Source organism: Hyperolius riggenbachi, chromosome 8 (genome assembly GCF_040937935.1).
Source record: "Hyperolius riggenbachi isolate aHypRig1 chromosome 8, aHypRig1.pri, whole genome shotgun sequence".
Classification (NCBI taxonomy): Eukaryota; Metazoa; Chordata; class Amphibia; order Anura; family Hyperoliidae; genus Hyperolius; species Hyperolius riggenbachi.
Genome location: NC_090653.1, coordinates 58,216,114 through 58,360,292, shown reverse-complemented (window position 1 = coordinate 58,360,292; position 144,179 = coordinate 58,216,114). Strand labels below are relative to the sequence as shown.

At 43.9% G+C, this 144,179-nt stretch overlaps 2 protein-coding genes across 5 annotated transcripts; both read right to left on the bottom strand.

The window, feature by feature from the left end:
• Positions 1 to 66,166: 66,166 nt before the first annotated feature.
• MVB12A (multivesicular body subunit 12A) lies at positions 66,167 to 110,760 on the bottom strand. 4 transcript variants are annotated; one of them, XM_068249434.1, is made up of 10 exons: positions 110,672 to 110,760; positions 93,598 to 93,693; positions 89,820 to 89,912; positions 85,606 to 85,699; positions 79,822 to 79,951; positions 79,549 to 79,683; positions 73,191 to 73,264; positions 70,933 to 70,994; positions 69,702 to 69,761; positions 66,167 to 67,346 (listed from the first exon to the last, which is right to left on the bottom strand). In XM_068249434.1, exons 2-10 carry the CDS (start codon positions 93,673 to 93,675, stop codon positions 67,302 to 67,304), a joined length of 771 nt encoding a protein of 256 aa, XP_068105535.1. In that variant the 5' UTR covers positions 93,676 to 93,693; positions 110,672 to 110,760; the 3' UTR covers positions 66,167 to 67,301. The 4 variants fall into 4 exon arrangements, with proteins under 4 accessions (XP_068105535.1, XP_068105533.1, XP_068105536.1 ...); XM_068249432.1 differs by lacking the exon at positions 110,672 to 110,760 and adding an exon at positions 110,026 to 110,316; XM_068249435.1 differs by lacking the exon at positions 110,672 to 110,760 and adding an exon at positions 99,892 to 100,011.
• Positions 110,761 to 119,856: 9,096 nt separating this feature from the next.
• Positions 119,857 to 120,804, bottom strand: LOC137527325 (olfactory receptor 8G50-like). The gene has a single exon (XM_068247834.1). The coding sequence runs from the start codon at positions 120,802 to 120,804 to the stop codon at positions 119,857 to 119,859; it is 948 nt and encodes a 315-aa protein (XP_068103935.1).
• Positions 120,805 to 144,179: the final 23,375 nt, after the last annotated feature.

The window sequence follows — 144,179 nt, the reverse complement described above, 5'->3', positions numbered from 1 at the left end:
ACTATATAGCATTCTGTGTACTGTTCTGTGTCTGCTGGGAACAGTAGTACACCGCTCGTTCAGCCACACTATATAGCATTCTGTGTACTGTTCTGTGTCTGCTGGGAACAGTAGTACACCGCTCGCTCAGCCACACTATATAGCATTCTGTTCACTGTTCTGTGTCTGCTGGGAATAGTGGTACACCGCTCGCTCAGCCACACTATATAGCATTCTGTTCACTGTTCTGTGTCTGCTGGGAATAGTGGTACACCGCTCGCTCAGCCACACTATATAGCATTCTGTTTACTGTTCTGTGTCTGCTGGGAATAGTGGTACACCGCTCGCTCATCCACACTATATAGCATTCTGTTCACTGTTCTGTGTCTGCTGGGAATAGTGGTACACCGCTCGCTCAGCCACACTATATAGCATTCTGTTCACTGTTCTGTGTCTGCTGGGAATAGTGGTACACCGCTCGCTCAGCCACACTATATAGCATTCTGTTTACTGCCACTCTGTGTACCTCGCTCAGCCACACTATATAGCATTCTGTTTACTGCCACTCTGTGTCTGCTGGGAATAGTGGTACACCGCTCGCTCAGCCACACTATATAGCATTCTGTTCACTGTTCTGTGTCTGCTTGGAATAGTGGTACACCGCTCGCTCAGCCACACTATATAGCATTCTGTTTACTGTTCTGTGTCTGCTGGGAATAGTGGTACACCGCTCGCTCAGCCACACTATATAGCATTCTGTTCACTGTTCTGTGTCTGCTGGGAATAGTGGTACACCGCTCGCTCAGCCACACTATATAGCATTCTGTTTACTGTTCTGTGTCTGCTGGGAACAGTAGTACACCGCTCGCTCAGCCAGAGTATATAGCATTGTGTTTACTGCCACTCTGTGTACACCGCTCAGCCAGACTATATACCATTGTTTACTGACACTCTGTGTACACCACTCAGCCACACTATATACCATTGTTTACTGACACTCTGTGTACACCGCTCAGCCAGACTATATACCATTGTTTACTGCCACTCTGATTCTGCTGGGAACAGTAGTACACCGCTCGCTCAGCCAGACTATATACCATTGTTTACTGACACTCTGTGTACACCGCTCAGCCAGACTATATACCATTGTTTACTGACACTCTGTGTACACCACTCAGCCACACTATATACCATTGTTTACTGACACTCTGTGTACACCGCTCAGCCAGACTATATACCATTGTTTACTGCCACTCTGATTCTGCTGGGAACAGTAGTACACCGCTCGCTCAGCCAGACTATATACCATTGTTTACTGACACTATATAGCAGACTATATAGCATTGTGTGTACACCGCTCAGCCAGACTATATACCATTGTTTACTGACACTCTGTGTACACCGCTCAGCCAGACTATATACCATTGTTTACTGCCACTCTGATTCTGCTGGGAACAGTAGTACACCGCTCGCTCAGCCAGACTATATACCATTGTTTACTGACACTCTATGTACACCGCTCAGCCAGACTATATACCATTGTTTACTGCCACTCTGATTCTGCTGGGAACAGTAGTACACCGCTCGCTCAGCCAGACTATATACCATTGTTTACTGACACTCTATGTACACCGCTCAGCCAGACTATATACCATTGTTTACTGCCACTCTGATTCTGCTGGGAACAGTAGTACACCGCTCGCTCAGCCAGACTATATACCATTGTTTACTGACACTCTATGTACACCGCTCAGCCAGACTATATACCATTGTTTACTGCCACTCTGATTCTGCTGGGAACAGTAGTACACCGCTCGCTCAGCCAGACTATATAGCATTGTGTTTACTGCCACTCTGTGTACACCGCTCAGCCACACTATATAGCATTGCGTACTCTGCCAGTCAGTGTGTATATTGCTGGGATCAGTAATACTCCACTCACCGTCAACCACTATATGAGCTCAACATGAGTTCCCCAGAGACCTCCGCTGTGAGCAGCACTCCCAACAACAGCAACAGCCAACGCCCCACGCAAGCTATAACATCCACCCCAGCAGCCAGTGGTCAGCAGCAGCCCTCCCCGGAGGAGAACGTTGTGTCCATCAGTCCGTCGCCAGAGCGATTAATGAGGGCTGCCATTGAGGAGATGATGGGGCCTGATGTGGAGGAGGAGGTCTGGCTCAGGCCAGCATCCCAAGTTAATGTTGAGGACGATGAGGGGTCTGTGTCTGGGGATGTTGGGGTGGCAGAGGTGGTGGGTGGGTCAGACTCAGGAGAAGAGTTGTATGATGAGGATGATGATCGGGACCATCTGTATGTGCCTCAGAGTCCGACCCCGGAAAACATGTTGTATCGTGTGTTTAGGTACTAAAATCTGCGTTCCCTCCCAGTAGTGTTGGGCGAACAGTGTTTGCCACTGTTCGGGTTCTGCAGAACATCACCCTGTTCGGGGTGACTATATAGCAGACTATATAGCATTGTGTTTAATGCCACTCTGTGTACACGGCTCAGCCACACTATATAGCATTGTGTTTACTTCCACTCTGTGTCTGCTGGGAACAGTAGTACACCGCTCACCCGCCACTGTATAGCATTGTGCTCTGTGTCACTGCTGACAATAGTGGTACACCGCTCACCCACCACTGTATAGCATTTCTGTACTGCCACTGTACTGCTGCCAGTCAGCGTGTACTTTAAGGATAAGTGAAATGAGGAAGAAATCCGGTGAAAGAGGGAGGGGCAAGGGAAGAGGTGTTTCCCCTGACGGTTCACGTACAGGCCACAGGGGAGCACCCAAGAAAACCCACTCAATACTGCCCATGTTGTCCAGGACAACAACCCTCACAGATCCAAAAGAACAGGACCAGATAATTACTTGGATGACCTCTCAAGCGTCCAGCAGTGGGTTAAGCAGCACCAGCACATCACGCACGAGGTCCGAGTCCTCAGCCAGTTAAAGTCTGGGCTTTCTTTGAAGACTGCACTGAGGATGTTACCATGGCGATTTGCAAGGTGTGCAAGACCCGCCTGAGCAGGGGGAAAAGTATTAACAACCTCTCCACCACCAGCATGAGCCGCCACATTCTATCCAAACATCCCACTCTGTGGGCAAACGCGGCAGGACAGGGTACCACCAGCAACACTGCCTCCCTTGGGTTCACCAGACTCACCACCAGACCCGCCTCAGCAGCAGCAGTAGCCCAGCCATTGCGTGGTTCACAACATTCACAAACATCAGACGATGCTGACACTGTCACTTTCCGGACTAGTGCTCTTGAGGTCTCCCAGTGTTCATCAAACACAACAACCAACAGCCCTTCGGTGTGCAGCGCTACGGTTGAGTTGTCTGTTTCTGAGATGTTTGAGCACAAGAGGAAATTGCCAGCAAATGACCCCCGGGCCGTGGCAGTAACAGCCAGCCAGCATAGCCAAGCTTCTGGCCTGCGAAATGCTGCCATATCGAGTGGTGGAGACAAACAGCTTCAAGGGCATGATGTCAGTGGCCATCCCACGTTACGTGGTTCCCAGCCGCTACCACTTTGCGCGCTCTGCAGTGCCTGAGTTGCATGAGCACGTGGTCAGCTAAATAACCCGAAGCTTGAAGAATGCCGTTGCCTGCAAGGTTCACCTCACCACTGACACCTGGACGAGTGCGTTCGGCCAGGGTCGATACATCTCCCTTACCGCGCACTGGGTGAACCTTGTGGAGCCTGGCAGCGATTCCTCACCTGCTACGGCGCGGGTGTTGCCCACGCCGCAAACAGCTGGATAACAACAGCAGCACCTACCTCTCTGACTCCTTCTCCTCCAACGCATCTCAAAGCTGTACCTCATCCGGAAATGCTAACCCAGCACCAGCAGCAGTAGGATCGTGGAAGCAGTGCAGCACAGCTGTTGGCATGCGTCAGCAAGCGTTGCTGAAGCTGATCTGCCTTGGGGATAAGCAGCACACAGGGGAGGAAATTTGGAGGGGAATAAAGGAACAGACGGATTTGTGGCTGGCACCGCTGGACCTGAAACCGGGCATGAAGCTAGACACCTGGCACGAACTGGCAATGTACGCAATAGAGGTGCTGGCTTGCCCGGCAGCCAGCGTTATGTCGGAACGCTGTTTCAGTGCTGCCGGAGGCATCATCACAGATCGGCGTATCCGCCTCTCCACAGAAAATGCAGACCGTCTGACTCAAATTAAAATGAATCAATCCTGGATTGGAAACGACTACGCAACACTCCTGGACCCCAACCAAGTAACATGACCGATGAACATCTGGGATGGTTTAGCGTTTCCGGTCCCTGTTTATTGAACCTCTCATCTGTATTACATTTATGACTGCATGGCGGCAAAAAGCATTGCTGCTATATCCGCACGCTTTTTGTCCTCATGCAAGGCCTGGGTTGTTGTGTCTCACAAAGCGTGGCCTTCTCCTCCTGCGCCTCCTCCTGTTCCATCACGTGTGCTGCTGCTGCTGCTGGGTTACCGTTGCCGCGTGGTCCCTGTTTATTGAACCTCTTATCTTTATTACATTTATGACTACATGGCGGTACAAAGCATGCTATCCGCACGCTTTTTGTCCTCATGCAAGGCCTGGGTTGTTGTGTCTCACAAAGCGTGGCCTTCTCCTCCTGCGCCTCCTCCTGTTCCATCACGTGTGCTGCTGCTGCTGCTGCTGGGTTACCGTTGCCGCGTGGTCCCTGTTTATTGAACCTCTTATCTTTATTACATTTATGACTACATGGCGGTACAAAGCATGCTATCCGCACGCTTTTTGTCCTCATGCAAGGCCTGGGTTGTTGTGTCTCACAAAGCGTGGCCTTCTCCTCCTGCGCCTCCTCCTGTTCCATCACGTGTGCTGCTGCTGCTGCTGCTGCTGGGTTAGCGTTGCCGCGTGGTCCCTGTTTATTGAACCTCTTATCTTTATTACATTTATGACTACATGGCGGTACAAAGCATGCTATCCGCACGCTTTTTGTCCTCATGCAAGGCCTGGGTTGTTGTGTCTCACAAAGCGTGGCCTTCTCCTCCTGCGCCTCCTCCTGTTCCATCACGTGTGCTGCTGCTGGGTTAGCGTTGCCGCGTGGTCCCTGTTTATTGAACCACTTATCTTTATTACATTTATGACTGCATGGTGGTACAAAGCATGCTATCCGCACGCTTCTTGTCCTCATGCAAGGCCTGGGTTGTTGTGTCTCAAAGCGTGGCCTTCTCCTCCTGCGCCACCCTCCTCCTGTTCCATCACGTGTGCTGCTGCTGGGTTAGCATTACCGGTCCCTTTTCCTGGAACCTCTTATATGTATTACATTTATGACTGCATGCCGACAAAAAGCATGTTACCTGTGCAAAGAAAACAGACATTTCCCGCATTTAAAAGACAGTTTTCCCTTTGAAACTTTAAAATCGATTTTCTCAAAAACTATAAGCTCTTTTTGCTAAATTTTTTTTTCCTCTTGTACCCACTCCCAAGGTGCACATACCCTGTAAATTTGGGGTATGTAGCATATAAGGAGGCTTTACAAAGCACAAAAGTTCGGGTCCCCATTGACTTCCATTATGTTCGGAGTTCGGGTCGAACACCCGAACATCGCGGCCATGTTCGGCCTGTTCGGCCCGAACCCGAACATCTAGATGTTCGCCCAACACTACCCGCCGCCGTCATATTGTTGTAGGGAATGGTTGTATACAGGGCCATCCGCTCTGTGTCTAAGGAAGAGGGAGGCGGTATGTGGCTGGGCGGAAGTATGTCATCAAAGGGCATACTTCCTAGGGCTGCCATGTTGAAACAGGGCTTGCTACGTGCAGGGGGTATTCATCCCCTATTATCTAGAATGGCAAAACTTATTTATTCCCCTATATTACCATGATGTTAGGGGCAAACTTAATAATTGAATAAATGAATTATGCTGGATGTATCTATATACGCAAAGAGGAGCGTGGAATAGACATTTATATTACTGAAAAGTGGTCTATCAGTGGTGCTCTGGCGCCATCTAATGGTGGATCTGTGCCACCAGGAAAGTATAGGATTTCCACTATTTGCAAGCATAGGAAAAAGGTCAACATACAATGGTATAAACCAATACTGTTAATCGGCACATAGCTCATAATAAAAAAGATAAAAATTAATAAAACCTCAAGAATATAAGGGTTATAAAAGATTATAATAATCAATTGATATTAAACACTTTATATAAAACTGCATACATATAGAATTTTTTTTTATAAAAGGAATAGGAGTGATGAATAAAGGGAGACTAGATTAAAAAAGAGCGGCTAGTGACTAATCTCTAAATTGGAGTATTGCTCGAAGCACGAGAACATGATGGGGAGGGGGGAGGGGGAGAAAAAGGCACACAGGTAAAATTGGACTAAAAGGTTTTCTCTAGTTGCTCGTTTAGACCTGTAGGTACCAGTGTCCTCAAGGTCTGTATCCAAAATGTCTCTCTATTTTTTAGGGTGAGGAATGCATTTCTGCCCATGGGATTGATGGTTTCAATTGCAATGAAAGTCACCTCAGCCGGATTTCTATTATGAACATTATCAAAATGTCTGGAGAGGCTATGATTGGGAAAGCCTTTTTCAATATTCCGTCTATGTTGTCCTATTCTTTCCCGTAGTAATTGTGTGGTGCGGCCTACATATTGCAATCCACATGGACATGATGCCACATAAATGACAAATCTGGTATTGCAATCAATGTGTTTGAGAATAGGATAAATGTCTGAATTGCTGAAAGATACAATATGTACAGCAGGGGAAATGAAGTTACATGCCAGACACCGTTTTTTTTGGCACGCATAGGAGCCTGCTGGTAATTTAGGTTTGGGATCTACCGATTTGAATTTACTGGGAGCCAAAAGGTTCCGAAGATTGGGTGCCCTGCGATAGGTCATAATTGGTTTTTTAGGGATGGAATCACGTAAAAAGGGATCCTGGCGCAGGATCTCCCATCTGTTGGTTAGAATGTCCTTCAGGGCCTGATGTTGGGCGCTGTACCTCGTTATGAACCTGAGTGTATTCTCTGGTTTAGTCCTTGCGCTGGAGTCAATATTGGTTGTCACCCGGGGGTGTCTGGCTTTGTGTCTTGCATTTTGTATTAACTTCTTCGGATATTTTCGTTCTTGGAATTTTTTTACCAAAATTTTGGATTGTGTGTTGTAGTCCTTAATATCTGTGCAATTTTTATGTATGCGTTGGAACTGGTTGTATGGGGTGTTGAGCGTCCATGGTCTGTAGTGAAAGCTATTAAAATGGATATAATTATTAGAGTCAACAGTTTTAAAGTGTGTTTTAGTTTTAATCTGTCCGTGTTCATGGAACAACACCAGATCCAGAAATTCCATGGATGTGGAATCATACTGTGCTGTGAACGATAGGCCTGCTCTATTTCCATTCAGATGACTCACAAACAGTGGTATACATGATGAATCCCCCTTCCAAATAAAAACCAAATCATCTATATAGCGCTTGTACATTACTAGATTGTCCCGAAAGGGGTTGTTGTGAGTGACATAAGATATTTCGAGTAGTCCCATGGCTAGGTTGGCATAGCTGGGTGCAAAGCTGCTGCCCATCGCTGTGCCCCCTACTTGACGGTACACGGTATCCATAAAAGAAAAATAGTTATGTGTTAAAATAAATTCTACACATTGTATGAGAAATGTTTTTTGTGCCTGTGGCATGTCAGTGTCTAGATTTAAGTAGTATTGTGTTGCCTCGATCCCAAATGTGTGGGAAATGTTAGTATACAAAGCTGACACATCACATGTCAGCCATATATATTCGGAGTCCCACCTGTAATCTTTTAATATATCTATCAGGTGTTTGGAGTCCTTAGTATATGAATCAAGCTTTTGAACATATTTCTGTAGGTGACAATCCACAAATCTGGATAGATTACTAGTAACTGATTCTATGCCTGATATTATCGGTCTACCGGGTGGCTTGGTTAAGTTCTTATGAATTTTTGGGAGTTGGTAAAAATAAGGAATTGAGGGGTTCTCGACCAGGATGAAATTGCGTTCACCTTTGGAGATAAGTCCCTTCGTGTGGGCATCATTGATGAATGTTCTGAGTTGGGTGTTATACAAATTTGTGGGATCTTCTGTAAGTGTCTCATAGCTGGTCGGGTCGTTCAAAAGACGAAGAGATTCACTCACATAATCTTCCTTATTTAAAACCACTATGCCTCCCCCCTTGTCTGCAGGCTTTATAATAAGGTCGGGATTCTTTTTAAGTTGTGTAAGTGCTGTCCTTTCGGCCTGGGTGAGATTGGAAGGGAAGTAAACGTTATCTTTACATAGTTTTTGGATGTCCTCTAGGGCAAGTGCATAGAAGGTCTCTATGAAGTTGCCTTTTGTCGAACAAAGGAATTCAGATCCGAAAACTGACACTCAAGAGGCATTTTGCCCTAAAACAAATTGATAAAACCTGCAGACCCATTTTTTCCCAGGACTCCGGCACTACTGTAGTTACAGTTAACGATCAGGAGCTAGAACTGGAAAAATGCATAACCACGTCCTTGAAAGGACGTTCCAGATTCTACCCCACAGCCTCAAAAGGCAACTTCATAGAGACCTTCTATGCACTTGCCCTAGAGGACATCCAAAAACTATGTAAAGATAACGTTTACTTCCCTTCCAATCTCACCCAGGCCGAAAGGACAGCACTTACACAACTTAAAAAGAATCCCGACCTTATTATAAAGCCTGCAGACAAGGGGGGAGGCATAGTGGTTTTAAATAAGGAAGATTATGTGAGTGAATCTCTTCGTCTTTTGAACGACCCGACCAGCTATGAGACACTTACAGAAGATCCCACAAATTTGTATAACACCCAACTCAGAACATTCATCAATGATGCCCACACGAAGGGACTTATCTCCAAAGGTGAACGCAATTTCATCCTGGTCGAGAACCCCTCAATTCCTTATTTTTACCAACTCCCAAAAATTCATAAGAACTTAACCAAGCCACCCGGTAGACCGATAATATCAGGCATAGAATCAGTTACTAGTAATCTATCCAGATTTGTGGATTGTCACCTACAGAAATATGTTCAAAAGCTTGATTCATATACTAAGGACTCCAAACACCTGATAGATATATTAAAAGATTACAGGTGGGACTCCGAATATATATGGCTGACATGTGATGTGTCAGCTTTGTATACTAACATTTCCCACACATTTGGGATCGAGGCAACACAATACTACTTAAATCTAGACACTGACATGCCACAGGCACAAAAAACATTTCTCATACAATGTGTAGAATTTATTTTAACACATAACTATTTTTCTTTTATGGATACCGTGTACCGTCAAGTAGGGGGCACAGCGATGGGCAGCAGCTTTGCACCCAGCTATGCCAACCTAGCCATGGGACTACTCGAAATATCTTATATCACTCACAACAACCCCTTTCGGGACAATCTAGTAATGTACAAGCGCTATATAGATGATTTGGTTTTTATTTGGAAGGGGGATTCATCATGTATACCACTGTTTGTGAGTCATCTGAATGGAAATAGAGCAGGCCTATCGTTCACAGCACAGTATGATTCCACATCCATGGAATTTCTGGATCTGGTGTTGTTCCATGAACACGGACAGATTAAAACTAAAACACACTTTAAAACTGTTGACTCTAATAATTATATCCATTTTAATAGCTTTCACTACAGACCATGGACGCTCAACACCCCATACAACCAGTTCCAACGCATACATAAAAATTGCACAGATATTAAGGACTACAACACACAATCCAAAATTTTGGTAAAAAAATTCCAAGAACGAAAATATCCGAAGAAGTTAATACAAAATGCAAGACACAAAGCCAGACACCCCCGGGTGACAACCAATATTGACTCCAGCGCAAGGACTAAACCAGAGAATACACTCAGGTTCATAACGAGGTACAGCGCCCAACATCAGGCCCTGAAGGACATTCTAACCAACAGATGGGAGATCCTGCGCCAGGATCCCTTTTTACGTGATTCCATCCCTAAAAAACCAATTATGACCTATCGCAGGGCACCCAATCTTCGGAACCTTTTGGCTCCCAGTAAATTCAAATCGGTAGATCCCAAACCTAAATTACCAGCAGGCTCCTATGCGTGCCAAAAAAAACGGTGTCTGGCATGTAACTTCATTTCCCCTGCTGTACATATTGTATCTTTCAGCAATTCAGACATTTATCCTATTCTCAAACACATTGATTGCAATACCAGATTTGTCATTTATGTGGCATCATGTCCATGTGGATTGCAATATGTAGGCCGCACCACACAATTACTACGGGAAAGAATAGGACAACATAGACGGAATATTGAAAAAGGCTTTCCCAATCATAGCCTCTCCAGACATTTTGATAATGTTCATAATAGAAATCCGGCTGAGGTGACTTTCATTGCAATTGAAACCATCAATCCCATGGGCAGAAATGCATTCCTCACCCTAAAAAATAGAGAGACATTTTGGATACAGACCTTGAGGACACTGGTACCTACAGGTCTAAACGAGCAACTAGAGAAAACCTTTTAGTCCAATTTTACCTGTGTGCCTTTTTCTCCCCCTCCCCCCTCCCCATCATGTTCTCGTGCTTCGAGCAATACTCCAATTTAGAGATTAGTCACTAGCCGCTCTTTTTTAATCTAGTCTCCCTTTATTCATCACTCCTATTCCTTTTATAAAAAAAAATTCTATATGTATGCAGTTTTATATAAAGTGTTTAATATCAATTGATTATTATAATCTTTTATAACCCTTATATTCTTGAGGTTTTATTAATTTTTATCTTTTTTATTATGAGCTATGTGCCGATTAACAGTATTGGTTTATACCATTGTATGTTGACCTTTTTCCTATGCTTGCAAATAGTGGAAATCCTATACTTTCCTGGTGGCACAGATCCACCATTAGATGGCGCCAGAGCACCACTGATAGACCACTTTTCAGTAATATAAATGTCTATTCCACGCTCCTCTTTGCGTATATAGATACATCCAGCATAATTCATTTATTCAATTATTAAGTTTGCCCCTAACATCATGGTAATATAGGGGAATAAATAAGTTTTGCCATTCTAGATAATAGGGGATGAATACCCCCTGCACGTAGCAAGCCCTGTTTCAACATGGCAGCCCTAGGAAGTATGCCCTTTGATGACATACTTCCGCCCAGCCACATACCGCCTCCCTCTTCCTTAGACACAGAGCGGATGGCCCTGTATACAACCATTCCCTACAACAATATGACGGCGGCGGGCAGTGTGCCCTTAGCTGACGCACTTCCGCTATGCCGCTCTTGCGTACACAACTGCACTTGGAGGTGCACTCTGTCACGCCCCCTGCTGACCACGCCCCCCACACAAATCTCCCGCCAGCTCTACATTCACAGAATGGCTAGAGAGTATATCAGATGCCGGCGCAGTGCCTGCTCGCTACAGAGGCGCTGCGCTATGCTGCACACCTGATAAGGTAAGGCTTTTTCATTAGGGGGGCAAGATAAACATAGGTCCACTAGCACCACCGTTATTCAAGTTAAAGGGGCCATCAGAAAATATATATAGTGCTGTGGGTGGTGATTATGAATAGCCACTATTGGGAACATACCTTCCCTAGCCAAAATTGGATAGGTATATATCATGTGCATATGATCCCTGTTATATATATGGTGGATGTACTATATTTTATATTTACTATGCTGTATGATTATGGATTTGAGTCATATTCCTGTACATGGATGGTATATATTTACAATCATGTTTTTTAATTATTTATTAAGCTTTTTTCTGTTGAGGCCATTGTTCTCTTCCTTTCATTTATGTCATTGCAATTTTCGACTGTACGTCTATGTATATTTTTTTCTTTTGTTTGTTACAGCTGCTCCTTTCTATATTTTGCCTGAGGAAGCGGGCTTGAGACCCGCGAAACGCGTTGCATTTTGGAGTACAGATTAAATGTTTTTTGCATACTAATTCACAGTTGTTGTGTGTGAAATTTGGGGAGGTAAGTCCACCCTTACCCCCGTGTTTTTATCATTTTAAATAAGTTCCTTTTTATCCTGTTGGCGCCTCTGTAATTACTGTATATTATTATCCACCTGGTGGATGGGTGTGTACACCCCTTTCTTTGCTACGGAGAGCGACTTCTTAACCTGAGTGGGGACAGGTCTAATATCCCCATTTGTGCATTTAGTGGTTGCCTATACCCTGGCAACCCGTGTTTGTGAGTATATCTCTAATTATTTACCACATCGTCATTTATATCATCAATAATACACTATTGGGGGCTCCCGTCTTCTTCCTTTTTGTCTCCTTTCATATCTTGCATAGTTGTAATTTCGCATCACAATTTGCAATACCAATGTGAGATCTTAATGTGAAATTTTAGGAAAATTTGTAATACATTTTGCATGTAAACATAATCCATCCATAATTTTCTGTAATTTTGCGTAATTTCGTGCCGACTTTGCCGGTTAATAGCAAGGCCACCATACATGATACCATCCCCAAAATTGCTAAGTACAGTACCTTTCATGTCCCTACCTCTCCCTCTAGATTGTAAGCCTTTGGGCAGGGTCCTCCTCCTTTTGTGTCCTACCATGATCATGCATCTCCATTACTGTGAACCCATGCTATGCATTTGAATGAACTCAACTTGCCTAATCTCCATGCTCCCATCCAGTGACTAAGCATTACCTTGTACTCATACTGTGCTGTGTGATCTGGCTGGTAGTGTAATGGTTAAGGGCTCTGCCTCTGACACAGGAGACCTGGGTTTGAATCTTCAGTAAGCCAGCACCTGTTTAGCAGGAGACCTTAAGCAAGTCTCCCTAACACTGCTACTGCCTATAGAGCGCGCCCTAGTGGCTGCAGCTCTGGCGCTTTGAGTCTGCCAGGAGAAAAGCGCAATATAAGTGTTTGTTTTTCTTGTATTCCTGTATTGTCATATTGCTGTATGTCACCCCTAAATATTGTCTGTAACCTAAATTATTGTCCAGCGCTGCGTAATATGTTGGCGCTTTATAAATACAATAAATAAATAAATACAAATAATGCTAAGGGCTCTTTCACATCAGACAATGCGAACAGGAGCCGTTCTCCTGCACGCGTTGTCTGCCTGCGGCGTGTCGTCGGGGATCTGCGGTGCGACGCAATCAATGGCGGTAGCTGGTATTTAAACCCGACGGAAAACGCCAGCTCGCGGGTGCGTTGGAGGAAAAACTGCGCCCGGGTGCGTCGGAACCGCAACGCATCGAAACGCAGCGTCGAGTGTGAAAGGTAAAATGAAAGTCTATGGACTTTCATCTTACCTTGGTTAACCCAACGGCTTCCGTTTGCGTTAACGCAGAAAGTCTGCCCTAATGTGAAAGAGCCCTAAGGGGAATACTGAGAACAAGTAAAAAAAATTCATAAAGATCTTGTAATTTTTTAGAATTGTAAAATGCAAAGGAAACATGGATTTTAACCACTTAAGGACCACAGTCTTTTCGCCCCTTAAGGACCAGAGCCTTTTTCTCCATTCAGACCACTGCAGCTTTCACGGTTTATTGCTCGCTCATACAACCTACCACCTAAATGAATTTTACCTCCTTTTCTTGTCACTAATACAGCTTTCTTTTGGTGCTATTTGATTGCTGCTGTGAGTTTTACTTTTTATTATATTCATCAAAAAAGACATGAATTTTGTCAAAAAAATGACTTTTTTAACTTTCTGTGCTGACATTTTTCAAATAAAGTAAAATTTCCTATACATTTGAGCGCGAAAGTTATTCTGCTACATGTCTTTGATTAAAAAAAAAACCATTCAGTGTATATTTATTGGATTGGGTAAAAGTTATAGCGTTTACAAACTATGGTGCCAAAAGTGAATTTTCCCATTTTCAAGCATCTCTGACTTTTCTGCGCACCTGTCAGGTTTCATGAGGGGCTAAAATTCCAGGATAGTACAAATACCCCCCAAATGACCCCATTTTGGAAAGAAGACATCCCAAAGTATTCAGTGAGAGGCATGGTGAGTTCATAGAAGATTTTATTTTTTGTCACAAGTTAGCGGAAAATGACACTTTATGACAAAAAAAAACAAAAACAAAAAGTTTCCATTTCTTCTAACTTGCGACAAAAAAAAAATGAAATCTGCCACGGACTCACTATGCTCCTCTCTGAATACCTTGAAGTGTCTACTTTCCAAAATGGGGTAATTTGTGGGGTGTGTTCACTGTCCTGGCATTTTGGGGGGTGCCTAATTGTAAGCACCCCTGTAAAGCCTAAAGATGCTGATTGGACTTTGGGCCCCTTAGCGCAGTTAGGCTGCAAAAAAGTGCCACACATGTGGTATTGCCGTACTTAGGAGAAGTAGTAAAATGTGTGTTGGGGTGTATTTTTACACATACCCATGCTGGGTGTGAGAAATATCTCCGTAAATGACAATTTTTTAATTTTTTTTACACACAATTGTCTATTTATAGAGATATTTCTCCCACTCAGCATGGGTATGTGGAAAAATACACCCCAAAACACATTATACTACTTCTCCTGAGTACGGCGATACCACATGTGTGGCACTTTTTTGCACCCTAACTGCGCTAAGGGGCCCAAAGTCCAATGAGTACCTTTAGGATTTCACAGGTCATTTTGAGAAATTTGGTTTCAAGACTACTCCTCACGGTTTAGGGCCCCTAAAATGCCAGGACAGTATAGGAACCCCACAAATTACCCCATTTTAGAAAGAAGACACCCCAAGGTATTCTGTTAGGAGTATGGTGAGTTCATAGAAGATTTTTTTTTTGTCACAAGTTAGCGGAAATTGATTTTAATTGTTTTTTTTTCACAAAGTGTCATTTTCCGCTAACTTGTGACAAAAAATAAAATCTTCTATGAACTCACCGTACTCCTAACGGAATACCTTGGGGTGTCTTCTTTCTAAAATGGGGTCATTTGTGGGGTTCCTATACTGCCCTGGCATTTTAGGGGCCCTAAACCGTGAGGAGTAGTCTTGAAACCAAATGTCGCAAAATGACCTGTGAAATGCTAAAGGTACTCATTGGACTTTGGGCCCCTTAGCGCACTTAGGGTGCAAAAAAGTGCCACACATGTGGTATCGCCGTACTCAGGAGAAGTAGTATAATGTGTTTTGTGGTGTATTTTTACACATACAGATGCTGGGTGGGAGAAATATCTCTGTAAATGACAATTATTTGTTTTTTTTTACACACAATTGTCCATTTACAGAGAGATTTCTCCCACCCAGCATGGGTATGTATAAAAATACACCCCAAAACACATTATACTACTTCTTCTGAGTACGGCGATACCACATGTGTGACACTTTTTTGCAGCCTAGGTGCGCTAAGGGGCCCAACGTCCTATTCACAGGTCATTTTGAGGCATTTGTTTTCTAGACTACTCCTCACGGTTTAGGGCCCCTAAAATGCCAGGGCAGTATAGGAACCCCACAAGTGACCCCATTTTAGAAAGAAGACACCCCAAGGTATTCTGTTAGGAGTATGGTGAGTTCATAGAAGATTTTATTTTTTGTCACAAGTTGGCGGAAAATGACACTTTGTGAAAAAAACAATAAAAATCCAATTTCCACTAACTTTTGACAAAAAATAAAATCTTCTATGAACTCATCATACACCTAACAGAATACCTTGGGGTGTCTTCTTTCTAAAATGAGGTCACTTGTGGGGTTCCTATACTGCCCTGGCATTTTACGGGCCCAAAACTGTGAGTAGTCTGGAAACCAAATTTCTCAAAATGACTGTTCAGGGGTATAAGCATCTGCAAATTTTGATGACAGGTGGTCTATGAGGGGGCAAATTTTGTGGAACCGGTCATAAGCAGGGTGGCCTCTTAGATGACAGGATGTATTGGGCCTGATCTGATGGATAGGAGTGCTAGGGGGGTGACAGGAGGTGATTGATGGGTGTTTCAGGGGGCGGTTAGAGGGAAAAATAGATGCAATCAATGCACTGGGGAGGTGATCGGAAGGGGGTCTGAGGGGGATCTGAGGGTTTGGCCGAGTGATCAGGAGCCCACACGGGGCAAATTAGGGCCTGATCTGATGGGTAGGTGTGCTAGGGGGTGACAGGAGGTGATTGATGGGTGTCTCAAGGTGTGATTAGAGTGGGGAAATAGATGCAAGCAATGCACTGGCGAGGTGATCAGGGCTGGGGTCTGAGGGCGTTCTGAGGTGTGGGCGAGTGATTGGGTGCCCTAGGGGCAGATTAGGGTCTAATCTGATGGGTAACAGTGACAGGTGGTGATAGGGGGTGATTGATGGGTAATTAGTGGGTGTTTAGAGGAGAGAAGAGATGTAAACACTGCACTTGGGAGGTGATCTGATGTCGGACCTGCGGGCGATCTATTGGTGTGGGTGGGTGATCAGATTGCCCGCAAGGGGCAGGTTAGGGGCTGATTGATGGGTGGCAGTGACAGGGGGTGATTGATGGGTGGCAGTGACAGGGGGTGATTGATGGGTGATTGACAGGTGATCAGTGGTTTATTACAGGGAATAACAGATGTAAATATTGCACTGGCGAATTGATAAGGGGGGGTCTGAGGGCAATCTGAGCGTGTGGGCGGGTGATTGGGTGCCCGCAAGGGGCAGATTAGGGTCTAATCTGATGGGTAACAGTGACAGGTGGTGATAGGGGGTGATTGATGGGTAATTAGTGGGTGTTTAGAGGAGAGAAGAGATGTAAACCCTGCACTTGGGAGGTGATCTGATGTCGGATCTGCGGGCGATCTATTGGTGTGGGTGGGAGATTGCCCGCAAGGGGCAGGTTAGGGGCTGATTGATGGGTGGCAGTGACAGGGGGTGATTGACGGGTGATTGACAGGTGATTGACAGGTGATTGACAGGTGATCAGGGGGGATAGATGCATACAGTACACGGGGGGGAGGTCTGGGGGGGGGGGTCTGGGGGGAATCTGAGGGGTGGGGGGGTGATCAGGAGGGAGTAGGGGGCAGATTAGGGACTAAAAAAAAAATAGCGTTGACAGATAGTGACAGGGAGTGATTGATGGGTGACTGGGTGCAAACAGTGGTCTGGGGGGTGGGCAGGGGGGGGGGGGGGGTCTGAGGGGTGCTGTGGGCGATCAGGGGGCAGGGCGGGGGGAAATCAGTGTGTTTGGGTGCAGACTAGGGTGGCTGCAGCCTGCCCTGGTGGTCCCTCGGACACTGGGACCACCAGGGCAGGAGGCAGCCAGTATAATAGTAACTAAATAGTATTATAGTAACTAAATAGTTACTAAACAGTATAACTAAACAGTATAATAGTAACTAAATAGTATACATTACAAAGCCTATTATACACAATTACAGCGGCGATCCGGGTGCTAGTAACCCGCCGGCGCTTCCGAACGGCTGGCGGGTTACAGCGAATGGTGGGCGGAGCCAGTCCCCGGCGGCTGATCGCGTCACGAATGACGCGATCGCCGCATAGCCACTCCCGCAGCCGCCTTCGCCGATGGGCGTATTGCGGTCGTTTGGGCCCGGACTTTGCCGCCGCCCAGGGCTGGGCCGAGGCATAGGCTGGAGAGGCTCCAGCCTCAGGGGGCAGTGTAGGAGGGGGTGCAGAATTACTTCAGCTGTCATTACTAATTGTGTATGAAGCAGAAAGAAATAAGAAAAGGGGATACATGGCAGTGACTGCAAACCAGATAACTAGATATTAAGGTGTTGGGGAGGTTGTGGGCCCTGTGGCGACTCTTACTCTAATAGCAATCAGTGTGTGACAGCTGGGGTGGGAGGGTTGGAGGGGCGGCACTTTGGTGTCTCAGCCTTGGGTGCTGGAGTACCTTGTCCCGGCTCTGCCGCCGCCCATCGGCTGGGGGCGGTCGGGAAGTGGTTAAACTGTCTTTTTTTCTGAGTTTAAAAAAACATTTTTCCTTGCATTTTTAGAATCGATTTTCTCAAAAACTGCAAGGTCTTTTTGAATTTTTTATTTATTTATTTATTTTTGTTACTTGTTCCCAGTATTCTCCTTAATTGTATCAATTTTGTTGTCAATACCATGTATGAGGGCTTTTCTATTCACTGCTAAAGTCGGCACAAAATTACGTGAAAATGTACACAAAATTACTAAAGTGTATATGAAATCACTTGAATTTACAAATCATAATTACGTATTGGCGTAATTGTGAAAATGTACATGAAATTTCACTTAATCGTTATTAGCTGATTACGATCATCACTTATCTTTACTGGCAACATTTTAAGACTCCACATATTTCCTTCCTGCTGTGAGTAACAAGAGCTATAACTCTCAGCTTCTACAAGCCCTTGTTGAATAGGGCCAGTGGGTCCCAGCCAGTGTCGGACTGGCCCAGTGGGGTGCTGGTATTTTTCCCGGTAGGCCCCGCCTCCTTGTCTCCAGTGGGCCCCGGGGCCCATTAAGTTTCGTCACAGATTTCAGGTTTTTTTTTTTTAAACTTTATTTTTTTCCCCTCCGGGGGTCCCAGTTACATTCCCTCCCTCTCTTCCTCACTTCAGGGGCCCCCCTCCTGTTATGTGCAGTGGCAGCATAAGATTCTACTACAGGCTCTGGGTCCGGGGTCCAGGAGACGCTAGAGCTCCAGCCGCCTGGTCTACTCTGTCTCCTCCTCTGCAGTCTGCAATGCTGCTCGCACTACTTCCTGGTTCAGTGCGAGCGAGCGGCAGAAGAGGAGACATCATAGACCAGGCAGCTGGAGCTCTAGCGTCTGCTGGACCCCGGACCCGGAGCCTGTAGCTGAATCTTATGCCGCCACCGTGCATAACAGGAGGGGGGCCCCTGAGGTGAGGGAAAGAAGAAAGGAGTCAGGCCCCCCTCCCAGCGTCTGCAAAACTTTTCTGCACAGCACTGACTGCAAGTAGCGCGCCAGTCAGGTAATTAATTTTTAATCCACCCTCCCTCCAGGTAATTGATTTTAATCCACCCACCCACCCTCCCTCCAGGTAATTGATTTTTAATCCACCCACCCTCTCTCCCTCCAGGTAATTGATATTAGCCCACCCTCCTCCCCTCCAGGTAATTGATATTAGCCCACCCTCCCTCCCTCCAGGTAATTGATATTAGCCCACCCTCCCTCCAGGTAATTGATATTAGCCCACCCTTCCTCCAGGTAATTGATATTAGCCCACCCTCCATCCAGGTAATTGATATTAGCCCACCCTCCCTCCCTCCAGGCAATTGATATTAGCCCACCCTCCCTCCCTCCCTCCAGGTAATTGATATTAGCCCACCCTCTCTCCCACCAGGTAATTGATATTAGCCCACCCACCTTCCCTCCCTCCCTCCCTCCCTCCCTCCAGGTAATTGATATTAGCCCACCCTCCCTCCCTCCAGGTAATTGATATTAGCCCACCCTCCCTCCCACCAGGTTATTGATATTAGCCCGCCCACCTTCCCTCCCTCCCTACAGGTAATTGATATTAGCCCACCCTCCCTCCAGGTAATTGATATTAGCCCACCCTCCCTCCAGGTAATTGATATTAGCCCACCCTCCCTCCAGGTAATTGATATTAGCCCATCCACCCTCCCTCCAGGTAATTGATATTAGCCCACCCTCTCTCCCACCAGGTAATTGATATTAGCCCACCCTCCCTCCCTCCAGGTAATTGATATTAGCCCACCCTCCCTCCCTCCAGGTAATTGATATTAGCCCACCCTCCCTCCCTCCAGGTAATTGATATTAGCCCACTCTCCCTCCAGGTAATTGATATTAGCCCACCCTATCTCCCACCAGGTAATTGATATTAGCCCACCCACCTTCCCTCCCTCCCTCCCTCCCTCCAGGTAATTGATATTAGCCCACCCTCCCTCCAGGTAATTGATATTAGCCCACCCTTCCTCCCTCCAGGTAATTGATATTAGCCCACCCTCCCTCCATGTAATTGATATTAGCCCACCCTCTCTCCCACCAGGTACTTAATATTAGCCCACCCACCAGGTAATTGATTTTAGATTGACATAGATTTATTGACTTAGACTAATTGACATAGTCATATCAGTGACTGTCCTCAGGACCTCACAATCTAATCCTCCCATAGTCATAGTCTAATGTCCTACCATATTATTATTAGGTATTTGTATATCACTGACATCTCCTGCAGCACATTACAGAGTACATGGTCATGTCACTGACTGTCCTCAGAGCAGCTCACAATCTAATCTTATAATAGTCATAGTCTAATGTCCTACAATATTATTATTATTACGTATTTATATAGCAGTGACATCTTCTGCAGCACTTTGCAGAATACATAGTCATGCCACTGACTGTCCTCAGAGGAGCTCACAATCTAATCCTAGTATCGTCATAGTCTAATGTCCTACCATATTATTGTTATGTATTTATATAGCACTAACATCCTCTGCAGCACTTTACAGAGTACATAGTCATGTCACTGACTGTTCTCAGATGACCTCACAATCTAATCCATGTCATATGTATGGTAACTAGTACATTACTTTATATTAAAGGGGGACTCTATGCAAAGTTTTGCTGGGTAGCAGTATTTCTTAATTACAATGCTGCTAAGTTCCTGTACATTTGGCCCTATCCATGGTACATCATGACCACGCCCACCTTCCGGTGCATGGCCATGCTCTTTTTTTCACCACAATCATGGGATGTGTGGGCCCCAGGTTGAAATTTCTCTGGTGGGCCCCCAGGGTCCCAGTCTGACCCTGGTCCCAGCACTAGAATGGTGAGCAGGAGGTGGATAGAAGAAGCCTCTGGATTATCCACAGCCTCTAGGGATGGTTGGAATCGGTAATGGGCTTACCACAGCAGTAATCAGAAATCTGTCTTGGAACTCGGTATTCTGCGTAAATACTGCAACTCAGAAATTTTAGCCCAATCACAGAGCTCAGAAGCATTGGCCCAATCACAGGCTGCAGATTTTTTTGGTGGAAATCGGAATGCTGAAGAAATTTTTGAACAATCACAAGACTCTGTGCTTAGTCTAAAGTTTCCATGGTATTCACATTTCCAAGGAAAAATTCTGCAGCCTCTGATTGGTCCAATGATTCTGCCGATTCGGAAGTATACTGGGAAATGGGCGTGACCATGCAAATGTTTACCCCAAATGTAAACTGTTACCACACATGTAAAATGTTTAAACTGTTATGGCACATACTGCAAATGCAAATGCAAAAACACTTAACCACTTGTGGACTGCAGTGTTAACCTTTTGTTCATTTTTTTAATAAATATTTATTTATTTTTGTTTTAATATTTATTGTCATTTTATTTATTTTTTCAAAATCCCCTCCCTTTCCCCAGCCGACCAATCACGGCGATCAGCTGTCATAGGCTTCTGCCTATGAGAGCCGATCGCTCTCTTGTCCCCCAGGGGGACAGCCGTGTTACACGGCTGTCCCCAGTACAGCGCTGCTGCTGATCGCAGCACTGTACATGTAAATACACCGTGGTTCCGGCGTGTAACAGTCTTCCGAGCGGCAATCGCCGCTCGGAGACTGAAGGCTCTGCTCCGCCCACCAAGCGGGAGATGCGCGCGCAAGCTGCGCGCGCATCTCCTGCAAACCGCTGCCTTAGGACTTAGCTGGTCCTGGGGCTGCCGCCATGGCCACGCCCATTGGCGTGACGTGGTCGGCAAGCGGTTAAAGAGAGACCCCGACCAAACATTTAACTTTATCCCAATCAGTAGCTGATACCCCCTTTTACATGAGAAATCTATTCCTTATCACAAACAGACCATCAGGGGGCGCTGTATGACTGATATTGTGGTGAAACCCCTCCCACAAGTAACCCTTCCCACAAGAAAAGTTCGAACTTTTGTGGGAAATAGCTGTTTATAGCTGTTTCCAACAGCCAAAAACCATGCAGCAGCTACATCACCTACCAACAGTAAAATGTTCACTGGAGTTCCTCTTTAAGAATGTACCTTTATACATGTGCATTACCATACTTTTGCATGGCAGAGGTGACAAAATAACATGATATTGAATATGAATAAATAAATCCTGCATGCGCAGGAACCCTTCAAATAAATCAGGACTACCGTTATAGCATACTGTAGATAAGAATGTAATGCGCAAGTGCAATAAACATATGTAAACAACAAAAGTGTAAAAGTGTACTAAACACTTCAGAGCAAATATAAAATAACTGACATCAAACAAGAAACAAAGTATGGCACAGCAGGAACACAAATAAAGTGCAATATAAGGACAGCGTAGCCACACAAGCAGGGTAATACATTGAGTGAAAGAGTGCACAGTATATGCCAGCACCCTAGGGAGATAAAGCAGGAACATCAAAAGGGGAAAACCCGCACGAGGCGAAGATCAGGATAGTGAGCAGTACAATTGAAGTGACCTGAGTGTAAGAAAGAGAGAAGGTTCTTACCCAGAGTAAGGGAAGAAGGAGAGTGTGCAGCACCCTCACCAGATACCTGTACACATTCCTTACATTCCTGAATCTCTCCTAGCTATCCAGTCAGTGAGGAGAGGGATTGTAATGCAGAGGATGGCTGCAGGGAAGAGGAGAGGGACTGTAATGCAGAGCCTGGCTGCAGGGAAGAGGAGAGGGATTGTATGAGCCTGGCTGCAGGGAAGAGGAGAGGGATTGTAATGCAGAGCCCGGCTGCAGGGAAGAGGAGAGGGATTGTAATGCAGAGCCTGGCTGCAGGGAAGAGGAGAGGGATTGTATGAGCCTGGCTGCAGGGAAGAGGAGAGGGATTGTAATGCAGAGCCCGGCTGCAGGGAAGAGGAGAGGGATTGTAATGCAGAGCCTGGCTGCAGGGAAGAGGAGAGGGATTGTATGAGCCTGGCTGCAGGGAAGAGGAGAGGGATTGTAATGCAGAGCCTGGCTGCAGGAAAGAGGAGAGGGATTGTAATGCAGAGCCTGGCTGCAGGAAAGAGGAGAGGGATTGTAGTGCAGAGCCTGGCTGCAGGGAAGAGGAGAGGGATTGTAATGCAGAGCCTGGCTGCAGGGAAGAGGAGAGGGATTGTAATGCAGAGCCTGGCTGCAGGGAAGAGGAGAGGGACTGTAATGCAGAGCCTGGCTGCAGGGAAGAGGAGAGGGATTGTAATGCAGAGCCTGGCTGCAGGAAAGAGGAGAGGGATTGTAATGCAGAGCCTGGCTGCAGGAAAGAGGAGAGGGATTGTAGTGCAGAGCCTGGCTGCAGGGAAGAGGAGAGGGATTGTAATGCAGAGCCTGGCTGCAGGGAAGAGGAGAGGGATTGTAATGCAGAGCCTGGCTGCAGGGAAGAGGAGAGGGACTGTAATGCAGAGCCTGGCTGCAGGGAAGAGGAGAGGGATTGTAATACAGAGCCTGAGACACATCGCAGGACTCTGTGGCAGGTGAATGAGAGCTGGCAGAGAAAGTGACATTGTTGCCTAAACAACGGATGCCGGCAACGCTGAGGTTTAGCCTCCCTGGCGGTACACAGATGCAATGGCTGCGTCCGTGGGAGGGATTTTTTTTAATAAAAAATGCTTTGTATTAGTTAGCTAGCACTAGGCTAGCTAACTATGTTTGACAAGTCCCCCGGCACTGGTCTGAGCCCCCCGCGAGAGCCGCAGCTTCCCAATTACCTTCACTCGTTGCTATGGCGACGATCGGACATGACGTCATGATGTCATACGCATTCCCGATCCTCCCCATAGCGAAGCCTGGAGCTGATTGGGAGGCTGCGCCATCGCGTGATCCCTGGGGGGTATGTATTGCAGCGGCGATCGGGGGCCATCGGTGGGGACCGGAGGCACTTGGGGGGCATAGTTAGATAGCCAAGTGCTAGCTGAAGAATATAAAACACATTTTATTTAAAAAAATCCTCCCGAGGGCCATGCAATCCCTTGCGGCGGCTAGCCCAACACTGTGTCGGGCTTACCGCCAGGGAGGTTGAAGCACTATGTGCCCTGACATACAGGGCATAGTAAACAGAGATTCAGGGCTTGAGCCCCGGATCTTTAGCCTTGACGACATGCCTGGTTAGAGAGGACTGAAGCCTTACAAGAATGAGAATGTGGTTTAAACCTACACCTGCTTTTGTATATAGTAGTATGGTTAACATGATTTTCTGATTAAAATATTTTTTTTTCTTTCCAGATTTCCAGTGGTGCTGGAGCCGTTTTGTTGAAACTAACAGCCGATTTGTGCCCTGGCCTAATCTGTTTATTAATTACCAGCAAGCATGGCGTTGGCTTAATGGTGTTTTATGTCAGTAATACTAATATTAAGTAACTTTGCTTTAGCATGTTTGTTATCATTTTTATGCATTATATAAACCTGACATCTTCCACAGAACTTTACATAGTACTAATCGGTAGTCTAATTGTCCCTTAGAGAAGCTCACAATGTACTGTATTTCTTACCATAGCCATAGCCTATGTTCCCTAGTTCAGCCTAAATCCTCGTACATACGTAATACTGTTGCCTGCAGGACTGTGGACTTGATCCCTCTGGCTACAGTTCAGGGCATGATGCTACCATGTTGGCTAGCAACAGGGGCGTAACTATATCCCTCTGGGCCCCCCAGTAAACACTCCCATGCCCCCCCCCCCCCCCCCACAGCAAACAGCACTCCCTGGGGTATGGGGCCTGCTCCTCCTCCCTTTCCCTGCAGTAGAGCTGTGCAAATATATTTATCTGCTCTTGTCATGTTCCTTCTCTCTTTCTCTCGGCGTGACTTGTTCTTCTGCATGCCCCTCTCCTGGCACATGACAATGGAAGCCAGAAGGGGGCAGCACAGAGAAAGTTGCTGCCCAGAGGGAGAAAGAGGGGATCCAAAAATGACAAGAGCAGGTAAATAATATAATTTACACTGCACTCTAAGAGGGGGAAGAAAGGAGAACAGGAGGACATGTCCTGATAGTTTCCTGGTCCCCCCCCTCCCCATGTGGTCACAGTGGTTGTGGAGGTTATTGTTGCTATGGAGATGGAAGTTGAGACAATGTGCGGCACATAATGGAGAGGCTTTCTGTGGGTGGCATGAGTAGGAGAATAGGGGGTCAGTAGGGCATTGCTTAAGATCCAGCATGCTGAATCTTTGAAGAGGAACTTCAGCCTAAACAGACATACTGTCATTAAGTTACATTAGTTATGTTAATTAAAATAGATAGGTAATATAATCTCTTACCCACCCTGTTTTAAAAGAACAGGCAAATGTTTGTGATTTCATGGAGGCAGCCATATTTTTCATGGGGGCAGCCATCTTTTTGGTTGAAAGGAGGTGACAGGGAGCAGGAGACACAGTTCCAACTGTCCTGTGTCCTAATCAGCCCTCCCAGCTGTGCTCGCTAGGCTTCAAATCTCAAATTCAAAATAAAAAAAAACAAATGTGCGCCAATACAGCAGAACAAGAACAAGAACCAGAAATCCCATCAGGGGAAAAATGCCCAGGCAGTTTTCTTCTTTGCAGCTAAAAATAAGGCTTGGGTAAGAAAAACAAAGTTCTGATGCTGTGAAACTGTTAAAGAAACACCAGGCCTTTTCAGTGCTGCTGAGTAGATTTTTAGTCTGGAGGTTCACTTTAAGCAATGTGGGCGGGCTCCTGTACACGCAATAGATTCTCTCCAGAGGCGGTCTTTATTGGCCGAATCAGCCAAGTTTAATCTAGGATGTGTATGTAGCTTAAGGTGAGTTTTATTAAGAATTAACCATGTAATGTCTTTATATGTCTTTGGGATGTGGTAGGCAATCTACTCAAACAAGGGAGAACATACAAAATGTATCGTTGCAGCTTTAATACTTTTTTTTTTTGGTAGTTCTAGTCTGACATCTTCAATTTTCATTGGCCAATTTACCACCTCCATGTAGAATAAGGCCCAACAGATATTGAATACTATGAACAGATTGCATAGGCAAACTCTAAGCGCACAGTATGCATTGGCCAAAAGGCAATTTGGGTGCATGGAAAAGCCAAAGGACTGTTCTCCCTGCACTGGGTAATCTCTGGGAATATAACATATATATTCACATACTGGTTACCACATTTTACCCTTTGGCCTTGTGATTTGGTATCCAGCTATTGCTGGTACTTGAAATACAGGAATTTTATTGCAGTTTGGGCTGCACCCCTGTAGATACACTACGGCATATTGAGGAACAGAAAATCAGACGCGGGTTTGGCGCCGAGTGGGCACCGACCTGACTGGAAACTCTCATACTACATGAAGGTGGTAAAATTTGTCAGTGATTAGTCAATCAATGTTGGCGGTGTGTGCCAGGTTTAAAGGACCACTATCGTAAAAAATTGTAACATTTAAAATACATGAAAACACATAAATAAAAACGACATTCTCCCAGAGTAAAATGGGCTATAAACTACTTATCTCCTACAGTAGGTAGGAGAAATCTGACAAAACCGACAGGGTTTGGACTAGGCCATCTCCTCATGGAGAATTCTCAGGGTTTTCTTTATTTTCCAGCACTTAGGGCTCGTTCACATCATTAATGCAGATGGCTGTGCGATCAGAAAGCAGCGCATATGATCGCACGCTATATGCGCCGCTATGCAATGCGCTGCTGATCTAATTCACTACAGTGAATGAGTCAGCACTGTGCTTGACTGAAAAATGCACACAGCAGTCTGGTACTACATCACACTGCTGCACGCCGCATATGATCTGAATGGCAGAAGTGCTTTCTATGCACTTCTGCCGTTCTTGCATGTTGCACACCATACACGCCGCCAAAATGCGCACAGTGGCGTATTTGATGTGAACGAGGCCTAAGTGAATGGCAGTTGCTCGGTCCAACTGCCAGAATAGTGTGACACTGGTAGGGGGGTCAGCCTGCATCTTCGTATAGATCCTCTCCAGGGAGTGCATTTGTAAAGAATAAATGAAATACTGAGAATCCCCCATAAGGAGATGGACAAGTGAAAAAAATGTCAGACTTTTACTAGCTAGTGTAAATGACAGCAACATAGGAGAAAGGTAATTTATAGTGCATTTAACTGTGGAAGAAACATACTTCTTATTAGTATGTAATTACTTGTGTTTACATTTTTACAATTGGTCATAATAGTGGTCCTTTAAGAGTGTGTACACAAGTCCAGATGTGCCTAATTTACCACTCCCATGTAGTATGAGGTCCAATAGATTTTGAATACCAGGAGCAGATGCTGTAGATGAGCACTCATCCTATATGGAGGTGTTACATTTGGCTAGGCATTGGCTAATCAAAATTGAATGTGTGTGTACTTCAGCTAGGTGAGTTGACCAGCTGGTAAAAGAGAGTGTCTAAGATGTTTACTGCTACAGGACACATATTTCTCAAAAGTTATAAATTAAATGAATTCTACTGAAAAATCAAATACCACTTATCTCCTCTCATGTCTAACCGAAAACCTTGATGCCAAGAACAAATTTGGTCACTTTGATATGTGTCTGTTTACCTTCATTTACTTGAATAACAAACCACTTTTGTCACCATTTTATTCAATAAATATGTTTACAGTGGGACATTCATTTAGTCAACCGTTCTAGTTAATAATGTACATGCATTTATTAGATTGTAAGCTCGCAAGGGCAGGGTTCTCTCACCCTTTTGTGCCTTGGAATATGTTACACATTATTTATATTATTTTTTGTCAATGTAATTACCAATTCTGTATTTTGTACCGATTCTGTATTTTGTGTTAACTCTGTATTTCGTCCATTGGTGTAGACCATTATCTGTATTATTTGTTCCCCATGTTTGTTTCTTACTTTGTACAGCGCCGCAGAATATGTTGGCGCTTTATAAATCAATAATAATCATAATAATAATTTTATTCAGCAAATAAATTAATAAAAAAAATTGAAAAATGCAGTTTTAGCTTGTATAATTAATGTAAAAGCAACGAAACTTCTTCTCTTTAAAGTATCATATTTTTCGGACTATAAGATGCTCCTGAACATAAGACTCATCTAGGTTTAGAGGACGAAAAACAGGGGAAAAAATATATACTAAACCTGGTTCATCCATGGTAAAGGGACATCTTGTGGATTATGCCCCCTTTGTACAACATGCCCCCTTGTACCTCTTGTGTCTCCTTGTGTCCTCCTCTGTCCCCCCCTGTGTCCTCCTGTATCTCCCATGTGTCCTCCTGTATCTCCCATGTGTCCTCCTCTATGCCCCTTTGCGTCCCCCTTGTGTCCTCCTTTGCGTCCCCCTTTGTCCTCCTCTATGCTCCTTTGTGTCCTCCGTTTGTCCCCATATGTCCTCCTCTGGATGGGCACAGAACAGGGAGACCCCAACATTGCAGCGGGTTGGAGGATCATATTGGCAGGTGTTCACAAGTAAGGTGTCAGGAACCGGCCCGCGGCACGCCTGCGTATACGGTTCCCGACTGCGGGTTTGACCTGATCAAGCGGGGAACAGCCTTATTTAAGCTAAAAACAAGGCTGGGACCCCTCAAAAACTTCCCACTGCCACCACTAGCCATTGCTAGACACGTTCACTCAGCTGTCGAGTGCTCAACACGCACTCCGCGTTTTTGTATTTGGGTCAGCTTTGCGCTTAGGCCGAATACGAGAACGCCACGCACACACACACAGTTGCAATCTTACGCTGTAATGAAGCAAAACCACTAACAGTCGTTCCGAATGATACTGTTAGACTTCCCACTCGGCTGTCGAGCGCAGAAGTGCCTCATACACACAATGCAATTACAATTTCATACGGTAGTGTTGCTCAAGCGTACAATTAGGCATGAACTTATACACGGTTACACTTCAGTCTCTTCTAGGCTATGAGTGTTAGTTTAGCACAGCAGAAGTCAAGCTTATTAAATAACGATTTAATATTCCATAAAAAACGTGGAACAATGCAGAACTTAATATATACAAAAGATGTACAAAAACAAAGTAAAAAAGTTACAAAGAAAAGTTACAAAAATAAGAGGTTACAAAGATACACACGGATATTTGCGTAAAAATAAAAATGGGGATTAAAAACGTTACTAACTTGAAGGTCTCAAGTTGTCGGCAGGAGCATGCCGCTTGTTCGACCAGAAGTCGAGATCATCTCTAGCTATGCGCTATCTCCAAGAGAAGATTCTTACTAGGTATCTGCCCCTGCTTTTTATACTCTTGAGCTACGCCTGGAGGCTTCAACTTCCTTGGGGAGGGGAGGAACTAGGTTTTAATTAAATCTCAGACATATTCCATTTCCAGGTAAAAGTCTATACATCAAAGATTGTGAAGTGAGGCTTTCAACTCCAGGTGAAAACTTGATTAAGGCTTTTTCCTGTCTCCGTTTTTAAAGTCTGCAGAGAGTCCAACCCCCTTCCAATAGATGTAATTTACAGGGTATCGTTTGCACCTCCACTAATAATTTAATTTCCAGTAGCCTGTCATGTACATTTCCAACATTCCTGTGTTAGTCTCCAGACTCTGGTCCTCTTGCTTTGTGTATTGAGACAATGGGCTGTCTCCTGGGTTCAAAAAGCCAGGCAGATAATCCCATTAGCACTCTCAGAGGAACTGCATACAGAAACTCAAAGCACCTCATATGGTCAAGACAATCACCCATTTCCTTGCCCCAAGCAACTCAAGGTAACAGCTCCCTTCTGGCAGACCTACACGGAACACAGGCAGAAAAATGAAAGAATATGTTCCTTTATTTCTAACATCATCAGCACCCCAATATATCACCACACCTCCCCTCTTTAGAATGGGGCAAGGCAGATGATCTTCCCAGATTATCCTGCCAGCACCTACATTGTTGGCTCTGCTTGACGGGACAGCCCATCAGCATTCCCATGATTGCTCCCTTTCCCGATGGCACTGGCAGGTGGTTCTAACGAATCATCCTGCCAAAGCCTACATTGACGGCCTGGCCAGGTGGGGTAACCCTTTAGCATCCTCAGGAGGGTTCCCCACCTGTCAGTTAGCTCCAAGCTATACGAATGGAAAGCTAGGTTAGGTTGCTGCAATGTGTCATTGCCCTTGGCAACCTGACGTACCCAACCAGGGGAATGCGAGTCAGTGAAAACCGTGAACTTGCGACCATAGAGACAGTGCTGCAGCTGGGGAAGGGTTCCAACCATCGCTACACGCACTTTCTCTATAGTGGCAGGAGCTATCTCTCGGTCCCTTTGGGGAACAATCTGCCGGTCTGCCTCCTCCCCTTCAGACAGCTCCGAGGGAATAACTTCCCAGAACCCTCTCAGCCCGCCCCTCCCAGCTGGTGACCTGCTGGCTAGCCCCCTGAGCTCTTCCAGGCTGCTGTCAAATCGAACAGCCCCAGAAAGCTCAGTGCTGCCTGTCACACATTCTAGGAAGGCTGCAGACAGAGAGGCTCCTGGGCCCTCAGGGCCAGGTTCCGGAGTGGATGTTGCTGACCCAGAAACATTTGCCACTTCAGCGGACAGTCCCTCTGCTGTAGACCCACTAGCGCTGCAGGTTACCACGGCAGCTGAGGGAGCGCCCACATTACCCATATCATAACCCACATCACCTTTGGTCTTAAAAACATCTGAAGGGGGAAGACCTGGCCTGGTGCCGTCTGCCCCTTCAGTGGGCAATCCAGCTGCTGCAGCCCAGCGACCACCGCTGGTTACTCCTGCAGCCGACGGAGTGTCCACCTGACACACAGCATTATGTAACACAACACATATGATATCAACATTATCCGCCTTACATATATTGACCTTTAGAACATCACATAAAACATCCACATTATCCGTATTATTACACACATTGCTACTCAGCACTTCACAAGTAGCATCAACAGTTCCCACTCCAGGCCTAGGCACTGGAGAATCACTAGGGCTGGCTCCTAGTATACAGTCCATAGCCCCTGGGTCCTCACCAGCACTCCCCACTTGCACAGCATTATCAAACAGTACCTGGTAAGAGTCCTGAACTTCTGCTGGGGATGCAGGTTCCACAGGGGTTGGAGTAGGCTCATACCGGGCCACTAATTGTCCCAGGTCAGTACCCAGCAAAACGTTGGTGGGGATTTTGTCTGTTACCCCACCTTCTTTCAATCCATTGCTGGCCCCCCAATCCAGGTGGGCCAAGGCGGTGGGTATTGCTGGGGTGACACCCCCAATTCCTCTGACAGCAATCATTTTCCCAGGTATGTACTGCTCTGGGTTCACAAGCTGGGGATGTATGAGAGTCACTTCTGCTCCAGTGTCTCTCAGCCCAGTGGCAACTATACCCCCAACCGTGACAAGCTGCAGATTCTCTGCAGAGCCAGTGACATTCCTGGTAGCACACAACGCCGTTGGGACTTCACTGGGGTTTGAGGCCTCACTGGATCTTGGGGCCTCCCTCTTCCTCTCTGGGCAAGTCGTGCTGATATGACCCACCCTGTCACATACAAAGCATTTCCGAGTGTGAGTGGTTAGTTGTCTGAATCCAGGAGACAGCGGTGCTTGCCTCCTCTGGGTGCTGGGTGACACAGGTTTAGCACTCTGTTCTCCCCTCCAGCTGGGCGTAGTAGTCCTCCGGGACTCAGGTGCTCTATGGGCGGTGTAGGAATCGGCCATTTCCGCAGCCTCATCCACTGTCTTTGGTTCTTGATCCAGCACAAACAGCCGGACCTCAACAGGACAGGTGTGTAGGAACTGGTCTTTTATCATCAGCTCCTGCAGGGCATCCAAGGTTTTGACTGACAGTCCTTTTAACCACTGCTGGAAGGCAGTGCACAGGTTGCAAGCATGATCCAGGTAACTGTCATTAGGACCTCGCTGCACTGTCCTGAAACTTTTGCGATACACCTCTGGCGTGAGGTTGTATCGCGCAATAATGGCTTTCTTAATTGCCTCAAAGTCTGTTTCTTCCTCCTGGGGGAGACTCACAAACGCCTCCAGGGCCTTGCCTCTCAGCCCTGGTGTGAGATATCTTGCCCACTGCTCATGGGGCACCCCATACTGCCGACAAGTCCTTTCAAACCTCTGTAGGAAAGTGTCTATGTCAGAGTCCTTGTCCATAGCGGGGAACTTATCCAGGGGGATTCTGTGGACTCGCTCACCTTCGCGTTCTGCGGGTCCAGCAGTCCGGTTCTGCTGCTGAAGTTTAGCCAGCTCCAGCTGGTGTCGCTGTGCAGCTTGTTCCCTCTCGGCCTGTCGGTGCAGTAGGATCAGTTTTAGGCGCAGTTCGGGCTCAGCCGAACCTAGTAGCTGTAGGTCGGCTTCCAGAGATGTCATCTCTGTGTTCGGTGGATCATCCAGGACATCGTCTCCACTCGCATTCTGTGGTAGGAGCGATTCCTCCTCTGGCGTGTCGTGAGCTGCATCCGCTGACATTGAAGCACGGGCTTGCTCTGCCTCATCATACTCCTCGAGCGCACTAACTAACTGCTCCTTAGTCTGGCCGCTCACCGTCTCGATGCCTTTGTGCTCACACAGGTTGAGTAGTATCTCTTTGCTTTGCCTTGCATAGCTGGATGCTTTCTGAGCCATCGTGTTGCAAAAAATAAAAAGAAAAAAGGGGGGAAGGGAAAGCAAATACCAAGTGTGTATCCTTGAACAAAAAAAAAAACGTATATAGATTCTGCACTGAGTAGACTTCTGTAGGCTAGTTGCTTCTAGCAAGCTTCCAGCCTTTAGTACTCAGAATAGCAAGCTAAACTGCGTACTAATGTACTAAACGATCCCACCGCTGACAGCCAATTATGTCAGGAACCGGCCCGCGGCACGCCTGCGTATACGGTTCCCGACTGCGGGTTTGACCTGATCAAGCGGGAAACAGCCTTATTTAAGCTAAAAACAAGGCTGGGACCCCTCAAACACTTCCCACTGCCACCACTAGCCGTTGCTAGACACGTTCACTCAGCTGTCGAGTGCTCAACACGCACTCCGCGTTTTTGTATTTGGGTCAGCTTTGCGCTTAGGCCGAATACGAGAATGCCACGCACACACACACAGTTGCAATCTTACGCTGTAATGAAGCAAAACCACTAACAGTCGTTCCGAACGATACTGTTAGACTTCCCACTCGGCTGTCGAGCACAGAAGTGCCTCATACACACAATGCAATTACAATTTCATACGGTAGTGTTGCTCAAGCGTACAATTAGGCATGAACTTATACACGGTTACACTTCAGTCTCTTCTAGGCTATGAGTGTTAGTTTAGCACAGCAGAAGTCAAGCTTATTAAATAACGATTTAATATTCCATAAAAAACGTGGAACAATGCAAAACTTAATATATACAAAAGATGTACAAAAACAAAGTAAAAAAGTTACAAAGATAAAAGTTACAAAAATAAGAGGTTACAAAGATACACACGGATATTTGCGTAAAAATAAAAATGGGGATTAAAAAAGGTTACCAACTTGAAGGTCTCAATGTTGTCGGCAGGAGCATGCCGTTTGTTCGACCAGAAGTCGAGATCATCTCTAGCTATGCGCTATCTCCAAGAGAAGATTCTTACTAGGTATCTGCCCCTGCTTTTTATACTCTTGAGCTACGCCTGGAGGCTGCAACTTCCTTGGGGAGGGGAGGAACTAGGTTTTAATTAAATCTCAGACATATTCCATTTCCAGGTAAAAGTCTATACATCAAAGATTGTGAAGTGAGGCTTTCAACTCCAGGTAAAAACTTGATTAAGGCTTTTTCCTGTCTCCGTTTTTAAAGTCTGCAGAGATTCCAACCCCCTTCCAATAGATGTAACTTACAGGGTATCGTTTGCACCTCCACTAATAATTTAATTTCCAGTAGCCTGTCATGTACATTTCCAACATTCCTGTGTTAGTCTCCAGACTCTGGTCCTCTTGCTTTGTGTATTGAGACAATGGGCTGTCTCCTGGGTTCAAAAAGCCAGGCAGATAATCCCATTAGCACTCTCAGAGGAACTGCATACAGAAACTCAAAGCACCTCATATGGTCAAGACAATCACCCATTTCCTTGCCCCAAGCAACTCAAGGTAACAGCTCCCTTCTGGCAGACCTACACGGAACACAGGCAGAAAAATGAAATAATATGTTCCTTTATTCCTAACATCATCAGCACCCCAATATATCACCACATAAGGAACTTCCTGCATTTGGAATATAAAACAAGGTGGGGTCGAAAAGTTCTATTTTACATATGTGGGGTTTCTTCTAGCCCTCCTTAGCCTTACAGGTCCCGTGATTTCCTTGTGATCTGCTTTGTTGTTCTCCACTGAAAGCTCCCTGACTGGACCAGTCTAGGCTAAGGGGGCTAGGCTAAGGCTAAGGGGGGCTGGATAAAAAAGAAAAAAGTTTGCGCTTGTGTGGATGAATGCATTGCTGCTAGAGGTGGGGTCGGCTCAGACCCAATGATGAAGGAGAAAATGTGTATAGTACCTCAGCGCAAAAAAGGGTGTGGAACTTGCCCTGGGCTATGCAAGCCCACTCGAGATGTAAGCAGATTACAGTACAGTACCTTAAAGCGGAATATAACCCTGCATTTCAACTTTGCTCTAAAACATAATTTACAGCATATTATATGCAACTAGCATTTTTTTTTTACTAGACCAGCATTGGAAGGGTTAAAAACAGAGGTTTAAACTCGTGGAGAGATATGCAGAAGTTCAGATAGATACATTCTATTTAGTTAAATGTATCTATTGAGAAATGTTTCACACTCTTTGGCTGTCCTCCAACTCCTTCTCAGTGAGAGAGATGAGTCACATTCAACACTTAGATACATTTACTGTATGTAAACAAAATGTATCTATTTCAGCTTCGGATGCGTCTGCAGAAATCTCCAGGAACTTTAAAGCCCTGTGTAACCCTTCCAATGCTGGTCTAGTAAAAAAAAAATGCTGGTTGCATATAATATACTGTAAATAATGTTTTAGAGCAAAGTTGCTGGGTTATATTCCGCTTTAATAGAGGTTACATCTAGCTGCCCAAATACTTGCTGTAATCCCAATCTCTGTATTTCAAGTAATCCCGATATCACAGCGGCGGGGGATAAGAGCGAGCTCGCTCTACCACTTCCTGTTTTCCGGTCCGTCAAGCCCTACTAGTAGGGTGCGTGCTGCACTGCAATGTAGTTCCGTGCGCCAATAAAATTGCACCGGACAGCCTAAAAAAGAAATAGTGCAGAGAGTAGCGAAATGAGTGGCCACCGCTTAGGAATCACTTACTAGAAGCAGAGCTTGTTTAATGCACATAATAAAACACGTAGACTCCTCTCCCGACTCGAGTTTCGGCTGTATGCCTTCCTCAGCGGGGCTGGAGCAAACCTCTAGCAAAGAAAACATTAAATAGAACTTATTTCTCCATCTCAGGTGGTAACTCCCATGTCTTGTGGATGCTGCTGCTGCAGAAAAGCAAGAATCTGGTATATTGCCTCTCCTCACCAATCCCCATTGACACTTTAAAGTGCCTGATAAGCAGGCGGTCCCAAACAGTACTCTTACAAGGTAGGCATGATGACATCATTTTACATGTAGGTATGGGGGGGAGAAGGAGGAGGGTTGCAAAAGTAGGAAACAACAATGGTTTCATCAGTTGGCTGGTGGTGTAATGGTTAAGGGCTCTGCCTCTGACACAGGAGACCAGGGTTCGAATCTCGGCTCTGCCTGTTCAGTAAGCCAGCACTAATTCAGTAGGAGACCTTTGGTAAGTCTCCCTTACACTGCTACTGCCAATAGAGCGCGCCCTAGTGGCTCTGGCGCTTTGAGTCCGCGCGCCTAGTGCTCTGGCGCTTTGAGTCCGCAAGGAGAAAAGCGCAATATAAATGTAATTTGTCTTGTCTTCAGACTAATGCTAGTTACACACAATACAATTTTCTGTTAGATTTACCTGCCAGATCCCCCCTCCCTAGAACAAACTCTTGCTCTTGCAAAAATTAACATAAACATGGAAAAACCTTGCGTTCACTACTTAGTGAATCTCACGTGAGTGATATGAATACATGATTCATCTCCTCGCTCAGTACTTTCTACTACTACCTCTCACTAAAAAATAACAGACGTGAGGAACAATATCCTCCTTCCCATATTTTCAACAGTATACCCCTCAAAAATGTCCTTTACTAACCAGCATCATTTTTGAAGGTGTTTAACCGCTCATATGATACATTTCTTAATGTTGTTGTTTTGTTTATATTAATCCTGTTTATATACAGTAGCAACAAAAATTCTGTCAAACGCAAGTAATGTTATGTTTTATTGGTGTTTATACTTGCCACTTCTGTACTACTACAGTTTTAAAACTTTTGGCAATAAAAAAAAATAATGTTGAAAAAAAAAAAGATTTACCTGCCAGATCGATTTTTTTCAACATGTCCGATCTTAATTTTGATCGATTTTCTGATCGATTTTCATAGAAGGGAAGGAAATCGACTGGAAAACTGATCAGAAAATCGATCGAAATTAAGATCGGACAAAAATGATCTGGCAGGTAAATCTAACAGAAAATTGTATCGTGTGTACCTAGCATAACAGACTAAATGAGTGTGAGTTTGGATAATTTTCCCATAGTTTTATTTTGGTTTTAAAGCTTGCACACCTGGATAGAGGGTTAACTCCATAACACGCCATGGACAGTAGAGGGACAAAATGACTGTACAAGATGGACTACTTGTTAGCACAAATAATAGACATGCAGAGAAAAGGTCATGATAAATATGACCACAATACCAAAAACAAAAATATAAAGCTATAGGAAGTGTTTCGGATATTGAAACCAGCATATATAGCATAAAAGTGGGTATCCTAAATAATTTACTTCATTCTACTCAATGTTGTTATGGTTCCTTTTTAACTGAAACCAAGCTAACTTTCCATTCAGAACTTTTCTGCTTTCAGTTTCCATTTCTCAGTCATGACACAGCATCTGGATTGTCTGACATTCCATTCATGGTCAAAAGCCAAACAAGAAAAACCATTCACAAAAAGAGAAGGAAGAAGGATGAACAAATGATTAACAAAACAAAGTCATTTAGTGTTACGCAAAAGTAGATGATTCTACAAACGGATAAAGGTTGCTTTGTCAACTAGCCCTTCTCCACCTATTTAGTATGTGCAACAGGAAGGAGACTCTACATAAATGCCATCCTTGGTGGATACTCCCGGTTTACAGTACAGGTAGTCTGAACTGCTAAACTTTCCGGAGTAAAGATTACTGAATGCACACAGCACACCAGGTCAGTAAACCTCTGTTACACTATTCCTATTTCTAATGTCTCATCCATCTCTTGTTCCTGTAAAAGATAACATTATCATAGAATGTCCAGAAGAAAGAATGAAGGATAGTACAGATATGTCTAACGTTTTCCAGCTCACAAGCCACCTACATTATTCGAATAAGGCATAATAGCTCATTTCTTCTGAGTTTTCTCCTAGAAGATATCTGTTCAGATTATTTTTATAATAACTTCTCAGCCCTTTACAATTGAAAAAGTGCCATAAAGTAGGTGAAAAAGTACTATCAAAATTAGTTTGTGTATTTTCTTTCTTGCTGGTAGTTTTAAAAACATTTTTTGATAAGGTGTGAAAATATCAACTAGGAGAAAAAATGTATTGCATATGGGCCTTTATTCAATTAACTTTTCTCCTGTGTTTTCTCCTGGGAGATCATTTTTCATCTTCTCTTTAAGTTCACTTTTTAGCTTTTCATCAAGAGTGTTTTCTTATGTGTTGGTGGCTTGTACCTTTAGGGGAAAAAAGTTATCTAATTGGGTATTCATCCTATCATCCTCCATTGCATAGGCAGTTGTGCAGACCTGCTTGGGCTTTGGTAGAAAAAGTCTAGCCCAATTGCATCCGTGGTACTGTACATGCCTGAGCACCTATGCCTGAGCAGTAGCACTAACCCAACCAGGGTAAGCTATTTCCGCAGAAGCCCAAGTGGGTCCGTGCTGCTGCTGTCACGCAGTGCAGCAACGGCTTGGTAAATAAGGACAGGGGAAGTCTCTGGTGAATCTAGAGGCTTTTCCCTCCCGAAGTTTGGTAACTCATTTTTCTGTCCCTTAACATTACAGGTTTGGTTTAAAAGGCATTTTATTAATAACCTTAAAGGGAATCTGAAGTGAAAATAAACTTATGAGATAATGATTTGTATGTGTAGTACAGCTAAGAAATAGAACATCAGTAGCACAGATATGAGTATCATATTGTTTCCAGTACAAGAAGAGTTAAAGGATACCCGAGGTGACATGTGACATGAGGAGATAGACATGGGTATGTACAGAGCCAGGCACACAAATAACTATGCTACGTTCCTTTTTTTCTTTCTCTGCCTGAAAGAGTTAAATATCAGGTATGTAAGTGGCTAAGTCCTGACTCAGACAGGAAGTGACTACAGTGTGACCCTCACTGCTAAGAAATTCCAACTATAAAACACTTACCTAGCAGAAAATGACTTCTGAGAGCAAGAAAGAGATAAAACGGGTCAATAGTTCATAGATTTTAGCTCTGGCATACTTCTATGAATGTGTCATTGAGGAAAAAAAACAATAAAAACATTTAAAACTTAAAAAGTAGATTTAAACATAAAATAAAACTGTGGGATATCTTATCTTAAAAAGTCGTTTTTAGAAAAAAGGAAGATAGATAAAATTGTTTATTTCATTAGTTTATTTTCATCTCAAACTTCAGTTGTTATTCATGCAAAAAAGCCTCCCTGAGCTCTCAGACCCAAATTGGGTCGCTGTTTTCTGGAGCACTTATAGATCAAAGAAACAGTCAGAGACAGAGATAGATTTTTACTGCAGGGAAGTTGAAATGGTCATTAGCTCTGCTTGTTTTATAGTTTAAAATAAATGCAGAGTGTGGTTTGCAATTGGTTTGCAATTGCAAAATGACTGAATTGTGCAATGTGTATACAAAAAAAAAAAAAAAAAAAGCTAAATATCTAAAAATTAGAATATGAGACTATTTTCTTTGCTACTAACATTCTAATCTTTGCTACTGATGTTTAATTATCCGTACTACACATACAAATCATTACATCATACTTTTTTTTTTTTTTTACTTCAGTGTCACTTTAAAGTGTAAAAATATAGCCTAGGAGAAAATTCCTGAGAAAAAGCTAATCAAATAGGGGCCATTATAAAATATATAAAATGTATTTTATTAGTATTAGTATCATCTTAGCTACAGAATGTGAACATTTTTTAAGAGAAATCACACTTGATTGGAGAAAAAAACAAACCAACAAAAAATCCATCAATACTTTCAGTTCAGCTATGTATAATACACAGTTGTTTTTGTGTGCATTTGAAAAATAATGTTTCTAACAGTAATTCGAGGAAAAGGAATGTCAACAGTTTTTGCCAGTCAATAAATGAGTGCAGGTGTTAAAAATGAGTAGTAATGGGTGCTCTGTGCAGGTTATTACTCATGTAGTAAGGTGGCAGTTTCTGGACATTCTCATGGCAGTGGAACTTCAAAGTACACAGAATACTGTTGCCATGGTTTCACAGAAGTGCAATTACGGCACTTCAAATGTCCATTGCGGTGTGATTATTTTGCAACAGCACCACAATGGTCTGGAAAAGTCTCATGCAGAGGTTCTAGTGAAAGAATGCCTCACTTCTGGGTAAACTGCAGGTGTAGCACAGAATACTGTTGTATTGTCATGATGGGACCCGCACTACCAGGTTCAATGTGATAGCCCCATAGAGTTATCACTGCTTCTGTGATCGGATGCGGCATTTTTGTGTCACTCATGTGACAGACCACGGGAAGTGTGAAAGAACCCGAAAAAGGTCTATACTAGGATATCACCATAGTAATGTCCATAGTTGATATTTGAGTTTATTCATACAATGAAACATAAGTCAAACTAAATTAATTTATTTGGTAAATTGAACATAGTTAAAAAAATTGCCATGTCTATGTTGGCTGTGGTTTAATAGTTGCCCACACCGGATGAGGTAAGCTTGGACATCTATGCCATGCTGAACCACATCTTCACTGCCAAAGTGTGTACTCAGCCATTCATACCCACTGCATTTGAGAGCACTTGCAATCTTGGAACCAGCAGCGCTGTGGCAGTAGACAGATAAGGGGGAGAGGCTAATAAAGCTCCTGTCACTGGCACCCCGGAGCTCAACTCAGACGTCCGCCACAGCACCACTGCATGCCAGGCTCTTCTGGCATTGTCACTCCTTGTGCTTCTGTGACAGCTGTGACTGCCTCCACTGCTCTCCTATGCTTCATTTTCACTAGAGCCCTGGAAAAATCATCTTCATAGTTCCCACCGGTGGACCTATGAAGAACCCTGGTAGGAGCTACAGTGGTTTGCAAAAGTATTTGGCCCCCTTGAAGTTTTCCACATTTTGTCATATTACTGCCACAAACATGGATCAATTTTATTGGATGCCACATGAAAGACCAATACAAAGTGGTGTACATATGAGAAGTGGAACCAAAATCATACATGATTCCAAACATCTTTTACAAATAAATAAGTGCAAAGTGGGATGTGCATAATTATTTGTCCCCCTTTGATCTGAGTGCAGTCAGTTGCCCATAGACATTGCATGATGAGTGCTAATGACTAAATAGAGTGCAACTGTGTGTAATCTAATGTCAGTACAAATACAGCTGCTCTGTGAGGGCCTCAGAGGTTGTCTAAGAGAATATTAGGAGCAACAACACCATGAAGTCCAAAGAACACACAAGACAGGTCAGGGATAAAGTTATTGAGAAATTTAAAGCAGGCTTAGGCAACAAAAAGATTTCCAAAGCCTTGAACATCCCACGGAGCACTGTTCAAGTGATCATTCAGAAATAGAAGGAGTATGGCACAACTGTAAACCTACCAAGACAAGGCCATCCACCTAAACTCACAGGCCGAACAAGGAGAGCACTGATCAGAAATGCAGTCAAGAGGCCCATGCTGACTCTGGACGAGCTGCAGAGATCTACAGCTCAGGTGGGGGAATCTGTCCATAGGACAACTATTAGTCATGCACTGTACAAAGTTGGCCTTTATGGAAGAGTGGCAAGAAGAAAGGCATTGTGAACAGAAAGCATAAGAAGTCCCGTTTGCAGTTTGCCACAAGCCATGTGGGGGACACAGCAACCATGTGGAAGAAGGTGCTCTGGTCAGGTGAGACCAAAATGGAACTTTTTGGCCAAAATGCAAAACGCTATGTTGGTTGAACTCGATGGACGTATGTCTTTTTTCAACCAAAATAACTATGTAACTATGTGTGGCGGAAAACTAACATTGCACATCACTCTGAACACACCATCCCCACTGTTGAATATGGTGGTGGCAGCATCATGCTGGGGGGTGCATCTCTTCAGCAGGGACAGGGAAGCTGGTCAGAGTTGATGGGAAGATGGATGGAGCCAAATACAGGGCAAACTTGGAAGAAAACCTCTTGGAGACAGCAAAAGACTTGAGACTGGGGCGGAGGTTCACCTTCCAGCAGGACAATGACCCTAAACATAAAGCCAGGGCAACAATGGAATGGTTTAACCACCCTGGCATTCTATTAAGATCGCCAGGGCGGCTGCGGGAGGTTTTTTTTTTTAATAAAAAAAAAACGATTTCATGCAGCCAACTGAAAGTTGGCTGCATGAAAGCCCACTAGAGGGCGCTCCCGACGCATTCTTCTGATCGCCTCCGGCAATCAGAAGTAACAAGGAAAGCTGCAATGAGCAGCCTTCCTTGTTTGGCTTTCCTCGTCGCCATGGCGACGAGCGGAGTGACGTCATGGACGTCAGCCGGAACTCTCTTTCGCCGCTGCGGCGGCGATCAGGTAGCACACGAGGCTGGCAAAGTGCCGGCTGCGTGTGCTGCTTTTTATTTTAGCAAAATCGGCCCAGCAGGGCCTGAGCGGCAGCCTCCGGCGGTGATGGACGAGCTGAGCTCGTCCATACCGCTAAGATGGTTAAAACAAAACATATCTATGTGTTAGAATGACCCAGTCAAAGTCCAGATCTACATCCAATCGAGAATCTGTGGCAAGATCTGAAAACTGCTGTTCACAAACGCTGTCCATCTAATCTGACTGAGCTGAAGCTGTTTTGCAAAGAAGAATGGGCAAGGATTTCAGTCTCTAGATGTGCAAAGCTGGTAGAGACATACCCTAAAAGACTGGCAGCTGTAATTGCAGCAAAAGGTGGTTCTACAAAGTATTGACTCAGGGGGCCGAATAATTACGCACACCCCACTTTGCAGTTATTTATTTGTAAAAAATGTTTGGAATGATGTATGATTTTCGATTCAACTTCTCACATGTACACCACTTTGTATTGGTCTTTCACATGGAATTCCAATAAAATTGATGCATGTTTGTGGCAGTAATGTGACAAAATGTGGAAAACTTCAAGGGGCCGAATACTTTTGCAACCCACTGTATGAAGATGCTTTTGTCGGGATTTCAACATTAAAAGAAGTGGAGAGCAGTGGTGGTGGTCACAGTGGTCTTTGCAAGTCTATGTAGGGCAAAGGGAAGCAGCAGGAAGCAACAATGCTGTAGTGGTGAGCTTCAGGTGAGTGGTGGGGAGCTTTGGAAGCTTTTTTATCAGCTCAGGTGACAACAATTTTGTCTTGCAAGTTTACTGTAAGTTCCTGTTCATATTGTTGTCAGAATTGGATGCTGTAGTGGGTTGGTGAAAGCCCTATCGAACTGTGAACTTGTTAATTTACTCTGAATTATGGAATGGGGTACTAACAAGTGTGAATTTCATGCTTGGACCAAAATTCTACTTAAAGAGAGTCTGAAGCGAGAATAAATCTCGCTTCAGACCTCATAGATAGCAGGGGCACATGTGCCCCTGCTAAACCGCCGCCATCCGGCGGCTTAACAGGGGTCCCTTCACCCCCAAATCCCCTCGTTTCAGCGGGGGAGCGCTTCCTGGTTGGGGCAGGGCTAACCGCCGCAGCCCTGCCCCACGCGCGTCTGTCAGCGCGTATCTCCGCCTCTCCCCCGCCCCTCTCAGTCTTCCTTCACTGAGAGGGGTGGGGGAGAGGCGGCGATGCGCCGCTGATAGACGCGACTGGAGGCAGGGCTGCAGCCATTAGCCCTGCCTCCAGGAGCGACCAAGTCTGCGATCAAGTGTCGCAGTGAGGGGTTTGGGGGTGAAGGGACCCCCTTTTAGCGGCGCTTTAGCGGCGCTTTAGCAGGGGCACACATGCCCCTGCTAACTATGAGCTCTGAAGCGAGATTTATTCTCGCTTCAGAGTCTCTTTAAATGCTGCTAAAGGATTCTCTCTCCCTCTTTTCCTTAGATCTTTATTCTCAGAACAGAATGGGCAGGCAGAAGGGAGAAGGGGAAGTACACGAGGCATCAGCCTATTTACAGAGCTTTGCTTTCTAAGCTGAGCTTGGTGTCACCTTCTCTGCAGGTGACACATGTTATAGTCGCATTGTATAAAGTAATGCTGACCTGACGCATCTTACACGGGTGCAGCATTCACTCCCCTATACTACATCATTAGGCTCAACTTTGAAACTCTACATCACAGTCAGCAGACACATGGTAGCCAATCTGGCTACACTCCCTCCTGGAGCCCCCCCCCCCTTATAAAAGGCAGACAGTGTCTGCCATTTTCCTCACTCGTGTGGCTGCAGTAATTAGAGAAGGTTGCTGCAGAGACATAGGGAAAGCTTAGTTAGGCTCTTGTTAGGCTTGTTAGCTTGCTCCTTGCTGATACTTATTTCTAAAAAGAACCCCTCAACAGCTCTTTTGAGAGCTAATGTTGTTCTTGTGATCTATTTTTTTTTTTGTGTGTGTGTCCCTCTGACACTTGCATATACAACCCTGTCAGTCAGTCGCAGCTGGCCCTTGGCCCCTTGCTAATTCCTACTGTGCCACTGCTAGGCCCAGCACATTCAGTGCCTACCTTTTCACTGAACGTGTGTGACAGTTGCACTTTTGTAATACCAATCACTGCATACCTGTTCATGTTTACTGCACCTGCGTGACAGAAGCACGCAGTGTTATATACCAGTCACTGCACCTGTTCACGGTACCTGTGTGTGTGACAGCTGCCCATTTGTAATACCAATCCCTGCATACCTGTTCATGTTTACTGCACCTGCGTGACAGAAGCACGCAGTGTTATATACCAGTCACTGCACCTGTTCACGGTACCTGTGTGTGTGACAGCTACACATTTGTAATACCAGTCACTGCATACCTGTTCATGTTTACTGCACCTGCGTGACAGCAGCACACAGTGTTATATACCAGTGACTGCAGCTGTTCACGGTACCGGTGTGTGTGACAGCTGCCCATTTGTAATACTAATCTCTGCATACCTGTTCTTGTTTACTGCACCTGCGTGACAGCAGCACACAGTGTTAAATACCAGTCACTGCTCCTGTTCACGGTACCTGTGGTATTACAAATGTGCCGCTGTCACACACGTTCAGTGAAAAGGTAGGCACTGAATGTGCTGGGCCTGGCAGTGGCATAGTAGGAATTAGCAAGGGGCCAAGGGCCAGCTGCGATTGACTGACAGGGCTGTATATGCAAGTGTCAGAGGGACACACACAAAAAAAAATAGATCACAAGAACAACATTAGCTCTCAAAAGAGCTGTTTAGGGGTGCTTTTTAGCAATAAGTATCAGCAAGGAGCAAGCTAACAAGCCTAACAAGAGCCTAACTAAGCTTTCCCTATGTCTCAGCAGCAACCTTCTGTAATTACAGCAGCCACATGAGTGAGAAAAATGTCCGACACTTCCTGACATTTATAAGGGGGGTGGGGGGCTCCAGGAGGGAGTGTAGCCAGATTGGCTACCATGTGTCTGCTGACTGTGATGTAGAGGTTCAAAGTTGAGCCTAATGATGTAGTATAGGGGGCGGGTTGAACTCGCATATAGTTTGCGGTTCACCGCGAACGCGAACCACCAAAGTTTGCGCGAATCGGTTTGTGGTCTAACCGTTCAGGCCATCTCTAGTGCTTAGCTTAGGTAGTTTTTCCTCAGGTCAAGTGTCCTTTAACTTTCCTTAAATTGTTTATAAGACAGCCTTTATGGTAAAAAGGTGAAACATGCCAAGGACTTTAAAATGTATGTTTATTTTAGGTCTAGTTTGAAGATGATTCCGATGTCACCAGGTATTTTTTGCTCCCATTATGCACCAGGCACCATCCCTCCTGCTACTCACCTGTGCTACGATGTGTATCGACAAAAAGAACTTATTGCTAGAGGTCACTTTGCTAATACAGATGAGTAACACGCAGAAGAGGTCTTCATTGGTGAGAGGTTCCAGGATGACTGGAAAGACTGCACCATTGTCTGGTACATCTCTTGGAGTCCATGTGACGGCTGTATGCAGATCCTGCTCAACACTTTTCTTCCAAGGAACCCCTGTATCCATTTACACATAGTTTTTGCCAAGGTGTACAAACACACTTCGCTGAACAATGTTCTGGAGCTCCGTAAAAGAGGAGTGAAAATACGTGTGATGAGCCTACGAGGTACATTTATTCATATAGGATCACCAAATGAAATATAGCAATTCCTATAGCATGATATTACATTTCACCTTTATTGTTAATATGTTAATGCCCATGCTTATTTATTACCTGCTTTAAGTAATTACAGTCATCCCTCCTTACTGTCCTGGATTCCGTAGATACATACAGTTGTTACTCAACTTTTCTACTACCCGACACCCATGTTCTGTACGTTGGTACTCTACTAACTACTACTGGTTGACCAGCAGCAGTAGCAGAGAGAGGCAAATAGCATACAATGATTGCATTGGCATGCATGTGTCTGCTCATGGTTGTCTGTAACAGTCTGAGAAAATAAACTAATTAGGTCCTTACAACTCATTAACAATAAGTGAGTATGTAGAAGCAGTGATAAATGGGTGAAGGTCCCGAAACATTCTGATACATGCAAGGGACATGGTGACGTGAGCCACCTGACCAAGAAGGACATTGAGGAGAATGGGATTCTTCCAGTACAGTCCCTGCCCAGAGATTCATGCACTAACCTTGAAACCAACTCCTGAATAGTGATGATCAGAAATTATGCCCATACTTAATTACGAATTGTAATACGCAATTATGCATCATAATCGTAATGCAAAATTTCGGGGGAATAGCATAATGAATTTCGTAGGTCTATGTTACCAATCGTAATTACGCATGAATTAACGCATAATTTATGCATCACTTTGTGCCAACTTTGACAATGAATAGCAAAGCTCCCACACATGCCATTGCAACCACAAGTGCTACATATGTTAAGAAGAATAGTGGGTACAAGTTACAAAAAGAATTGTTCAAAAAGACCTTGTAGTTTTTGAGAAAAACTGATTTAAAAAATACAAAAAGAAATGCTTTTCTGCATTTAAAAACCTTTTTTCTTTGCATATGTAAAATCGGTTTTCTCAAAAACTACAAGGTCTTTTTGAAGAATTATTTTTTTCACTTGTACCTACTACTCTTCTTAATATATGTAGCAATTTTGGTAGCAATAGCATGTATGGGGGCTTTGCAATTCACCACCAAATTTGTCACAAAATTACACGTAAATTATGCATAAATTCATGCGTCATTACAAATGATTGTACAAAGTCATTTGAATTACAAATTTGCAATTACGTATAGGCGCAATTGGAAAAATATATGCGTAATTTTGCGTAATCGTAATTAGCAGATTACCATCATCACTACTCCTGAAGCCACCCAATTTCGAAGTAAATCACAATCCTGTAACTGCATTTTTCTATTTTAATAAAGTATACACCTTAGATCTGCACAATCTATGCTACCACTTGTGTTGTTACTTACCGATAGAGTTGGGCCGAACCTCCGATTTTAGGTTCGCGAACCGGGTTTGCGAACTTTCGCGGAAGGTTCGGTTCGCGTTAAAGTTCGCGAACCGCAATAGACTTCAATGGGGATGCGAACTTTGAAAAAAAAAATGTATGCTGGCCACAAAAGTGATGGAAAAGATGTTTCAAGGGGTCTAACACCTGGAGGGGGGCATGGCTGAGTGGGATACACGTCAAAAGTCCCCGGGAAAAATCTGGATTTGACGCAAAGCAGCGTTTTAAGGGCAGAAATCATATTGAATGCTAAATGACAGGCCTAAAGTGCTTTAAAACATCTTGCATGTATATACATCAATCAGGTAGTGTAATTAAGGTACTGCTTCACACTGACACACCAAACTGTTCACTGAACAGAACAGGTATACAGTGGCGGGTTCACTGAACAGAACAGGTATGCAGTGGCGGGTTCACTGAACAGTACAGGTATGCAGTGGCGGGTTCACTGAACAGTACAGGTATGCAGTGGCAGGTTCACTGAACAGGTATGCAGTGGTGGGTTTATAGTACAGGTATGCAGTGGTGGGTTCACAGAACAGGTATGCAGTGGTGGGTTCACAAAACAGGTATGCAGTGGTGGGTTCACAGAACAGGTATGCAGTGGTGGGTTCACAGAACAGGTATGCAGTGGTGGGTTCACAGAACAGGTATGCAGTGGTGGGTTCACAGAACAGGTATGCAGTAGTAGGTTCACTGAACAGGTATGCAGTGGTGGGTTCACTGAACAGGTATGCAGTGGTGGGTTCACAGAACAGGTATGCAGTGGTGGGTTCACAGAACAGGTATGCAGTGGTGGGTTCACAGAACAGGTATGCAGTGGTGGGTTCACTGAACAGGTATGCAGTGGTGGGTTCACAGAACAGGTATGCAGTGGTGGGTTCACAGAACAGGTATGTAGTGGTGGGTTCACTGAACAGGTATGCAGTGGTGGGTTCACAGAACAGGTATGCAGCCAGGGACAAGGTAAGCCTAACTAATCTTTCCCTATGAGAGAGAGTGTGCAGCAGCTCACCCTACTCTCACTAATGCAGGCACACGAGTGACCGTAATGGTCGCCGCTGCCTGCCTTTTAGTAGGGGGGGAGTGGCTCCAGGGGCTAGTGTAGCCTAATTGGCTACACTGGGCCTGCTGACTGTGATGTAGAGGGTCAAAGTTGACCCTCATGGTGCATTATGGGGCAAACCGAACTTCCGCAAAAGTTCGCCTGCGGGACGCGAACGCGAACCACTGAAGTTCGCATGGAACCGTTCGCAGGCGAACCGTTCTGCCCAACTCTACTTACCGACCACTGACTGGCAATGTGCCGAAACTCAGAATCTTATAGAAGTGTCATCATCCCTGTTATATTGGCATTCATGAGGCTTATAGGGTCAAAATAGAGGTTTCTCACTTTGTTACACAAGCCAATGCCTATGGGTAGAAAAACTCTACATAGCGTGATATTGGTAGAAAAAATGTGCTAGTAGTGCTCAATCAAGTGAAGGACTTCTCCAAAGGTGCTATCAAAGAGATGGTCGGAAATGTCGATTTCCGATTTCGCAGAAATTCCGATTTCCACCAATGCCAATTACCGATTCCACGGATTTCCGATCGGTTTCCAATTTCCGAGTCGGATTTCCGATTACCGAGTAGTGTTTTTTTGGGTCATTTTTTGCATTCTTTGATTGGCCAAATACTTCTGAGTTGACTCTGGATTCTCTGATTGGTCCAATGCTTCCGAGTTCTGTGATTGGGCTAAAATTATCGAGTTGTGGTAATTCAGTATTTCTACAGAAATCCGATTTTCAAGTTGTGTTTTTTGTAATTTTTTTGCATTCTCTGATTGGCCAAATACTTCCGAAGTTATTTCTGCATTCTCTGAGTGGTCCTTTGATTTTGAGTTCTTTGATTGGGCTAAATTTACAAAATTGCAGTAATGCAGTATTTCCGCAGAAATCCGATTTCTGTTTTCCGATCGGAAATTCGGAAATTTCAAATCCACAAAATCCAAATGAGCATCCCGACTATCAAAAAGCCTGAATATCAATAATTTATTCCATCTCAAAACAGGTAAAAACTGAAAAGACCAGTAGTGTAATACAATTAAAACAATTAACTCCAGCTTGCTGAATGATATTGGACTTACGGGATCCAGGAGCATTACAGGCAATCTCAAGTTCTTATATGGAGTCCGCCCGGGGACTGTATGCATGCAAGCGCGGCGTCCCGCTAACTGCCCATCTCACCAAGGGTAATACTTTTGTTTGCAAGCAGCTGTCTTGGTCAGCTATTCTGAGTACTGATCTGACAACTTGCTAACTCCACCCAGGCTGGTCAGGCAAGTTCTGACTGTTTAGAACAGGGATGTTGAAACCCCAGTCCTCAAGGACCTAAGTTCTCACACATTTTTGCACAGTAAATTAATTGATGGGCTTGAATCAGCAACACAAGTGGAACATATTTCTCTATTTTTTTGTCTATTCTAAACACTGGAATTGATATGGCCCTCAAGAACTGGAGCTCAACACCTTTGGTTAAAGTGAACCTCCAGACTAAAAATTGACTCAGCAGCACTGGAAAGGCCTGGTGTTCCTTTAACTGTTTCACAGCATCAGAACTTTTTTTCTCTTATACAAGCCTCATTTTTAGCTGCACAGAAAAAAACTGCCCGGGCATTTTTCCCCTAATGCTGTGCAAAGCATGATGGGATTTCTGATGATGTTGTTCTCGTTCTGCTGTTTTGGTGCAATTTTTTTTTTTAACATTTTGAACTTGACATTTGAAGCCTAGCGTGTGCAACTGGGAGTGGTGATCAGGACACAGGACAGTTGGAACTGTGTCTCCTGCTCCCTGTCACCTCCTTTCAACCAAAAAGATGGCTGCCCCCATGACAAAGATGGCAGCCCCCATGACAAAGATGGCAGCCCCCATGAATCACAAACATTTGCCTGTTCTTTTAAAACGGGGTGGGTAAGAGATTATATTACCTATCTATTCTTATTAACATTAACATGTCACTAAATGACAGTATGTTTGTTTAGGCTGAAGTTCCCCTTTAAGAGCATTGATCAGGTTCCACCCAATCCACTGCATTCTGTTTTAGGATTTCTGTAACATACACACTTAGCCACATAAGCCTAAGTGGACAAATGTATTCGTCCAGCAGGAGCTGCTAAGCGGCAATCTGGAGGAATACATTTGTCCAGCGATGTTGCAGTGGGTACGCGCTTATAACCGCCGGGCACGCGCTTGTTTCCTCCCACCGCTATTACAGGAGATCGCCATCGATCCCCAGTGAATGAATCAACATGCCTCCAATCACGAGGCATGTTAATTCATGAAAATTGAATGTCAGAAAATGTAAAAAAAAACACTTCCTGGTATCCTCCGAAAAGTAAAATTAAAGTAGAAAAAAAAATAAAAAAATTATACACTCAATAAAGCCCGATTAAACCCCCACCCTCCCCCATAGCTAAAAAAAAAAGTAAAAAAAAAAGATAGTTTTTAAAAAAAGTGTCCTTGTCCAAGTGTCCTGTGGACAACCGTTTTAATGCATGATCCCTCTAAGCATTGTTACATAACAGTTACCTTTGCCCCCATTCTGTCATGGGTCATGCCCATTGTTCACCATGGCTTACTCCATTTCCCCACAATCAGTCTGTAACACACTTAGAGCGCGATTCGCTAAACCGTGATAAATGCTATCATGGCTGTGATAAGCTTAGCCTGTGGGTTAGCGCGCGTACAGGTTTGCGCGCATAAAGTAAAGGTTTGCGCGCATTAACTTTCCTTGTTCACGCGCTAACCCATATGTTAGCGCGTGAACAGGGAAAGTTAATGCGTGCAAAACTTTACTTTATACACGCAAACCTGTACGCGCACTAAGCTTCTCACGGCTGTGATAGCATTTATCATGGTATAGTGAATCGAGCTCTTAGGCCTAGTACACACCAGAGTGGTTCGGCTGCAGTTTGCGATCCGCTTGCGGGTGCGGATCTGCTAGGGTAATGTATTTCAATGGGCTGGTGCACACCAGAGCGGGAGGCGTTTTGCAGAAACGCATACTCCCGGGCTGCTGCAGATTTTGGATTGCGGATGCGTTTCTGCCTCAATGTTAAGTATAGGAAAAACGCAAACTGTTCTGAAAAACGGCACTTCAGAGCGGTTTGCCAGGCGTTTTTTGTTACAGTAGCTGTTCAGTAACAGCTTTACTGTAACAATACATGAAATCTACTACACCAAAACCGCTACACAAAACCGCAAAACGCTAGCTGAAACGCTACAGAAAAATAAGAAAAAGCGTTTCAAAATCTGCTAGCATTTTGCAGATCTGCTAGCGGTTTTTGGTGTGCACCAGGCCAGAGTGTGTAGGTACACCAGAGGCTTCGCTCAATCTTATTCTTTTTTTTTTTTTTTTTTTTTTTACACCACGCTGAGGCACAAAAATACTCCATGAAAGCACGCTTTAAATTGCTGTCCAAGGCAGATTTTTTAAGGTAACCTAATGTTATTAGGGGTGCGTCTTTGCTTGCAAGAATGAGGAAGGCAAGGTTGTTTGAACCTGTTTCTTTTGATAGGGGCTTTGCATGCGTTAATGGCAATTTGAGTAAAAAATATACAGCATGTTTCATCTACTGATAAACTAATTTTCTTTTTAAAATATTTATTTTCCTTTCAGATTTCCATTGGTGCTGGGACCATTATGTTGAAAGTACAGAACATTTTGTGCCTTGGCGTAACCTGTACAAGAACTACCAGCGGGCATGGCATTGGCTAAATAGTTTTTATTGGAATGTTGCTAATGTATCACCCAAAATAGCTTTACTTTAGCTTGTTTTGTTATTATTATTATTATTTTCTTATTAGTACATGTATTTATATAGCGCTAACATCTTCTGCCGCAGTTTACAGAGTACATAGTTATGTCATGGATTATCCTGAGAAGAACTCACATTCTAACCCTAACATTACAGAAGTTTGCCTCCCTAAAACAGAAGGTATTTGCGATTTAGGGAGGAGTGAGTTTTGAGGTGTTTCATGATGCATCACTGCTTAAAGGGAACCAGAAGCGAGGAAAATGATTTAAAATAAACACATGATGTAGCTGCAAATGAATATTACATACTAACCTCACAGTCAGTTCCTCTCAGAAGCTCACAATTTTCTTATTACAGCGATCCCTTACAGTTCTAATATTTTGTCAGAACTGAAATATACCAGCTGCTGTCAGTTATATATCAGTAGCTGTCAGTTACAACTGAATGTGCAAGGAAATGTCCATGTTTCCCTATGGCTCAAGTGGGCGATATTACACAGTGTGCTGACCAGGAAGTTGTTAGGGGGTTATGGCCATTTTTAAAGCAGAGGATGGAGAAATCCATTGATCACAGTGGGCAAATGGGACGCAGGAAAGGAGAAAGATTGAGGAGTAGACTACACAGGAGGTATGTAGGACCTGTGCATGGTTATTTTGACATTTTATTTTCAGTTCAGGTTCTTTTTAATATGCAATTGTCTTGTTGTTCCTAATAGCTAAACACGCCTCCAGAACCGCTGGAATGCAATGATGTGGCAGCTTGTTAATATTAAAGAGCCATAATAATCCAACATGCATACAGACTGTTTCGGATTGGTTGGTCCTCATCAGTGTGCATGCCATGGAATTATATGACTCTATGGGGTAGGATTTTAAACACCCAGAGTTACAGATTGTAACAGTTACACATCCTGTAGATTGTAAGCCTTTGGCAGGGCCCTCTCTCCTTGTGTATCATACTTGATTGTGCACTCGACCCAGAATAATGTGAACTTGTATTATCAGCACTACCACTCCAGTGTATGATCTGGCATTGTATCTGGCATCATGGCATTGACATTTTCTACAGCTCTTTATGGGCCCTTTCACACTGTGGCTTTGGGGTAAGCAATTTTACCGCAAGAGGCCGCTAACTCATTTAATGTTTATGGCAATGATGCAACAGAAGTAGTTAAATTGCCAAATACCCGCTGCAAAGTCATCAGTGCGTTATCACATGATCTGTGCGTACTGCATGGATTATGTAGGAATGCAAGCCTATCGTGATGCAGAGAGTGTAAACAACAGTGTGCAGTGCGAGGTGGCGCACATGCAGGGACCGAGAAACATCCCAGTGACCTATCTCCTTTCCTGCACGGAGTACGCCACTGAGCGGGGAGTGAGCCGATGCATATTACCCTGTTGGCATTATCTGCCGCAAAGTAATATGAAAAGGTAACTAGCTTTGGTGCAGTAGAATCACACTACACAAGTGTCAAACCAGTCTAAAGAGTACAAAGCCATGTCATTCATGGAATTCTCAACCTAACCCGTCCCATAATCATTAGGGCCCATTCACACTTGAAAGTGGCAAAACAGTAGCGCTACCATTTTGCGTGGGTGATTTTACTATGATTAACGAGGTAAAATCACTGTACACTCTCGCGATTCCCAACCATCACGATCATCGCTTTTATAAGCACTGTATCGCGGTCACTCCAGAATCGCAAGAAAATGCTGCAGGCAACACATTTTGCGATTGCTATTAATCACGAAACCCCTGCGATTGGCGGCAATCGTGGCAGTGAGATTACTGCAATATGGATACAATTGCACTAGCGCTTTAAAAAGTGTTAGCGCTTTGGTGATTAGCGGGAATCACCTGCTAATTGCCCTTGTGTGAATGGATCCTTAAAGAGAAACTCCAACCAAGAATTTAACTTTCAGTAGCTGATACCCCCTTTTACATGAGAAATCTATTGCGTTTCACAAACAGACCATCAGGGGGCGCTGTGTGACTGATATTGTGATGAAACCCCTCCCACAAGAAGCTCTGAGGACCGCGGTACTTTTGACAGTTTGCCAATATGTAACAAGGTTCACAAACAGGAAATAGCTGTTTACAGCTGTCTCCAATGGCCAAAGCAGCTAGCAGCAGCTACATAACCTGCCCACAGTAAAAATGTCACCATGTAATAAATGTCAGAATGTAAATCGGGGAGAGGAAAGATTTTACAATGGGAAAACACTGACTAAATCATTTATACATAATTATTGTAAAAATGAAGCACTTTTTTTATTACACTATTTTCACTGGAGTTCCTCTTTAATGTCACTATCACAGTATAAAGCAGTGTTTCTCAAACCTGTCCTCGTGACTCCCCAACGGTGCATATTATGCAGGCAGCCTCACCTCTGCACAGGTGGGGTAATTAGTGTCTCAGCTAGGTTGATTCCATATATAGCTGAGACACTAATTACCCCACCTGTGCAGAGGTGAGGCTGCCTGCATAATATGCAACGTTTGGGAGTCACGAGGACAGGTCTGAGAAACACTGGTCTAAAGCCAATTTTTAGGAAGAAACAATTTACCTGTTGGTTTTGGGATGCTGGAAGTTCAGATTGCAAACACTGGTAAAACACACATGGCTAGGATCAATACTTGGGACTCTAGTGTTGCAAGGTGACAGCGCTTCTATTATTCCACTAGTTTTGCGTTAGGTTTGGTTTAGGGCTCGTTTCAACTATTGCGTTGTGAAATCGCTGCGGCAAAATTCGCATGCAGATGCGAATTTCGCATGCGCGTGCATGCGAATTCGCAGGAAAATTCGCATGAAAATTCGCATGGATGATGATGTATGTGAATTTAACCATGGCAATGCCGGTGTGCTTTTCCATTGATTACATGCGAATTCGCATGCGAATTTGCATGAAAATTCACATACCAAAACAGCATGCGAATTTCCTATTAAATACATTAGCGGCGATTTGCATGCATTCCACTCGCAGGCGAATTCTGCGGCTCTTTTGTGCGTTTTTTCACAGCTGAAAAAAACGCACCTCAACAACGCTACAGTGGAAACAGGCCCATCCACTTGCATTACATGAGTGAATCCGCATGCGTTGGACGCATGCGGATTCGCGATAGTGGAAACGAGCCCTTAAAGTGATTGGATGTTTGAAGGGAATACAGGTCGCATTCTCTGCAAAACACACTGCCCTAATAGCATGTTTTACTAAAGATCTACCAATACTGCACATATTGAATTGCTATTAGGTAGGAAGAATTAGCAGTGTCCATGTGAGACATATCTGCCTTCATATTTCAAGGAAAAGTGTTCTCTGCAGGGGCATAATTGTGACTTACAAACACATCACCACTGAAGAGGCACTGTATTGGCATACAGTAGAATGCAGTAAATTGTTAAGGAATACTTTTATGGCAATTTTCCTAGTTTCACCACCAGAAAGACTTCCTATAGCTATATGTTGCTTTTAATTGAATGGAGTCCTATCCTCCCAGTGCCTTCTCAGCAATATTTAGTCTAAGCTGATAAGATATGCAGAATCCAAATCCTAATCATTCTAGGTGACCAGGTACACAGTATGTGGTCCTCGCTTCAGAACGCTCAGTAAACAAACATTCTGCAGAGTTCACCTGACAGGACTAAAAATGTTGCCGCCAGTGATACATTTCACAATGTAAATCATGGAGAGGAACAATTTATTTTACAATGGGAAAACACTGACTAAATATTTTATAAAAAAAAAATATATTATATATATATTTTTTTTTTAAATAATAATAATAAAAAAATTAATTATAGTAATATAATAAAAATAAATAATTTTGTTATTTTCACTACAATTGTTCTTCAATCTTTTGTCATTTTGTCACTATAGTCATATAAACCTTAACCACTTATTAAGATAACTGTAAGGGCCTGTTCACACTATATGCGTTCCTAGCCGTTTTCAGGGAACACGTACGGGTACCAAAAACGCATAGAAACGGCTCCTAATGCTTTTGAATGGGCTAGTTCACATGTATGCGTATGAGACGCATACGTTTCTCATCCGCATTGCTGCACGCAGTTCTGTGCGATACGCATAGAAACGGACGCAATGAAAGTCTATGGACGCGTATCAAAAACGCGTACTATTGCGTTTTTAGCGTCCGTTTTCCTCTGCGGTTCCCATAATTCTTTTTTTTCCCCTGGGTCACGTGTTTGTGCAAAACGCAATAGAAAACGCATTCAAACGCAAGAAAAACGCATGCGTTTTTCAACTTGCGTTTCTTTGAATTTATACGCGTTCTACAAACGCAGCAAGTATGAACAGGCCCTAATGAATACAGACCAAGTTTGTAGCTAATACAATTTATTTATTTAATATTTGTATATAATGGTATGGGCATGTTCACAAGTCTGTGTTGTAACAGATCATGATATCCAAATGCACTTTTTACATTGTGGTGTGTCTCTGCATAGGTTATATACAGGTAGAAAAGAAGGGTTATTATTAAAGGTACTGTATAACGCACCAATTCAAATGATGTCCCAAACACGTATTTATTGCACAATTATCGGGGCACACGTGCCTACTGGTACGAAACCTGCACAACATAAAACATGTTCTGCGCAGAACCATAATTAAAACCATGAGTTTTCCACCGTGGTCATATACACATACCACACAATGTCATAGTTAAATACTACTTTACCCATCACTAATGACCTTCTAAGCTTCCTTAACCACCCTGGCGTTCTGATTAAATCGCCAGGGTGGCTGCGGGAGGGTTTTTTTTAAATAAAAAAAAAACTATTTCATGCAGCCAACTGAAAGTTGGCTGCATGAAAGCCCACTAGAGGGCGCTCCGGAGGCGATCTTCCGATCGCCTCCGGCGCCCAGAATAAACAAGGAAGGCCGCAATGAGCGGCCTTCCTTGTTTCGCTTATATCGTCGCCATAGCGACGAGCGGAGTGACGTCATCGACGTCAGCCGACGTCCTGACGTCAGCCGCCTCCGATCCAGCCCTTAGCGCTGGCCGGAACTTTTTGTTCCGGCTACGCTGGGCTCAGGCGGCTAGGGGGGCCCTCTTTCGCCGCTGCTCGCGGCGAATCGCCGCAGAGCGGCGGCGATCAGGCAGCACACGCGGCTGGCAAAGTGCCGGCTGCGTGTGCTGCTTTTTATTTCGTTAAAATCGGCCCAGCAGGGCCTGAGCGGCAGCCGCTGGCGGTGTTGGACGAGCTGAGCTCGTCCAGACCGCTCAGCTGGAATAAGCAAGCTCAAGTCACAGTTGCATGCTAGAATAAATATAGTCAAGCAATCATCCTCAGATAGTTTAAGATGAAATGAAATGGCATCATGGATTTTTCAAGATATTTCCAATCTTAGGCTCCCTGCAAATCCGTTTTGCGATTCGGATTTTGTTTCCGATTTTCCCTGAATGAAATCAACAGAAAACCGGAGGAAAAAACGCAGCATGCAGTAACGATTTAAATTGGAATCGGATGTCAAAAAACTATTAAAAAATCAGGATCGGAATCGCATGCAGTGTGCAGGGAGCCCTAATCAGACCAACTACTCCATATCAGGATCATCTCTCCTTCATAGGTTACATTCCTCCTCACTATAATGCATAGATTGAGTGGATACTTGCAGTTTTGGAAAGGTCGCTGGTATATATACAGGTAGTCAGCTTTCTGCTTCCGCCATCACGATAGAGGCAAAATAAGCTTTATTATTTACCCCTATTCCAAGCGTCTCAAAGAAATGGAGACAAAGCTATATTGTGTTTGTGTATTCTATCCTCTGGGCTATAGCTCGTAATTGGAAACTGGCAGGGGTCCCTACTGAGCAGATTTTAAACAGAGTTGAGGAGGTGAAACTAATGAATTATGTTCATCATACTATGCAGGATACCATACATAAACATCTTGTACTACTATTCAGCATATTAAGATGGTGGTAATGTTGAGTTATTGTAGCATTTTATGCTATCATATTGCTATGCCATATTAGGACGACAAGACGGTTTAACTGTTCAATGTATTGGTTTTTGTTTTATATTGGGTAATATTTGTGGCCTATTGCAGATTATTGAGCTAACTTTTAGGCTACTTGCACACCAAGACGTTGCGTTAGGTGCCACGTTAAGGTCGCATAACGTGCACCTAACACAACGTATGGTGCTGCAAGATAGGACGGTAGAGTGAGCCGCGTTAGGCGGCTCTATCCCTATAAGGTCTCCCAGAGTGACGCTGATTGGCCGGCGGGACCACGTGATGCGGAGCGAGACACTCCGCATCACGTGGTCCCGCCGGCCAATCAGCTGCCGCCAGTGCAGTGAATATTAAGTAGCCATGTGCGCGGCTACTGTAGCTGGCTCTCCCCGCCTCCTCTCTGCCCCCCACTGAGCATGTGTAAACAGTCTAACGCGGCTATAGCCGCTCTAACGCCGTAGCATGCTGCACTTTCCGGAGAACGTGCAGCGTTACATGTAACGCAACGTGGGCTGTGTGAACAGCCCACTTGTGTTACATTGCTGTGCGTTGGGGGAGCGTTACAGGCGCACTAACATGCGCCTGTAACGTCCCTGTGTGTAAGCAGCCTTAATGTCATACATCCATTGCTACTAAAACTGTTCATAATAATGTGTATGTTTTATTAGGCCCCATTCACACTTAGCATCGCAAAACGCCGTCGATTTTTGCCGGCGCTTTGCGGGAGTGATTTTTCCGTGATTACACACTGAAAAATCACTGGACAGTACAGCGATTTCTCCGTGATCGCGTTTAGCGATTCTATAGCACTGAAACGTGATCGCCGGGAAATCGCCTGAAAATGGTGCAGGCTACGTGTTTGCGTTTTGCGATTTTGGGCGATTTACAGCGATTAGCGCAAGTCACCCAAGTAAGAGCGGGCCCATAGGGTTTTATTACACTAGCGTTTTCAAAAGCGCTAGCGTTTGAGCGTTTTGCCAGAATCGCCGGCAAAACGCTTTAGTGTGAATGGGGCCTTAAACCCATTTTTGCAATAAAGACCTAGTGAAGGAACAGTACTAACGCCATTACACCAAACTGCGAAGCTGTATTAGCAGGATTAAAACAAGATACAAAGGCGTATGAAACAATAATGCGTCCTTTATTTCAAAGCCACACATTTAGGGTTGGTTCCCAGGGGGCGGCCAGGCCTGGATTTTCCTCACAGGAGCTTGTAGGCACAGATATCCTGGCATCCTAGACTTCACCCTCCCTGAACCTATAAAACCCCATCAAATTGCACAGCAAGTATGTTGGCTGGCCCAGCTCTTTAGTATTAGGTAACCAGAAGTACTCTAGAAGTACTGTGTCTAGATTGGAGAAGAAACAGATCTGCAGAAATCCCTGAGAATTATGGTCTATTAATACCAAGAGATAATTAACATCTACATAAAGTTTTTGTTTGTTTTTGTTTTATTCTTTAATTTTCAAGTTCAACAAGGGGCAGCGATAGTATAGTAAGGAGAAAATGAGTGCAAAAGTTCCTAGCAAGAAATATTAAACATCCTACAAAATATTCAGTAACTATACAGGCTTTGATGTTTTTAGTGCAACAAGTGAAACATCAGATTGGCTGATGTATGCAAATCCCTTTAGTTTAACTTCTACACAGACAAACAGTAAACATTGCTTCAGATTGCTTACAGTATTTTCCATGTACATAAAACACATCCCTTCCAGAAATACCAGAGAGATAGAGAGGAGGGGCAATGCCTTTTGTCAATTACTGGACTAGTTCAGCTGCTGTAAACAAGTTATAAGGAGGATCCCGCACTGTGCGACCACTGTAATTACCCATGCATGATGATGGAAACGTCTATGCAATCTCTACTCCACGGACAGTATGGATTCCATACATCCAAAGAACTGCAATTTAAAGAGTACTTGCAGTGAAAAAGACAGAGCCTGTCATGTAACGATTTGTCTTAAAGGATACCCCAACTGAAATGTGACATAATGAGATAGACATGTGTATGTACAGTGCCTAGCACACAGATAACTATGCTGTGTTCCTTTTTTTTCTTTCTCTGCCTGAAAGAGTAAAATATCAGGTATGTAAGTGGCTGACTCAGTCCTGACTCAGACAGGAAGTGACTGCAGTGTGACCCTCACTGATAAGAAATTCCCCTTTTTTACCTCTTTCTTGCTCTCAGAATCCATTTTCTGCTAGGAAAGTGTTTTATAGTTGGAATTTCTTATCAGTGAGGGTCACACTGTAGTCACTTCCTGTCTGAGTCAGGACTGAGTCAGCCACTTGCATACCTTATATTTAACTCTTTCAGGCAGAAAAATAAAAAAAGGAACACAGCATAGTTATTTGTGTGCTAGGCACTGTACATACACATGTCTATCTCATTATGTCACATTTCAGTTGGGGTATCCTTTAATGCTGCCGGGATTGGGGTAGAGTCTTAAAGAGAACCTGTACTGAGTAAAATTATTTAAAATAAACACACGAGGTAACTTCAAATGAACATTACATAGTTACCTTGCCATCAGTTCCTCTCAGAGGCTCACCATTTTCTTCTTACAGTGATCCCTTCCAGTTCTGACAACATTATGTCAGAACTGAAATATATCAGTTGCTGTCAGTTACAGCTGAGAGGAGAACTGATGTGGCCATGTTTCCCTATGGCTCAAGTGGGCAATATTACAGTTTAACAGTGTGCTGACCAGGAAGCTGATATGAGGTAATGGTCATTTTCAAAATGGAGGACGGAGAATTCCATTGATCACAGTGGACAAACAGGATGCAGGAGAGGAAAAATAGATTGAGGAGTAGACTACACAGGAGGTAAGTATGACTTGTGTATGTTAATTTTGACTTTTAATGTTCAGTTCAGGTTTTCTTTAAGGTTAAACTCACCCACTGGCAGCCTGTGACATGCAAACTCCAATGACCATAGCAGAAGAGAGAGTAAGTAGAGGTAGAGGAAATGCCCCTTTTCAGGAAAAACTGAGAAAAGTGATTTGAGATCCAAGAGTTCAGCCTCAGTCACTTAGCCACCAAGTTTTCAGTAAGGATGCTGGTGAGTACATTTTTTTTTTACTTTGTGAATAGACTGTACCTAATTTGTCAGGAGATAAGGGAGTGCAGAATGCAGAGACCTTTTTTAACCTTCTTTCTGTTGCTTTTTTTATACATGTATATTGACTTTATACTGGTACCTGTGATGCTGACCACAGCAGGAAATAGGTGCATACAGAGGCGTATCTAGAGGGGTGCAGGCATGGCGCATGCCATGGGCACCAAGGGCGCCATGCCTGCTCCTGTGCTGTGTCCCCATGCTTGCCCCTGTGCTGCGCCCCCTTGCCTGCCCCTGTGCTGTGTCCCCATGCTTGCCCCTGTGCTGCGCCCCCTTGCCTGCAACTGTGCTGCGTCCCCTTGCCTGCCCCTGTGCTGCGCCCCCTTGCTTGCCCCTGTGCTGCATCCTTTTGCCTGCCCCTGTGCTTCTCTGTCACTCAGACATCAGATCACATTAATTCTGTCATCTGGGAAACATGGCTACTTATGTATGTAGGGAACCCTTGGCTTATTCTTTAAAGGGAAGGTTCACGGTCCATAAAAGAAAAAAAAAAGCTAATCCACTTACCTGGGGCTTCCTCCAGCCCGTGGCAGGCAGGACATGCCCACAGAACTACTGAGCCTGCGCAGTACAGCCCGGAGAACGTCGGATGATGTCAGCGCGCCCACGTGAGGCGCATTTTGGAGCCTGGCCAGGTCGGGTGCGCCACCGGAGAAGACCGGGAGTCTGCGGAGCCGTGCCGAGGGCACGTCCTGCCTGCCACGGGCTGGAGGAAGCCCCAGGTAAGTGGATTAGCATTTTTTTTTTAATGGACCATGAACCTTCCCTTTTCAAAAGAGGACAGAAAGAGAATAAGAAGAGTAAAGTAACTTCAGCAACATTCCAAGCCAAAAAACACAGGCAACCATAATACATGTACACAAGAAAGGGTGCTGTTTTTAGAGGGGAATGAAGAGGGGGGGGGGGGGGGGGTGCGCAATTTCTGTGTTTGCCATAGGCTCTATATGACCCAGATACGCCCCTGGGTGCATAGGTAGTGACTACTAGTCAGTCAGTGCTAGAAGCATGTTAACCTTTATAACAACATATTTCTCAGGACTGCTCTGGAAAGCATAGTGTGAGCATAAAATCAAACATTAACAAATGTGCGGACAGGCAGAAGTTCAACAGGAACAAAAGCAGCCGAAGGCATGTGGTCACTAGACAGTTAAGGTGGCCATACACTGGCCCGATTTGCGCCCGTTTCGACAGCAGATTCGATCACTGGGATCGAATCTGCTGGCAATCTTTCACGCTACACGCCGAATTTCGATCCATTCCGTCCGATCCCGTCAATCGCGCCGTGCGGAAAATAACCGTCGATCGCCCACGGGTAAAGAGCGCATCGCTAGCGGCGTTCGAGTGAGCGACGACCGACGCAATAGAGCCGCATACATTACCTGCTCCGCCGGCGCGACTCCCGGGTCTCCGCTCTTCTCCGTATCGGCTCTGGTCTGGTCTCCTCCGGCATGCTTCCCTTCTTCCTGTCCCAGCAGGAAGTTTAAACAGTAGAGGGCGCTCTACTGTTTAAACTTCCCCCAGACAGGAAGAAGGGAAGCATGCCGGAGGAGACCAGAGAGCAGACCAGAGCGGAGACGGAGAAGAAGAAGAAGAGCGGTGACCGAGGTCAGTCGCACCAGCGGAGCAGGTAATGTATGCGGGATGGGGGGAAGCGGCGGCAGCACCACCACAACAGATTGTGATCGGTTTCAGGCTGAAATCGGTTCACAATCTGTTTGCAGTAAAGGTAGCCATACGATCCCTCTCTGATCAGATTCGATCAGATAGGGATCTGTCTGTTGGTCGAATCTGATGGCAAATCGACCAGTGTATGGCTACCTTTACTGTAGACACTTGCTCCAGCCCTAAAGTCAGCAAGCAGTGCCAGTGCCAGTGTTTTTTTCCATTAAACATTCCTTTTGTAGCAGATCTTTTTATTATTATTATTAAAGACAATCTGTAATAAAAAAGGTGCCCCTGGGGTGTACTTATCTTGGGAGGGGGAAGTCTCTGGATCCTAATGAGGCTTCCCCCTTCCTCCTGTGCAGCACAGATCCTGCGCTGGGGCCCCTGGACAGCTGCGGCAATATGTACTCTTTGGATCCAGTGCAGGGACAGTACTACATCTTCTCCCTCAGGCTCCGGTGGAAATAGATGAGTCCGATTGGGTCTGCTCTACTGCACAGGCGTCTCACGCAGTAGAGCAGACCCAATTAGAGTTGAGCTGAAATTTTCGTAATTTCGCATTACTATAATTACGCATGCGAAATTTGGGATTACGATGCGAAATTAGCGTAGCGAAATTGCCATTAAAATCGTAATTGAAAATACCGTAAGTGTAATTTTCAACGCGAAATTTCGCGTTTCGTTCATGCCGTAATTTCGCATTAAACGCTACCGTAATTTCGCGTTAAACCGTAACGCTCCGTATAATATAAAAAAGCCGCCGACTTTAAGGGTTAATAGCAAAGCCCCCTTAAATGCTAAGAGCCTCAAATTTGGAGAATATATTAAGGAGATCAGGAGGAATAAGAGGAAAATTTTTTTTTTCAAAAAGACCTTATAGTTTTTGAGAAAATCGATGTTAAAGTTTCAAAGGAAAAATGTAAACATTTAAAAACCCGCCGACTTTAACGGTTAATAGCAAAGCCTGCTTAAAGTTTAGGAACACCAAATTCCCAGGGTATATTAAGGGGATCAGTGGGAATAAGAGGAAAAATTTTTTTTTCAAAAAGACCTTATAGTTTTTGAGAAAATCGATTTTTAAGTTTCAAGGGCGAAAATGTCTTTTAAATGCGGAAAATGTCAGTTTTTTTTGCACAGGTAACAATAGTGTATTATTTTCATAGATTCCCCCAAGTGGGAAGAGTTTTACTTACTTCGTTCTGAGTGTGGGAAATATAAAAAAAAACGACGTGGGGTCCCCCCTCCCAGACCTCTTTAACCCCTTGTCCCCCATGCAGGCTGGGATAGCCAGAATGCGGAGCACCGGCCGCTTGGGGCTCCGCACCCTGACTATACCAGCCCGCATGGTCCATGGATTGGGGGGTCTCGGAAGGGGAGGGGCAGCCAAGCTTTCCCCTCCCCCTCCGAGCCCTTGTCCAATCCAAGGACAAGGGGCTCTTCTCCACCTCCGATGGGCGGTGGAGGTGGAGGCCGCGATTTCCTGGGGGGGAGGTTCATGGTGGAATCTGGGAGTCCCCTTTAAAAAGGGGTCCCCCAGATGCCCACCCCCCCTCCCAGGAGAAATGAGTATAGAGGTACTTGTACCCCATACCCATTTCCTTTAAGAGTTAAAGTAAATAAACACACAGACACTTAGAAAAAGTATTTTAATTGAACAAAAAACATAACCACGAAAAAAGTCCTTTAATATTCTTAATTAACCATTAATACTTACCTGTCCCTTTAAATAAATGATCCCTCGCAATATCCTCGGAAATGGTCTATCAGTTACAATGTAACAAAGTTATTACAATGTAACAACTTTGTTACATTGTAACTACGCCGCACCCGACGCCACTCGCCGCTCAGCCGCCGCATACGCGTCCGTGCAGGACGCTAAGTCCCCGCAGCTCCCGCTGTCCACCCCGCCCACATCTGTCACCCACATGTCACCCACATGTGGGTGACATGTGGGTGACATGTGGGAGAGGCGGGGAGGGCAGCGGAGCCGGCGGGGACTTAGCGTCCTGCACGGACCCGACAGAGCTCTGAGCTATATAGCTCAGAGCTCTCTAAAGCATCTTTGTATTTGGGCTCCAAGGAGCCCCATTGGTCCTTAGCAGACCAATGGGGTTCCTTCAAATCAGAAGGAACCCCATTGGTCTGCTAAGGACCAATGGGGCTCCTTGGAGCCCAAATACAAAGATGCTTTCGAGAGCTCTGAGCTATAGCTCAGAGCTCTGTCGGGTCCTGCAGCGCAGACGCGGCGGCGGCGGTGAGTGACGTCGGGTGCGGCGTAGTTACAATGTAACAAAGTTGTTACATTGTAATAACTTTGTTACATTGTAACTGATAGAACATTTCCGAGGATATTGCGTGGGATCATTTATTTAAAGGGACAGGTAAGTATTAATGGTTAATTAAGAATATTAAAGGACTTTTTTCGTGGTTATGTTTTTTGTTCAATTAAAATACTTTTTCTATGTGTTTGTGTGTTTATTTACTTTTAACTCTTAAAGGAAATGGGTATGGGGTACAAGTACCTCTATACTCATTTCTCCTGGGAGGGGGTGGGCATCTGGGGGACCCCTTTTTAAAGGGGACTCCCAGATTCCACCATGAACCTCCCCCCCAGGAAATCGCGGCCTCCACCTCCACCGCCCATCGGAGGTGGAGAAGAGCCCCTTGTCCTTGGATTGGACAAGGGCTCGGAGGGGGAGGGGAAAGCTTGGCTGCCCCTCCCCTTCCGAGACCCCCCAATCCATGGACCATGCGGGCTGGTATAGTCAGGGTGCGGAGCCCCACGCGGCCGGTGCTCCGCATTCTGGCTATCCCAGCCTGCATGGGGGACAAGGGGTTAAAGAGGTCTGGGAGGGGGGACCCCACGTCGTTTTTTTTTTATATTTCCCACACTCAGAACGAAGTAAGTAAAACTCTTCCCACTTGGGGGAATCTATGAAAATAATACACTATTGTTACCTGTGCAAAAAAAACTGACATTTTCCGCATTTAAAAGACATTTTCGCCCTTGAAACTTAAAAATCGATTTTCTCAAAAACTATAAGGTCTTTTTGAAAAAAAAAATTTTCCTCTTATTCCCACTGATCCCCTTAATATACCCTGGGAATTTGGTGTTCCTAAACTTTAAGCAGGCTTTGCTATTAACCGTTAAAGTCGGCGGGTTTTTAAATGTTTACATTTTTCCTTTGAAACTTTAACATCGATTTTCTCAAAAACTATAAGGTTTTTTTGAAAAAAAAATTTTTCCTCTTATTCCTCCTGATCTCCTTAATATATTCTCCAAATTTGAGGCTCTTAGCATTTAAGGGGGCTTTGCTATTAACCCTTAAAGTCGGCGGCTTTTTTATATTATACGGAGCGTTACGGTTTAACGCGAAATTACGGTAGCGTTTAATGCGAAATTACGGCATGATACGACTGTAATGCGAAAATTACGCTTACGCGAAATTTCGCGAAATCCTTCTTCATTACGATTATGTACTTACGGCCATAATCGTAATTACACTAATTACGCAAAATTTCGCAAAATCGTAATTAGGTCATTACGCTCATCTCTAGACCCAATCGGGCTCAGCTATTTCCACTGGAGCTCTTAACCATAGGTCAGACGTTTCTGACTTAAAGAGATACCGTAACCAAGAACTGAACTTCATCCCGATCAGCATCTGGTACCCCCTTTCCCATGAGAAATCTTTTCCTTTTCACAAACGGATTATCAGGGGGCTCTGAATGGCTGAGATTGTGGTGAAACCCCTCCCACAGTGTGATGTCAGGACCATGGTTCTGACATCACACTGTGGGAGCCTTGTTGCACTGTGGGAAATAACAGCTGTTTCTAACTGCCAAAAAAGCGAGCAGCATCTCCTTCCAGTGACATCACTTGCCAGCAGTAAAAATATCACCATGTGATAAATGTCAGAATGTAAATCAGAGAAAGGAAAGATTTTACAATGGGCAAACACAGACTAAATCATTTATACATAATTATTGTAAACATTAAGCACTTTTTTATTACATTATTTTCACTGGAGTTCCTCTTTAAGGCTCACTGGATTGGCTGCATGCTTGTTTCTGTTGTGTGATGCAGACACTATTGCAGCTAAAGAGATCAGCAGGACTGCCAGGCATAATAATGGTCATGTCTATGAGAACTCATGGAGAAGCATGTGATCAGTTTGGTCAGGTGATGGATATGCACGTCTTTAATTTGATGGTTATGACCATGTGCTAAAGCAGGATGTGATCACAGCAAATCAGATCTTTGCAAATCTATCAGCTGATCAAACAAATCACATGCTTCTCCAGGAGTTCTCCTAGACATGACCAGCACTACCAGGCAACTGGTATTGTTTAAAAGCAAATACATACTGTATAGTAGCCTCTATGTAGCGCTCATTTCAGGTGTACTTTAAATATCATGCAACCTGCTACACTAAATACAGAGTTACATAATATTGTGTGATTTTTTTTATTTTTTTAACCTAGGCTGTTTTAAAGTTTTTATCATATTATATATATTTTTGCCATTTTTTACATAAGTACTCTTTTGTTGTGCATATGTGAGTCATCCCACAGTCACCCATTTCATTTTGGACAGTAATGGTTGATTCCCATGACAGAGGAAAGGAAATCAATTAATACTTCTGTTGTTCCTAATCATTAAACAGCCCGTGATAAAGTCCATGGTGTTAAACAAGGTGGGTGGGGCCAAGATTTTTGGTTCAGTTGCGGTGTCATCAGTAAAATTAAGGAGGCTCCATGGAGATGGGAGATAACGGACGTTGGGCTAAGAGGTCTTCTGATGCATGCTGATTGTTTTCTGAATATGTCAACTTGTTTTTGAGTATATTTTATTGTTTCTTATGAGAAACTTAAAGTAAAGGATAATGGGACAACTGATAGTATACCGGTAACTCTCTTATCTGTACAGGTTGTAATGCTACTACGAGCTGTGAGCCGGTCCCTAGGAAAATTGATTGCTTTAGTATCTGGCAAAGATGGGCTAAGGCACTAGCATTTGGTGACTTCAGCACTGGAGAAAGGGGCTATAGGCATAAACATAGCTTGAAAGTTGGTCTGTGGCCACCACAAAAACCACATAGGATCAGATTCTTCAGAGTCATCTGGCACAAGCTGTACGTTCCACCACGAAGCCATAGTTGTACTGCAAGGCAAAATAAAACAATAAATACATGAGTGTAAGTACATCAGTTCATAAATAAGAAAGGTACAGAGAACATTGATGGAAAGATCTAAGAACTGGACTTCTCTAAATATACATTCCTAGTAGTTTGGGTCACCCTGAGCTTCTTGGTTACTCTAGATATAGAACAATCTAGTTTGTGAGTCAAACCAATTTTGGTGTGTTTTGACTGCACCAAGCGGTTTTTGCAGATGATTTGTCATTTCTTTCTAATTGCTCAGCTATCCTAAAACGATCCCTGTAATGAAAACTTCCTTTCTGACCCCTAACACTAACCCTTAACCTCTTGAGGACCGTGGTCTTAAACCCCCCTAGTAACCAGGCCATTTTTTACTAATAGGGTCACTGTATCTTTAAGTCCTCACTGCAAGGCCATACAACTCAGCACACAAGTGATGCACCCCCCCCCCCCCCTTTTTCTGCTCTGTTGGTGGGCAATGATCGCTCCCAGGATGTTTATTTTTTTATTGTAAATATATATATATTTTTTTAATAAATCTTCCCTTTTTTATTATTTAAAATATCCCTCCCTTCTCCCGCCAGCCAATCAGCGCGATCGGCTGTCAGCCTATGACAGAAGCCTCCCAGGGGGACAGCCGTGTCACATGGCTGTCCCCAGTACATCACTGCCGTAGATCGCAATGCTGTACATAGTAAATAGACGCCATCTAATAGAATAGCTCCGTCATTTATGCGGAGATGTGCGCGCATCGGCATGTGCGATCTCCTGCAAAACCCCGCCCCAGGACTTCAAGCCAATTGGCTTAGAGTGGTCCTGGGGCTGCCGCACTGCTCACGCCGATCAGTGTGGAGCAGTGGTTTACAGGTTAAAGTGATACTTTAGTGAAAACAAGGTGAAGAAATAAACAATTGTATCTATCCTCCTATTCCTAAAAATTACTTTTACGTTTTCGTTTTTGTTTTTAAAGCAGATTTATTGTTTTGTCTCAGCTGATTGCAACATTGTGTCTCTGTGTGTCAGAGTGCTCAAATATATGAACTATTGACTTTTTTTAATCTATCCTCTCCTGGCAGAGTATTGAGCTTCCTAGAGCAAATAATTTTATGGCTATAATTCCTTATCAGTAGTCCGACTGGGTCCCGACCAGAGCAGGATCATCCACCAGTCAACCTAGGCAGGTGCCTTGGGCATAGTGGGTGTCAAGTGGCCCACCGGCCACCTGCTTTGACCTCTCTCCACTTCAGCTTACCAAAAGGACCACAAGGGGGGCCCCAAATCTGCACCCTTGCCAAGGGCCCCATTACAGAGAACTGGGTTTCCTAGAGCAAAGTATTGTATGGCTGTACTCCTGACTGGAGAAAAACTGTTAGTGGCATAGCTGAATATTAACTTTAATTCAGAGAAATAAGAAAAGTATCAAAGCATATTTATGTGTGTGCTATGCACTGTACATACTATAAAACTCACTTCTCAACATTAACCTCCCCTTTAAAAGCACATTTGACCCGAGGCAAAGCTACCTAAGGTAAGCACAGAGGTTACTGCTTGCTGTATCTATACACCTCCATGCATTGTCTGTCCCTCTCCCAGTTCCACCTGGTCCCTGTAATCACTCCTTGAAAAATCTGACTTTTGGCTAAAGTCAAATGCCCATGCAGGAAGAGGCAGGCTTGTGGCGAAGTTCCCTCCTATCTCCCTCCCATTCCCTCCTATCACCCTACCATTTCCTCCTCTTACCCGCTCCATTCTTAAGAATAGAATGGAAGGGTAGAAGGATGGAATACCACAGCAAGCCTGTCTCTTCCTGTCTGAAAATGTGACTTTAGCTTGGGTCAGGTACCCTTTAGGCTGGTTGTACACCTGACCTGTGCATTTTGACAAAAATATAATTCATATGACCCATCAGCAGAGTATGCCGGCAGGGTCATATGCATAGCACCAGGTAGCAACCCCAAGTATAGGTAGCCACCCCCAGTATAGGTAGCCAAGGTGCCCCCCCCCCCCCATAGGACATTGGTGTCAATAAGAGTATGTTGCTTACTGCTGCCTCCCCACTCCCAACACTCACAGACCTGCAGATCAGGGCGACCCAAAAGGATGGGAGCAGTACACAATAACCATGCAGCACACTTCAAATGACGTCACTTCCGCATCTGAAGTTTTCTTTCTAGACATTGCGCCACTCTCCCCTCTGTTTTAATTGCCGCTAATTTGAGGTCTGTGTGTGAGCGATGGGGAGGCAGCAGCGGCTATACAAGTCACAGAAAGGGTGGACCTGGCAGCATGGGAGACCCCCTGTTATGGGCACTGCCCCAAGCAACACCCTGGTTTGGATGGATTGTTAAATAACTAACCTCGTTTTCAATATCAGCCAGTGTTTTGATTCGAAGGTCATGGAAGTTAGATGTTGCTACCTATTAGGAAAAATTAAGATTTTGTTATCAAGGTAATAAAAAAAAAAAAAAAGAAAAGAGGATTATCACAGATGACAAATATTACTGCACATCCACTTTGAAATCTGTAATGATCGCTTCCAAGAACTGCAAAATGCAAGTGTCATATTATGATTAGTACTGTTGTTATTTGCTGTTACGAAGTGCCAACATAGTGGCCACACATCAGTGCACAACATGTTAGTCACGGTCCTTAAAATCACTTTATTTGTCAGTGCTGCTCAGACTGACATTGTAGTACAGGAAACTGTTTAAAAACAGGAGATGGCACACCAATAGCTGTGATGAGACCGCGGGGCAGCATAGCAGTGTGGGGTCGCCTAACAAATGTTTTGCGCAACCCGTGTCTTCAGAGGCTTTGTGGCAAGGGACGCTATGCCTGCTGGGCTAATTTATGCATTGGACTTCCTCCGTTCCTTCCTGCGTAATAACCCCGCCCGGTCTGACGCACTGACCAGCATGGTAATTCCTGCCAGCGTGTGCGTCATTGCTTTCCGGGTGTTATGTCTGATCGTGCTGCCTGCAAATTTACGCTGTGCAGTCCGATCCTGTGCTGCCACATTTCCTATTTAATGATGCTGCTGGCACTAAACACCCCAAACATCTCAGCAGTCACACCTCCTACACTCCCCAAATTTTCAGGGTAGAGGAGGGGACCCCCTCGAGCGACCCCTGTGCCAAATTGCAGTCCCCAAGCCCTGCTGGTTCACAAGATAGCTTTCTGTAATCTATCTCGGGAACCAGCGGGCTCAGGGGCTGCAATTTGGCACATATATAGTTTGGGGGGTCCCCTTCCTACCCTGAAAATTTATGGTGTGTAGGAGGTGTGGCTGCAGAGATACTTCAGGGGATAATATTAAAGAGATTATATTAAAGTTCCCACTGAGCATGTGTCTTAAACACTGAACAATAGTGGTCAGGTGACAGTAATCTGTCCGACCAGATCACTAGAGGGAAGGGCGGTGACATCGGGGGACACCTGGACACTGGTAACTTAGACACAGGAAATCAAAAGTCTTTTTTTTTTTTTTGACCAAAGAAAATCTGAAGTGGGTGGGTTAACGCATCCTTTAAAATGATATTATAAACTCCTTCATGAGATATTGCTTTTAGAAATGATACAGGTACTCACAGAAGGTTGTCCAACTCTACTTTCAAACATTGGGTGGATTGTGAAAGGAATCCCATCTATGGCTGAAAGAAATACAGCAAATCAATATCAAAGGGAAAACAAAACATACAAGGTATTCTAGATATTAGAATTTTAAAGCAAATGTAAAAAAATTTACAGACATTTAGCATGTACCTCAACACCTGACTAATGTCAAACAGAAATGTATATATCTAATCTACCTACTACTGTGCCAACAAAAGGAATAAAAGGTGAGCACTAAAATGCAGACTGGTACAGCCCAGAAGATGGACACTGGTGATGCACTGTGCTCTCAGCTCCCAGATAGACTCAATAGGAATTGTAGAAGAAAAGTGCTGGGCACCAGTGTGAATTCTTGTGGCGCTATAATTGTATTGCACTGGATGGCATACAATTGTGGAGCATTCACACTGGTGCCCAGCACGTTTCTTGTACAGTTGCTACCTACTGCTGTATACAGTAGGGTTAGGAGGCGCCCGTGTCCATGTAATGTATATTTGGATATACGTTATTCATCCTCTTAGATTAGCTCCAAAAAACAATTAAAAAATCGATAATACGATTCTTGCCTACCTTATATAGGAAGACATCGACTCTTAATGAGTTTATGATAATTTATTTTCATAAAGCACCTCAGACGACCTGAGGTGCTTTATGAAAATAAAATATTATAAACTCATTAAGAGTCGATGTCTTCCTATATAAGGTAGGCAAGAATCGTATTATCGATGATTGTTTTTTGGTTTTGGGAGCTAATCTAAGAGGAATAACGTATATTTATTTATTTATTGTATTTATTAAGCGCCAACATATTACGCAGCGCTGAACATTAATTTAGGTTACAGACAATATTTAGGGGTGAGATACAAATATACATTACATGGACACAGGCGCCTCCTAACCCTACTGTATCAAGTAGAACCAACCCACTTTGTGGGGCTCTCACTACGCCTTGGTATAGTGTAGTGAGTCCTTTTCTTTTTGGAAAGAGCAGCGACCAACCATTACAAGAACGAGTGGAGACGGGATTTCTCCACATGCCTATACGAGTGGTTGCCTCTGCTAGCAACTACACCAGAAGGGCTCCCGGTGTCCCTGTTTTCTTTTTTCTTTATCCAGCCTTAATACCTACTGCTGTGCAGTTGTTTTTAATTCATATTCAGCGCTGCGTAATATGTTGGCGCTTTATAAATACAATGAATAAATAAATAACTTCTGCAAATGCAATGTGAAGACTTGACCAAGATTTTTTAAAAGGGACTCTGAGCGGTAATTAAAAATGGAATTTTTGACTTACCTGGGGCTTCCTTCAGCCCCCCATAGTCCGTGAGGTCCTCTGGCATCCTCTTCTTGACTCTCCTTGTCCCGCTGGTGGCTCCGGTAATCGGCAACTTAGGGTGAAGTCGCACATGCGAGCCCTTGCCGCACGCCCAACGCGTCATCACGCTGGTAGCCATAAGCCTCCTGCGCATGCAGAGTTCTCTAAAGTCTGAACCGCGCACATGCAAGAGGCTTACGACGACCACCATGATGACACACCGGGTGCGCAGCAGTGGTTTGCACGTGCAACTTCAATCTAAATTGCCGATTACCGGAGCCACCAGCGGGACTAGGAGAGGGAAGAAAAGGTTGCCGAAGGACTTCACAGAGTATGGGGGGCTGGAGGAGGTATTATATTTTTAATTACCACTCAGGGTCCCTTTAAGTGTTAATTACAAATTGTTGATTGTATAAATGAATTTTCCTATTTTTTATTACTATGTAAAAATGTCTATATAGATTATTCAGTGGTGCTGAATTCTGGGCTCTGTTTTGGGTAGTATATTGCTTTAGTAAAAATTTGTAAAAAAATTGTTAAAAATGGCGCAAGGAAATTTGGGCGCACCATGCACCTTCATAATGTGTATTACAGCTGTAGCAGCACTCAGAAAGTAATTTGGGCAAGTCAAAAGACAAAGCCCAAATTGCTTTAAAAACAGTGGAATTCGGCCGCCAGCAATCGCTGGCAGACAAATTACATCTTACCCCCACTATCCACGGCAGCCTGGAAGGGGAATAGTAATTAACGCCACCGGGACTTGCAGCAGCAGGGTGGTCTAATTTTGGCTCCACTCTGCGCCTGCAGTTTCTGGCGCCATTTTTGCATGTATGCCTATACACTCAGCGCTTGTATAGATTTTGCATCAGAGACCTGAGCTCTACACTATCGCTAACAGATATTCCGATTGATAACTCACCAGATACTCCATACACATTGGCCTCGTATATGGGATGATCATGGAGGGGAGATTTTGGTTTTGAAGCATTAATGCTGCAGAAAAATAAACAGAGATTTAAAGCGGCATTACAACCAGAGAGGTAAACATTAGAGAAAAAAAGGTTGATGGGGAAGGTTAATTAATCACTTAATTATGTAGATGGTGTTGTCTTAAGTGGGTGGGGTTAAAAAGGTCTATTTTTAATAGTTTTCATTTTCATCACAGTAGTTATCCTATTACATTGCCCAATGTGGCCTGTTCCACCTCTCTTATACAGATCTCCCTGGTAGTGGTTTAGTATAGTGCACCCCCATATGTTTCCCCGATGGTCTACCCTTAAAAACCTTATTGACTACTGTATATGCAGTAGTTACTCTCTCTGCCTTTAAACTAAAAAAAAAATATCTGTTTAAAAATTACAATGAGATATGATCACAAGCTGGATTCTTTAATGCTGTGAATTGCTTTAGTGATATCTTTTCCTACAATCTGAATGATCTCATCCAAAATAAGATTATTCACAAAAAATTGCACTGTCAACCTCTATGGCGGTATGATGACTTCCGGGTTTTAGGATATAAAAGCGGTGCAATTTTTTCACAAGCTTTTAGACCCTGAAAGCAGGGGGGGAAAAAACATACCGCAAGATAGATCTGCTGCAGTCCAGTACATTACTCACCACCCCTCGATCTAGCAATGAAATTCTCCCACCATCCACTGGGTGGTGCTATACCCCCAGCAATTTCACCAGCCGGATAGAGAAATTCCGAAGACTGGAAGAAGAATGGCTGCCAACATCTGGATCCCGTGGGAGGTGAGTTACAAATGCTGTCATGCTGGGATGTGTATCCATAGCTCCCGACGCCAACCCAAATCAGACTCGGGGTTACCACTCTGAGCTATGGATTTCTGTCCCAAGCCTGAGTTGGAGTTACCGAAAAGGCGGTTAATGGGACATGTCTAAAATATTGTCAGTCTAAAAAACTGACAAGACCGCGCTTCCCCTCCCTCTCAGAGTCTTAAAGATGTTTTTCAAGGTATTATAAGGTAAAACAATGAAGTATTTACACTTTGTATGAGATAAACTATTTAACCACTTGCCGACCACCCACAGCCCATGGGCGGCGGCAAAGTGGACGCCGCAACGGCTGCAATACAACGATCGGCGGCGGCTCATTGCGGACTTGCTGGCTGCGGATCGCGCGCTGTGATGCACGCGCATCTGCTGGCATTAGGCTCCGCCCACCCGTGACATCAACCCGCCGGCCAATTAGCAGCGCCGGCGGGTTGTTAACCCCCGACATGCCGCAATCTAATGTATAAAAAGCGTATAAAAAGATATGTCTCCCACCCAGCATTGGTATTTGTAAAAATACACCCCAAAACACATTATACTACTTCTCCTGAGTACGGCGATACCACATGTGTGACACTTTTTTGCAGCCTAGGTGCGCTAAGAGGCCCAACGTCCTATGAGTACCTTTAGGATTTCACATGACATTTTGAGGCATTTGGTTTCTAGACTACTCCTCACGGTTTAGGGCCCCTAAAATGCCAGGGCAGTATAGGAACCCCACAAGTGACCCCATTTTAGAAAGAAGACACCCCAACATATTCTGTTAGGTGTATGGTGAGTTCATAGATGATTTTATTTTTTGTCACAAGTTAGTGGAAAATGACACTTTGTGAAAAAAAAAAAAACAATACAAATCAATTTCCGCTAACTTGTGACAAAAAATAAAATCTTCTATGAACTCAGCATACTCCTTACGGAATACCTTGGGGTGTCTTCCTTCTAAAATGGGGTCACTTGTGGGGTTCCTATACTGCCCTGGCATTTTAGGGGCCCTAAACCGTGAGGAGTAGTCTAGAAACCAAATGCCTCAAAGTGACCTGTGAAATCCTAAAGGTACTCATAGGATGTTGGGCCCTTTAGCGCACCTAGGCTGCAAAAAAGTGTATCGTCATACTCAGGAGATGTAGTATAATGTGTTTTGGGGTGTATTTTTACACATACCCATGCTGGGTGGGAGAAATATCTCTGTAAATGGACAGTTGTGTGTAAAAAAAACAAAAACATCTTATTTACAGAGATATTTCTCCCACCCAGCATGGGTATGTGTAAAAATACACCCACAAACACATTATACTATTTCTCCTGAGTACGGCAATACCACATGTGTGACACTTTTTTGCAGCCTAGGTGCGCTAAGGGGCCCAAAGTCCTATGAGCACCTTTAGGCTTTACAGGGGTGCTTACAATTTAGCACCCCCAAAATGCCAGGACAGTAAACACACCCCACAAATGATCCCATTTTGGATAGCAGATATCCCAAAGTATTCAGAGGGGGGCATGGTGAGTCCGTGGCAAATTTCTTTTTTGTTTGTCACAAGTTAGCAGAAATAGAAACTTTTTTTTTATTTTATTTTTTTTGTCACAAAATGTCATTTTCCGCTAACTTGTGACAAAAAATAAAATCTTCTATGAACTCACCATGCATCTTAGTGAATACTTTGGGATGTCTTCTTTCCAAAATGGTGTCATTTGGGGGGTATTTATACTATCCTGGAATTCTAGCACCTCATGAAACCTGACAGGTGCTCAGAAAAGTCAGAGATGCTTTAAAATGGGAAAATGTACTTTTTGCACCTTAGTTTGTAAACGCTATAACTTTTACCCAAACCAATAAATATACACTTATTGGATTTTTTCTATCAAAGACATGTAGCACAATAAATTTGGACAAAAATGTGTATAGAAATTTTACTTTATTTGAAAAATGTCAGCACAGAAAGTTAAAAAAGCTAAAAATCACAGCAGCAATCAAATAGCACCAAAAGAAAGCTGTATTAGTGACAAGAAAAGGAGGTAACATTCACTTAGATAGTAGGTTGCATGACCGAGCAATAAACCGTTAAAGCTGCAGTGGTCTGAATGGAAAAAAGGCTCTGGTCCTTAAAGGGAAGGTCCAAGCAAAATAAAAAAATGAGTTTCACTTACCTGGGGCTTCTACCAGCCCCATGCAGCCATCCTGTGCCCTCGTAGTCACTCACTGCTGCTCCAGTTCCCCACTGGCAGCTTTCCAACCTCGGAGGTCGGCGGACCGCATTGCGTACGTTTTTACGCATTCCCACTAGTGCAGGAACATTAACACATACGTTTTTACGCATTACTGGTTCAATGCGTAAAAATTTACGCATTGAACCAGTAACGCGTAAAAACGTATGTGTTAATGTTCTTAACTAGCGGGAATGCGTAAAAACGTACGCAATGCGGCCCGCCGACCTCCGAGGTCGGAAAGCTGCCAGCGGGGGACTGGAGCAGCAGTGAGTGACTACGAGGGCACAGGATGGCTGCATGGGGCTGGTAGAAGCCCCAGGTAAGTGAAACTCATTTTTTTATTTTGCTTGAACCTTCCCTTTAAGGGGTAGAAAGACTGTGGTCCTCAAGTGGTTAATGAATACTGAATTAGATAGTGCCCAATATTTTTGACAGGAGTTGAGCTTTAGGCATGGGACACAACACATCTAGATATGATCTATCTCCAGACCCTACAGCTAGTTTTGACACATGTGTCTGAGAATGTCTCAGTTTATAATAATGAGTTTCAGCATAGGCAAGGCAATATAAAACAATAAGCTGAGTAAAGTACAAAAATGCACACTAAGAATACATTGCACACTTTTACTACGTAAAATTTATTGTTGGAAATAACAAAATCCTCTCAATATTTCCTTCATTTAAGCAAGATCATAAGCTATAAGAAAAGGGTAAAAATAAAAAAAAAATATCAAGGTACTTACGTATTATCTCATCTGGAAAGTTTGGCAGCTTTTTGCTAAAGTTTTGTTTGCTCCCCCAGGAAGATCTGACCCTTTTTGGAAAGCTGAAAGTCACGGCTTTCTGATGCACTGGGTCCCGAGTCGGTATGATCAGTTCCCAAGTTATGAGGTTTTGAAGGAGGGGTGTCCCCTGAACTTAGCTGCAGAAAGTGCAATTACAGAAGTATGGGACGAACGTGACATGATGATAAGCAGCACATCCGGTAGGTCTTCTTCCTTCGCAGCATAAATCTGTGTCTTCAAAACTTATGTTAAGTGCCCTGGGTCTCTCATTACAGACGAAGGAGCAGCGTAGCTATGCACCCTCGTCTCCTCTCTGTCTTACTGGCATGGGCAGGAGACTTAATTCCACTGTGCTCTCTGCAGCAAAGGGAATGGGGTATCACATTGACTCAGGACCCAGTGCAAAGAAAAGCCAGGACTTTCAGCTTTACAAAAATGCTTAGATCTGGCTAGGGGATCAAACAGAACTTTAACAAAAAGGTGCCAAACCTTCCAGATGGGATAATGCGTAAATACCTAAATCAATACATTGCAAGGTGAGAAGTTACAAAATAGAAGAAAGATCAGGAAATGATTGATATTCGCCATGTAATTTGTTCATATTTTTTGATCCACAATGAGCCTGGGAGTCATCTTTACTACTGGCAGACATGCAAAAACAGACAGCACCAACTGCAATTATCTATAACCACACCTCCTAACAATGTGATAGGCTGAAAGTTTTTTTTTATAGATATACATATGCAGAGAAGGAGATACTGATTTCTTGGCAGCTGGTAACAGTTGTTATTTCCCACAATGCAACAAGGCTCACAAACAGGAAACTGTGAGGACCTAAGTCCTGACATCATACTGTGAAAGGAGTTTCACCACACTATTAGCCATACAGACCCCCCCGATGACCTATTCAAGAAAAGGTAAAGACTTCACATGGGAAGGGGGGTGTCGGCTACTGATCGGAAAGATGTTCAATCCTTGGTTACAGTTCCTCATTAAAGGGAAGGTTCACGCAGGAGCTGTAAAAAATAGAAATCAAAATCCACTTACCTGGGGCTTCCTCCAGCCCGTGGCAGGCAGGAGGTGCCCTTGCCGCCGCTCCGCAGGCTCCCGGTGGTCTCCGGTGGTGATCCCGACCTGGCCAGGCCGGCTGCCAGGTCGGGCTGCTCCTGCGCTCCAAGTTGCGTGTCACTTGTGCGCGCTGACGTCATCCGACGTCCTCCGGGCTGTACTGCGCAGGCACAGAACTTCTGCGCCTGCGCAGTACAGCCCGGAGGACGTCGGATGACGTCAGCGCGCACAAGTGACACGCAACTTGGAGCGCAGGAGCAGCCCGACCTGGCAGCCGGCCTGGCCAGGTCGGGATCACCACCGGAGACCACCGGGAGCCTGCGGAGCGGCGGCAAGGGCACCTCCTGCCTGCCACGGGCTGGAGGAAGCCCCAGGTAAGTGGATTTTGATTTCTATTTTTTACAGCTCCTGCGTGAACCTTCCCTTTAAGAAGTAAAAAGAAAAACACATAAATCAGATGATAACTAGTAGTATTACTTAACCTATGTGCTGTACTGTCCACAGTCTTATTTTTAGAGGATTTATAAAGTAAAAAAAAGAAAGAAAGAAAAAGAGAGAATTTTTTTCCCTGATGTTCCCCATCTTTAGTGCTTCTGACTAAAGCCAATCGTGATTTAATTTCCTCCCTTACTTTTTTTTCCCTCTGCATAAAGGTTCGTGTATAGTTTCCTGCCCTCCTATCAGAGTTTACAGACACTCAGGGCCTGAGCCAACTGACGCAGTTGTATCAGCTTCTGTCCACTTTTTAGCATCTCTAACATTGAAGTGTAACTGAAAAGCTGACACAACTGCGTTAGTGGACTCAGGCCCTCAGGGCACAGACACACTATAAGTGCTTTTCTCAGAGCTTTTTGGCCATCAGAGCTTTTAGAGAGCTTGTTTAAAAAAGCTCCCATTGACTAACATTAACTTTGCAATAAAATCGCAGTCAAATCGCGATCAGGGTAAAATTGTATGATTTTAATGTAAGACAATGGGAGCGTTTTTAAAAAATCTCTCAGAAAGCTCTGATGGCCAAAAAACACTCAGAAAAGTGCATATAGTGTGTTTGAGCCCTTTCTGAGATCCCTGCACAGGCATTCCTCATTAGTATGCAACTGTGTTTGGAACAAAGTACAAAATTAGCTATTTTCTGAGCTATACATATTGGGTTCCAGCAGCAGCTTATCTTATCTGCCTCCTCACACCAGTTTAGTGTCGGCTGCCAGCCACTTCCTCTGTCACCAGCAATGGCAAGATTAAGAGTCAGGGGACGTAGGTATACTATATAACTTCTACTACTTGTATCCTTATAAATAAAATGATTATAAGGTAGGGTCATATAAATGTAAGTTTAGTAAACACATTACAGTGGTTTTCGAAATTTTGCAGTTTAATACCACTTAACACTATTCTGGAAATATTTATGTCTCTAGACACTTACGTTGGCTGCGGCATTAGACTCGAGTTGTCTATCGAAAGTCCTCCAATTCCTGCAAGAATGTTTCGGGGTTTGGGTGTAGGTTTGGGGGCAGATACAGGAACCTTCTTGCACCACAGAGTCAGGCCACTCATATCACTGTCATTAAACAAAATTCAGAAAATATAGACAGTAGCTGGTTTATTCCTGGACATTTGATTTTTCAACCAAAAAAAGAGCAAGTTTACCCTCTTACAATCCATCAACAGGATGCTAGGTCACCCACTCAGTACCTACCCAATGCGGATATACGGTGCACTGAGAGGCTTGTTCTTCACAGTCAGTTTGAGGTCAGCCACAGCAGACTCTGCATTGTGTATTGGAACCAGCTTAATACACAGCCTTTTCTTCTTTGGCACAGTAATCTCTGAAAAAGACAGACAAAGCAACAATATCATAAAAACAGCCTTACAAGATCTGATGTGCTGACAAGAAGCACATCTTAAAGGCAACCTGAACTGAGTAAAATTATTTAAAATAAATACATGATGTAGCTGCAAATGAATATTACATACTTAATGTAATGATCTGCTCTGCTGTCTGCACAGGCAGGCAGCTTTTTGACTATTTTTCAGGTCTGCATGCTGTAGGTCCCTGGAAAGGAGATCAGTTTTCACTCTGCAAGTTTCAGACTTGCTGTTCTAGTGAGGGATTTGCATTCACTTATCTGGTTATTGATAGCTCTGCCTCTCTTGAAGGCTTGCAGTATAAATGCCATTTCCTCCCAGAATTCCTTGCTGGTCATAAAGGTTTGGTTCTGCTGGACTTACCTTGAGTTTCAGCCCCTCTGCTAATTGTTTGCTAAATATTGTCTTAGAGTAGTTATCCTTGGGAGTGCACTAGCATTCCTTCTAGTACAGTCAGATTGTTTATTATCTGTATTGCCTAGTTCTGTCTTGTCTTATCTGTTGCGATTGCACTTTCTCCAAGGGCGGCTGACAGTGAATCGCTCTGTCTGTTTGGATCGCATCCGCCCTAGCGGCAGAGGCGGTGGATCCTTCTGTACTCTGTCTTGGAGTGTAAGCCAGAGCAGCGGTTGTTACTGGTTACTCCTTCTGTCTGTCTTGTCTGGAACGAACGCTTGCTGTTGTCTAGGTGAGGCAACCGATTAGCAAGCGTTCGCGTTATCTGTTTGTTTTCATTTTACGTGTTTCATTTGTTAGTCAGGGTTAGTACGTTTTGTCACTGTTGCGCTTAACGTGCGGTGACCGTTCCTTGAACGCGAATTGTCGCTATTGCACTTAACGTGTGGTGACGCGTTTAGCTAGTCCTGTCTGTTCCTTCGTGTTGGATTACAGTTTGTTAATTTGTTCTGTCTTTATTCATTCTATGATCTGTCTTTACTCAGTCTTGTGTCTCTATTAGCAATCACCATTCTTGCGATTGCTTTCTCACTTTGGTCTTCGCTGTCAACCATCGCCGGGTGGCGACTAGATTGGTGGACATACACTCTCTCTCGAGTGGCTATCTTGGCCTGTATTGCTTCACTTCGTGCAATCTCCATCTGGCATCTGTGGTTGTACTCCACAGCTCCATCTGCCGGTTGGAATTCCTCTCTACAAGTGCATTTGCACCAAAGCTGGGTTCCCTTTTCCAAGCGCTTATGGAGGGTTTCCGCAGTATCAGCGCACATGTTGTGCGCTGACCACGGAGATAATTCCACACTCGTTACACTTACCTTGCCATCAGTTCCTCTCAGAAGCTCATCACTTTCTTCTTACAGTGATCCATTCCAGTTCTGACAAGATTTTGTCAGAACTGAAATATACCAGTTGTTGTCAGTTATATATCAGCTGCTATCAGTTACAACAGAATGTGCAAAGAAATGTCCATGTTTCCCTATGGCTCAAGTGGGTGATATAACAGTTGAACAGTGTGCTGACCAGGAAGCTGTTATAGGGTAATGGCCATTTTCAAAATGGAGGACAGAGAATTCCATCAATCACAGTGGACAATCAGGTCACAGGAGAGGAAAAAGTGATTGATGAGCAGACTACTTGGAAGTTAAGTATGGCCTGTGCATGTTTATTTTGACTTGTTATTTTCAGTTCAGATTCTCTTTAAGCTGAGTACTCACCCCTGAAAGATGGATCCTAGCGACGTCCCACAACAACACGCACTCCCCAACCCATCTTCTTGGCGGCGGGTATACGCCACAGCACACGACGGGTGCGAACCAGAGTTCAAGCAATTGCTGTACTTTGCACAGGAGGCGTCGGGAGTTTTAAAGATCCAATCCGCCATGACGGTCGTTATCACCACACATCATTAAGCGTAGTACTTGTAATCGTGTGTCTATGTCGACATCCCGAGAACACAAAAACGATCGGTTGTCACTCAAAAAAACGCAGTTTATCATAAAAATTAATATGAAAAAAAAAATTGCATAGTGGGTACGGGCCTTTACGTTAACACAGTTTCACACTAAGCTGTTGATTCACTAAGCTGTGCTGCTACAGCTGGGCAGCTTAATGACAGCAGCGGGTGTTATAATCTCCAGCACATAATGTGCGCTGCTAAATTACGTTATGCTACAAAAGTTTAACGAGTGCTTCATAAAAATTAATGAGCGCTCCACTGAACTCGCTCTGAGCCCGGCGGGTCCAGTGGCTTCATAGGACGAGACTCCTGCACTTTGATTGGCCCGGGAGGCTGCTCAAAGGACGATATTCCTGCACTTTGATTGGCCTAGTAGGCTGCTCAAAGGATGAGATTCCTGCACTTTGATTGGCCTGATAGACTGACTGAGCAGCCTACTGGGCCAATCAAAGTGCAGGAATATTGTCCTTTGAGCAGCCTACCGGGCCAATCAAAGTGCAGGAGTCTCGTCCTTTGAAGCCATGGGACCCGCAGTGGCTCAGGGCGGGTTCAGTGACGCGCTCGTTAATTTTAATGAAGCACTCGTTAAACTATTGTAGCATAACATAATTTCATTTTTGGTGGACCTGTCCTACAAGTCATTCTACACAAGATTAACGCACACTTGAAGTGAAAGGAATATGGAGGCTGACATATTTATTTTCTTTTGAACAATGCACATTGCCTGGCTGTTCTGTTGATCCTGTGTCTCTAATACTTCTAGCCAAAGACCCTGAACAAGCATGCAGCAGATCAGGTGCTCTGACTGAAGTATGAATGGATTAGCCGCATGCTTGTTGCAGGCATACTGCAGATCAGCAGGACGGCCAGGCAGCTGGTATTGTTAAAAAAGGAAGTAATTATGGAAGCCCCCAGTGGCGTAACTAGGGGGAGAAGCCCCTGTGACTGCAGGGGACCCAGAGGTATGTTGGGGCCCCAACTACTAACCTTTCCTTTCTCTGATACTCCAGATTAAAGATTTGCTAGGGGGCCCCATGATTTGTAGTTACCCCCCTCGCAGCCACCATACTCTCATTTCAGGCACCACACACTCTCTTCATCTGATTTTTGAAACGTTACAGCCAATAAATCCTTCCACTTGGAATGGCCTGGATCCCAAGAGGTAATGACTCACATGGCACCACAGTTAGCTCCAATAAACAGGGCATTTCCATTATATTTGCTTGGCTTCATACTACACATTGAGCAGGCTCCCGCATTGTTTTTTGAAAAAGTGCACTGGTCATGCAATTTGATGCCTGTAAAGCATGTTTTAAAATAAGAAAGAAAAATTGCTTGGCTGCATTTGTGGTGTTAAAAAAAAAAGTAAAAAAAAGCACAGACTATTCCTAGAAATAGCAACGTATGGAAGCTTAAAACACTGTAACAAGGAGGCTTTGTGAGCAGAGGAGGAATTTCTTCCCACTATCGGCATAATGTACCACCCCGATTGATGAGAACCACATGGGCTAAGGCAGCCCTGCTCAGAGTTATCTAAAACAAGATATCGTAGGCAGGCCCGGCAGGGCGGTTAAAACCGATGGCTATATAGCAGTATTGCTTGCTAGTTGCTGGAAATAATGTTGGGTACACAAGATACATTTCTCCTTTCAATTGTCTTTAATTTTTTTGATTTTTAAGCGGTCAACACGGAAAAAAATCACTGGGCAAATACACGTTCTTGGAGCGATCGCGATTAACACTTCTATAGCTTCTGTAACGTTTACAGTTAGGCAATCTTGAGTTGTGTGCTATGGTTGTCGCTGCTATTTTATCTGCTATTTATTACATTATTGGTCATAATGTCGTATAGACTACAAGATGTATCCATTATACAATATGTTTATAATGCTGCTATTTTATTAATATTACTTAATGTATCTATTATATTGGGTATTATACAGTATATTTTTATACAGTCAGTTATCCACCGAATTAACAGTACTAATGATGTAGTAGGAGAAAAGGTGCAACTAACTTTGGCCGTATTGTGTTCTGTTATTCAGAATGTTAAAGCAAATAGTTTGATTTTAGGTTATCTGTTTTATTGACCTGAGGAAGCGGGCTAAGTCCCATGAAACGCGTTGACTACAGTATAACCATTTTCTCTCTTAATAAAGACTCATTTTTTCCACCCATTTTTCCACCCTTCTTTGGCGGCATGAGACCGGCAGGAGAATATTATTACACTAATATATTTTTTAGGTGTCTCCACCAACGTGCGTTACCTTATGCTTCTGTAGATAACATGCTTATCGCGATCGCTCCCGAATCACCCAAAAAAATGCTGCATGCAATGTGTTTGCAATTGCTGCTAATCGCGATCAGCGGCAATCACGGCAGTGAGATCACTGCCATATAGTTACAATTGCACTATCGCTTTAAAAAGCACTAGCACTTAGGCGATTAACGGTACACCGCCCCTAATCGCCCTAGTATGAACTGGCCCTGAGTGATTCTTTTGCTTGTAAATGTGCTGAAAGGGTTTTTTTTATTAACCCCTTGAGGACTGCAGTGTTAAACCCCCCTAAAGACCAGGCTCATTATTGCTAAATTAACCACTGCAGCTTTAAAGAGAAACTCCAACCTAGAATTGAACTTTATCCCAATCAGTAGCCGATACCCCCTTTTACATGAGAAATATATTGCTTTTCACAAACAGACCATCAGAGCTCTCTGTTGGTGGTGTCTGATCGCTCCAAAGTTGTTAATTTTTTTTTTATATAAATATTTATTTTATTTATTTTACAATAAAAAATGCCTTTTTTTAATTTCCCCTGCTCCCTCCCTCCCTCCCCCCGCTAGCCAATCAGGGTGATCAGCTGTCATAGGCTTCAGCCTATGACAGCCGATCACTGCCCAGCTTCAGGAGGTGACAGCCGTGTCACACGGCTGTCCCCAGTACAGCGCTGCTGCCGATCGCAGCGCTATATATGTAAATAGACGGCGATCACTCCATCTAACAGTCTCCGGAGCTCTGCCCCCCGAGCAGGAGATGCACGCGCAGCATCTCATGCAAATTAGAGCCCCAGGACTTGAGGTCAATTGGCTTTAGGCACTCCTGGGGCTGCCGCTGCGTCCACGCCCATTGGCGTGGGGCGGTCTTTAGTTAGTTAATTAGGTGAAAAATAAGTCATTTATGAGAAGTTTTTGTGAATTAACTCCAATGTTTCATCTCCTCTTCAAAACAACTTTTCAGCACGTTGCAACTGTAAAAGTAGCAAAAAGTAGATGAAAATGTACTGTCATAATTATTCTAGTATTTTCTTGCTTGCAGGTGGCTTAAAAGGCATTTCATTGATAAGGTCTGAAAATACTACTTAGGAGAAAATGTAGGAGTAAAAGTTAATTGAATAAGGGCCAATGTATCTCTCTTATGTCTTTTAGATGCAAACTAACCCTGTGCGATAGTCCCTAACTAATCAATAAAGCCAGATTATTAGGTTCCTAGGTACACATTGCTTGTGACACATAAGTGATAAAAGCTGCAATAAAAATAACTATGGAATAATGAGTCAGACCTGCTCAGATGACGCAGTGACAGGTAATACGTCAGTGTAGGTTAAGACAGAAATCTGGAATCACATGACCAAGACAGGAAATACTGGTTTCATTTGTCAGGTTACACATTACAATTTACACATGCTCTGAAGAGATACTCACTGGGATCTATGTATTCACCAATAAAGGCACATCCAACTGGTAAAGGAGATTTCTCATTCAGCATTAGAAGCTCTGTAATCACTTGTTCCATACCCTAGAGATAAAATAGCATTTTATAAGGACTGATAATGGCCTCAATTCACCAGAGAAAAGTTAGTAAGAGATAAAAGTTCGGTATTTTATCTCATGCGGTATTTTAACACTTTGTTTGCAATTCACCACTGTGAGAGGATAGAGAGAGGAGTGTTCGATAGCAGGCGATAATGATGCGATAATGGAGCGATATGGATGCGAAAACCGTGCGATAAACGGTCGATAGTTATGCGGTGTTAGTGATTTGCATGTGATACTTTGCCTCTCTGGATGCTGGAAGTAAAGGATTGTGGGTAGGAGGAGGAGGTTATTACCAGCATGTGACCGCAGAGGGTTTCCCTCCCTGTTTTTGACCCTCTCCTTCCATTACAAATCCCTCCCTCCGTTCTGCATATTAAGCAATATTAAAGAGAATCTGTATTGTTAAAATCGCACAAAAGTAAACATACCAGTGCGTTAGGGGACATCTCCTATTACCCTCTGTCACAATTTCGCCGCTCCCCGCCGCATTAAAAGTGGTTAAAAACAGTTTTAAAAAGTTTGTTTATAAACAAACAAAATGGCCACCAAAACAGGAAGTAGGTTGATGTACAGTATGTCCACACATAGAAAATGCATTCATACACAAGCAGGCTGTATACACCCTTCCTTTTGAATCTCAAGAGATCATTTGTGTGTTTCTTTCCCCCTGCATCTCTCATGCACTGAAGTTTCAGGCTGCTCTTTTCTTCCTGCAAACAGCTTTGCCTTTGTCTGTAACTCCTCAGTATGTGAAAGCCCAGCCAGCTCAGAGGACAATTTATCCAGCTTGTAAAAGATAAGAGAGAAGAGAGAAGCTGCCCTAATCTAAATAATACACAGGCAGTGTGCATAGAGGGGCCTGGAAGGGGGAGTTCATAGCAGAACCACAACACTGAAGAACTTGGCAGCCTTCCAGACACAGGCTGACAAGTCTGACAGGGAAAAGATACATTGATTTATTACAGAGACTGTGATAGTATAAAGTGCTGCAGTAAGCCAGAACACATTAGAATAGCTTTTGGAACTTGTAGGATGATAAAAACAGGATGCAATTTTTGTTACGGAGTCTCTTTAAGCATTTATAATATTAAGTGGATGGGTGAAACGGAGGAGGTATTTGGATACATTTTCACACTCACTCCCGATTAAAAATGTATCCAGATTCCCTCCTTCCTTTCGCCCATCCACTTAATATTGTAAATACTTAATATTGTTTAATATGCTTAATATTGTAAATGGGCTGATCTCTGGTGCCTGAAATATGTACAGTATAGGCTGTTACTGTGTGCTGCTAGTAAACTAGCTGCAGTGTGTGCTGATCTCTGGTGCCTGAAATATGTACAGTATAGGCTGTTACTGTGTGCTGCTAGTAAACTAGCTGCAGTGTGTGCTGATCTCTGGTGCCTGAAATATGTACAGTATAGGCTGTTACTGTGTGCTGCTAGTAAACTAGCTGCAGAGTGAGCTGCAGCAGCTGTGAGAAAAACCACATATCTCCAGGTACATTCAGGGGATAAATAGATGAAAGAAATAACCAATGGCCACACCCCCTTTTTCCCCTGGTGAATTGTGATTTTGAGAAAAAATAACGACTAACTATCGCCTATTTATCGCACATTTATCACACATTTATCGCATGGATTTCTCTCTGTCGATATTTCACCCTATACTTCTGGAGAATTGTTATTTGGAGATATCACAGGAGGTAAATTACCTCCCATGAGATAAATAGGTTGGTAACCACTGGTGAATTGAGGCCAATATCTTTTATTTTTTTTCTGAAAGCCAACTAGGGAGGATTGCAATGCTCCAAAATGGATACTCAGTCGAGAGGGAGAAGCCTTTGGATCCGAAAATTCCCCTGTACTCCACCAGCATTGTCTAGCGTTGAGGCGTGCATGAAAAAAAAGCCCAGGAAAAAAGGGCCCAGCTGGATAACGAAATCTTAATAACGATAAACATTGTTGATGAACTTGGTTAACGATAAATACCATTTTAAAAACAGAAGGGAAATAAGAACGAAAGGATATTAACGTTAAAAATCGTTATGTAATTCAACAATACAGCTTAACCTAACCCTACTCTTACACAGAACCCTCCCCTGGTGGTGCCTAAATCTAACCACACTCCTGGTGGTGCCTAACCCAAACCCCTACCCCTGGTGATGCCTAACCCTAACCCCCCAGTGATGCCTAACCCTAACCACCCCACCCGGAGGTGCCTAACCTTAACCACCGCCCTCCCCGGTGTTGTCTAACCCTAACCACTCCCCCTGCAGAAACACCTTTTACACATAGAAATGATAATATGTTTGATAACGTAAAATCTGTACATACAAACGAAATAATATGACAAAAACTATAACATTGCAAGCTTCTAAAATGAAAACGTACTTTAAAAATGTTATTGTTCTAATGTTGTAAACGATATTTATCAGGCGCCCTTTTTTCTGCTGTTTTCACTGTATTAACGATAATTACATTAGAGTCTATGGCGGCATCCTTTTCATCCACTAACCACCAGCGCCCTTTTCTTATGCTACCAGCGCTGAGACCCCCGAAGCATGGCCGCACTGTGTCTGTGCAGTAGCACGGACCCGCTCGGGCTCTGGCGGGAAAAGCCGAGCCCGATCGGCTCCGTGTTACTGTGTAGGTGTAACCAGCTCACACATGGACCCAATCTGGCTTGACTTTTACTGAAGAAAGACGAGTGAGTCCATGTTAGTGAGCATGCATAAGCTGACAACAAGCAAATTTTCAGGGGTCCCATCATGGGAACAGGCCCGGTGGTGGAGGATGGTTGAAGCCACTACACTACTTTGGGGTACCCGGGCAAGCTAACGGGGGACGGAGGACGGGGGAAGCCTCGTTAGGATGCAGAGACTTCACCTCCTGAGATAAGTAATAAAAAAAAAATCCCTCTGGGGAATACTTACCTCGGGAGGGGGAAGCCTCTGGATCCTAATGAGGCTTCCCCCATCCTCCTCCGTCCCCCCATTAGCTTGCCCGGGTACCCTGAAGTGCAGCGATGTAAATATTTACCTCTCCCCAATCCTGCACAGGCGTACTAGCGGCTTTTCATTTGGGTGAGGTGAAAATAGCCGAACTCGATCGATTCGCTGTACTGCACAGGCGCGAGTCCTTTTGCGCCTGTGAGGTAAAGTGGATACGACTGGGCTCGGTTATTTCCGCCTAGCCCGAAGGAAGAGCCGCTACTCCACCTGCTCTGGATCCTGGAGAGTTAAATAAATCACTGCTTGTCAAGCTTGTCAAAGGGAGGAGTGCAGGAGAATTCGGAGGAGCCAGTACTGGATTGCCTGCAGCTATAGAGATGGAGGAAGGCCTCATTAGGACCCTGAGGCTTCCCCTCCCAAGGTAAGTACCCCCGAGGGGACTTTTTTTTTAATACAGAGTTTCTTTAACCTCCCTGGTGGTAAGCCCGACACAGTGTCGGGCTAGCTGCTGCAGGGGATCGCATGGCCCCGGGAGGATTTTTTTAAATAACATTTGTTGCATAGTCTTCAGCTAGCACTAGGCTAGCTACCTGTGCCCCCCAGTGCCTCCGCTCTCCCTGCCGCAATACATACCCCCCAGGGATCCCGCAATGGCTCAGCCTCCCGATCAGCTCCAGGCTTCGCTCTGGGGAGGATCGGGACTGCGCATGACATCATGACGTCATGTCCGATCATCGCCATAGCGATGACTGAAGCTAATTGGGGAACTGCGGCTCCCGTGGGATCCAGGACGGGTGAGTGTTGCCGGCAGCGAATGAGGGGGAGCAGATAGGTGCTGGGGGACTTGGGGGACACATTTATTATTCATGACATCTTCCACAGCGCTACATCTCATAGTCTAGGGCCAATTTAGGGGGAAGCCAATTTACTTATCTGCATGGTTTTAGGATGTGGGAGGAAACCAGAGTGCCCTGAGAAAACACACACAGATACATGGAGAACATAAAAACTCAGCGCAGATAGTGCCCTGGCTTGGATTCTAACCAGGGACCCAGCGCTGCAAGGCGAGAATGCTAGCCATTTCATATATATTGACTTTTTTATTAAGTTTTAGTACAGTTTTAGTAAAGTTCTACTTTAATGTTACCTCTGATGTCGTGCTGTAGCTCAGATACAGGGCAGATTTCTGATTAAATCCCTTTAGAAAATTAGCAGATGCTCCTTCCACAGATGCTACAATCTAGTAGGAAAAAATATATATTATGTAAAACTAGTACAGCAAAGACAAAGTGATTAAAAAACAAAACGAATCTGTCAACAGTATTGCCCAATAATATTACTATTAATTTGTATAGTACAAAATATCTTCCTGTACAATTGAAGTAATGCAAATAATATAAACTGATCATTCGAAGCACTAAAACCTTTTGCCTCATATTGTGTCCGCCCCCCATTGCACAACCTAAACAGCTCAACCCGGTTGGAGAATACATTGCACACATCCTCTGAAAGTGTCCTGTGGCTTCTAGCACCAAGATGTCAGCAGAATGTTCTTTGAAACTTGGAAGTCACAAGATGGGATGTCCATGGATCAGATCAGATAAGAATGGCATGCCCGACGCAATGACATCACTTGCGCACTGAAGGAGAAGAAGACAAGAGAGCATGGAGAACTCCAATCTCTTCCTCGGGTGAGCAATGCACACGTCACTGGCCCTCCACATGATCTAAATGTGATTCTGTAGACCAGGCCACCTTCTTCCACTGCTCCCCAGTCCAGCTAATGTGTCCATTGTAGAAACAGTTGACAGTGAACATGGACACTCTGAGCGGTCTACTGCTGCATAGCCACAGATGCAATAAGCTGTGGTGCACTGTGGCCCATATGTAATTCACTTTTTCTCCTAGGTTTTCTTCTTGGAGATAATTCTTAATCTCCTGTTTAAAATAACTTTTCAGCACTTTTCAACTGAAAAATTACCAAAACGTAGGTGCAAATGGGCCAATGTCTCTTAAAACCTTTTTCTTCTGGTCCCCTATTCAATTAAAGCAGGAATATCACACCGATCCTTCGAGGGCCAAGATCCTCACACATTTTTGGAACAGCTCAAATTAATTGATGGGTCTGAATCAGGAAATGTGTGGTCCATCAGGTAGAACACATTCCTTTCTTTCTCAGTCCATCCTAAACACTCGCATGGATCTGGCTCTCCAGGCCTGGAGTTCGACACCTGTGAATTAAAGCAACACTGAAGCGAGCTGAAAAAAAATAAATTAAGACATTCACCTATTAAGAGGGAAGGTTGTGGATCCCATATAGAGTCTTTCCTGCCCTCTCTCCATTTCCTTGTTGCATTGCTGTTCCCATAGAATTTCTGCACCTTCAGCCCTCCTTGGTAGGCTTCAGAAGCACTCGCACTTCTACCAGCTTGTTCATACTTCTTTGGATCTCCTCTGGTAGGCTTTCCCGAATATTCAGAAGATACACAGATCGTGTCTGGGCTCACGCATGTGCAGTATGGATGCGCCCATCTTCTGAAGAACTTGGGGATGTGAGTCTCGCATCTCGCAAAGTATGAACGAGTTGGTAGAAGAACTTTACCAGGGTCTGGTAGTGAAACGAAGGCATGGTGAGAGGATCGGGAAGTTCTATGGGATCTAGAGCCTTCCCTCTACAAAACAGAATCTCAAACTAATTTTTGCAGCTCGCTTTCGTTTTGCCTGAACTTTTCTTCTCACTTCCAACCTTTAATGTAAATACACGCACTTTCCGAGACAGTATACCAGGGAAACAAAACTGCTCAACACTCAGTCCAGCAGGACAGACCCTATAGGTATATACACAGAGTTAGTTACTCATCAATAAAAACTGTGTAGTTAATTGGTAGGTGTACACGGCTCAGTGACACCTATTCAAGGTGCCATACAAAGATATACAGTGGTGTGAGAAACTATTTGCCCCCTTCCTGATTTCTTATTCTTTTGCATGTTTGTCACACTTAAATGTTTCTGCTCATCAAAAACCGTTAACTATTAGTCAAAGATAACATAATTCAACACAAAATGTAGTTTTAAATGATGGTTTTTATTATTTAGTGAGAAAAAAAAACTCCAAATCTACATGGCCCTGTGTGAAAAAGTGATTGCCCCCCTTGTTAAAAAATAACTTAACTGTGGTTTATCACACCTAAGTTCAATTTCTGTAGTCACCCCCAGGCCTGATTACTGCCACACCTGTTTCAATCAAGAAATCACTTAAATAGGAGCTATCTGACAAAGACAAGTAGACCAAAAGCACCTCAAAAGCTAGACATCATGCCAAGATCCAAAGAAATCCAGGAACAAATGAAACAAAAGTACTGTAATTGAGATCTATCAGTCTGGTAAAGGTTATAAAGCCATTTCTAAAGCTTTGGGACTCCAGCGAACCACAGTGAGAGCCATTATCCACAAATGGCAAAAACATGGAACAGTGATGAACCTTCCCAGGAGTGGCCGGCCAACCAATATTACCCCAAGAGCGCAGAGAAAACTCATCTGAGATGCCACAAAAGACCCCAGGACAACATCTAAAGAACTGCAGGCCTCACTTGCCTCAATTAAGATCAGTGTTCACGACTCCACCATAAGAAAGAGACTGGGCAAAAGCGGCCTGCATGGCAGATATCCAAGGCGCATACCACTTTTAAGCAAAAAGAACATTAAAGCTCATCTCAATTTTGCTAAAAAAAACATCTCAATGATTGCCAGGACTTTTGGGAAAATACCTTATGGACCGACGAGTCAAAAGTTGAACTTTTTGGAAGGTGCGTGTCCCGTTACATCTGGCGTAGAAGTAACACAGCATTTCAGCAAAAGAACATCATACCAACAGTAAAATATGGTGGTGGTAGTGTGATGGTCTGGGGTTGTTTTGCTGCTTCAGGACCTGGAAGGCTTGCTGTGATAGATGGAACCATGAATTCTACTATCTACCAAAAAATCCTGAAGGAGAATGTCCGGCCATCTGTTCGTCAACTCAAGCTGAAGCGATCTTGGGTGCTGCAGCAGGACAATGATCCAAAACACACCAGCAAATCCACCTCTGAATGGCTGAAGATAAACAAAATGAAGACTTTGGAGTTGCCTAGTCAAAGTCCTGACCTGAATCCTATTGAGATGTTGTGGCATGACCTTAAAAAGGCAGTTCATGCTAGAAAACCCTCAAATAAAGCTGAATTACAACAATTCTGCAAAGATGAATGGGTCAAAATTCCTCCAGAGCGCTGTAAAAGACTTGTTGCAAGTTATCACAAACGCTTGATTGCAGTTATTGCTGCTAAGGGTGGCCCAACCAGTTATTAGGTTCAGGGGGCAATTTCTTTTTCACACAGCTCCATGTAGGTTTTGAGTTTTTTTTTTTTTCACTAAATAATAAAAACCATAATTTAAAACTGCATTTTGTGTTAAATTATGTTATCTTTGACTAACAGTTAACGGTTTTTGATGAGCAGAAACATTTAAGTGTGACAAACATGCAAAAGAATAAGAAATCAGGCGGGGGGCAAATAGTTTTTCACACCACTGTATATAAAATCGTTTAACCTTTAATGTAACATAGAAGTTGAAGAGGAAATGTAACTCATATAGTAGAATGTAACACATTATTCAGAGTACCCAAATTTACATTAATTACCTGGTTTCAGCATCAGAAATACTTCCTATATGTATACATTGATATGTAACCCTGCCCTCCCAGTGATGTTTAACCTAGGCTATTAAGTTAGCCAGCCTTCTCCTCCCAGGGCACTCTGGGAGACCAGGTGTTGTTTCTACTCACTTTAGAACACACAACAAACAAACAAACATATTGCAGTGATGCCCCTTGTCAAAAGTAAATGTATGTCTATAAACTGTCATATAAGAAAAAAGAACAAAATACTTACTAAGCTGTGGCCTTTGGGGCACAATGATTGGCTGGATGCCCATACCACGCTAGTGAGAGGCTTATTATTCTCTTCCATTTTATGGACTTATGGAATCTGAAATAAACAATAATAGCATTATTAGGTAAATCACGTAATGAAAGATGTATGTCAGCTTTGCTTTGGGCCTGTAGATTCTATGAACACCTGGTACCTGGGCAACCCAACCTCTGTTTCCGCAGATGCTGGCAGTTGAGGATGTTCTGATAGAAACACTTTATTCATGGTCTGACACTACCCATTCCATTCTAGCAGGAGTTGACTCAGCAGGCCAGCATTTAACGTCTGTGTTGCGGCCAAAACCTGACATTTGGCCACTTTGGGTTTTAAACTGCAAATATGTAAAGTGGCTGCATATGTGTGTGAGCCAATGTGTGAATCAAATTGTGCCACACCATTTCAGACTATTGGCCGGCCAGAACAGGAAGTGACAAGCTGGCCTGCCAAGTCCCAACATGTTTCAGCATCTGTAGTCCCCGTCTCCTCTTTCTGCCCCTTGCACCTTTTGTCTTCCTCTCACACCTGCTGCATGGAGGAAATATACAAGGCAGTCCATCCAGCGCATGCCTGTGTTCTCTCCTTCCGTGGTGTGTGTGGTGTGGGTTGGCAAGGGACAGGGGGAGGAGCCAGATAATATAGTGCTGCTGGAGCTGTTATGCTCCTCCTACTCCTTGCTGCTCGAAACCCTTACTTCTGGACTTGCCCGGCCCACTGTTGTCTGGTCCGGCAAAATCTGAAAGAAGTAAGTGCTTCTTGAATTGGTTGCATGAGTCGGCCATTTTGCACATTGGTATGCCAGATCCCAAATTGGCCAACTTCAGGATCAATCCATGACATCTATAGCTCATTTAATGGGGAGCCATATTTTTAGAATCACTAGATTCTAGAATCACTATATTTACTAAACTGTAACTTTTGAAATACCTACAGATAAAATGTATATTTTTCCCACAGTAAAATGGTCAATGACTTACCATCCAGATTGCATGGCATTGAAAATCTGGATATTAACCAATGGTTTGGGTCTGCAGCGTTTGTTCTGGATCGAACCGATGCGTCACATTGACCGCACGCTAATGGAATGGAGGGTTAAAAATGGAAGACTGATGCCTTTAAACATGGATTCGGCTACAAAGGGCTCCAGGGGCGTAGCAATAGGGGGTGCAGAGGTAGCGACCGCATCAGGGCCCTTAGGCCAGAGGGGCCCCGAAGGGCCCTCCCTCAACTTCAGTATTAGCTCTCTATTGGTCCTGTGCTCATAATAATCACTTCTATAGATACTTTGAATAGTGGTAATCATTAACAAACTGTTCCCCATCTCCTTCTTGCACCTCTAATACTGTAGTTGCCATTGGCAGGTTTTGGTGCGCCGTATTAATTGTTATGTATAGTATATGTAAAACTTGCATCAGGGCCCACAGCTCCTTAGCTATGCCACTGGCAAAACGCTTGAAGCGCTTTGCATAGCGATTTCTCCAGCGCTTTTAAGAATAAATACATTGTATTTATTCTTTTCCGGGTCAAAGAGTTCAAGTGAACAAACAAATCACTCTGCAAAATTGCTTAAAAAAGCGCTTTACAAAAAACTAAAGCGCGCAGGTAAGCATCGGGAGAGGAAAAAAAATCACTCTCAAAATCTAAAATCGCTGGCATCAGAGATTTTGATTTTAGATGTGAACAAAACCTTATTGTTATTATTTTCCTTGCTATCTAATGAGGTGTATACTGTGCGAATTTGTAATAAAGATTTTTTTTGTGCTTTCTAATACCCGTTCATTATTTCATGAGTGGTACTTGCCCTTACAGGGTTTCGGTCCTCTTTTTTTAAATTGTCTAGTTTCGACCCTAGCACACTCATTTATTGCAGGTGTTTTGAGGATAAATTTCCTATATGCAAAAGTCATAAATCACATATAAACCAGACAGTGTATTTTTCATTATTTACTAGCGCAGTGGAGTATATGAAAAGTACTAATATACAAACAGCGAGTGCTGCTGGTATGTGTGCAACAGTGATGCCAACCTTTCAATTCATTTTTTTACTGACAAAGATATAAAGCCACGAATCAATCGAAATTACAGCTGATGCAGCACATTGTGTTATAGGTTCAATAAGTGATCGAATCTGAGGGAAAGATCAATGAGTATATAAGACTTCTTAAAGAGGACTTGAACTCAGAACCAGAACTTCCTCTCTGCTGTAAAAAAATACACAGCAGCATAATAACCTTTAACCTCTTCAGTACCAGCGGTCTCTGGCCCTTAAAAGAGAACCTATACTGAGTAAAAATATTTAAAAAAACACATGAGGTAACTTTAAGGCCTAGTGCACACCAGAGCGGTTCGGCTGCGTTTTGCGATCCGCTTGCGGCTGCGGATACGCTTGGGTAATGTATTTCAATGGGCTGGTGCACACGCAGAAACGCATACTCCCGGGCTGCTGCAGATTTTGGATTGCGGAGGCGTTTCTGCCTCAATGTTAAGTATAGGAAAAACACAAACCGCTCTGAAAAACGGCACATCAGAGCGGTTTGCCAGGCGTTTTTTGTTACAGTAGCTGTTCAGTAACAGCTTTACTGTAACAATACATGAAATCTACTACACCAAAAACGCTTCACAAAACCGCAAAACGCTAGCTGAAACGCTACAGAAAAAGAAGAAAAAGCGTTTCAAAATCTGCTAGCATTTTGCTGATCTGCTAGCGGTTTTTGGTGTGCACTGGGCCTGAATTAACATTGCATAGTTACCTTGCCATCAGTTCCTCTCAGAAGCTCACCATTTTCTTCTGCCAATAATCCCTTCCAGATCTGACAATATTTTGTCAGATCTGAAATATATCAGTTGCTGTCAGTAAAATATCAGTTGCTGTCAGTTATAGCTGAGAGGAAAACTGATGTACCAGGTAATGTCCATGTTTCCCTATGGCTCAAGTGGGCGATGTTACAGTTTAACTGTGTGCTGACCAGGAAGCTGTTATGGGTAATGGCAATTTTCAAAATGGAGGACGGAAAATTCCCTTGATCACCGTGAACAAACAGGACGCGGGACAGGAGAAAGACACTGAGGAGTAGACTACATGGAAGCTAAGTATGACTTGTGTATGCTTATTTTGACTTTTAATTTTCAGTTCAGGTTTTCTTTAAGGACCAGAGATCGCTGGTACCAAAAACCAGTGCATACCAACGAATTGCCACTCTGAAACACTGCTAGGCCACCCACTCTGCCATCTCTATAAAGGTAGAGCTCTGTGAGCCGGTCAGGAGCCTATTTCATTGGCTCCTGACCCTGTGATCAATGTGAGCCCATGAGATTGGCTCACAGTGATCACAGGGTCAGGAGCCAATGAAATTGGCTCCTGACTGGCTCACAGAGCTTTGCTGTAAGCCGACAGCAGGGCAAGTGGGCTGCGGCGGAGAGAGTGCGACATGATCGGCAGGAGAGTGGTGACAGTGCATGGCGGAGGGGAGTGAAATCTACACCCTGGCAGGAATAACAGCACCCAAACACCGCCACCCGAAAGCAGTTAAAGAAAAACATTTGTTACAGCTGACACAAATCCTGCAATAAATCTGCAGCGTGGGCTGCCAGGCAACTGGTAGGGCTGGTTCACACTCGGGAGCTTTGCGGTGTTTTGCCAATTGCCGGCAGTCAGCAAAGTGCTGTGGCTAATGCATCCCTTTCAGATCATTCTCACTGCAGCATTTGCGATTTCCACAAATCACAAACTCGCGGCATGCAGAATTTTGGGGATAATTGCATTGTGATTCTGGAACAACATTTTCTTACTGTCTTACTGCAGCCTTCCCTAGTTGCACAGTGGCTGTATTATTTCTGTTATATAATCTAATCTTCTTTCCTCTGACGGCTTTGTCAGGCTCAGGCACTCAGGCAGGAATGTGCTGGTCTGCTTGTGATAGGATAGAAGCTATACACACCCTCTCCACACCCCCTGCAGGCTCTGTATGAGTCACAGACTGAGCTCCTCTCAGCCTATCACACTCTAATTAGCAGACATGTCTTTTTGTTTGTAAACACTGCCTAAAACTGGCAATTACAAGCCAGAATTGCAGCAGGGAGTGGCAGAAACAGCACAGAGGGGCCCAGGAGAACATAATGATTAGAATTGTATGCTTTTTATTGTAAGAATTTTAGAGTACAGATTCTCTTTAAACAGGAATTGCAAATCATGGTAAAAACTCAACATTTTGTGCAGCAAAATCCCTCACAGTTTAGGTGCACATTATGTCAGGGATGATACAATTAGGCCTTGTTCACATAAATTAGTGCAGATGGTTGTGCGATCGGAACACAACACATACAATCACACGCCATCTGCGCCGTGCTGCTGATCCCATTCACTACAGTGCGATTCCCGAAAAATGCATGCAGCTGTGCGATAGCACATCACACTGCTGCACAGCACATTTGATGGTAACAGCTGAAGTGCTGTCTATTCAATTCTACCGTTCTTACTTGTCATACACTATACACGCTGTTGAAATGCACATGGCAGTAAGTGTAGTGGTAACAAGGTCTTAAGGCTAATTAGCTCAGCAATGACAGGAACCAATTGGAAACATCACAAACAGAACTTTTTCACAAACGTTTTAGAGCAGAGCATATTGTCCAAATGATGGTGCAGTCATAGAAGAAATGTTAAAGGTAACCCGAGGTGAGAGTTATATAGAGGCTGACATGTTTATTTCCTTTTAAATAATACACATTGGCTGGCTGTCCTGCTGACCCTCTGCCTCTAATACTTTAAGCCATAGATCCCCGAAATAGCATGCACAGTGGAGTAGCTAAGGAGCTGTGGACCCCGATGCAAGTTTTACATTGGGGCCCCCAAGCACTCTATACATAACAATTGATACGGCGCACCAAAACCTGCCAATGGCAACTACAGTGTCAGAGGTGCAAGAAGGCGATGGGGAACAGTGTGTTAATGATTACCACTATTCAAAGTATCTATAGAAGGGATTATTACCAGCACAGGACCAGTAGAGAGCTAATGCTGTGGTGAAAAAGGACCCCTCGGGGCCCCTCTGGCCCAAGGGCCCCGATGCGGTTGCAACCTCTGCACCCCCTATTGAAACGCCTCTGAGCATGCTGATTTAGATGTCAATGACACATCTTAAAGGGGAACTGAAGAGAGAGGTATATGGAGGCTGCCATGTTTATTTCCTTTTAATCAATACCAGTTGCCTGGCAGCCCTGCTGATCCTCTGCCTCTAATACTATTAGCCATAGCCCCTGAACAAGCATGCAGCAGATCAGGTGTTTCAGACTTTAAAGCCAGATCTGACAAGACTAGCTGCATGCTTGTTTCTGGTGTTATTCAGATACTACTGCAGAGAAATAGACCAGCAGGGCTGCCAGGCAACTGGTATTGATTAAAAGGAAATAAATATAGCAGCCTCCATATACCTCTTACTTCAGTTCCCCTTTAAGCGGAGTACTCACGGTACAATTTTCCGGCAGATCTATTAGATAATTTCTGACCGGTCTGATTGGATGCCGATCGATTTTAGGTACTTAACAGTGCAAAATCGATCGTAAAATCGATCCGAAAAAATTTGGATGTCTACATACGAGTCAATTTCTTATCGGATCAATGGTCGATCTGATGGAAAATTGTACCATGTGTATGAGGCTTTAGAGGATAACTAAAGCGAGAGGTATATTGAGGCTGAAAATATTTATTTCCTTATAAGCAACACAGATTTCAGACTAGAAGTAATTCCAGCCCCCAGCCTGTGTCTGGCTGCTTTACAAGCTGAGGGGAGGGGGAGGAGGCAGGGGGGAGAGAAACTCTGTAGCAGAGCATTGCTGCACAGGGCTTGCAGATCACAGAAGCAAGGACAATAATAAATCACTTTATTTATGGGCAGTTAGTAAATCCACTCTAGCACGCATGTGTCAAGCAGAACAAGTGATGCCTTCCTGGGGGTGGAGCTAGTCACCTTCGCCTATTACATACAGGAGAACAGACAAGAACAGAAGAAAGTGCTTTAACAGAAGTTAGAAAACTTGTTCTTAAAGGGGTTCTTCCGCGAATGAGGAAAAAAAATCAAAATGGTTTATGCATAATCTATTAAAAATCCTTCTAAAATAGTGTGAAAAGTTTTTTAAAAAAATGAATGGTTTCACCAATACAACATGTAATGTATACAGTGACGGCTGAGGTGACTGTGAGGCTAATCCATTTGTTAGGGGTGTTTTTTTGTTACTGTCATTTCACAAGCTGCTCCCTACCTAGTTTTCATTGCTGTAATGCAGGGCTATGATGAAGTGCTGTGGAATGGCAGTTACAATGAACTGTAGCTCAGGCAGCTAACTTGCCGTGCAATGGATAGGAAGTCCTCTGCACAGACGCTGAAGTCTGGTTGCCGGGAAACGAGGTAAACACGTGATTTGCTCCGAAGAGCTGCCCGACCTCTGCCTACAGGGAGAGGCGGGGGGAGGGGGGTCAGCTCTGTGAGGAAGTACAAGCAGAAACTACAGAGCAGCACAGCCGTTATTTTAACAGCTGTAAGTGCCATTCCACAGCACTTCATCATAGCCCTGCATTACAGCAATGAAAACTAGGTAGGGAGCAGCTTGTGAAATGACAGTAACAAAAAAAACACCCCTAACAAATGGATTAGCCTCACAGTCCCGTCAGCCGTCACTGTATACATTACATGTTGTATTGGTGAAACCATTCATTTTTTTGAAAAACTTTTCACACTATTTTAGAAGGATTTTTAATAGAACATGCATAAACCATTTAGATTTTTTTTTCCTCATTCGCGGAAGAACCCCTTTAAAGAGGCACTACAGCGAAAAAATGTCAAATGTAAAATATATGGGTTTGATATGGCTGTGTAAAACTTAAAGCTATAGGCTTGCTATACACCAGTGGTTCTGGATGCTTGCTTGGCTTAACAAGGGCAAAAAGGGATAATTTGCATATTTAGTAGTAGTGCATTGTGGATAAGCACAAATGTTCACTTATAGCTGAATTATTGCAAATTTCCTTCTGTTTTAAAGAGAGTCTGAAGCGAGAATAAATCTCGCTTCAGACCTCATAGATAGCAGGGGCATGTGTGCCCCTGCTAAAACGCCACTATCCCGCGGCTTAACGGGGGTCCCTTCACCTCCAAATCCCCTTCGTGCAGCCGGGGAGCGCTTCCGCATTGGGGCAGGGCTAACCGCCGCAGCCCTGCCTCATGCGCGTCTATCAGACGCGTACCTCCGCCTCTCCCCCGCCCCTCTCAGTCTTCCTTCACTGAGAGGGGCGGGGGAGAGGAGGCAATGCGCGTCTGATAGACGCGACTAGAGGCAGGGCTGCAGCCATTAGCCCTGCCTCCAGGAAGAGAAAATTTCACGACCAAGTTTACGACCAAGTTTTTGCGAGGGTGGGTTTGGGGGTGAAGGGACCCCCGTTTAGCCGTGGGATAGCGGTGTTTTAGCAGGGGCACACATGCCCCTGCTAACTATGAGCTCTGAAGCGAGATTTATTCTGTCTGAAACAGGCTGTCTACATGTGGGTTTGATATGGCTGTGTAAAACTTAAAGCTATAATGTAACGATTGGTGTCGGCACGCAGAGAGAATCTGATTATTGGTGATCTGCAGTATCACCGAGAATGCAGATATATACCCGATTATTGATGATCTGCAGAATCACAGATAATAGAGATATATTGCTAACCTCTGGACACCTATAGGTATGTAAGTGTTTGGTGTAACAGTAGTACTTTGAGTAATGCACCTGCTGGGCAGGTGATATTAGGCAGTAAAGGAACACTGCTCTGAGAGTACAGAAACCTTCCAGCAGCCTGAGACCCTCCAAGGGGTGGAGTCAGGCTGGAGACAGGAAGGGCCAGAGAGTGAGTGACACCTGAAGGTGGATGTCACTATCTGGTCTGGAGACTATCTCTTAAGAGGAGAGGTAGCTCTCGAGGTCGGACACGCCTGGTCGGTAACACACGGACAGATAAAGTACAAGGACAGAAGGCTGATTTGGTATCCAAGGCAAGCAGGGTGTGGCAACGGAATATCAGATATGCGAGGTACCGAATCAGAGGACAGAAGTGTAGTCAAGAAAGCAATAAGTCATAACAGATATCAAACAATGCCTAGTCTGGGTGTGAGGTCCGTGGTCTCTAGACCCTGGAACTAGTCTGGTGTATAACAAAGTGATCGCACAAGTTCCCTAGTCTTGGGTGCAAGGTCCGTGGTCTCAGCACCCTGGAACTAGTCTGGAGTATAACACAAATGATAATACAGTTCCCTAGTCTGAGTGCGAGGTCCGTGGTCTCAGCACCCTGGAACTAGTCTGGAGTATAACACAAATGATTATACAGTTCCCTAGTCTGAGTGCGAGGTCCGTGGTCTCAGCACCCTGGAACTAGCTTAAGCATAAACAGAATAACAGTTCAAGTAATCTGGCTCAGTGTGAATTCCCAGGTCTACCTAGTTCAAACACACTGTTGGATCTCACTAAGGTCTGAGTGCTTCCACGTAGTGTTTTCAACGGCAGATAACTTGCAACTGGCCAGCAGTAACTATATATGGAGTAGTGCTCTCCAGCACCACCCCTAATTGATCAACCAATAGTATCCTGCTCTGGAGTCAGCTGATTGGCATGATCAGCTGACTCTCTCTGCCCAGTATAAGAATTCTGGCCCTCAGCGCGCGTGCGCGTATTCCTAAGCCTGTGTGCACTAACAGACTCAGCCACACCAGACACACGCTGCCGCGTGCAAACCGCCGCGCTGGACGCGGAACCAGCCGCCTTACTGTTGTTGCATGCGGCAGCTTTTCCGCGTTCTGCCCCGCTACCAGACACACGCTTCCGCGTGCAAACCACCGCATTGGACGCGGAATCAGCAGCCTCCTCAGTAGCACACGCGGCGGCTTTTCCGCGTTCTCTCACAGTACCCCCACCAAATGGAGTGGACTCAGGGGGGGGGGGGGCAGAATCCGCGTGTACTGCCGGCTTGAGCAAGGACACATGGAACGATCTCACACCTCGGATGCTGGAGGGGAGATCAATGGCATAAGTGACATCATTGATTTTCCTGGTCACTGGAAATGGACCCACAAATCTGGGACCGAACTTGGGAGACAGTTGCTTCAGAGCCAAATGTCGTGTGGACACCCAGACCAAGTCACCTGGAAGGAATTCCCACTCTATGGAACGCCTTTTATCAGCCTGTTTCTTCTGACTCTGAAAGGCCCTCCTCAAATTTCTTTCTATCATTCCCCAAGTCTGCTTCAAGGACCTCTGCCAATCCTCCAGGCCTGGAAACGGAGTGGCAGCAACTGGTAATGGGGTGAACTTAGGTGGCCTTCCTGTCACCACCTGGAATGGGGAAAAACCTGAGGAGGAGCTCTTAAAGTTGTTGTGTGCAAATTCTTCAAATGGCAGGAATTTGACCCAGTCGGTCTGAACATCTGCCACATAACACCTCAGAAACTGTTCCAGAGACTGATTGGTTCTCTCGGTCTGGCCATTGGTCTGTGGGTGGTAGCCTGATGAAAAAGATAGTTCCATGTCCAACTGATGGCAGAATGCCCTCCAAAACCTAGAAATAAATTGGACTCCCCGATCTGACACTATATTTTCCGGAATACCATGCAGCCGGAAAATATGTTGGATGAAGAGATTGGCCAACTCCTGGGCTGAGGGGAGTCCTTTCAGGGGGACAAAATGGGCCACCTTGTTGAAACGATCGACTACCACCCAAATGACCGTCATGCCCTCAGACCTGGGGAGTTCGCCCACAAAATCCATGGACAGATGGGTCCATGGCTCACTCGGGACTGGCAATGATTGCAATGTCCCAACAGGTGCCTGACGGGAGGGTTTGCTTCTAGCACACACTGCACATTCTCTTACATACTCCTTGCAGTCAGTTGTCAATGACGGCCACCAGGCACACTGAGTTCTGGTGGCCCCAGGATGCCCAGCATTCTTGTGGGAATGGAACAACTGCAGAATTTGAAGACGAAAAGGCAATGGTATGAACATGACCCCTTCAGGCTTCCCCTCAGGTACATCCTGTTGGAATGGACTCAACGTTTTTGTCAAGTCCCTCCAGGTCTCAGTGGCTGCCAGAACCACTTTCTGAGGAAGAATGGTTTCTGGGTCTGAGGGCTGTGCTGTCTCGGGCTCAAAACATCTGGACAAAGCATCAGCTTTGATGTTCTTACTACCAGGGGTATACGTGATTACAAATCTGAATCTCGAGAAGAATAATGACCACCGAGCCTGTCGGGGGCTAAGTCTCTTAGCGCCCTCAATGTACTCAAAATTCTTGTGGTCAGTATAGACAGTAATGGTATGTTCTGCACCCTCTAGCCAATGTTGCCAATCCTCAAAGGCCAACTTAATGGCTAGAAGTTCCCTATTACCTATATCATAATTCTTCTCTGCGGGTGAAAACCTACGTGAAAAATAGGCACAGGGGTGTAACTTTCCCTGCAACCCAAAACGCTGAGACAGCACAGCCCCTACCCCTACCTCTGAGGCATCTACCTCCACGATAAAGGGGAAGGTGGTGTCGACATGTCTCAAAATGGGTGCAGTACAAAACAATTTCTTTAGAGTGGAAAAAGCAGCATGGGCCTCAGGGGACCAGTGGTGAGTATCTGCCCCTTTCTTTGTGAGACTGGTGAGAGGTGAGATCACCGTAGAGTACCCCTTTATGAACTTCCTATAGTAGTTGGCGAACCCCAGAAACCTCTGGAGAGCCTTTAGTCCCACAGGTTGGGGCCACTCCAAAACAGCTGAAACTTTTCCAGGGTCCATAGAGAGGCCAGAGGTTGAAATTATGTACCCTAGAAAGGCAGCAGAGGTCACTTCGAAAATGCATTTCTCCAGCTTAGCGTACAGCATGTTTTGTCTCAACTTCCGTAACACAAATTTAACATGATCTCTGTGCTCTGAGAGGTTGGACGAAAAAATTAGTATGTCGTCTAAGTATACTAAGACGAATTTGCCCAACACCTCTCTAAAGACTTCATTAATCAGCTCTTGAAAGACAGCCGGGGCATTACACAACCCGAAGGGCATCACCAGGTACTCGTAGTGCCCGTCGGGTGTGTTAAAGGCCGTCTTCCATTCATCACCGTCCCTGATCCGCACAAGGTTGTAAGCACCCTTCAAATACAGTTTTGAGAAAATCTTAGCATTGGTGACTTGAGTAAATAAATCGTCTATTAAAGGCAAAGGATAGCGATTTTTTACTGTAGTTTTATTTAAGCCTCGATAATCAATGCAGGGCCGGAGGCCTCCATCTTTCTTTTTCACAAAGAAGAACCCTGCCCCTGCCGGGGATCGAGAAGGGCGAATAAAACCTTTAGCTAAGTTCTCTCGGATGTATTCCTGCATGGCCAACTTCTCTGGCCCAGATAAATTATAGAGATGACCTCTAGGGGGCATACAACCAGACCTGAGATCAATGGGGCAATCAAAGGGACGGTGTGGAGGAAGTTTATCTGCTGACTTGGGACAGAACACGTCTGCAAATTCTGAATACTGATCTGGCAATCCCTCCATGTGAATCTTGGTTTTACCAAAGGTTACTTTCGCTAGACAATGATGATAGCAATGGGCAGACCAGCTTGTTAGCTGACCCGTAGCCCAATTAATCTGAGGCGAGTGAATTTGTAACCATGGCATGCCTAGAATGATCGTGGAGGTTGCCATTCGTAACACAAAAAATGATAAACTTTCTTTATGCAACACCCCTATTGTGACCCCCAAGTCTGGGGTCTGGGAAAGAGGGTGATTACTCTGCAGAGGGGAATCATCCACTGCAGTGACCCGAATCTGTTGTTTTAGTGGGGAGATCGGAATCCCCAATTTCTTAGCAAACGCATAATCCATAAAATTAGCTGCTGAGCCAGAGTCTATGAAGGCCTCAGTAGTCTCTGTCTTATCCTGCCATGATATAGTGCAAGGGAGAAGAAAACGTTTGTCATCGAGAGGTAAAGACTACGCGCCTAGGGTATTACCTCCGACTACACCTAGGCGGCAGCGTTTCCCGACTTCTTGGGACAATTCTGCACTTTATGACCCCCCTCTGCACAGTATAGACAGAGCTGCTCTGTTTCCCTACGTCTCCGTTCCACCTGAGACAATCTCGACCGACCAATCTGCATTGGTTCCGTTGGGGGTGAAGCAGGTGGAGATGGAACAGAAGGAGACGCTGCGTAGGACAAGTATCTCACATTGTTCCTACCCCGGGTCTGTCTTTGGTATCGTAAACGACGATCAATTCTGATGGCCGATGAAATGGCCTCATCAATGGATTTGGGCTCAGGATGACCCAACATTAGATCAGAAACTGCGTCTGACAACCCCGATAAGAAACAGTCTAAAAGAGCAAATGAGTCCCATCGAGCTGATACTGCCCACTTTCTAAACTCCGCAGCATAGTTTTCTACCGGACCTTTGCCCTACCGCAACAACTTGAGCTTCCGCTCAGCAGTAGAGGCAATATCCGGGTCATCGTAAATTATAGCCATAGCTTTGAAAAATTCCTCTACCGAGGTCAGGGCCTTATCCCCCGTGGGAAGGCTATATGCCCAAGTCTGGGAATCCCCTGACAATAGAGTCTTAATGAAGGTTACTCTCTGTGCCACGGTCCCTGATGAATTAGGTCTTAACTCAAAGTATGACAACACTCTGTTTCCAAAATTATGGAAGTCAGATCTGTGACCAGAAAACCTTTCAGGTACAGCAATGCGTATGTCTGTGCTAGGAGGAGATCGCACGGTATCCACTGCCGTCTGATAAACTTGTACAGTCCCAGACAAAGCGTTGATTTGAGTCTGGTGACTGTCCAGTACTCGGGTGTAATTCTCCACCGTAGTGGTGAGTACATCGAGACGGCTGCGGAGTGCGTCCATTTGGGTTTGGTCTGCCGTTCTGTAACGATTGGTGTCGGCACGCAGAGAGAATCTGATTATTGGTAATCTGCAGTATCACCAAGAATGCAGATATATACCTGATTATTGATGATCTGCAGAATCACCGATAATACAGATATATTGCTAACCTCTGGACACCTATAAGTATGTAAGTGTTTGGTGTAACAGTAGTACTTTGAGTAAAGCACCTGCTGGGCAGGTGATATTAGGCAGTAAAGGAACACTGCTCTGAGAGTACAGAAACCTTCCAGCAGCCTGAGACTCTCCAAGGGGTGGAGTCAGGCTGGAGACAGGAAGGGCCAGAGAGTGAGTGACACCTGAAGGTGGATGTCACTATCTGGTCTGGAGACTATCTCTTAAGAGGAGAGATAGCTCTCGAGGTCGGACACGTCTGGTCGGTAACACACGGACAGATAAAGTACAAAGACAGAAGGCTGATTCGATATCCAAGGTAAGCAGGGTATGGCAACGGAATATCAGATATGCGAGGTACCGAATCAGAGGACAGAAGAGTAGTCAAGAAAGCAATAAGTCATAACAGATATCAAACAATGCCTAGTCTGGGTGTGAGGTCCGTGGTCTCTCCACCCTGGAACTAGTCTGAAGTGATCGCAGAAGTTCCCTAGTCTTGGGTGCGAGGTCCGTGGTCTCAGCACCCTGGAACTAGTCTGGAGTATAACACAAATGATAATACAGTTCCCTAGTCTGAGTGCGAGGTCCGTGGTCTCAGCACCCTGGAACTAGCTTAAGCATAAACAGAATAACAGTTCAAGTAATCTGGCTCAGTGTGAATTCCCAGGTCCACCTGGTTCAAACACACTGTTGGATCTGACTAAGGTCTGAGTGCTTCCACGTAGTGTTCACAACGGCAGACAACTTGCAACTGGCCAGCAGTAACTATATATGGAGTAGTGCTCCCCAGCACCACCCCTAATTGATCAACCAATAGTATCCTGCTCTGGAGTCAGCTGATCGGCGTGATCAGCTGACTCTCTCTGCCCAGTATAAGAATTCTGCCCCTCAGCACGCGCGCGCGTATTCCTAAGCCTGTGTGCACTAACAGACTCAGCCACACCAGACACACGCTGCCGCGTGCAAACCGCCGCGCTGGACGCGGAATCAGCCACCTCCTCAGTAGCACATGCAGCGACTTTTCCGCGTTCTCTCACATATAAGCTTGCTATACACCAGCGGTTCTGGATGCTTGCTTGGCTTAACAAGGGCGAAAAGGGATAATTTGCATATTTAGTGGTAGTGCATTGTGGGTAACCACAAATGTTCACTTATAGTTGAAATATTGCAAATTTCCTTCTGTTTTAAGAAGGCAAATTACACCAAGCCTTGCTTTTTTAGTAGGAGGGCTTTTTTGTTCCTTTTATCCCCCTATACATTCCTAGTAGTTTGGGTCACCCTGAGCTGCTTGGTTACTCTGTAAAATATGTGCAAACATATACAAATAAGAAGTGTGTTTTTTCCAGAGTAAAATGAGCCATAAATTACTTTTCTCCTATGTTGCTGTTACTTACAGTAGGTACTAGAAATCTGACAGAAGTGACAGGTTTTGGACTAGTCCATCTCTTCATAGGGGATTCTCAGCAAGGCTTTTATTCTTTATAAAGATATTCCCTAAATGGATTTAAACAAAGATGCTGGCCAGCTTCACTGCTCGCTACACAGTGTTTTGGCAGTTGGACAGAGCAACTGCCATTTACTAAGTGCTTTTGAAAATACATACATCCCTGAGAATCCCCTATAAAGAGTTGGACTAGTCCAAAACCTGTCACTTCTGTCAGATTTCTACTACCTACTGTAAGTGACAGCAACATAGGAGAAAAGTAATTTATGGCTCATTTTACTCTGGAAAAAAATGTACTTATTTGTATATGTTTGCACATATTTTAAATTTTACAGTTGTTCGCCGTAGTGCCCCTTTAACTTTTGAAGCTCCCTAGGGAGACATACTTCAAGGAAATTATAATACAACTACTGAGCTCTATATACAGTAATCCCCCCAGTGACATACAATCACACTGTAGTAGCAGTAGAGTGTTGTACCATGTTAGCCATCCATAAAAGCAAGAAGTCTTGAATTAATCCTGATTTCAAGCCAACCTGAACTCAGAACTTCCTCTCTGCTCTAAAATATAAGCAACAGCATAGTAGCCTTTAAAGTAAAGCATTTCTTTCATAGGCCCGGTGCACACCAAAAACCGCTAGCAGATCTGCAAAATGCTAGCAGATTTTGAAACGCTTTTTCTTATTTTTCTGTAGCGTTTCAGCTAGCGTTTTGCGGTTTTGTGTAGCGGTTTTAGTGTAGTAGATTTCATGTATTGTTACAGTAAAGCTGTTACTGAACAGCTACTGTAACAAAAACGCCTGGCAAACCGCTCTGAAGTGCCGTTTTTCAGAGCGGTTTGCGGTTTTCCTATACTTAACATTGAGGCAGAAACGCCTCCGCAATCCAAAATCTGCAGCAGCCCGGGAGTATGCGTTTCTGCAAAACTCCTCCCGCTCTGGTGTGCACCAGCCCATTGAAATAAATTACCCAAGCGTATCCGCAGCCGCAAGCAGATCGCAGACCACAGCGGAACCGCTCTGGTGTGTTGTGCACTAGGCCTAATAGCTGATACAGACTAAACAGCAAGCTCACAGCTGATACAAATCCTACAATACATCTGCAGTGTATCTACTTCCTGTTTTCATAGACGCAGACATATTGTTAACATTTTGTGCTTTCAAATAAGCTTATCTGCTGTGGCAGTCAGCTGACACAGTGAGGGATCAAATTACAACTTGTGATTAGACAAAGATGAGGGGAAATTAGGCTAAATTCTCTTAATACATACAGGGTGCATTTCCTCTTTGTTTTCCTTCTGTCCTGTGCAAGAGTTCAGGTTCACTTTAAAAAAAAAAATTCTTTGTTACAGCTAATACTAATCCTGCAATAAATATTCGGTATGTCTACTTCCTGCTTTCACAGAAGCAGACATAAGGTTAACTTCCCGTGTTTACAAATAAGCTGCTCTGAATAGGACTGCCGAAATTCCTGAGCTGGCACAGCTGAGGGATCAAATTACACTTGTGATTAAACTCAGATGAGGGAGAATTAGACAGGCTAAACTCTCTAAAGACACACAGGCTGCATGTATTTGCTTTCCTTCTGTCCTATGCAAGAGATCAGTGTCCAGATGGGGGAATTAGACAGGCTAAACTCTCTAAATACATACAGGGCACATTTCTCTATGTTTTTCTTCTGTCCTGTGCAAGAGTTCAGGTCCACTTTGAGACTTCATACAAATACACTGCTACAACCTGAGTTACAGATTACCCAGCAAGCTCGTGGTGAAGCCGAACTCCTAGGAGTGTGTAAGGGGCTGAAAGAGACCAAAAAGCCTCCTTACTAAGATGATATGAAAAGCAGAAGGTTGCCTTCTTAAAACAGAAGGTATCACCTATGTCTTACCTTCCAGAATGCCCAGTTTATCAGAGGACAGAGCTGTCCCGTCTGGCCCCTGACTGGACCTTTCCGTCTTCCTGGATGGGAGTCACCTAGGCGCAGGTAGAGCAGCCCAACTATGGGCAGCTGGAAATACCGGCATGGATTTACTCACTGGCAGTCACAAGAGGAAGCGACGCGTTCTACGCATGCTAGGCTTCCGAGCAGCACTGCCAACCAGTCAGTAAGTTTACACACAGCACGTAAATAAAGGGATTTGCTTCCCCTATTCCTGTAGTCTGTAAGTAACTCATAGGGTCTGTGAAAATAAGCTCTGTGCAGCTTGCTGTACTGCAGAGATAAGGAAGGACACACTCAGGCACACACACAGTTTCTCTGCTTCCTGAATCCTCCCCCTCCCCTCAGCTCAGCTACTTGTAGAGCAGTCAGACACAGAGCTGGAGTTTCTGGTCTGTGATCTGACAACACAGCAGCAGTTTGTTAGCCAGGACTGAGCCACGCTGCCATCCAAAGATCTCTGTAGTTAAAGGGGCACTATAGCGAAAAACTGCAAAATTTTAAATATGTGCAAAAATATACAAATAAGAAGTACATTTTTTTCCAGAGTAAAATGAGCCATAAATTACCTTTCTCCTATGCTGCTGTCACTTACAGTAAGTAGTAGAAATCTGACAGAAGTGACAGGTTTTGGACTAGTCCATCTCTTCATAGGGGATTTTCAGCAAGGCCTTTATTCTGTATAAGATAGTCCCTAAAAAGGATTTAAACAATGATGCTGGCCAGCTTCCCTGCTTCCTACACAGTTTTTTGGCAGTTGGACAAAGCAACTGCCATTTACTAAGTGCTTTTGAAAATAAATACATCCCTGAGAATCCCCTATAAAGAGATGGACTAGTCCAAAACTTGTCACTTTTGTAAGATTTGTACTACCTACTGTAAGTGACAGCAACATAGGAGAAAAGTAATTTATGGCTCATTTTACTCTGGAAAAAACGTACTTCTTATTTGTATATGTTTGCACATATTTTAAATTTTACAGTTTTTCGCTGTAGTGCCTCTTTAAAGGGCAACTGAAGTTAAAAGAATATGGAGGCTTCCATAATTATTTCCTTTTAACCAATACCAGTTGAATGGCAAACTGGCAGCCCTGCTGATCTATTTGGCTGCAATCGTGTCTGAATAACACCTGAAAGAAGCATGCAGCTAATCTTGTCAGGTCTGACAATAATGTCAAAAACACCTGGGGCTTGATTCACAAAGCCATGCAAACTGTTTAACACGGGTGTGCTAAACAGTTAGCACGTGTAGTGCCGTTCCTGGACTTTTGCACGCGCAAAGTGCCGCGATTCACGCGATAGCGGACTTTTGCGTGCGCAACTTGCCGCGATACGCGCGAATCACGGCAATTTGCGCACACAAAAGTCCGCGATCGCGCGAATCGCGGTACTTTGCGCGCGCAAAAGTCTGCACTTCACGTGCTAACTGTTTAGCACACCCGTGCTAAACAGTTAGCATGGCTTTGTGAATCAAGCCCCTGATCTGCTTGTAGCCATAGACCCATACTTTTAGCTATAGTCCCTGAACAAGCGTATGCAGATCAGATGTTACTGACATTGACATGCTTATTTCTGTTGGCTCTTTTCACACCAAAGATCGCAAAAAATAAACACATTTTACAACTTGCGTTTTGCGATTTTCACTATGTTGGCCTAAATTAACCACTTGAGGACCTAGGGCTTTCTACCCCTTAAGGACCGGCCACTTTTTTTCCATTCAGACCACTGCAGCTTTCACGGTTTATTGCTCGCTCATACAACCTACCACCTAAATGAATTTTGGCTCCTTTTCTTGTCACTAATAAAGCTTTCTTTTGGTGCTATTTGATTGCTCCTGCGATTTTTACTTTTTATTATATTCATCAAAAAAGACATGAATTTTGGCAAAAAAATGATTTTTTTAACTTTCTGTGCTGACATTTTTCAAATAAAGTAAAATTTCTGTATACATGCAGCGCGAAAAATGTGGACAAACATGTTTTTGATTTAAAAAAACCCCATTCAGTGTATATTTATTGGTTTGGGTAAAAGTTATAGCGTTTACAAACTATGGTGCAAAAAGTGAATTTTCCCATTTTCAAGCATCTCTGACTTTTCTGACCCCCTGTCATGTTTCATGAGGGGCTAGAATTCCAGGATAGTATAAATACCCCCCAAATGACCCCATTTTGGAAAGAAGACATCCCAAAGTATTCACTGAGAGGCATAGTGAGTTCATAGAAGATATTATTTTTTGTCACAAGTAAGCGGAAAATGACACTTTGTGAGGAAAAAAAAAAAAAAAAAAGTTTCCATTTCTTCTAACTTGCGACAAAAAAAAAATGAAATCTGCCACGGACTCACCATGCCCCTCTCTGAATACCTTGAAGGGTCTACTTTCCAAAATGGGGTCATTTGTGGGGTGTGTTTACTGTCCTGACATTTTGGGGGGTGCTAAATTGTAAGCACCCCTGTAAAGCCTAAAGGTGCTCATTGGACTTTGGACGCCTTAGCGCAGTTAGGCTGCAAAAAAGTGCCACACATGTGGTATTGCCGTACTCGGGAGAAGTAGTATAATGTGTTTTGGGGTGTATTTTTACACATACCCATGCTGGGTGGGAGAAATATCTCTGTAAATGACAATTTGTTAATTTTTTTTACACACAATTGTCCATTTACAGAGATCTTTCTCCCACTCAGCATGGGTATGTGTAAAAATACACCACAAAACACATTATACTACTTCTCCTGAGTACGGCGATACCATATGTGTGGCACTTTTTTGCACCCTAACTGCGCTAAAGGGCCAAAAGTCCAATGAGTACCTTTAGGATTTCACAGGTCATTTTGAGAAATTTCGTTTCAAGACTACTCCTCACGGTTTAGGGCCCCTAAAATGCCAGGGCAGTATAGGAACCCCACAAATGACCCCATTTTAGAAAGAAGACACCCCAAGGTATTCCGTTAGGAGTATGGTGAGTTCATAGAAGATTTTATTTTTTGTCAAAAGTTAGCGGAAAATGACACTTTGTGAAAAAACACAATTAAAATCAATTTCCGCTAACTTGTGACAAAAAATAAAATCTTCTATGAACTCACCATACTACTAACGGAATACCTTGGGGTGTCTTCTTTCTAAAATGGGGTCATTTGTGGGGTTCCTATACTGCCCTGGCATTTAAGGGGCCCTAAACCGTGAGGAGTAGTCTTGAAACGAAATTTCTCAAAATGACCTGTGAAATCCTAAAGGTACTCATTGGACTTTGGGCCCTTTAGCGCAGTTAGGGTGCAAAAAAGTGCCACACATGTGGTATCGCCGTACTCGGGAGAAGTAGTACAATGTGTTTTGGGGTGTATTTTTACACATACCCATGCTGGGTGGGAGAAATAACTCTGTAAATGGACAATTGTGTGTAAAAAAATCAAAAGATTGTCATTTACAGAGGTATTTCTCCCACCCAGCATGGGTATGTGTAAAAATACAACCTAAAACACATTATACTACTTCTCCCGAGTACGGCAATACCACATGTGTGGCACTTTTTTGCACCCTAACTGCGCTAAAGGGCCCAAAGTCCAATGAGTACCTTTAGGATTTCACAGGTCATTTTTGTTTCAAGACTACTCCTCACGGTTTAGGGCCCCTAAAATGCCAGGGCAGTATAGGAACCCCACTAATGACCCCATTTTACAAAGAAGACACCCCAAGGTATTCCGTTAGGAGTATGGTGAGTTCATAGAAGATTTTATTTTTTGCCACAAGTTAGCGGAAATTGATTTGAATTGTTTTTCTTCACAAAGTGTCATATTCCGCTAACTTGTGACAAAAAATAAAATCTTCTATGAACTCACCATACTCCTAACGGAATACCTTTGGGTGTCTCCTTTCTAGAATGGGGTCATTTGTGGGGTTCCTATACTGCCCTGGCATTTTAGGGGCCCTAAACCGCGAGGAGTAGTCTTGAAACTAAATGTCGCAAAATGACCTGTGAAATCCTAAAGGTACTCATTGGACTTTGGGCCCCTTAGCGCACTTAGGGTGTAAAAAAGTGCCACACATGTGGTACCGCCGTACTCAGGAGAAGTAGTATAATGTGTTTTGTGGTGTATTTTTACACATACCCATGCTGGGTGGTAGAAATATCTCTGTACATGACAATTGTTTGATTTTTTTTACACACAATTGTCCATTTACAGAGAGATTTCTCCCACCCAGCATGGGTATGTGTAAAAATACACCCCAAAACACATTATACTACTTCTCCTGAGTACGGCGATACCACATGTGTGACACTTTTTTTGCAGCCTAGGTGCGCTAAGGGGCCCAACGTCCTATTCACAGGTCATTTTGAGGCATTTGTTTTCTAGACTACTCCTCACGGCTTAGGGCCCCTAAAATGCCAGGGCAGTATAGGAACCCCACAAGTGACCCCATTTTAGAAAGAAGACACCCCAAGGTATTCCATTAGGTGTATGGCGAGGTCATCGAAGATTTTATTTTTAGTCACAAGTTAGTGAAAAATGACACTTTGTGAAAAAAACCCAATAAAAATCAATTTCCGCTAACTTTTGACAAAAAATAAAATCTTCTATGAACTCGTCATACACCTAACAGAATACCTTGGGGTGTCTTTTTTCTAAAATGGGGTCACTTGTGGGGTTCCTATACCGCCCTGGCATTTTACGGGCCCAAAACCGTGAGTAGTCTGGAAACCAAATGTCTCAAAATGACTGTTCAGGGGTATAAGCATCTGCAAATTTTGATGACAGGTGGTCTATGAGGGGCCGAATTTTGTGGAACCGGTCATAAGCAGGGTGGCCTTTTAGATGACAGGTTGTATTGGGCCTGATCTGATGGATAGGAGTGCTAGGGGGGTGACAGGAGGTGATTGATGGGTGTCTCAGGGGGTGATTAGAGGGGAAAATAGATGCACTCAATGCACTGGGGAGGTGATCAGCAGGGGGTCTGAGGGGGATCTGAGGGTTTGGCCGAGTGATCAGGAGCCCACACGGGGCAAATTAGGGCCTGATCTGATGGGTAGGTGTGCTAGGGGGTGACAGGTAGTGACAGGAGGTGATTGATGGGTGTCTCAAGGTGTGATTAGTGGGGGGAATAGATGCAAGTAATGCAATGGCGAGGTGATCAGGGCTGGGGTCTGAGGGTGTGGGCGGGTGATTGGGTGCCCTAGGGGCAGATGGGGGTCTAATCTGATGGGTAGCAGTGACAGGGGGTGATTGATGGGTAATTAGTGGGTGTTTAGAGGAGAGAACAGATGCAATGCACTTGGGAGGTGATCTGACTGCGGGTCTGCAGGCGATCGGATGGTGTGGGTGGGTGATCAGATTGGGGCAGGTTAGGGGCTGATTGATGGGTGGCAGTGACAGGGGGTGACAGGGGGTGATTGATGGGTGATAGGTGATTGGCAGGTGATTGACAGGTGATCAGTGGGTTATTACAGGGAAGAACAGATGTAATTAATGCACTGGCGAATTGATAAGGGGGGGTCAAAGGGCAATCTGAGCGTGTTGGCGGGTGATTGGGTGCCCGCAAGGGGCAGATTAGGGTCTGATCTGATAGGTAAAAGTGACAGGTGGTGATAGGGGGTGATTGATGGGTAATTAGTGGGTGTTTAGAGGAGAGAATAGATGTAAACAATGGATTTGGGAGGTGATCTGATGTCGGATCTGCGGGCGATCTATTGGTGTGGGTGGGTGATCAAATTGCCCGCAAGGGGCAGGTTAGGGGCTGATTGATGGGTGGCAGTGACAGGGGGTGATTGATGGGTGATAGGTGATTGGCAGGTGATTGACAGGTGATCAGTGGGTTATTACAGGGAAGAACAGATGTAATTAATGCACTGGCAAATTGATAAGGGGGGGTCAGAGGGCAATCTGAGCGTGTGGGCGGGTGATTGGGTGCCCGCAAGGGGCAGATTAGGGTCTGATCTGATAGGTAACAGTGACAGGTGGTGATAGGGGGTGATTGATGGGTAATTAGTGGGTGTTTAGAGAAGAGAATAGATGTAAACAATGGATTTGGGAGGTGATCTGATGTCGGATCTGCGGGCGATCTATTGGTGTGGGTGGGTGATCAGATTGCCCGCAAGGGGCAGGTTAGGGGCTGATTGATGGGTGGCAGTGACAGCTGGTGACAGGGGGTGATTGATGGGTGATAGGTGATTGGCAGGTGATTGACAGGTGATCAGTGGGTTATTACAGGGAAGAACAGATGTAATTAATGCACTGGCGAATTGATAAGGGGGGGTCAGAGGGCAATCTGAGCGTGTTGGCGGGTGATTGGGTGCCCGCAAGGGGCAGATTAGGGTCTGATCTGATAGGTAAAAGTGACAGGTGGTGATAGGGGGTGATTGATGGGTGATTGATGGGTAATTAGTGGGTGTTTAGAGGAGAGAATAGATGTAAACAATGGATTTGGGAGGTGATCTGATGTCGGATCTGCGGGCGATCTATTGGTGTGGGTGGGTGATCAGATTGCCCGCAAGGGGCAGGTTAGGGGCTGATTGTTGGGTAGCAGTGACAGGGGTGATTGATGGGTGATTGATGGGTGATTGACAGGTGATTGACAGGTTATCAGGGGGGATAGATGCATACAGTACACAGGGGGGGGGGGTCTGGGGGGGGGGGGTCCTGGGGAGAATCTGAGGGGTGGGGGGGTGATCAGGAGGGGGCAGGGGGGGAGATAAAAAAAAATAGCGTTGATAGATAGTGACAGGGAGTGATTGATGGGTTATTAGGGGGGTGATTGGGTGCAAACAGGGGTCTGGGGGGTGGGCAGGGGGGGGTCTGAGGGGTGCTGTGGGCGATCAGTGGGCGGGGGGGGGCAGATCAGTGTGTTTGGGTGCAGACTAGGGTGGCTGCAGCCTGCCCTGGTGGTCCCTCCGACACTGGGACCACCAGGGCAGGAGGCAGCCTGTATAATACACTTTGTATACATTACAAAGTGTATTATACACTTTGTAGCGGCGATCGCGGGGTTAACATCCCGCCGGCGCTTCCGTATGGCCGGCGGGATGTTACGGCGGGTGGGCGGAGCCAGTTGCCGGGGGAAGCGCGCGTCATCAATGACGCGATCGCTCCCCCGGCATAGGAAAAGGACGCAACGCCCTAAGGCGTATTGCGGTCCTTAAGGCATCCACTTTGCCGCCGCCCATGGGCTGTGGGCGGTCGGCAAGTGGTTAAAAAGCAGGAAAAATGCAGCAGAATTATGATGGTCTTTTCTGAAAATGGCAAATGCATTCAGTATAAATGCAATCCCACGATTCCAATTGCAACTTTACATGTGTTTGGAAAATCGCAAGCCTTTTTAAAAATGAAATGGAATGCAGCTGGTGTGAAGGGGCCTTTATTCAGAGACTACTGCAGCCAAATAGATCAGCAGGGCTACCAGGCAACTGGTATTGTTCAAAAGGAAATAAATATGGCAGCCTCCGTATTCTTCTCACTTCAGTTGTCCTTTAACCTCCAACACTGTATCGGACATGCCGCCCAGGAGGTTTTCTAATGTACTATTTGTCCCCTGTAAAGGTAATCCAGCTAGAGGAGCCTCAGTATAAGTTAGGTCTCTTGCACACCGCATGCGATTCTGATTTTTTATACGATCCGATTTTTAATTCCGATTAAAAAACATAACAGCATGGGGTACTTTTTAAAATCAGAATCAAAAATCGGATTGTTTAAAAAAATTGGAATCACATGTAGTGTGCAAGAGCCCTCAGCCAGCTATAGATTCCCTAGTATAGGTGCGCCCCACACCCTGAACCCCCTCTGCAGTGATCCTCAGACTTGTTACTCACTGCGCCTCTCTCCAGCACCGATCGCAGCACGCCTGTCATGTACAGCTCTAGTCTATTCTGAGCGGAGCATCGGGACTCAGCGTCATGACGTTGATGACATCATGAAGCAGTACACAGCGGGGGTGCTGCAATCAGTGCTGGAGAGAGACACGGTGAGTAACAGTGCCGGGATCGCTGCAGGGGGTGGAAGGCACCTGTACTGGGGGTATCTATAGCTCGCTAACCAGGAACAGATCTAGGGGGGGGGTAAGCGGGTATCTTGCCCCAGGCGCAGTTTGTTGAATTCTTAAAAAGGCGGTAAAATGAATGGCAGTTTAGGCACCAAAAACTGACCTTGCCCCAGGTGCAACTTGGTCTTGATCCGTCCCTGTCGCTAACCTATACTGGGGCACCTATACCTGGTTAAGCTATACTGGGGGAACCTATACCTGGATAACCTATTCTGGGAGCACCTAAAACTGGCTAACCTATACTGGGGGTACTATACCTGGCCACCTATACTGGGGGCACCTATATCTGGCTAGTAATACAGGGGGCACCTATACCTGGCTAACTTTTCCTCAGTGAAAACTGTGTTGCCTATAATTATCTTCACAGATGTACTTTTAAAATCCTACCAATATAATAAATGGGAAAGTTCGGATGTTTGGATGTTTGGATGTTTGTTACTCGATCACGCAAAAACGGCTGAACGGGTTTGAATGAAATTTGGCACACACATAGTACATTATCTGGAATAAAGTATAGGATACTTTTTATTCTCATAACCAAAAAGAGACAAATACAAATTTCACTGGAAAATGTAAACTGCAGTCATTCTTACACTGTTACACTGGAGGTGTGTTTAGCTTCCAAGGGTAGAATGGTTAATTTGCATATATTCAGCAGTGATGCACTGGGAGACATCTCAAGCTCACTCCAACCACTCCAATTATTGCAAATTCTTTCTGTTTTAAGAAAGCAAACTTTTGTTTTTCTTAACATCTTAGTAAGGGGGCTTTTAGGACCATTGTAGTCCCTTACACACTCCAATGAGTTCTGGGTCACCATGAGCCTTCTGGCTAGTCTGTACCTCTCGGTGTTACAAGCTCTACTGCATAGAGCCAAAGTAATCCATGCTATGCACTGATGAGGATCAAACAATCCAAAACAGTCTGTATGCATGTTGGATTATTAGGGCTCTGTACAAATCAACAAGCTGACACATCATTGCATTCCAGTGGTTCTGGAGGTGTGTTTAGCTTTTAAGGGTAACAATGGTTAATTTGCATATATTTAACAGTGATGCACTGGGAGACATTTTAAGCTCACTCCAACCTGAATTATCGCAAATTCTTTCTGTTTTAAGAAAGCAAACTTTTGTTTTTCTTATTCTGTCAATGGCAGGTTTCTTAAACTTTGCACAGTTGGTCACTGGGTGACTGGGATTAATATTCAGCAAAGTGGGTGAAGCCTACAAAAGCTAATCAAAATTCACCTATTGATTTTCAAAGGAGTGGAGCCACAGCCAATTAGATTTATTTCATTTCAATGCCAACAGGGACGGATCTAGACCAAGTTGCGCCTGGGGCAAGGTCAGATTTTGGCGCCTAAAGGTCAGGTTTTGGCACCTAAGCTGCCATTCCCCATTCAGTTTTGGCGCCTAAAGGACAGGTTTTGGCGCCTAAAGATCAGGTTTTGTCGCCTAAACTGCCATTCCCCATCCAAATTTTGCCGCCTTTTTAAGAATTCAACAAACTGCGCCTGGGGCAAGAGACCCGTCTGCCCCCCCCCCCCCCCCCATAGATCTGTCCCTGAATGCCAATTATTGATGCCAAAAACCGCAAAGCTCACAAACTAGGTCATCCTTGAGTAATTGTGTGTTAGGATTAGAAAAAGTGGGCAAAGTTAACACTAGCCAATTACATACCCGGGCAACGCCAGGCGACCAGCTAGTACACAATAAATGCACTAGGCATTGGCAAAATAGCTTGTATTCAAAGCGTTGTTTATCTTATCACTTTAAACAAAGCTAATCTACGACTCATAGCTGACTTTACGTCTTTGTTTTTCAAGCTATAAATCAAAGGGTTTAACATGGGAATGGCTGCTGTATTGAATAGTGAGAACATCTTCTTTGCGTTCAATGTACTAAATGACTTTGGGGTCAAGTACTGAGCCACAAGCGTGATGTAGAGAAGGATGACAACCGTTAGGTGTGAGGAACATGTATAGAAGGCCTTTTTCTTTCCAGCTTTTGATCTGATCTTCAGTATAACAAGAATGATGAAAATATACGAGATTAGAGTAAAAAGGAAAGGGAGTAGGGTTATAACAAAAATCCCTTGAATGAGGAATAAAACGTCCAAGACAGAGGTGTCATTGCAGATTATTTTCATCAAGGGTATCATGTCACAGAAGAAGTGGTTGATCTCATTGGAGGTGTAGCAAGTGAAGCTTGAGAAGATGACCACAGCAGGGAGGACTTGTATGAAGCCCATCACATAGCAGCCCGTGACGAGTAAAGAGCAAACTCTACTGTTCATGACTGTATGATACCGCAAGGGGTTGCAAATGGCTATATAGCGATCATAGCTCATAGCAGACAAAATCAGAAGCTCATGTCCAATCAGAGACGCAAAAATATACATTTGAGTTATACATGCCGGGTAGGAAACCAAGTGATCTCCAGCTATGGAGATAACAAGGACTTTATGCAGAGTGATGGTGGAAGATGACAAGTCCACAACCGACAGGTTGGCCAGGAAGAAGTACATCGGAGTGTGGAGGTGATGATCCAAGCAGATCAGTAGAAGAATAGTCATGTTGCCACCAAGTGTAACAAGATAAATAAGCAGAACAGGGAAGAAGATTAATATTTGAAGTTCTGCAATATCTGTAATTCCTTGAATAAAGAAAAATGATACCATGGTCTGATTGGATAGGCTTGAAGACATGACTTTGTTCTGTCATCTGGAAGAAAAAAATCACAATGATGACTACTATCTATACTTTACATTTTACTGTGTTATCATTATTCTTTGATATATTGTTAATTGAGCCTCAGTGGTTCTCACAATCGAATGTTCTCACTATTGCACTGGGCCAGTTTAGAAAAAGCCAGTTAATCTATTAACATGTTTTGTGGGTGGAAACAAAAACAACTGGGAGAAATAGAGAGAGAGCAATTAGACTCCATGCAGATAATGTTCAAAATGGGATGTACTAGTGCTGCAAGGTTTGAATGATAACCACCTAGATGGTATAATACTGTTTCAAAACTTACTACTGACTGATTTTAAGATCTGCCTTGCCTAGCCCTAAGTGCTAAATTGTCACTATGTAAATTACACCTGAGCAGTGGCTGGATAGTGTAATGGTTAAGGGCTCTGCCTCTGACACAGGAGACCTGGGTTCAAATCTTGGCTCTACCTGTTCAGTAAGCCAGCGCCTATTCAGTAAGGAGTTTCTTGGGCAAGTCTCCTTAACGCTGCTACTGCCTACTGAGTGCGCTCTAGTGGCTGCCTCGCAAGTGCTTTGAGTCCGACAGGAGAAAGGCGCTATACAAATACTGCAATTATTATTATCTATGCCAGCATGTGTAGTTTTGGATCGTTCTACTTACCTGTTCTCTGTTTTGGAAGGGCTTCTCTCCATTGTGCTGCATCTGTTGGTGGCTCTGACTGCAGCCAGTAGCACAGAGGACAAAGAAGCAGCACATGATGCTTGTAATTTGGTGCTCCTGCCCAGATGAATGAGTGTTATGTGTATGCATACTTCAGAGGTGGCCTTAGAGTATGCGGGGCCTGGGGCAAGTGTCATATGCCGGGCCTAAAGACACAGATATGCTGTGTATAACACCCCTCCCCCCCAGGGTTTGTCAGACTGAGGTCAATTATTTTTTTTTCTGCCAGTGGCCGAACCAGAACATGACCTTTAAAGAGACACTGAAGCGAAAAAAAAATGATGATATTATGATTTGTATGTGTAGCACAGCTAAGAAATAAAACATTAAGATCAGATACATCAGTGTAATTGTTTCCAGTACAGGAAGAGTTGAGAAACTCCAGTTGTTATCTCTATGTAAACAAGCCATTAAGCTCTCCGACTAAGTTAGTTGTGGAGAGGGCTGTTATCTGACTTTTATTATCTCAACTGTTCCTGGACTATTTACTTTTTCTCTGCTAGAGGAGAGGTCATTACTTCACAGACTGCTCTGAAAGACTCATTTTGAATGCTGAGTGTTGTGTAATCTGCACATATTATAGAATAATGCAATGTTAGAAAAAACACTATATACCTGAAAATAATAGTATGAGAATATTTTCTTTGCTGCTAATCTTCTAGTAATTATTCATAGTACACAACCAATTCACTATATCATATTTTTTTTCCGCTTCAGTGTCTCTTTAACCTTCCCTGCACAGTGCCGGTCTTTTACCTTATGGGAGGGGAGGCCAATCTCTCTGCCTTTCCTTTCACACAGGAGCTCCCTCCACATATAGGGCTTGATTCACAAAAGAGTGCTAACTGTTAGCACGGCCATTTCCGCGCGAATTTTCGCATTGCGCGCAATCGTGAATTTTCACGTGAAACGATATCGGTTTCGCGCGCAAACGCGAATTTTCACGCAAAATTGGTATCGTTTTCATGAAAAAGACACGTTTGTGCGCGAAACCGATATCGTTTCGCGCGGAAATTCGCGATCGCGCGCAATGCGAAAATTCGTGCGAAAACCAACGTGCTAACAGTTAGCACTCTTTTGTGAATCAAGCCCATAGACTCCCTTCACCCGAACTCACCTGTCTGCTCCGACCATTCTTGCTGAGGGCCCGGCACTCTGTCAGACATAGCAGACCTGCAGATGCATTGCTTGGCAATGTAAACACGGTAGCTGGGAAGCACACATCTGCAGCATTGCTGGGGGTTTCTCTCCTGGATCTCCTTCTCGTTGGCAGCACGTCTGGGGGGTCTCCTTTTAGTTTGGCTAGGCAGCACAGGGGCACTATATTGATGTAGCAATGCTTGCAGGCCGCTGCATATCAGCTGAGCGGCACTTCTTTAAAATATTGTCCCTCCTTTCTCTATGATTGGATGGCCACAGCAACACCAGCATTGGCTAATGGGAAGCTGGTGCAGCTGCTATTGGCCAGCCTCCCCCTGCTTGCATGCTTCATGACAAGGTACTGTCAGGGAGAAATCCAAAGCCCCTGCAGAGGGTGCCGGGCCTTCTTCAGGCACGGGGCACAGGGGCGATTGCCCCACTTGCCACCCCCAAAGGCCGCCTCTGGCATACTTGACAAGTGCTGCTCATGCATGAGCATAATTTCTGAAATATGCAAGCCCAGAACACTATTGGCTGCTGTGCATCCAGGCAGCAGTGCAAAATTACATGGAGTGGACAGAGCACGCACTGCTTCTTTGTTGAACGGGGGCAAAGCAGCAAAACAGAGGGGAGCCCATTCAAACCAGTGATCACTAGTCAGGTTGTCGGACAGAATGAGGGAGGGGGGGGGGGTTGGTGACAGTGGGCCTTGGGCTCTGGAAAATACAAATCCTGTCCTGCCCACTATTGTCTGTTTTATACTATGTACAGTGCTATGGAAGATGTTTGTGCTATATAAATAAAAGTGATAATAAATAACAGGATGATCTAATGTAGAACAAAATGAAGCGTCAATTGGTGTAGAATGTGTATTTTCAATTTGTATATATTTTTGTCCTTCTCAGGCTATCAGTATCACGTTACCCTCTCTCCGGCCACCAATATGAGTCTGGAGATAATTAGGGAAACAAGTTATTGGCCATATTACTGCTTCAGGAGAAAAGAATGTCTAAGGTCTACCTTGGATAAGTTAGTTGAGATTGTTCACATAAAAAAGGCAAATCTTGCGCTTCTAGGAATCAGAGGTGATGCTGTGGAAGGTGGTTGGCTTCACACTGCTAGCTGCTCCTCTTATGCCCATGCTTGTGAAAAAACATAAAAGGGTCCTGATGAAGGCGAGGATTCGCCTAAATGCATTGTGACGCTGCCAGCGCACAAACACCCAAAGTGTTGATATAGGGGAGGTCCTGATGAGGGCGCGGATTCGCCTAAACGTGTTGTGATGCTGCCAACACACGAACACCAGAAGTAACAGCCACCCACCCACCCCCCAACCACCAGGGCACAGACATCCGCAGGCCACGGCAGTTCAGCAGCAGGCATCCCTGAGGTCACCAGGATTGGGCACAGCCCATTGCTACAGGCTCATTCATCTAGTAAGTGCAATTTGTTTTTGCGCAGATTCTACAATAAATATTGTTTTACACTATGGAGCCCTCCTCCTCTCCCTTTTTTGCTTGTTTTTAGATTGGATCAGTTATTCTGGTCTGGATTCCTTTTTGTTAGAGATTTAAAGTGTACCAGAGCTGACAAATGTCAGCTGCTGGAGAGGTACGTAGAGGGCGCACTTCTTTTGCACAGACTGGCCATGACTGGCTGAAGTTACAGGACCCGGTACCAAGGAGGGAGAAGACTGAGGATGGGGGCGTGGGAGCGATCCATGTGCATGGGGCTGGAGGAAGCCCCACGTATGTATCACACTTTTAATTCATGTCAGCTCTGGTTTACTTTAACAACATTATTACCTTAAACTGCAGTATAGTAAAACAACCACAAGATGTCACTGTGTGTAAAATGTGATGATGATCTTTATGGGATTGTTATTCCTGTATTTTCACTCTGTGATCCTCTCTGTTATAAGTAAGCTGCATTACATGATAATGGTGTATGTTGTATCTCTGCATGTTTTTTTTCAGTAAAGAGTAATATAAATTGTTATACTGGGTGTCTATCTGTGTGTACAGAACACTTTGTTCCATCACTTTAATCTGTCATCAATAAAGTAAAATATTTTACAATTCAAAGACAAGCTGATTTGCAGACATAAATATGGGCTGACTTACCTGTTCAATCAGGTAGCTGATGATTTACGAATCTTGGCTAGAGTGCCACTTAGCATTTGCACTAATGCTGAGAATTGAGCACAGAGCCCCATAGTAGCCACACAGTGTAGAATGCAGATTCAATATCTGTCATATTATTAAGTCTTCTTGACTTAATTAGAAGTTACTTACAGACTGTTTACTGAGTTATTTTTATTGTTTCATAATGATAAAAATGTATGAGAATAATCCTGTAGGAGAATAGTTCTCACAAATACACTGTAACATATTAATGGCAACTGGCAAGTTCAACGTCTGGTTGATTGATAGGGAGCCTGCATTATATATAAAGCTATTTGCTTTAAATTAATCCCTTGAGGGTTTGCTTGTTGTTAAACCTAGGGGAATATTTGGTAATTAATGTGTAACATAAACATCAACATGTACAGATGTGGACAGATCTGTTGCTTCCTCTTCACGAAAACAAAAACTGTTGTCTTTGAAATAACTCTAAACTAACTAAGTGGCAATCTTCATTGGCCTCAATTCACTAAGCTTAGTTCCTGTCTTTAATAACGTTTTTAGAGTGATCACCATGGTGATGAGGCATGTCGTATTCAGGAAACATTTTACCTCAGGAAAACCTAAAGTTAACTCTTCTGTCTTTAAGTTAACTCTTCACTCCTTAAAATAACTCCAGAATTCTAAAGTTAAAGACAGGCTGTTAATTAACTGTGTGTGAAAATATCTACAGAGGAGGTAACTTAACTACAGAGGAGGTAACTTAACTACAGAGGAGGTAACTTAAGGAATGAAGAGATAAGATAACTCTCTCACTGTGTGGAGGTAAGTTTTCTCTTGCCTTACTATCTCCAGCATGATCTTAGTGAATTGAGGCCGTTGTGCATTAAACAAAAATCAGACTGTCCTTTAGAGCTTTGATTTAACAGAATACTTCAAGACAAGACACAAAACATTTATATCACGATTTTTTCCTGACAGACTGAAAGCATCAGAACTGCAGCCACCAGGGCATACTCTATAAGCAGAACAGTGTTAGATAGTTTTGCCCAAGGTCTCCTCACTGAACAGGAAGAGCCGAGATTCAACCGTGGTCTCCTGTATCAGAGGCAGAACCCTTAACCAGTACACTATCCAGCTACTTCAACTAATAATGAAAATAAAAATGGCACAGGTAAAAATGATAGCACTCCTAAAGGCTGCCTAAAGTGAATTCAAGTTAGTTAATGTATTAATCTCAGTAGTGGGAACTCTCTGGTTGGTCCAGAGGCTTCCTGAATCTCCCTACAGCCAACCGTTCCAGCGCAGAATCTCTCTGTACCTATTGGACTCAAGCATGTCAAATAGAGTTCTCCAGTTGTGAGCAAGACTATGAATGAGCATATCCGGACTGGGCTTGCACAGACCTTGTTTGTGCATAAAAAATCCAGTTGCATCCATCCATGGCCAGGGGTGGCGTATGTATGTACGTGTCGCCGGTGAGTTGGGCACAGGGCGAGCCGAATGACGTTTCTCCCTGCTGCCGCAAAACTCCTTGGCGGCGTTAAATACTATTCCACCTCCGAGTTGTCACAACTCCGAGGGAGATGTAATTTGGGGTCCTGCAACTGCCGGAGCCTGAATTACCCTTACGCGCCCCACGCACAATTACATGGCTGCCATGAGGAGCCTGGTTGAGCGTAGTGTGCTGACACCACCTGCTTCACAGGGTGTGGCCAGAAGATGAAGGAGGACTTTGTGCTGGAATAATGGGCTCTACGAGTATCCAAGAAGCCTTTAGACCATCCAAAGGCTTCTAACTACTGACGTAACTTTGCTCCTTCCCACTTCACATGTACTTTAGTGTAATTTTTTTTACAACCTTTCAAAGCAATTATTGAGAACAAGCGACTCCTGTAGCTTTCAATGAGATCTATGCACCTGCCAACGGGTAGTGTGGCCAAGCCCCCTTGAACAAAATTCTCCAGCTGTACCAGGCCTGTGTGTGTTTTCTGGTCTGCCCGATGCGGGCCACTGTAGCATAGAATAGTTTAATATTTTGTTCTTAGCTATTTTTGAGTACATTTAGCTTGTATGTTTTAATACCCTATTCTTTTTTTTAGGATCTATGACCTACCATTGAGACAGAGCTTTCCAATGCTGGGCAGTGTGTTTCACTTTAAAAATGTTTTAATAATATTGAGACTTATTAATTCCCTGCACAAACTCACAGGCCACCTCCATGTTTCAAAATAGGTATGGTATCATTTTCTCTGAACACTTAATTTCTTCACCTGTTAAAATAGAGCTGAAGTGACTTGATAAAAAGCTCCAATTCTGTCTCATCTGTGTAAAACACATTAGGCCCAATCCAATTAACTTTTTCTGCCAAGTTTTTTCCTAGGTAATATTTTCACATCTTATCAATAAAATGCCTTTCAAACCACCAGCAAGCAAAAACAGAGGTTCATTTTTACAGTACTTTTTCATCTACTTTTTGAAACGTTTTCAATTGCAGAGTGCTGAAAATTAATTTTAAACAGAAAATGAAAAATAACCTGTTAGGAGAAAACTTAGGAGAAAAAGTGAATTGAATCGGGCCCATTCTCTCAGAAGAACTGTGGCTTGTCAATATGCTTTTTAAATTCTTGCCGACCGCTCCACGCCAATTGGCATGAACGCGGCGGCTGCCAATTGGCGTAAATGGCCTTCTATGGGGCTAGCAGGAGAGCATCTCCGCTTAGAAGAAGTCTCCCATCGGCGATAGCTGCTCGGAGACTGTTAGATGGCGAAACCGCCGTCTAATATACCTGTACAGCGCTGCGATCTAAGGCAGCGCTGTACTGGGGACACCCGTATGGCACGGCTGTCCCTCTGGGGAAAACAGAAGTGATCGGCGGTGATAGGTTGAAACCTATCACAGCGGATCGCTGTGATAGGCTGACAGGGAGAGGGAGGGAGAAAAAAAATAGGCATTTTTGTAAAAAAAAAAAAATAAACATTGGAGGAGTGATTAGACCCCACCAACAGAGAGCTCTGTCGCTGGGGAGAAAAGGGGGAGGGAATCACTCGTGTGGTGAGTTGTGCGGCCCTGCCGCGAGCCCTTAAAGCTGCAGTGGCCTAATTTATGAAAAATGGCCTGGTCTTTAATGGGGTTTAACATTGCAGTCCTCAAGTGGTTAACAAACTTCAGTCTGTTTCCTTTTCATGTTATTCTTTCAAAAGTGGAAAAGCTTTGGGGATGCTGCAGTCAGAATCAAAAACTAAACCATGAAGCCCTAAACAAAGGGAACCCGAGGTGGGGTGGGCTGCTCTACATTAAAATAAACAATGTTATGTAATCCGGGGGGACTAGGTGGATTGGGTAGCCCAATCCCCGCATCTCTCCAAAGCTCCTGTAGCCTGCAATGTCTTGGTTTCCATTTTGCGGGGATCACAACGCTGGAAGAAGAGCTGTTCTGTGTGTCACAGAGCAGTGTGCAGGGAGGCAGGGGAGTGGCAGGGGGAGCAGCCAGCAAGAGACAGAGAAACCCAATGGCAGCTGGGGATGGCCTGCAAGAACACCCCTAATGAACGTTTGAGCAGTGAATACCTCTCCCCCTTTCCACTCAAGATTAGCAACAATTGTGTGTCGATAATTTCGGAGGGGGGGGGGGGGGGCGAGAGCGCAGTGGTGGGAGGGGGCAGAGAGTGAACATGCCCTTGTGTCCCACCAGCAGTGAACATGCCCTTGTGTCCCATCACCAGTGAACATGCCCTTGTGTCCCACCTGCCCCTCCCGCCGCACCCCCTCGGGTACTCTTTAAAAAGCTGTGCTTAATTTTTCCCTACCATTGCCACTGTTCTTCTGCCCCCTCCAGTTCCCCTCTGGTGGCCGCATCCAGGGAGGTTGGTTACAGTCTATTGAGCCCTAAACAATTTGCAACCTTTGTTACATGAGCATCAAACTGGTTGCAAATGGCCATATAACTTTGCCTTTAATTAACTATAAATGTCATTCTGATTTCCTCAGATACTTCAGTATTTTCATTGATAAGAAAAAAAAAAGAAATTATTGCAAGAACCTTCTGTTCTCATTATTGTGATTTTTTTTTTCTTTTGAAGACAAGTCTATATTTACCCCATTGCTGGCCAAGGGCAGCTGGATAGCATAATGGGGAGGGAGATGCCCGAAAAAAATATAAAACACTTGAAAACTGTTTAGAAGGTAAGTGGAACTTAGATTAGGATGACACATACCGGTAAGTTAAGGGTAAAAACGTTGTTTATTTGTAGAAAAAAAAAACACCAGACAATCCGATTCACTGGAGTCGACCCACTTCCTCAGGTCAGTACATAGTGTCTTATTGCAGGTATTGCATGGCTTAGAGTGCCTACAGGTGCTCTAAGCCATGCAATACTGGCCCTTCTGCACGCCAAGCTTTGCAATACTTGCCCCAAGTCACTATTTACTGACCTGAGATAGCGGGTGGAATCCCATGAAAAGCTTTGTCTGGCTTTTTTTATTTTTTTTTTTTACAAATAAACTACCTCTCTTTTACCCTAAATTGTGTGTCATCCCAATATAAGTTCCTCTTACCTTAAACAGTTTTTAAGTGTCTTATACTTTTCAGGGCACCCCCCTGCAAAGTATGCTTTGACCCACTATGGGTTCAGGCCACTAACGGTCCCCTGCCCCCCAGTAATTCTAACTGCACTTTTTATGGAGAGTGACATAACCATCTCAAGATGTGTACATCCGGTAAGTGTGATCGGGACGGGTATATCACTCCCAAAGCTTGTATTTCGTAGTTGACATTCCACAACCTAGGTTTGTGAATACCACTTTTATTGGTCTTCTTTATACCGGTTGTATAACATGCTACACTATGAGGGGCTCCTGGTCTCTCCTGTGCTTCTTTTCCTCTTTCTGGAAAATCCCAGGTTTTCCAGACCTCAACTACCCAAAAACTGTGGCGGCAGCCCCAGGACCACCTAATGCCAATTGGCATCAAGTCCTGGGGCCGGCTACTGCAGGAGATCGCGCGCAGGCTGCGCGTGCCTCTCCTGATTGAGAGTCGGAGCTCCGCCCCCGCCTTCAGTCTCCGTCTAATTACCTTGTACAGCACTGCGATGCACAGCAGTGCTGTACTGGGGACAGCCGGGTTGCCCCCTGGGAGACCTGACGGTGATCGGCTGTCATAGGCTGAAGCCTATGACAGCCAATCATGCTGATTAGCTGGCGGGGGGAGAGAGGGAGGGGGGAAGAAATATAGAATTTAAAAAAATGTATTAAATACACAAACAAACATGAATAAATAAATAAATAAACATCCGGGTGTGATCTGACCCCACCATCAGAGAGCTCTGTTGGTGGGGAGAAAAGTAAGGGGGAATCACTTTTGTGCTGAGTTGTGCGGCCCTGCAGCTTGGCCTTAAAGCTGCAGTGGCCCAATTAACAAAAAAAATGACCTGGTCTTTAGTGGGGTTTAGTACTGTAGTCCTAAAGTGGTTAAAGGAACAAAAACCCTGGTTATTGAATGGCAACTACGGTATATAAGCTTTGGGTGTGATATATATCTGATGTAGGTAAATGGTGTTGCTTTTCATGTTGAATTTGAGCCTTTGGACTGGGTCGCCTGGGGGACTGAATCCTGGCTCAAGTCAGTATGTAAAACAGTAAGAAGTCTTTGGGCAAGGTGTCCTAATGCTCCTGGTCATTTGTGGTGAGTGCCCTATGTGGGCGCTCTCCACAAAGCACTTTGAGTCTGAAGCACTTTGAGTCCGTGCGATTTTCAAATAATTTTATACATAAAAGAAACAATGATCAGCACCAAAAACTTCTCAGCCTATGTTCACAGTAGTCAGTTGGATAACACATACGTTATAAAGAGTATGAACTGCAATGGATACTGGCCATAGACTTTAATACAGAGCCTGCATGCAGGGAATTAGAATAGCGGGCTAAGTTACAATCTGAGCCAGATCACCCACAAGGCAATTCTTGGGCCTGGAGAGAGTCTATGGGGCTGTTGGATGCTAGGCCCCCACCAAATCTAACTAAAAAAGCCAGGTGACCATCAGCGCTAGACAAAAAGTGCTCTCTTGCCTAGAGCTCCATTTCATCTTTATCCTTTTCTGGTTACAAAGCAGTACTGAGAACAGACCTACAGAATTGTATGGGCAGTGAGTTGACATGCAGAATTATTCTGCAATGCAACTGAGTATTGTGAACTAGCCCTTAGAGTGCTAAGATAACACTTCAAGCACACACTATGGGATATACTCAAATCAGGTATCATGATTCGTAAGACAGCACCGTTGTACAAATCATCAATTGTTGTTATCCATTAACTACTTGACAACTGAGGGTTTTTACCCCTTTAGGACCAGATCAATTTTCACCTGTCAGAACTCCTCCCAATCTTTCGCCAATAACTTAATCACAACTAATCACAATGACTTGATCTATATCTTGTTGTTTTGTGCCACCAATTAGGCTTTATTTGGGAGGTACATTATGCTAAGAATTATTTTATTCTAAACACATTTTAATTGGAATAATAAGAAAAAAAATGAAAAAATTCATTATTTCTCAGTTTTCTGTCATTATAGTGTTAAAATAAAACTTCTATTGTGGATAAAACCCACACATTTTATTTGCAATTTGTCCCAGTTATTGCAACGTTTAAAATATTTCCCAAGTACAACGTATGGCGCCAATATTTTATTTGGAAATAAAGGTGCAGTTTTCAGTTTTGCGTCCATCACTAATTATAAGCCCGCAAATTAAAAAAAATCATTGTTATATACGCTCTTCACATACCAATTAAAAAAGTTCAGTCCCTACTGCAACTATTTATGTATTGTTATGTAAATATATATATATATATATATATATATATATATATATATATATATATATATATATATAGGGAGTGTGGGAGGGAAATAGTTAATTTTAGATGTAAATGTTGGTATTTTTATTGAATAAAATGTTTTTTGATGTAGTTTTACTACTTCCGATTCATGGGTAAGGTTGTGAATCGGAAGTAATGCGTGCACAGTATCAACAGGAAGATACAATGAATGCAGGCGTCTCATAGACGCTGGCATTAATTGAATCGGGGACTTAGATTAACTCCATTAAATGCACAAATATTAAACCAGGCACATTAGTCGGTCTTAAAAAATAATAATAATACTAATATACAGTAACTATACCTTTTTAGTAAGAGTGCTTTTTGGTCCCTTACAATGGCCTAGTGGTTCTGGGTTACCATGCCCTATCAGGGTACTCTGTACTATTATTATGATTATTATTATTATCCTTTATTCATAAAGCTTTAACATTTATACAGTGCTGCACATTCAATAGGGGTCTTAGATAATGAACTTAAACAAACAATCACAAAGACATAGCACAAGAGATAACTTTCCCTAAAAATAATAATAGAGTGAAAACAGTTGGTGTCGCCATAAAGCAATCAGTCTGAACCAATTCTGCACCAGAAAACAATGATTGGACAATGTAAGTTTGAACTGTCTGGTGTCCCTGAGTAATGGTAGCAAGTGAATCAGGAAGCCTTCAGACTTACAGTATTGACCTTTACAGGGACTTAAAGCATGATTTTTTTTTAAGTTTTATTTTTAGCACAAATGTATTATCAGAGCTAAGTGTTTCCTTTAATCTTAGATGTTCCATCGATTGTAAATCCAAACTTTTTAAGGCACCTTTGAATAGCTGACTTCACATCCTTGTTTTTCAAGCTGTAGATCAGCGGATTCAGCAATGGCACAGCAGCCGTGTTAAAGAGAGAGAAAAACTTTTTGGATTCCGTAGAGCTTATCGGAACTATATACTGACAAGTAAGGATCACGTAGAGCAGTACGACAACAGTGAGATGTGAGGAACATGTGTAGAAGGCTTTACGTCTTCCAGTGCTAGATGGGATTCTACAAATGGTAGAAATGATGAAGACATAGGAAATAAAAGTGAGAAGAAAAGGAAACAGTGTTGAAATAATCAATCCTTCTGTGAGGTTCAGAAGGGTCAGCAGCGAAGTATCACTGCATGTAAGCATTGTAAGCGATATGATGTCACAGAAGAAGTGATTGATTTCATTAGATATGTAACAGGTGAAACTTGATACAGCAACGGTTGGAGGTATGACCAGTACAAAACCCAACAACCAACAGGCAGTGGCCAACAGAGCACACGCTTTATTGCTCATGATAGTATGGTAACGCAAGGGATTGCAGATGGCCACATAGCGGTCATAGCTCATAGCTGTCAACATAAAAAGCTCATCACCTGTAAGCGATGCAAAGATATACATTTGAGCCAAACAACCAGTGTAGGAAATCAATTTATTCCCTGAAACGTAGATAACAAGACTTTTATGGAGAGTGACTGTGGATGAAGACATATCCAAGATAGACAAATTGGCTAAGAAAAAGTACATTGGAGTGTGGAGATGCCGATCAGCACAGACCAGGAGAAATATTGTCATGTTGCCGGCAACAGTAATAAGATAAATTAATAATACAACAATGAAGATTGGATCCTGAAGCTCTGGAACACCTGCAATTCCGTGAATGGTGAAGAAGGAGAAATCCGTAGGACTTGAAAGGTTTGTATACATGGTGTTATAGTCATAAATTCTGGAATGATGAAAGAAATAATAATTTTAAGTCCCCATATTTATACAATGATAAAAATCTGACTCCACACAAACAGACTAAAATACAAAACCTAAAAGATGATAGTAGGAATTAGATTGTGAGCTCCTTTGAGGGACAGTTAGGGACATGACTCTATACTCTGTAAAGCTGCAGAAGATCACGTCACCACCACTACTATAGGGCCAACCTGGACAATTGCCCCAGTGCCTGCTAACGCTGTTGCCCCGGGCTCCCCCAACCTCTGCTCCCCGAGGCCACTGCAAAGTTTTCGGCAGCATAGTCTTAATTCTATGGTACTAGTCAAAGTGATGAATGGTCAGAAAGATTAGGGAACATTAGACATCTCTGTAACTTATAACAAATATGAAATAAGTAACAATAACAAAATGTATTCTTCTTCCATTTCAGATTCACTGAAACTTCATTGAGGTGACTGTGCAGGATGAAGCACTGCTTTAAAAATCATGAAAAAAATAAATAAATTCAATATTGATTAAATGTACAACAGTTTTCTTTCCTAATAATTAGTAATTACACATTCAGGAGTATGTACCTGTTTGAAATCTGCAAACCTTTAGTGACCGATACTGATTAGGAGCAAGTAGATTTTTTTACAATTGCACTTTTTCTGCATTTGCATTTTTACACGCTTTCTCAGCAATTTTAACTGGGATACACGGAGTACAGTCTGGTACCTTGCTGAAAAAAAGGAAGCGCAGAAGTGAGGTCACACTGTGGCCTTACTGGCCTTCCTCAAGATGGATGCTCTCCCCAAAAATGTACCATGGTGGTAGGCCTTGGGCCCACAAGGTGTTACAGGTGCAGTTCATTTAATGTGAAGATCAGTTATGATGATAATTCCTGTGGTTAAAATAACTCCAGGATCATCTAGGAGACAAAAGGACATAACATGTATCCTGCTCATAATTTTGTCTATTTATGTTACAACTTAAAATTGATACCAACTAATAATCTGACTGGGGGAAAGCTGTAAGAAAATCAGTATTTGTTTCATGATGATGATTATTATTATTAATTTATTATTATTAATTTATTATTTAACCTCCCCGGCATTCTATTGAGATCGCCAGGGAGGCTGCGGGAGGGGTTTTTTTTAATAAAAAAAAAACTATTTCATGCAGCCAACTGAAAGTTGGCTGCATGAAAGCCCACTAGAGGGCGCTCCGGAGGCGTTCTTCCGATCGCCTCCGGCGCCCAGAATAAACAAGGAAGGCCGCAATGAGCGGCCTTCCTTGTTTTGCTTAGATCGTCGCCATAGCGACGAGCAGAGTGACGTCATGGACGTCAGCCAACGTCCTGACGTCAGCCGCCTCCGATCCAGCCCTTAGCGCTGGCCGGAACTTTTTGTTCCGGCTACGCTGGGCTCAGGCGGCTGGGGGGACCCTCTTTCGCCGCTGCTCGCGGCGGATCGCCGCAGAGCGGCGGCGATCAGGCAGCACACGCGGCTGGCAAAGTGCCGGCTGCGTGTGCTGCACTTTATTTGAAGAAAATCGGCCCAGCAGGGCCTGAGCGGCAGCCTCCGGCGGTGATGGACGAGCTGAGCTCGTCCATACCGCTCAGGAGGTTAAATAGCGCTGACATCTTCTGCAGTGCTGTACAGAGTATATTACCTCGTCACTTAACCACTTAAGCCGAACTGGACGAACATTCTCGTCGATCAATGAAAGGGATTATAGATCCCTTTCATTGACCAAAGCCCCCGCAGAAAAGCCGACCGCGTCTCATCAGATGCTGCGGTTTTTCTGAGTTCAAAAAGTTCCCACGTCCTCATTCTTGTTCCTGGGAGCGAGATCGATCGCTCCCAGGACTTTTTGGTTGTGGCCATCTTGTGGCCAAATAGTAAAACTACACCCACATCTACTTTTTATTAAAGAAATACATTTTTTAACATTTAAAATTAGCTGTTTACCTCCCACATCAAAAAATATCCAAATACAATTTTTAATGAAAAAAAAATACAATAATAAAAAAAAACATAAATAGTTACCTAAGGCCCGGTTCACACTTGCGGTGGCCCTCCGGAATCGCCGTGCCGTAGCCGCACCGCTTGCAGAACGGACGGAACGGACGCACGGCATAGCAATGAAAGCCTATGCGTCCGTTCACATGCGTCTGTTTTGCCGAACCGGAGCCGGACCGGATCCGGGCCGGATCCGGACTCCGGCCTCCGTTCCAACATGCGCTATTTTTTCATCCGGCTCCTCCGGCAGCCGTATCCGGGGCGGAGCCGGACTGCACCATCCGGCCAATACAAACCAATGGGAACCGGAGAGCGCACAACACACTGGCTGAGAAATCCGGATGTTCTACCCCACTTCCTATGGGGATTGTTGCGGCGATATTGGATGGGGACACATGGGCAAGCATTTTGGAGTGGAGCAGCACAGCTGGATCCGGATCCGGAGATGTTGGCAGCATGTCGGAGGTGGAGGTGAGTGCTAAACAGCAGAGGGCCTGATTCCACAGGTCCCCCTTCTGCTGACCTCCCAGACCCCAACATTTTTTTTGTTTTTAACGTAACTTTTGCCAAACGGATCCGGATCGCATCCTGATGGACACCTGATGCAACCTGACCGGATCCGGATCGGATCCGGATCAGAACCGTACGGTTCCGATCCGGATCCGGTCCGGATCCGGTCAGGTCATCCGGTCCGTTTGGCAAACAACCGCTAATGTGAACCGGGCCTAAGGGTCTGAACTTTTTAAATAATCAAGTCAAAGGAGTATATTAATATAGTTTTTTTAAATTATGGGCTTGTAAATAGTGATGGACGCAAAGTGAAAAAATGCACCTTTATTTCCAAATAAAATATCGGCCCCATACATTGTGATAGGGACATAATTTAAATGGGGTAATAAGTGGGACAAATGGGCAAATAAAATACATGGGTTTTAATTATGGTAGCATGTATTAATTTCAAACTATAATGGCCAAAAGCTGAGAAATGATTTTTTTCCATTTCTTTCTTAATATTCCTATTAAAATTGATTTAGAATAAATTAATTTTCAGCAAAATGTATCACCCAAAGAAAGTCTATTTGGTGGCAGAAAAAACAAGATATAGACCAATTCATTGTGATGAGTTGTGATAAAGTTATTGGCAAATGAATGGGAGGTGAAAGTTGCTCAGATGCAAAAAATAAACAACCCTTCGGGCTTAAGTGGTTAAGGGGGATCACTCACAATCTAATCCCTACCATTTATTTATTTTATTTATTTATTTATAACTTATAAGTATTTATATACCATAGTCATGTTCTTGTGTATAATGTGTAGTGAATGTATCGCAGTCTTCGGCCAATTTAGGGGCAAGCCAATTAACTTATCTGTATGGTTTTTCGGGGGATGTGGGAGGAAACAGGAATGTCTGGAAGAAACCCCAGACATGGAGAGAACATACAAACTCCATGCAGATAGTGCCCTGGTTTGGACTCGAACCAGGGCAATTTATTTATAGGTAGGTAAGTGTTTACTCTTTTAATTTCTTGACTTATGCATCCTCCAATTTTATTTGCTTTAGCTGCTGCTGCTTGGCTTTGGTTGCTTAAAGTTATTATCAGCTAGTTCTCCTGAGTCCTTCTCCAAAATCTAATGTTACCAGCTGTATCTCATTTAGCGTAATTGGTGCTATGTTACTGGCATGGTCAAGAAGCATGAGCTTACATTTATCAAATCCTTGTGTATTATGTCATTGTCCTGCTGAGTGTTGACAGTTCCACATCTGAGGCATTGTAACATTTAATTTCATCTACTAGATCATTATAAAATACATTGAAGAGTACTGGATCCAGTACAGTACTGGGACCCTGCTGCTAACAATTCCTTATTCTGAGTATGATCCCTTTACTACTACAAACCGTACTTGCCTTTTGTTCTTTAGGCTTTTGTGGGAAATGGTGTAAATTTTTAAACATCCCTCTGAGATGGACAACGGAGAAGAATATGATGGATCCTTTAAACCTGGATTGACGTTTTCTTTAATTGTCTGCTATTAGGTGGCAAAAACCTTCAATCAATCACTGGAATAATGTGGGGATTGCTGAAATATTAGTGAATTAGCGATAGCTCTATTCAGATATTCCACAAACATTATTTCACATTTCTTACCTCAATATTTCCACAAAGACATCTACAGCCATTGCACATTTGCTAAAAGCAAAATGTCAGTTGGAATTGTTTGTGTTTTGTGACAACTACACTTGTGCGGGAAGAGGTGCAATGTTTCCTGCTATGTGCAGCTAATGGGAGGAGTTACTGAAACATCTACGGGCAGTCTGAAGAATTTTTAAATAATAAATAATGTGAATATATTTTCCCATAGTCCCTCTAAGAGCAATATAGTGTATGCCCATTGCCTGACTGCTATAATGCTGCCACTTCTACTTCTGCTACTGATGATGATTATTATAATGATAGCACCCACATATCATGCAGTGCTCTACAATATACAATGCAAGAAAAATTGTAGAAACTTGGAAATACAGTATAACCATTATACATGATGAGACAAGAAGGGAAAAAGATCCTACCGACTAAACTCACAGCTGAGGTGAGGGTTCATGTGATATAACTTTGTGCTATAAAGAGTTTTCCCCTTTTTTAAATACCTAATCAATATTATTTTATTTAAAACATGGTTATCGGACCTCACATATGAAATGAAGAGATAAACATTGATATATATATAGTATTAGTTCTACTACAAAACTTGTTGTCTGAGGTTTCTTTTTGTAAACACAGGATATTAACCCTATGCCTGCTTCCATGAAAGCAGGAAGTAGACACACTGCAGATTTATTACAGGATTTGTACCAGCCGAAACAAATACATGTTTTTCTTAAAGGCTATTATGCTGTTGCTTATCTTTTAAAGCAGAGGGAAAGTTCTGAGTTTAGGTCTGCTTTAACCACTGCTTTTATTTTGCACAAATTAGGGAGGTAAGTAGCAGTCACATGCTAACCCCACTCTCTTAAAAAAGGGAACCAAAGGCGAAACATGCCTCTTTGGGGGAGGAAACACCAGTGATAACAGGATAGAGCTGAAACTTTCAGAGGTCTATTATTTATTTTGTTTTGCAGCTGAACGAAGCAGATTTTATGTCACACTGCCATGCATGCTGTTTAGAATTCAGTCTTAGGAATTAAGCCCTTAGGGCCCATGCGATTAGTGTGAGTGTTTTGCAGTGCCGATTTTTAAGGCATTAAGGCATATTTTTCCCTGGACAATTTCACATTTTTGAGTGATTGCAATTTCAATACATTGCAATCACTAAAAAATCATGAAAAAATGCTGCATGTAGCGCGTTTGTGTTTTCGTGCCAATTGCGAATCCCCCGCGATCGCGGCAGTGAGATTACTGTAATATAGATTACATTGCACTAGCTCTTTAAAAAGCACTAGCGAACGCTGGCGATTCAGCGATTAGCTGTAAATGCCCACTAATCCCCCAAGTGTGAATGGATCCTTAAAGGGACTCCAAGCAGTGCCTGAAATTAAAAGAGTACACTTACCTGGGGCTTCTTCCAGCTCACCGTAGGTGGCGAGGTCCCAGAGCGTCCTCCTGGCTCTTCTCCTTGTGCCTCCGGCCCCAGTTACCGGCGACACCCAGCCCGGGTGTCGAGACAGCTCTTCCTGGTTAATGACGCATGACATCATCGCGCTGGCCGCTTCGCGTCATCATGGCAGCCGGCGTGACAGAGCAAGGAAATGAGCAGCGCTACTTAAAAACAGACTAGTGCCTACCTGCAAAAGAGTGCAACCCCCACTTGTGGGGTCGATTACACACCGAGCATACACATGACCTGTCTACCACTAGAGGAGGATGTTGGTTTCCATTAACAGCTTGCATGCAACCTATTAAGTACTCGTCCCTCCCACTGCGAAGAAGTCAATCCTCCATGGGAGGGGCCTAACACTAACTAAATCCTAACCTATGTATATGCATAGCCTGGGTGCGGCTAATCAAATAAAATTGAAAATTGCTTAGGAATACGCGCACGCGGGCTGAGAGGCAGAATTCTTGTACTGGGCAGAGAGAGTCAGCTGATCATGCCGATCAGCTGACTCCAGAGCAGGATACTATTGGTTGATCAATTAGGGGTGGTGCTGGAGAGCACTACTCCATATATAGTTACTGCGCAAAAGGTGGATCAGCGCAACACCAGGCCGCCTCCGAATGGCCTCCATCAGAGATGCGCTGAGCCCCCCCCAGGAACTACAAACGCACCTTGAACCCAAACAGAAGCTCTGCATATACACCAAAAGCATGGCTGTTAAGTGGGAGCAGCTGACCAAAAACGAATTACATTAGTACATAGCAAGGAAATGAGCAGCGCTACTTAAAAACAGACTAGTGCCTACCTGCAAAAGAGTATCTAGTGCCTACCTACACACCGAGCATACACATGACCTGTCTACCACTAGAGGAGGATGTTGGTTTCCATTAACAGCTTGCATGCAACCTATTAAGTACTCGTCCCTCCCACTGCGAAGAAGTCAATCCTCCATGGGATGGGCCTAACACTAACTAAATCCTAACCTATGTATACGCATAGCCTGGGTGCGGCTAATCACATGCGCCCAGACCTGTCACACCGGCCGCTGTGATGATGCGAAGCGGCCGGTGTGATGACGCCATGCGTCATTTACCAGGAAGAGCCGGCCCAACACCCGGGCCGGGTGTCACCGGGTGACGCCGGTAACGGGGGGCGGCGGAGGCACAAGGAGAGGACCCAGGAGGATGCCGGGGGACCTCGCAGCCTACGGTGAGCTGGAAGAAGCCCGAAGTAAGTGTACTCTTTTAATTAAAGGCACTGCTCAGGGTCCCTTTAAACAAGACAAGACAAGACACAGAACATTTATGTTGTGCTTTTCTCCTGGTGGACTCAAAGTGCCAGAGCTGCAGCCACTAGGGCTCACTCTATAGGCAGTAGCAGCGTTAGGGACTCTTGCTCAAGATCTCCTACTAAATAGGTGCTGGCTTACTGAACAGGAAGAGCCGAGATTCGAACCCAGGTTGCCTGTGTCAGAGGCAGAGCCCTTAGTAATACAGATACAATTATTTCTCTTAAAAGTGTGTAGTCAGTTCAGTCTTACTTTAAAGTAGAGCAAGTTAAAAGTAGGCTTTTTATATTGATGTTAGAGGGTAAAGGAAATGGGACTGTGGTTATTGTACTGATCTATTGGCTTTGCCAGGGCCTAAGCTTTCAATAAGCAAGCAGTTTTTCATCCTAGGTCAGTGACTCAGAAGGTATTAAAGCCAGATGATCAGCATAACAACCAGGGAATTGTTACTCTCTCTGGCCCCTATTCAATTAACTTTTCTCCTGAGTTTTCTCCTAGGGGATATTTTCACACCTTGGGCCATATGCAATTAAAATGTTCTCCTAAGTTCTAACCTAGGAGATCATTTTTCATCTTTAATTTAAAATAACTTTTTAGCACTTTACAAATACAATAGAAAAATATCAAAAATTAGGTGAGAAAGTACTGTCAAGATTATTCTGAGTTTTTGTTTGCTAGCTGGTGGTTTAAAAGGCCTTTTATTTACACGTTGTGAAAATATCACCTAGGAGAAAACTCAGGTGAAAAGGTAAATTACATATGGCCCCCTGTCATAAAATTCCTTTTAAGCCAGTGTAAAGCAAGAAAATACTCAAAATAATGTTGATAGTACTTTTTAACCCATTCGCGTTCCGTCGTTTTCACTTGAGAAATGTTCACCTCCCATTCATTAGCCTATAACTTTATCACTACTTATCACAATGCACTGATCTATATCTTGTTTTTTCCGCCACCAATTAGGCTTTCTTTGGGGGGTACATTTTGCTAAGAGCCACTTTACTGTAAATGTATTTTAACAGGAAGAATAAGAAAAAAATGGAAAAAAATCATTATTTTTCAGTTTCAAAATAATATATGCCTCCATAATTAAAACTCACGTATTGTATTTGCCCATATGTCCCGGTTATTACACCGTTAAAATTATGTCCCTATCACAATGTATGGCGACAATATTTTATTTGGAAATAAAGGTGCATTTTTTCCGTTTTGCATCTATCACTATTTACAAGTTTAAAATAAAAAAAATATAGAAGTATTTCATCTTCACATTGATATTTAAAAAGTTTAGACCCTTAGGTAAATATTTACATGTTGTTTTTTTTATTGTAATGTTTTTGTTTTTTTTATATTAAACATTTTATTTGGGTAGTTTTGGGAGGGTGGGATGTAAACATGTGATTTATAATGTAAATGTGTGTTTGAATTTTATTTTTTTTACTTTTAGTTGTAGTTTTACTTTTTGGCCACAAGATGGCGGCCATGAGTTTGTTTACATGACGTCACTCTAAGCGTAACACACGCTTAGAGCGACGTATGGGGTACGTTACAGCCAGAAAAAGTGAAGCTTCCGTGAGAAGCTGTCGTTTTTTCAGTGGAGGAGAGGAATCAGTGATCGGGCACCATAGCCCGATACGCTGATTGCCTGGCTAACAAACCGCGGGCCGGGAACGCGCATGTACGATCGGCCGCGGGAGCGCGCAGTAGCGCGCATGGTTCCTGGACGTAGTTTCTACGTCCAGGAACCAAAATAGGTTAAACTACTTTTTGGTACTTTTTCAATGTTAAAGTGCTGAAAAGTAATTTTACAGAGAAGATAAAAATGTATCTCCTAGGAGAAAACTCAGGAGAATACATTAATTGAATAAAACCCCTTTTTTCTCCATTATTTATGTCAACCTTATGACTTATCCAGGTCATTGAATAACCAAGGGAAGAATAAAGAAATATATCAGCTTCAAATGGACACATTGGCGTTGATCCAATTCACTTTTTTTCTCCTAAGTTGTCTCCTTAGAGATCACTTTTCATCTTCTGTTTAAAATACAGCACTCTGCAAATGAAAACATACTGAAAAGTAGGTGAGTATTGTTTTGCTTGCTGTTGGCTTAAAGGGCATTTGATTGATAGTATGTAAACATATCACCTTGGAGAAAACTTAGTAAAAAAAGTGAATTGGATCAGGCCAATTTTGTTTTCATGTCCCAGAAAATAATAATACCAGTCCTACTAATAACATGTCTGAGATATATGTACGTATGAAACAGCAGTTAAAAGTAGCCCAGGCTCTCCTGAAAAGTAAACAGAAGCTTAAACAGTTCTATTTAGCTGAAGAAGCAGTGATTTGGTCTTTTAAATGTAGCCCTTTGACTGAAAATAAAAAAAAAATGAGACTTCAGACTTCAGTTTGATTTATCATTAGTACAACAAATACCATTAATTATCTTATAACATTGTTTTCACTTCCAATTATTGTAAGTCTAACAATAAATTTACCTTTCTGGTAGAATGTGTGTTTCTTCTTTTTGTATCTAGGAGGATTTGATAGTTAAAAAATGTACAAAGCAGGTGAAAAGGCATTCATAAAGCATCAATTTTCTTCCTTATTGCTAATCAGAATTTGCAAAGACTGCTAAATTATAATGGCATACCACACAAGTTATGTGCATGCACTTGGCCTACTGTCTGCAGATGTACGGAATTGTCCCATTGCCAGTCTTTAAATACTGCCATGTACCACCGTTTGTGTACAGTAGAGGATTGGTAGTCTTGTTAGTGCTAATTAGCATTCTTAATAATAGCTTGACTCCCTTGGCACTAAGCAGGTGCTTGTTTTTAAAGACTTTTGTTTGTGAAGCAATAATTAGTTAATAGTATTTACTCATACCTATCATTAAAGGTATTCTACACCTTAACCTAATAGGCCATGACAAGATTAGGACAGGAGTGTCCACATTTTTTTGACCAAGGACCATATCACCGTTTATGAGATTTCTAGTGGGCCAAACTTATAAAATGAAACACAATTTTCGCAAATTTTCCCAGGTACTTTATGCCTATTGCATTTTTTTTCAAGTAAAACTTGTACGTGGAAAATAAACTATAAACATCTGTTCAGTCAGCATGTCCCCTTCAGTGTGCAGGCAACAAGGCATGGTCAAAAAGCTTGTGTACAGGGTCAAATGACAGGTTTAACTTAAAGGAATACTATCAATACCCAAGTGTTCTAAAATGACAATGTACAAATGATGTCTAAGTAGCTGTGTAAACATTTTCCTACTTTTCATGTTAAATATCAGAGGCAAAAGCTTTAATTTATTGAGAGTGGGATTTAGCTATATTGTGACAAATCAATTGCAAAAGGGGTGTCTGCTTCATTGCACAGCCAGAGTTGCATATCAGACTACAGAGTATTTTTCTCTGAAAGCAAAAACAGTATGAAAAGCTGTGACAACTACAAATGTTCATAACAAGTTTCCTCTGCTCTGTTCAGACACTTCAGTCAGAAACACAGGAGTCAGGACACAGCAGCTACAGCTGTTTGGAGCTCTCTCTCTCTCACACACAGAGAGTTACACACAGGGTTAACTGATCAGGTGTGAGGGGAATTTCCCCTCTCCTCATGGCTCATTCTGCTGTTAGTTTTGGCGTCAGTAAAGTTTGAAAGTATTTTGATAACAGTAAACAAAGAGTTTGCTAGTGAAATGTATACACCAGTACTTAGCAGCACTTCCCAAACAATTCCTATCTCAATTGAAACAAATATGTAAATCGATAGTGTTCCTTTAAAAGTACTTTAAATTCAACCCAAAAAATTAATTCTTTAGGGCCAGTTCACACATGAGATGATGCAAAAATGACACAGTAAGCGCATCCATTT

Bases quoted from the DNA above. Each gene is read 5' to 3' on its own strand.
- MVB12A (XM_068249434.1), bottom strand. From the start codon at position 93,675: ATGGAAGAGAATAATAAGCCTCTCACTAGCGTGGTATGGGCATCCAGC. The intron at 79,952-85,605 runs GTGAGTATCTCT...TGTCTTTTTCAG, and splicing joins TGGTGAATACATAGATCCCA to AGATTACTGTGCCAAAGAAG. The intron at 70,995-73,190 runs GTGAGTTATCAA...TATTTCTTTCAG, and splicing joins CAATGTGTATGGAGTATCTG to CCATAGATGGGATTCCTTTC.
- LOC137527325 (XM_068247834.1), bottom strand. From the start codon at position 120,804: ATGTCTTCAAGCCTATCCAATCAGACCATGGTATCATTTTTCTTTATT.